At 41.9% G+C, this 125582-nt stretch overlaps 3 protein-coding genes across 4 annotated transcripts; all 3 read left to right on the top strand.

The window, feature by feature from the left end:
* The first annotated feature begins 65646 nt into the window (after positions 1-65646).
* LOC108891529 (glucagon-like peptide 2 receptor) lies at positions 65647-74834 on the top strand. Its single transcript, XM_018688689.2, has 13 exons — positions 65647-66247; positions 68156-68252; positions 68340-68444; positions 69353-69474; positions 69717-69823; positions 70593-70749; positions 70840-70999; positions 71518-71578; positions 71667-71733; positions 72104-72192; positions 72585-72723; positions 72811-72852; positions 72961-74834. The coding sequence occupies exons 1-13, from the start codon at positions 66164-66166 to the stop codon at positions 73324-73326; spliced, it is 1596 nt and encodes a 531-aa protein (XP_018544205.1). The 5' UTR covers positions 65647-66163; the 3' UTR covers positions 73327-74834.
* A 1416-nt stretch (positions 74835-76250) lies between these two features.
* pts (6-pyruvoyltetrahydropterin synthase) lies at positions 76251-78917 on the top strand. Its single transcript, XM_018688688.2, has 6 exons — positions 76251-76418; positions 77257-77336; positions 77420-77442; positions 77540-77596; positions 77920-77990; positions 78074-78917. Exons 1-6 carry the CDS (start codon positions 76342-76344, stop codon positions 78195-78197), a joined length of 432 nt encoding a protein of 143 aa, XP_018544204.1. The 5' UTR covers positions 76251-76341; the 3' UTR covers positions 78198-78917.
* A 4520-nt stretch (positions 78918-83437) lies between these two features.
* LOC108891527 (putative uncharacterized protein MYH16) lies at positions 83438-124081 on the top strand. 2 transcript variants are annotated; one of them, XM_051066239.1, is made up of 24 exons: positions 83438-83646; positions 90609-90788; positions 100083-100310; positions 101802-101906; positions 103404-103490; positions 103985-104130; positions 106138-106228; positions 113811-113867; positions 117121-117207; positions 117365-117610; positions 117703-117820; positions 118506-118633; positions 118768-118964; positions 119049-119181; positions 119261-119477; positions 119735-119871; positions 119980-120083; positions 120342-120534; positions 120611-120814; positions 120907-121032; positions 121136-121306; positions 121639-121839; positions 121938-122084; positions 122706-124081. In XM_051066239.1, exons 1-24 carry the CDS (start codon positions 83563-83565, stop codon positions 122856-122858), a joined length of 3540 nt encoding a protein of 1179 aa, XP_050922196.1. In that variant the 5' UTR covers positions 83438-83562; the 3' UTR covers positions 122859-124081. The 2 variants fall into 2 exon arrangements, with proteins under 2 accessions (XP_050922196.1, XP_018544203.1); XM_018688687.2 differs by lacking the exon at positions 90609-90788 and having other exon boundaries at positions 83440-83646.
* The last annotated feature ends 1501 nt before the right edge of the window (positions 124082-125582 follow it).

The raw sequence follows: 125582 nt of genomic DNA, 5'->3' as shown, positions 1-125582 counted from the left end.
CAGAATTTTGCAAACTTAGAGTGGAGGTGCCTGATCAGGTTCACATGCCTCACAGAAAACGAAAAGTTCTTCAGACGCTCTGACAGAGCAACAAGAAAAGTATATAAATTACCCCAAATTTCCAGTTAATTCCCATTTCCAAAATTCCCTGACTTCCCATGGAAAGTTTCTGGAAAGTTTCAAAAAAAGAAAGAATTGAGGATTTCCCTCGATAAATTGTTGTATATAAAAGTACATATTTGGACATTAGCATGTGAACTCATGTAGTCTATCAGTCATAGTTATATACCCAACATCACTATATTACTTCTGTATTATTATATTTGTACCTTTATATTATGTTACACACTATATAGAGGTGTTCTCTTAAATTTTAATTATATAAACATACGTTTTATTCCATATAGTGCACATACATATAACACTTTATACTTCCTTTCTGGATTTATTTGGTACAAATGTTACACATTGCTCTGACATAATCTAAGGTTTATAAGGTTTTCTTTTATTTCTTTATCTGTTTCACTTCCCTCTTAACCTGCGTCTTCTGCTGCTCTAACATGTGAATATCTTATCATTTCTTTTGTGACTCGCACAATAAAAACCATCAGAGACAGAATTCAATCAGCTTGACTGAAACTCCACTGGGAGTCCATAATGTCACAGACGTCAGAACCTTTAGACGCTGTATTGAACTCATTGTACAGTAAAATAACAATGAAAAGAGGTGACAGACTGTTTTTTTTTTTTTTTTTTAAAGCTCCCGCTCCAGATTTTTAGTTTAAACTGTGGAGTCGTCCCAAAATGTAAAAAACAGCTGCATAAATACAGGATTTATTTTTTGGGTCATAACATATGGGACCTTTGCAGAAGACCCCCACCAGTGAAACTGCTGACAGCAAAAGTCTATCACTCTGAAAACAGGACAGATAACACCTCCATGTAACTGCTACCAGGGGAATTACTGTGCTGGTGTCGGGTCGGGGTGGGCTGGACAGGGATCAGTGAGGGAGGTGTGAACACGTCCAGACTCAACTACGTCTCTGAGATCTGGGTCTGGGTTTTATACGAGTGTGTCGATGGAGGAGATTTTGGACACACAGTGATGTCCATCAGTAATTTCCTCTAACTACATGCTGCAGATATGAATAACACTGAGAGAAAGAGTGTGTGTGTGTGTGTGTGTGTTTGTTAAAGGGAGGCTGTCGAACTGCAAACGTTTGTCCCATGAGATTAAAAGTCATCACTCTTTCCTTCTTGCCCTCCCCCTTCTTCTGACCTACACCAACTCTATTACACACACACACACACACACACACACACACACACACACACACAGGCTGCCTCGGTGCAGCAGTTTCATGCTGCTGTACTCCCAGAAGCGATACAATACGGCCGTTCAATCTCTGCCCTCTTCACGTTCGTCGAACTATAATCATCATAATTAATATCAGTGATGTGTTCACTGCCTCTGCTTCCCATCACATCCAACACATCCCCACTCTGTGTGTGTGTGTGTGTGTGTGTGTGTGTGTGAGACTCCCACAAGGCTCCACAGATAATCAATAGTGGATTGCATGGATGTGACACACACAGTGTTTGATCCTTCATCCCCAGGCCTGTTATCCTGGTCCGAGGCTCTCTGTCACCTTCAGGTTGATCTATACTCCTACTGTAGCAGCAGCAGGAGGAGGACGGAGGGGGGACGAGGGGGGAGGAGGGAGGACTCACTCAGGACTCGAATCTCACTGCTTTATTCATTTTCTGCCCCAAAGCCAGAGAGGGAAAAACTCCAAGGACGTGTGCGGTGCGATAGATTCTGGTCACATGCGGTGACCTTGCGAGGTCCTTGATAAAAGACGTCAGGTGTCTCGTGCCCCGGCTGTGTTTATGCAGGGACGAGCGGCGGAGGCAGGGAGATAAATATTGGAGGTGTCTCATCACCTTCGCAGGACTGGACTGTCAGAGTGAGGGTGCTGCTCCCCAGTGAGATCAAATACAGAGATGGGCGATAGGAGAGTCATAATTTTACCATGTGATTTATTTGTTTGAATTTTTATTTGTCGATGGGAGGTTGATGAAGCGCTGCGTTATTTCCCAGCAGCACCCTGCTTTACATGAAAGACGTACACTCGAAGTATCCAGGGTCAGGAGCCACATTTCTAGACTGATAACAGATTGACAAGGTCTGTTTTATTTTGAAAGATCCTCCAAGAAAAAGAAATACATCTTTATTTTTGTCTGAATTTGGAGAGTTAGAGCAGTATGTCCTCTGCAGAGCCCATGTTTCATATTCCATGAATCACAGCCTGCAGGTCAGCTGTTTAATGGTGCATTCAGGTGATACCACTCAACTCGTTCAGAATACCATGAACATATCAGTCACTGGTGCATACACTATATTACTGTAGCTTTGAAGAGACGACACCTGATGAAAGTTACTACACCATGGAATTAATGTACGGCTGCTAAACTGCTGCAGCCTGGATATGTTCACTTTAATACAAGTTATATGCAGCACCTCTAAAGGACTCACCTGTGTTATTTGAAGACTCATGCACCTGAAATGTGATAAAGCAAAATCAGAATAATTTTTATTTGTCACTTCATATGTAATATTCAGCATACATAGGAGAGAAATATTGTTCTGTAGATATAACGGCGAACCAGAAAGCTTTGCTGTCTCACCTCCACCTTGTTCCCAAATGTGGGTTTTCAGCTGATTGTGACTCAGGGATGATTATTCTGACCAAGAGGACCATCGTTGTGGGGCGAGGTGAAGGCGAGAAGGTGTTGAAAGTTACTGAGAAATCGTTCCGTGTTGCTGAGCTAACAGCTAACTAATGTAAACAAAATTTATAAAAAGGCTTTTTCTTTGGCAGAAGAACTCTGAGATGCTGGTCAGTCACTAATATTTTCATTCCAACATTAGCAAAGCAACAGTTACCAAGGATTTATACTTTATATGACTAAGGATAGACCACCAGGGGGCCATGAACCCCATTATTGCTCTTATTATATAACGAGATCAATAATACTTTATTGATGATTAATTACAGTTTTACAGAGCACTTTTATTACAGTGTCTGACTGGTTAGTTCTAACGTCATATTTGAGGCAGGCAGATTTAAATAATGAAGTTAATAACAGTGAGATAATAATGTTTTATAGTCGGGGGTTGTGTTGTATTCTGGACACATTTTTCTTCAATTATCTAACAGGCTCATTTAAATACAGAGGCACAGTTTATGTGGTTGTAAAATACCTTTAGCTTCATTTAGCTGATTGAATTTTACATTCATTACTCACTCATCAGCGTGCCGGGGTGTGATTTGCAAAACAGATTTCTACTATAAATATAAAGAAGTCTGTTGTGTTGTTTTTGTTTGATTAAAACTTCCTGACGGGCGGTGAAATACACATCTGAGTGCAAGTGGAGAAATTTAATGGTTGAGGCAGGTGAGTCACTTCCTTCCCTTCTTCCTGGTCCCTCCTCCTCTTTGTTGATTCGTGTTTGTGTGAATGAGTGTGCGCTGTAACCAACAGATAGACTGTGACAGATGCCGGCAGCCGACTCATCGCTCTCGCTCCTAAAATACATTCATTTACATAACTACTCTCTCGTCACCTCCCCTATACGCAGTTCACATACTGTACATGCCATGTGAGAGAATGGCAGTGCTTTCATTTGGTTTCTATTAAAGCTGCCAAATAACAGATGTTGTCACGTTTGATGCTTATTGTAGCTGTGGTGGGTTTATATTTCTGACAGAACATATATCAGTCAGTGTGTGATGAGTTTTCATGTTTTTCATGCCTCCAAGCCACTCTTTCTTTCCTCTCTCACCTCGTCCTCTGAGCCTGGCAGCTCCAACCCTGTGTGAAAATATATGTTAGCAATGAACACTGCAGCTACAGTGTAGTTTAGACTAGGGATGGGTTTTTGAAGAAATTTCCTTGATCGATCATCAGAAAAATAAACGATTGATTAAGTTGAAAATGCTTGTTGCAGAAAATGGCCGACTAGAGAAAGTGTGTTTTTCCTCAATGTGATCTTTATTCCAAGAAGAAATTATAGTCTTCTTTCACAAAGCCTTTGAAATTGAACTAAAAGTCAAACTGAACAAATTAACCAAAGTTATGATGCTTGACACAAACACAACTGAGAGTCTTTTAGACACAGTAAGTACAGAAAAGTTGGCAGTCATATGAAACATTAATAAAATATGTTAATAAAAAATAAAAACATTTTGTGGAAAAAGAAGAGATCTGTACCATTAAAAACAGCATTTAATGCTACAAAACGTATATTTACAGACGTGTGACAACCTTTTCTTTGAACCAGCACCAATTTGATTTATAGCTTTTCTATGTGACCTGTATGTTCCATCACTCACGGCCTCAAATATCTGGTTTGTGGACGTACAGTACCATGAACATGTTGACAGAGGACTCTGTCTCCACTGTGTAGCTCACTGAAGAGGCCACGGCTCATCACGTCCAGTCCCATGCCTTCAGACCTCTCCGCCACGCGACACGTTGGTTGACCACTGCCTCTGAGGTCATCCTCTTATCACCGCTTCCCCACAGACCCTCGTTATCTCATCTCCATGTTTCCCAGCGCTGACGATGTCTGCTTGCTCCGGCTTATTATGAGCCCCTGTAATGACTCACAGCCCTAATGCGTCTCGTTCGGTGAAATGGACAGTGGTTTTCAAGGTTGAGAAAGTGCATTTCCAGTGAAGGCTTGTTTGTGAATATCTGGGGAGTTTGTGTGTGAGTGAGTGAATGAGTGAATGAGTGAGTGTTTGAGTTTGTTACAGAGTGCATCCCTGGCTATGAGTCAGTCTCTCACTCTGTCATTGCTGAATGTCAGAGCTTCTCTTCCTAATAAACTAATCCCACCTCAGGTAGAAACTCATCCTCCCTTAAATGTGATTTACGGCTGACAATAATGTCCAAAGTGCATCACTGACTCGTTACCTCCCCGGCTAATGGAGACGCTTGCCGCTGTCTTCCTCTGAGCCAGTTTGTGGGAGTCATTACTCCTTTTGCCCCAGCTCAGGCTTTTAGAGCTCCAGTTCAGCACATATCATTAATCAATCCTAAACATGGTGTATTCACTGCTCCTGCAGGCTGTCAGAGGACCGGAGAACGGGTGAAGATATCAGCACTCATTTGACGAGTTTATTGGCTTTAGAGATTTCACATGTAATTGTTCCTTAGAGGCAAACTAACACCCAGTGGTAACAATTTACATATATACAGGAATGATGGGGAACACAGACTTTTCTCTAAACCTCTCCGTCTGATAGTAACTGTCCAATCATAGCTTTTAAATGGGTGTGTTGAGGGAACCTGGGTTAGAGTTAGGGTTGTTGTGTTTGTATTGCTGTTCTGGAGCCTTGCTCCAATAAAATTTAATGTGAGTTAACAGAGTACTGAAATGGGAAACGTAGGACCTTGGGACCACATGGTGCATTTCGGTTGTGCTTGGAGTCAGAATTTCTGAGCTCCTAGTCGGAAGTTTCAACTTGAACGAACCCTCCACTCAGAAAGTCGGAGAAACCCCACCAACCCCGACTTAAGAATTCAAGACGGCTGCTACTCGCGTCAATAGTACTGAACACTCTCACAATTTGAGTGGCTTTTTAAGAACGTTCTGAAGTGTTTGCATTAAAACCAAATGTTAACAACTGAGGTGTTCTTCAGGTGGAGCAGATTTGTTTTGCACTAAAAGAACAACTATAAAGCTTTCCTGCGAGCGTAAAAGGGGGTCATGTAATATGTTGCAACATGCTGTCAAATGAGGCAATGAAGCCTTCAAGCCTTTTAGTTCTTTGAACAAAAAAACATGAAGAAGAAGTCCCTCACTGGAAGTCTTGAAGGCCACACTCAGAGCTTTGTACTTAATATTGCTAAGGTTAAAAAGCTTTTTACTATTGGTGAACAGTTGATCCTTGCTGCTGTTAAGGACATTTGCTTTAAACTTGCTCCCACTGATTCCGCGTTATGGTGAGCAGTTCTCAACCTTTGGGCTGGGATGCTGAAGGACAACATGGTTGAATTTTTTCATTATTAGCCCAAAGTATTCATCCAAGACCATAAATGACAAGAAAACAAAAGAGTCTTTGTTTTATTTTATACTACAGATTCTTAATTGAAAAACTGCAATACACAATAGATAAAGTATGACACTATTCTATGGGGATCCAGTCACCATCACCTTAGTGCCATCCGCCTCGGTGGCCTACTTTTCAACAAGCTGATTTTGTAGAGGAAGAATCTCATCCTCCTCCTTTCACTCTTCTCTTGTTTTTTGGGAGGTTAAAGGGAGTCTCAGGTGGCGGGGCACACTTGCCAATTACACAGCAGATAGGAGTGTAACAGGGAGGCGAGGACAGTCATAGGACTGGGAGGAAAAATCAAAGCCAGGCTGTTATAAGGTAGTGAATCCAAAGCCAGATGGAACAGACAGGGATTATACCTCTGAGACCCCATTTTATATATAGACATATACATACATATATACACACACACACTAGTAATATACACCTGTCAAATATCAGCTGAGAAAGAGAGAGGTTCCAGCTGAAGAGGATGAGGATGGGATATAGACAATGATCCACAGTCTCAGCAGATGAATTTCTAATGAGATCAGAACACCTGGTTGGCTGCTTAATGAAAGTGGTGGCGGAGGTATTAAAGTCAAATGTCAGACAATGTAATAAATGATTGTGTCACAGGCTGTTAGAGCGGCACGGCTTCAGTTGTTCATTTAGATCAAGGGTCCTCTAACGTTGTACCATGACAGACTAGTAGATGAAAAAATTATACAGGTAATGGACATCATGGCCGAGAATACTGGAAACTTAAAGGGTTGTCTCATCTAATGACAAAAAACACATGCTCTGTTTTATCTAAATCTCAGAGAGGAAAACTGAAAACCCAGGCAGATAACATTAAAACTGTTACCGCTTGGGCTCTGATAGCCCGTTACGTTTTTGATCTGGTTCCAGGTTGGCAAAAAACCCAGATTCACTTTGCTCTGACACTAACAAATGTCTTAACAAACTTTTTTAATCACCCAACCATCCTCTCCAGCCAAACAAGTACAAAACACTGAGTTGATTTTTTGTCTGCTTCTCATCTTTAGGTGACGTCTACCTCCGCTTTCACCAGTTGAATGACAAACATCACCAGCGGCAGATTATATCAGGTGTAGCTAATTAATTAGCTAATTAACTAATAAAACCTTTGGCTGTTTTGTTATTGAAGTATTCCCTGTATGGGTTTGGCAGAGAATGTTCAGGAGGGGAAGGAATCATCACTTTCATGTGTTTTTTTTTTTTTTTTTTGCTGTCCAACAAAACCAACAAACAGATAAATTGAATCATCAGTTACAGTTTCAAGAGTCAGAATCTCTCTAAATGTATTTGTCAGAAGATAATAGAGATGACAAGAAATGATGGGAGACAGAGAGGTGGATGACTTGGAACAAAGGTCACTGGCCAGAGGACACTGTGGTTCATGGTCGCTGCCTTTACCTCTAAGACACAAAGTAAGGTATCCCAGTTAAATGCATACATGTGTCAAAGGAGCTGTATGTCAGTTATGGTGCTATGTAGCCAACGTTAGCATCAACAGCTGTTACCAGTCTAGGAGAAATGTTCAGAGTTCAGAATCAAGCCAAAGCTGAAAAACACAACACAGTCGTCACCTGATAAAGAACAGTTGCCTATTCACTTATCTCACTTACCACTGTCCTTTGGTTGTGTTTTCCCTCAGGGGCTGTTGGAAGCTCTGTAACGTCAGCTGTTAAATATGTCACCATGTTCACTAGCTAGTTGCTAATTTTATCTGTGTGTTGTTTGGTGCTCTGTGGGTAGAGTGCATTGGGTTTATCAGTTTGTTTTTTTGCTAAAGAAAAAAAAAAAAGAGTATACCAGAACAGTGAAGTTGCTGGTTGTAAAATAAGGTGTGATACATTTAGTAGGTTAGACACCTATTATTCCAATGTATAATTAATCGGCATTCTATATTCTGCTCATGTCATTAATTAGGCTGCCACTCAAACGTGCAGTGATTAAAAGTGATGAAAGATTGAAATTGAATCATTTAGTTTTAGTTATTTATAAATGCAGTCGTTTGCAAATGTTGGAAGCTAAATCTAATTAAATTTGATGTCATTAAATTTGATAAGGGATTCAAAAGGATTAAATTCAAAAAGCAGCTTTGATACTGCGTTCAGATTCAATAAAATGCCAGTCTTAATGGAGTGGTAAGTGACAAAATATGTCTTTTTTTGTGTTACAATGTTACAAAAAGATGTGACACATTAGTTCATTACAGGCTGATAATGGTGTAAGGAATAAACACAATGCATTAAAACAGCCTAAATAAGGAACTCAAGGATCCTTTGTGGGACTGTGAGGAGGGAATGCAGCAGCAGCTGAGATAAAATGGCAGCTAATAACACTGCACGCAGCATGTTCTGTAGTGTTTCTCTGTGTTATATAGCTCCTTTCATGTATGAATCTTGAGATCCTTTTATGTGCTCCATACTTCACAGCTCCACAGGCTCCATTTTGGCACCTCCATGGACCAGATGAGATATTAACCAATATGGCAGCTGTGTGGGGTCAATAAGCCTTTAGTTACGGTTCACTTAGACCCTGGCACTGGCCTGAGATGTATGACCACGTAACAGTGGGACCGCTGTATCAGTCTTACTGCTGGGTGGTGCTCGGCTAATTCAATTAAACCAAAGCCTGCTGCACTTCCCCTTTGGGGGAGAAAGAGGTTGATGAAAATAATGAATGCTTTAACTCGATTGGAATTGCAAATAGTGGTATTTCTGTTTGAAAGCGGAGCACTTGGCTTCATTATGTGATTGTTTTGGGTGGAAATTCAGTGAGATTCAATCAGCCCCAGAGGACATTAGAGCAGGGCTGATGAATATCTGTCTCTGTGCGGTTAGGCAATCAACTAATAATGTTTTGCTGAGTATTTGGAGTGATTATGTGATGCGTAAGAGATTATTTCTTTAACGATTAGAGATAAATGAAAATGCTCATTTGTAAGCTCAGTGTGAACTGAAATGATGGCGCTAAAGGAAAGGTCACAAGGAAATGTCACAGGGTCAAGATCAGTAGGTTTCCTCCCTCGGGAACAGGAGTGTACAGAGAAAAGTTCACGCCAATCTGGCCATCAGTTCACTGTTTGGCAGAGATAACCAGACTGCTGCCTGTGCCTCCACTGTGTTTCTACAGAGAGCTCATATTTTATAACTTACTTTCCCACATAGGTCATCACTTCTCTGCTTTGGCATCCCTCTCTGCCTTATGGAGAGTGAATGGGAAGAAGCTGCTTTCATGTTTAGGTATTACCCTTTCATGTGACAGACGTATCACCATCTTTGCATGCTATAGCAGCAACAGCAGCAGCTGTGTTGCAGTCAACACTTCGCTGTTCTCCCGGCAGTAAAAAGCAGCCGTCAGCACATTAAGTCACGGAGGCCCTGAAGTACACAGAGCTTTAATACTCCAACTCCTATGGCAGCAATCGAGCACAGGCACTGTTGAGGTGATCGTTTCAGTATGTTTACCGTTAATAAAGTGGTTGTGCAGTGTAGTCAGCTGCTGCTGTGTTTTACTGTGCCACCAAGGACAGTTCAACATGAGCACATTCTGGATGCTGAACTACCTTAAAATGTTGAAAGAATTTAAATTCTTTAAACTCACATGATTTAGGTCATTACTAAACACAAAACTTACTGTGTGCAAATTAGAGAAACGCCTCCTTGGAGTGTGATTGGAAAAGGAGATCAAGGTCACAGTTGTGGTAGTCTTAAGTTGAAGGTAGTCGGACTTCTTTAAGGTTTCTTAAAGACGTTTCACCTCTCATCTGAGATGGTTCCTCAGTTCTAGAGACTGGTTGGGGAGTTCTAAGTATTTAACCTCTTGTAGGTGGTCCTGAGAGTCGTTATGGTCACACGGCTCGAGGTGTGAATGGGAGTTAAATCATCTGGGTAAGGATCTCAAGACCACGTTGTAGGTGGCAGATAGTTGGTGTCGTAGGCCACCACCTCTGTTTAAAGATGGATGTTCCAGATGGATGTAAATGGCCTCCTTCACTCCTCTTTGAAACCTCTCTATCCAAAATGTGGACTTTATCGAACTGGATGGAGTGTCCCTTCTCCTTTAGATGTAGAAACGACTAATGACTCACATGACGAAAGAATGGGTCAGCGACTCTCAGGAAATTTCTTGCCCAAACCAATCTGTAGCAAGCAACACATATATCCCTCTGATGGGGATCGTGTTGTTATTCATTTAAGTTGACTTTCTGTTGCAGTTTCTTTGTTGAATCAAAGGTCTCCCGCTGGACCTGAACCAGGAACTTTGTGGTCACCGCTAGGCCACCAGGTTACCGGCTTGGTATTACTGTGCAGCTGTGAATCCTTCTACAGGCCTTGATTGGTCAGTTGTTTCTCACACTTGTGGAAAAAGCTGTCAACACCCGATAGTCAGCAACACCACACCTTTATATATCACAGAACAAACTGGAGGTCTGGAACCATTGTTGTTGAACTGGCCCTTTAAATTCATATAAACAATAATGTCAATGAATGAGTGATTTACTGCTGGCGTATGATGTTAATGAACAACATGAATGATTTATTCTCTGCTGTGGCAGTAAACACAGCACATGGTCTATCAATAACTGAGCTATAATCAGAGCTTAGTAAGATATTTAGCGCTTAGAAACATTGACTGAAATAAATGGTTAATGTGTCAAAGGAGGACCTAATGGGTGGTTAGCTCTGACAACCAGCTTGACATCGCCGTTGATGCTTCATTAACTGCTAGTCAGTCAGTCTCCCCCGTGACCCCGACCCTCTGCGTCAGTCGTCAGTCGTCAGTCGTTGTTCCCTCACTCCTCTGTTGGTTTTTTAAAATAAGCTGGGAGGGAGGGAGGATTAGAGGGTGTAGTTACCCTTTAAATGAGAGTATTCCGATGCATCAAACACATGAATGCTTCACAAAGATTTCATCCTGTCTTTTCACGTCTTTCTGATAGGACATAATTGCATCCATTAGACATACTTCTTGAAGGTGGTATTTGTTGTTGGCTGTCTCCCTCCACCTCCAGACGACTGCACAATAACTCTCCTGCTTACTTGCGTGTGTCTGAATGCGTCTTTCATTGCCTCCCCCCTTAATTATCCCCAGATTTCTGGACGCTGTCTGCACACTGTCAAACAAGGACACTAGAGAAGTGCGTCTCGGTCCTCTGTAACATATCTCTGTGTCTCACCTGGAAATAAACAAAGTGGCTGCAGACGGCTTTCAGGACAGATAATACGCTGGGTTGTAAGTCACCCTGAATTACAAAAGTGGGTGAGACATTGTGTCGCAGAGGATAACGGAGGAGTGGACTGATAGGAGGGTCTGATATTGTAAGGTAGAGAGAAAGGAAATGACTGGGCTGAGAGGAGAAAACAAGACAGAGCTGTGGGAGTAGAAGCAAAGAGGTGGGGTGTAAGTAAAGGACTGGTGGTTATTTTGAACTCTTAGGGAAGAGAGATGATGAGGGCTGAAGGAGACACTCGAGTGATGAAGTGATTGAGCTTGAGACTGCTGGGAAAGATAAGTGAGGACAGTAACAGCTGGCTGTGAATAAAGAGGCCACCTTTTTTGAATAGTGACGGGGCAACTCATCAGCAGCTAAGCTCCTCTTAAAGCTCTGAAAATATCACTGTAATGAAGATGTCCCTGATTTTTTCTCAGAGGACAGACTGATATGAGTGTGATGCAATCAAAAATGTGCATCAAAGGTGAAAGATTTTAACCAGGACAGTATGAAAAATAGTCTCTGACACGGATAAGACACTGTACTTTTAACCAAGGTGCAGTAGCTGTCAGGTAGCCAAGCTAACTAGAGGGACCACACTATGGGATGAGACAGTTCTGTCAGCCAGGCAAGCAAACGTCCCGATGTGGTCCACCTTATTAAATGTGATGCAGCAAATAACCCAAGTGATTCTTTTCTCTGCTGTTATTTAAAATTCTTTCCTTAAACTGATTTAAATATTTCATGAATTATTCGTGCAGCAACATCAAAGGCTTTAAATCTATAGCCAAGAGAGTTAAATATAGCCTTAAATATAAATAAAGTAGATAACATCCCTGATGCATTCGGCTAAAACAAACCTTTTTATAAAGATCAGATCAAAAGAGCAAAACAATTACTATTTAAAGTGTCTTTAAAGTAAAAAAAAAAAAAGAGAGATTCGTTGCCATTATTGCTCTCAGGTTAAATGTTTGTGTAATAGGTGTTTGTTTGGTGATGTGTATGTTGAGTTTAATACATACTGTGAATACTAAGATGATGAATTTTTATGTATGTTCAAAGGAAGAGATGAAACCTGCACGGTGCTGTTTGCATTGCTGAGGTAGCCGAGGAGAAAAAGGCAGTTAATGTGTTACACTGTTTGCTGCAAGAGCAAATAAATGCAGGCAATAAGAGAGAAACAATACCATTTTCTTTATTTTCTATTGTTATTATATCTATTAATAACATTCTCAGCAGCTTTCAGTACTTTTGTAGTTGTTTGTGATTAAATTTTGTACAGACACTCATGGACCCCAGAGGATGAATCCAGCTACAACACTACAAGGAGGTTTTCAGTTATTCAGGATAATATCTATCACATACAACATTTACTCATGGTTTTTGGTAATTCCCTGACTTTTAATCTATTGAGATGACCAGCTAAAAGTTTTGTTTGTCCACACAAAAAACAACATTTTTAATGGTTACCTTGGTGCCGTATTAATTTGGCTGTTTAGCGTCCAGAGAAGTGCTGCAAATCCTTAGTAAACACCTTCTCATGTTTGTTTGCTACAGAGAAAGTCATCTTTCACCTCCCAACAAACTTTAACAGCTAATGTGGCAAAACATTATGTCTATGTTGAGATCAATTTGGGCTTTTGATAATGCTGTTTCTTGCAGTACAATCATCTCCTAAATCCATCTGGTTTGTGAAGCTATTTTCAGTCCTAACAAGAATAAAACACGCCTGGGGAAACTCTGAAGACTTCTCGGCTGATAGCCTGAAAATGATGAAATAAGCAGTCTTATCTGACCTCAAAACCGACCACATCAGTCGATCTTAATTTTGACACTACGTAACGAGGCTGACACTGTGTCCGGCCTGGGCTCCGTGTCTCATCTGTCAGAGGGGCTAAAAGTTAATATCAGGTCTGAGATCTCCTGAGTTAATGAAGCTGCTGCTGCATATCAGGCATGTGTCGCGGTGCAGAAATGGCCTGGGATCCATCCTGGCAGGACAGGTTCCTGATAAGAGTGTTTCGGTGAAAAGAGAAAAGCAGATCAAGTGAGAAGGATTAAGAGCTCCTGTGTCAGCCTGGGACATGCAGCTGTGATTGGCAGCAGTTATGCAATAAGCCAAGGGGTCACTGACAGATGACTTGGTCTGTTGGACATGAACATGCGTGAGGAAACGGTGTCAATCACATGATGAGTGATGATGCAGGTCAAGGCCCTGTGCAGCCACACTCATCCTTCATCTCGCATTCCAGTCTTAACATCCCAACAGGACAGAGCTGATTCATGTAAAACACACAAAACATCACTGGAGGAGGCTGATAGATAGAGGTATGTTTGTGGAAACTGGTGGCTGTGTTGTAGGGCAAGTATTTCTACAAGCTGTGTAGTTAAATTATAAATGTATGCTGCCTTAAAGGTTCTGTTTCGAGAAATCTGAAACCCTTGATTTTACTGACACCAATGGCCATAAGGTGAACTGCAACCTGCGTCCTGATTCTTGCATACATACTCGCACTGCGTAAGTACGTTGGCGTGATCATCTGTAAAGTTCTTACCGACCCTGTCAGTCTCTTTACCAACCTTCACTGTGTACTACAATTCAGCAACTAAGGCAAACCCCAGTTTCTCAAAATGAAAAGAAAAAGATCAACTTGACGAGAAATGAAAAATGTAAGGAATCAGGGACGGCCAGATTTTCCATCAGCCTGGTGGGAGTGGTGAGGGATGGCTGAGCCAAGATTATCTGGTCTAGACAACAGCAAGAAAGCAATCAGACTCTGTTGACAGCAAGGTGAAAGCTCAGTGACCGTGTTGGGGTGTTTGGACACAGTGGGCATGCTGATCCTGTAGGATAAGGGTCTCATGTCAATCCCTGAGTCGTTTACTTCCACAAACTGAGACCACAGCCTCATAATTCATTAAACTGGGAACTGACCTTTTGCTAAAGCCCTCCCCTGAACAGTTTGTCCAGTCCTAGCTTGGTAATGATGCAGACCTGTTAAGCTTTAGATTTCTTCACATGCTGAGACATACCATTCAAAACCAAAGGAGGTAAAGCATAAGGGACCCAAACCACATCCACTGTGCTTTCAGTTTCAGACTGTTAGTCAGCCTAAAAGCCTTTTCTCTTCATGTAAGAGCTACTGCTTCAAGTTTAAAGCTAAGCAGCCAAAAAATGTTAGAACAACGTAACAGTCTGATCTTATGTTTGTTCTAATGTCCAACTTACTCCTAGTTAACACAAGGATAAACAAGCTCTACACTGCAATACAACAACCATGCTGTTCATTTCCATCAACTGGAGAGGACGATGGCTTTTGTCTGGGATTTGTAGGTAGCTTTAGTTACAACATTACACAGTAAATAGCCATAAAGGACTTATATATAGTCCTCTGCAGGCTTTTTGTTTTACAATGAGTCACCTATAAACACAAAAAGTCTTAAAGCTGGTGTTATCTTAATTAGATAGCCAGCTACAGGCAATAAAATCTGCCAGCAACTGTAAAATCATTGTAATTGAGAAACTTTTTTTATCTACCCCTGTTAGGGACAACTTTTCTAAGAATCTTGATGTATCATAATCAACGTCGGTGTTAACTGTCTGCATATGCACCATGTGACTGGAAAACAGTAACTGGGGGGCCCACACTTAACAATATTGTACCTATTGTCCCCTCGTTATGCCATCATCTTACATAGTATCTAAGCTGCATGGCTCAGTATCAGGTGGTGATGCTCGGTCTGGACCTCAGACATTACAGGGTGCTTAATCATTGTTTGTAGAGAAATTGTAACCACTGACTTGAGATTTGTTGCTATGTTACAGTGCATTTAACTTAAATTTCTCCCGTGGTGGATGTGAAAAACTAAGTGGAGGCAAACAAGGATGATTTACCAAAATCCCATTTCACACAGCATCAGCCTCCATTGTTCGTCCTCTCAAGCACGATCAAACAAAACGGCTTGTGACGGACACATACGGCACAGGTCAGGCAGTAGCTTGGCCGATGCGAGTTCAGTCAATCACATTTTGCTATGTATGGGAGCAGCAGGGGGTATTACAGCTACAGTATGGACTTGGCAGGCTGGGCTATATTAGTTATGCTGGCTGGTCCTTCATCCTAGCCCACACTGAATTCCCCAGCTGACTGAGCTGAGTGGAGCTCCTGGATGATTGCCTGGGACCTTTCAATTTACCACTCTTCACACCTGGTCCCATGGGGGAAGGGGGAGACAAGAAGAAACTCATAATACCAGTATGAAATTGAGCAATGGTGGATTGCAGCTTTAATTGCCAATATACTGTACATATAATGCAGCTCATTACAGCTCTTAAAATATGAGCAAACACATATTAGTGTGAGCCTGTAGCACGTCCCAGTGGAGTGGAGTGATCCACAGCCTTTGTTTTACACATCTCTCGCACAGCACGATGCTTTGTAGCTGATTGCTCTGCATGGTATTTAACACCAGAGCACATTAGCTAACGCTCCTATCAACCACGGAGTGGAGGGGCAGAGATAGGGAGGCGTAAAGATCTAGGGAATCACAACATGATCAGAAAGATGCTCCCTACACCCTGAAACCATACAGCACACTGTGCCCCAGGGTTAACTGCTGCTCTGACCTAGATACACAACTTATGCTCGGGAGCACTGGGGCAATTACTGAAAAGAAGATTCCATGGGCACAATGCCTTAATTAGACATGCGGTTTTAACTGCCGGCTGATACTGGTGAAATTAATCAGAATAGAGAATGGGCTTCAGGATGGAAAAAAGAAGCAAAAGAGTGGGGAAAAGTGCAAAGATTAAAAGCCATGAGAATGAAGGCTTGAAGTCATCATGGGAAAAACTCTGTGTTGTGTTATGTACATTTAACTATAACTCTGCCAAGCAGAAGAATCGATTTACCTCTTTGAAAAAAGCACCTATGTGATTTCTTGGATGCAGGTTATATTTGGTGTTTTGCAATATTGCTGTCGATACCCATTTCTCCGGGGTATCTGAAATGGATTGCCTCTGTGTTTTGCACACCCCTTCATTCTTGCTGTTTTTATTTTTGATCAATCACACAAGCTGAAAAACAAGCAACAAGTATTTATGTGAGCTGGAAGTAGGTCAACGTGGTTGCTTCTATCATCCAGAGCCTCTTGTCTGTTTATATTAGCTTCATTCCTGTGAGCTAATATGTTGTGGGCACAATCAGTTCAGTCAATCCCATTCAATGCCAGGCAGAGAACAATAAAGAAAGTGTGTTTTGTTTTGGTGTACTGTTGTGTGTTTGACATATAAAACAACTCTTTGTAGAGATGCTTTTATCACAGGTGACCATTTATAGTTGTGACCTCTTCAAGGGTCGAGTTATTCTCGATTAAGAAGCAGTTTGTCCGGCATCCTGTCCAACCTTGTAGGAACGTGTTTACCACACTCGGAGACGTTCATTGATTGACATTTGTTGTGTTTGGTTATACACGATGAAAAGTGCCACAAATAGTTGTGTGACAAATGAAAAAATGGAGCTTGGGGGAGAGGTTCGAACCCAGCTTACCTTCCCCACCTCCACACAGGGTTAGGTGTTAGGGTTGCTGCATGAAGTGGCTGCGAATGTTGGATTGTCAGTTTCAGAAGTAAAGGTTTGACCCAGCCCACTGTTGAAGTCAGAAAGGTGTGGGCAGAGGGGGATCCAGAGATCTTCAACCATCCAGAAAGTAGTTCTGATGGAGTACCACAGCAGCTTAATCGTCTTTACTGTCCCATCTAAGAAGTGGTGTGGTGTTACACTTCGATAGAATGGATCAATATAGGCTAGGGACTTTGACATCAGTGACCATGATTCACATCTATTCTTGAACCTATATTTAACATTGGCGATATTTATAATATAGTGAGGGATAAACCAAGAGAAAGCTGTTTTTTTTTTCCTAGCAGAGAGCTGTAAAAAGAGATCATACACAGCTGGTCAGAGTATTTCTCCTAGGAAACCACTGCCCTTTGTATTTTTCCCTTTATTTCATCATTTATGGGGCACCACCTACCATGCTTTGGACAAACAACATCAACAATGAATAAGCAAGACGGCTGCAATCTAAAACCAAACATTATGGGAGTAAACCCACAAATTGTAGAGAGATTTAAAATTCCAGGTTATAGGAATGTTTCAAAGGATCTAGTGGTGTGGCGAAACAGCATCGATTGGCGCGATTGATTAAAGTGGGACAAGAGCAAAGACCTTATGTCAGCTGCTTTAATCAAATATATCTGTGCTATGGATACACTCTTAATAATGTCTATAAAGACAGTTCCCCCTGTTACTTCCACACTTCCACGTCCACCGCTCCTCCTGTCTTTCTCTTTGTGCTCGGCTTCTGGAGGAGGATCAGTGAAAGTGGTGAACAGGTGTGAGCAGGTGTGCTGAGGGGGGTTTGATCTCTCCCTCTCTGGCCTCATTCATCTCTCTCTGTCAGACCCAGCTGTGGCTCTCTATCACAACCTCATTGTCATTCTGGAGGGACGTCTGTCCTCCACACTTATCTGTAGAAGAGTCGGGCTCTTACACTGATTATACAGATCCTTCAGGAAGAGGAACCCACAGCCAGCTCCATCTGTGACATTATCTCCTTGTAGTAGGTGACAAAAACAAGCACTGAATGCACTAATTTAATGGGTCATCTGATATGGAAGAACTGAGACCAGTGGAAAGACTTAAAGCATCATTCTTCTTCATTTAAAAAAGAATATGCGAGGATATAAAACCTGAATATAAAGCACTTATTTCTAACAACTTTGTGAAAAATCTGAGGCATTATTTTAATGGCTCTGGACATTGTAGCTATCAATTATAATAACACTGTGCTCACCAAGTAATTGCAGAGATCAGGAAGTGTGGGAACAGGTTATGAACAAGCCTGATTATCTGGAGGTTTTTTTTTTTTTAATGTATGATTATATATTGGCTGGATTCTGGCTCTGCTGGAGTTCTTTTAAGCGATGCCAGATCTCAGCAATCAACTCAATCAATACAATCTCATTACTGATGACCAATGAAAATAAAACCTGAGTTGTAATAAACCAGATTTCTCCCTTAAGTATAATATTATGTAGGAGCTGTGTTTCTGTCCAGTGTCTAGTTTTATCGTGTATAATATAAAGACAACATACCTTTATCTTCTGCACTCTTGTGTTTATTTGGCACTGGAGAACCAATACATTGCCCATCACCCAACACTGTCGACCAAGAGTCAGGACTGAATCAGTTCACCTCGGTGGTGTGTAAACTGGTTGCGTGTTATTGTATTTTTCTGGTATTTTCAGCCTTTATTGGACAGCGACAGTGAAGACAGACAGGAAATGAGGAGAAAGAGATTTAGATTTGTAGTTTTCTTAATGACTTAACCCAGAAAAATGATACGTCTGTGAAACTACAGGTCTATATTCACAGTATCGTGAATCAACTGTGGTTTATTTGGTAGTATGTCATGGTGTGACTGGGTTTACTGATTGCATTAGGCTACTGTAGAAGTCTGCTATTTGATAGATTCCCCTGCTCCCCAACTACAGTTAGGAGTCCTGAGGTCCTACCTTGTTTCTGTAGTTTCATCACTGCATGTTTCACATCATACTTACATATTAAAATACTGCAGCTTTAAATATTTCACTGGACAAGAAGTGTACTTTATTGTTTCTCAAATAAACTCACCAGTACTCCACCATCACATTAGAGGTGAATCACAGACTAATTGGAGCACATTTTGATCTTTGATAACATGTTTTTCATGCATCCACACACAAAGCCTCAGGCTCACTCATCTTTATTTCCATGTTCTGGGGAGAGGATATCTAATACCTGTGACTGGAACAGTGTCATCCTGTTCTAGGAGAAGTAGGTGGGGGAACAAAGTGCCCTTCAGACAGCCATATGGCAATGTACTGACGTCACATGAAACAAGCCACACAGAGAGTGTAAGACTGGAGCGATGTGGGTATGAAAGCCTGGTCCCATTAAGAAAATGAACTGATGAAAAATAAGTGATAGAATTATTAATCATATGATGGTCAGAGCATAAATGAGAAATGCAAATAAGTGAATTAGTGAATCAAAATATGAGAGAGTATGTAATATAATTATTAGCCTCAGGAGATTCTGTATATTTACAGATGGTAAATGGAGATACAACCTCGACCTCTACTAAACCTCTGATTCTCCTGGATTTTATATTTTTACTTGGTCATGAACAAAGTGTATCAGTACCTTTTTTTTCTCTAATTCTATCATCCCGATTTTCACCAGTTCCCAAGAAGGGCGGATTTTTCACCTCAACAGAAGCAACTGGACACATTTAGCTTGGTTTCAGAGTCTGTGTCATCCATCTAAATTCAATATTTTCAGCATTTTCAGGCGTCAGTGGATGCAGTCTAGATGTGAGGGGGATGGGTCTCTCTCACTTTCTTTCTCTCTCACAGTTAATCTTGGTCACTTCCTGTAGACTTATCTTAACCTGACATAAAAATAAAAAATGAACGTCACATTGAATTTGTTTTGAATCTCCTTTTTGTATGACTTGTAATTCGTCTTTAGACCCCTGATAATCACGCAGTAAAACCACACTTCTGTCTCAGCGTGTCATTATAAGAAGGTATTTTATATCTTTCTCAATTTTCTTTTTATCAGTGTATTTGTTATCCTGGTGTGAATCGACTTCCATAGATCTGTATTGAGGAAAAAGAAGCCTCTGCAGCTCGTCATCAATTTGACACAACAGAAAAACACACGATGACAACAAACCACAGGAAGTAATCACACTCTCGTTTCCTCTGCGAATATATTTTGTCAGATAAGCACGATTGTTAATATTTCTTCAAAGGGATGTGCGATGTTCTGATTGGCTGACACACCCTGACTGACCCAAATTAGATCCCGTCCTCGCCTCTGTTTTCCTGCCATTAGACGTAACCAGGCGGCTGCATGATGTAATCAGCAAAATGGTATAAGTGTCCAGTCAGCACATTTACCCATAGGCAACACGGAGCTCGGGGATTAACCCTATATATGGTTTAGTGCCTTGGACAAACATTAATTTCCCATGAGACTTTGAAGATAAGACTTGCAGGAGAGGAAAAAAGCAGACATACGAGTGGAGACTGTTTCTCTGGGCTTTCGTGAAATGAATTATTAAGAGGTTGAAAAAAAAAACAGACTGTGGCTTCATACACTGGATTCACTGGGTGATAAGTTCTGGCTAGTTTGCTTTTTAGTTGAGATCTTTCATCATCCTCAGATCAGTGTGAGGCAATTTTTTTTAATTTTAACTACTCAACAAACATTGTTAGTTATTGCTGAGCTGATTACTGTCACTTCAGATGACCTTTCATCTCATGCAGAGCATCATGGGACATACATTATCGACATGTGCCTTATAGAGACTCACACCATATATTTTCACTGCTCTCCCCTTGCCTGTTAAAATTGAACTGCTTTATACCCCCGATTACTCCTTTTGCCCTCAATATCAGATCCATTGTAGCTCCTGTGTGGTTATTACAGTAGTTAAATATAGTCTAATCATGGAGGTAAGAGCCAATTTCCAGCTGCAGCCACCACCTGTCTGAGTCTGTGCTGCCATGTCACTGAGATGAAGAGGCTGAACTCACTCATTGTCAAGGCAAAGAACAAAATCTTCCCCTCAGAGCAGAACAACCAGGTGCTGTCACCCGAGTCTTGTCCCTGTGTATAACTGTGCAGTTAGCCGAAGGTAAAGCCGAGGGAGGTTAATTTGAGGTTCAACGATCGTATCTGCGTTATCGGCGGTTTGGCGCTGGTCCAGCTCCCGAGTAGCTCCGCCGGAGTCTGCAAATGAAGCTGCCCTGATACATTTTAATGACGTGCACTTTTGGCAAAGGAAAATTCATCTTGGGATGGAGGACAAATTCTTTGAGGTCAATCAAGATGAGTCTAAAATTGCAGTCTGCTCTCTGTGTGCTAATGTGTCGGTCCAGCGAAAGTAAAATGTGAGAAAATGCTGAAGTGCTGGTATTTGTGAAGAAGATCCCTCCCATCACACTTAAGTAGGCCAAGACTGAGTCGTGCTATGAGCTGTACATATATATATATATATATGTGTGTGTGTGTATATATATACCAGTGGTGGGCTGTGCATTTCACACCTGGGTCTTCACTGGTGTCCCACCTGAATTAACCCTCCTCTTAATACCGTCATTATGATGTTGGGGCTATAGAGACCATCAACAATATACAGAAACACAGTATAACAGAGCTTTGCATCACAGACAGACAGGAAGCCATTACTGAAGCAATGCTATAAAAACCCAATTAACACAATAGGTCTCCAGACACTGCAGCCACAGCTGCTCCACACACATCATCTCCAGCAGAAGCATCAATATTAACTAATAAAATGACAAAAACGTAAACAATAAAATATAGGTAAAGCACATTTTACTCACTGAAACTGCTGATTATTTGTAGACAAATCAAAAAACTGCTTCTGTCGAGCCTCCACAGTGATAGAAAAGGACTTAATGTTGGAACTGAGACGCACAGATAAACCTCTACAGCAGAGTCACTGAACTGTTCCTCCTCCTTCAGCTATTGTGGGTTGAAAAAAGAGCTATTAAATATATGCTACGCTCTGACCAGTACGCTCTCTGACTGTCCAATCAATCGTCAAAATGTTGACGTTATCATAGGCCAACTTGAAATCTGACCGGACAAAAGCTCTAACATAAACAGACGAATTGGACACAGTGCAACCAAGAGGAAAGCTATGAGATGAGGAGAACTATAGACCAAACAGATTAATACATAAGCCCATCACTGACACATACTTATAGGTATTAGCACCTGCTAATCAACAGGTTTTCATACCTAAATGACAAAATAGATGTTTTAGTAGCTTCCAACACAGTTGTACATTGTCATGTTTCATTGAAGATACACTCACAGTCAAGGCCAGGGAAAGGGAGAACTCTTAGATGACTTCAGTGAAATGGGGTTCTGTGGTTTTGGAAACACTTATTTCAACGAATGTGATGATGCTTTAACCCGTATTAGAGTGTCATCACATTTGCTCTCCCATCAAAAAATCCTCAGTGATTATCAGCAGCGTCGGCTTGCAGCAGAGATGTGTTGAAGTGATAAATATCAAAGGACAGAGGCATTTCTAAAGACAGAGACCTCAATCAGTCAGCAGTCGGCCAGATAAATGGAACAGAGGGATGAAATTTGGCTGCGCTGTTCCTCTCTAAAGAGAGGTCACACTGCGAAGATCACTGCCAGAGTGATGCCAAAGCTCAAGCAGGTATTTTGCAGGCACCATTCGACTTCTACTAGTAAATGTGTTTCTTGTGAGTTGACGATAAGAATAATACCAACAAGGAGTTACAAATAAACACCTGATCTAAAATGACAACCATAATCTGCAGCCATGCTGGAATTCATATTGTGCAGCCAGGAGGAAAAAAAACATTAAAATCTTTGCCCAAAGGACACTATGTAGCTGAGTAGGAGAAAAATCTAAGAAATCAACTATAGTGGATTTTCTCTCTAATGGCTTGCCCATGCAAGGAATACTAATTCAGTAGCTCCTGCCCTCTGTTCAGGGGAGGGTTTCACACAACATGGGTCTTAATTGTTCTGACCTTCCTTCCTGTTTCTAATAATTACACTGTGCTTATCAAGCTAATTACTGAGTTCTGGCAACATGGCAACATCCCTAAAAACATGACATTTGGTCCAATAGCGTAGAAAAGCTGCATAATATGAATATGTTACATGAAGTCAACAGGAAGTCTCAGCCCTGCTCCCATGCATCTCAGCAGGAGAAAGACTCGACTGAGTGTGTGCACAAAGACGTGTGAAGAAACCTGCTTTTTCATCGAATACACCCAGTGAGCGGCTCTGATGAAACCGTGCCCTGCTACACTGTGCAACAGTGGATTATTACTGACATTTCAACTGGGCTCACCTCCGGGTTTTAGCTCCACATGAAGTGGTTTAGACAATGCTGCTAATTGTGTTTACAACCTGTTTCATTGTCTGACTGCTCATGTTTATTGCTGCACAATGTCTCATAACTTATATAACAGACTGAAAAAGTGTTACCAAGTGTTAGCATGGTCAGCTAACTAGCTTACCTACAGCAGTAGCTTAGCATTACTTCCAAAACCAAGGAAGTGAATCACGAGCAAAAAATAAAGTCATTTTGTCGGGTTACACACATGGTGCTGCTGGCCCTGAGGTAAACTCCTGTACTTTTTGTGCTTGTCTCATATTTTCCTGTACTATTTTTGTGGCACTTAGAACTTAGTATTCTGGGATGTGTACCACAGGATTGTACCAGGGCTCTGTGGTACTCTCCTGCACGCTCTCAAGAGCTATACAACGTGGAAAAGTACATGGCGTGTGATACATATATGGTTTGAAACGGTACAATAAAATAGAATAAGCTGAGTCAAACACACTCGCACCAATACAGAGGACAAAATAAAACATATTGAGCGAAATGAAAACTGTGCCAGGAAAATAATGTATTGATGGAAGCCAAACAAACAGCTCTGTCCTGCTCCTTATTGGCTTTATGAAGTAATGTACACTTCAGAAGTCCCAGCCAAACTCGTTACCCAGATAGAGTTGTGTTTGCCAGACTCATCAGTCAGTCCCTCTACTTAAAGCTTTTACACTTATAGCCAAGTGCTGGCTCATGATGGGAATTGTTGGGTCTGTAAGTAATATTACAGAGAATGGTCTAAACCTCCCATGAGATAACTTCTGTTATGATTTGACTTGAAACATACTGGAATACATAACATACAGCTCTGTTGTTTTTCTTTGATGATCCAGACAGACTCATATTAGAATGCTAAAATACTGAGCTAACTCTACCATGCAATACAAAAACAATGCTGCCTCTTTATTTCCATGTCTTCTACATGGATATGGTATGGTATGTAGCCATCAAGTGAATCTGCTTGTTAAGTCACGATCATCTGTCATTACAGACAGGAAATGGTTGCAGTTGGTAAGTTTTAAAAGTGGACAGTTATCATTTTAAAACTAGTCAACAAGAGACAAAGCGTCAAAATCAACAGCTGCTTGTTAGAAAGAAGAATCCTGGTGTGTAATCAAGAATGCATTGTTTCAAAAATGAGTAAGAATTTCATGTTGTAAATCTGTCACCGCTCTCGCTGTGTCTCGCGGCGACAGGTTATTTACGTCTGATATTCTGATCTGGGGGCAGCTGTCCAGGCTATTCCTCAAACTGTCTCAGATCTGGTCGTACGTCCTGCTGTCATTTTCTGAGATTCAAGCGACATGCTATTTGATGTCCATTGTGGCAGAAGTAGGATTACTCCCTGCAGACGATGTGACCAGTGTCACAGAAATGTCACCTGTCACAGCCAAACTTTGTCCTCAGAGGCTTTCCTCAGTGCACTCTGTTACCCTGCTGTCTGAGAGACCTCGACACAGCACCTCTCCTTGACTTTCTTCTTCTAAAAGCAGCTCTATCAGCTCTGCTTTGATATTTATTCTAATGTAAAATCCTCCCATTGCTTTGCACTGATAGAAGAATAAGCTGTTTCTTTACACCTCAGCTTACGCGCTGGAAAGTTGTCTGGCTTTGTGCTCGCGCTCACATTAGCATACCGGCGTGACCTCTGACCTCCCGACCATGCATAGCTGGAGCACACAGTAGCTGGGGTGGGAATTGCCGGGTGTCAAGGAGACAGAGGTTCAGCAACAATTGGAGATGACAGCTCATTCATCACGGCCGAGGTATCCGTTCCACTGAATAGAGCACATTCTCCACCCTAGACTGCGTCTGGCTTGCTTAATTAAAAATGGGAACACAGTAAACAACTTCAATGATTTCTTCTCTTCGCAGTGCCACCTCATTAAAAAACATACTTTTGATGTTGGGCATCTTTTTTTTGTGAATGAAGAATGGAAGTGAGGTGTCAGTTTTGAGGACATGCTTTGATTATTCTTTTTGTTCTGCTGTTTTGTTTTCGGCGCTGCGTGGCGTCTAAGTGTGTTTGTGTGAGAACGAGATAATGCCTCATTGTCCACTACAGAGGAGAACGGGATGTGTAGTTCGGAGTGTGCTCGCTCAGACACACAAACACACACCTGGTGCTGGTTTTATGAAGACATACTCTAACTGTGGCTTACATCCTACAAACACTCATGAAGCTGTCTACTACTTAAAAAGGACGAGGTTAAATGAATTCTGGGTGTTTTTTTTCTTCTTCAAAATAAATGATTTGAAATTTGAAAATTGATGCTCACAATCCCCAATTTTTTTCATTCATCATCTTTTTATATACAGTCTATGTATTGTACAAGCTGAATGGATAAAATTAGCCTAATGCTAGCTGACACTGAGTTTAGTTTCTCTCTGTTTGGTATCTTGCTTGTGATTTTCTTGTGTTTTTTTTCATCCTTGTTACCTGTCATCATCTGTCTTATGTTTTGGTTCTGCGTGAACAACAACATGGCGCCTCTGACGACCCAGAAAGCAATGCGATTCCCGTTCTCTATAGCGCCACAGTGAAGGGTGTGTTTACTTCTCGTTTTCCTTTCAAGACAATAAACACTGAGCTGTTTATCTGTGAAATGCTGAAATGTAGTGGAACAGTAGCACAAGTAGAAAACACCCACTGCATCTCTGAACTAACAGAGCAATAACTGTGCATAATGTTTGCTAACATTAGCTAATGTTTGCCACTTTAAGATGCTGGTCATACCCGACCAAGTAAATCTGTAGCAGCGAAACTCCTGAGTGTATTAATATTGGTAAAGGTAGACTTTACTTCTCAACTTTTCATCTCTATAAAGAAGATGCTGTTTCTTCTTTAAAAAGTTACATAATGTTGCTTTAAACTCCTTTCACTTCAGCCCTCTGTTTAAAACAGAGTTAGGAAAATGGAGATAAATGAAGCAATAGCAGAACAAATAGCCAAGTGATTACTGCTTTCTCATAAAACTCTATTTTCTCATTTCTCACTCCACATCATTATTAAAACCACAAATGGAGCTTTGTGTACCACAAGCACAGAGTTGGTGATTTGTAGGTGATACTGTTTTCAAATGCAAACATCTAAAAGTCTTTCCAGCAAAATTAAGACTGTATTAACTCTATTGACTAGTCTAACATATCTTTGTTAACTCTTCTCCTTTTTCATTGAAGATATTTTGACATGTCAAAGAACATGACCAAAGATGGAACATCACAAGTCTGAAACATTCGGTTTAGTTTGTGAATCAGATGAAGCCATTGTTGTTGTCACTTTGTGCCGAGGCTCGTGGACAAAGACAAACAGAGAAATCTATCACAGAACAAATAATAATTTCTCCACCCTCAGGAGCCTAAAACAACAGAACATAAAGCTGCACTGAGACTTTATGTGTTTCTTATGTTTTAAGAGCAAAATAGTCAAAATCTTACCCAAAAAAGTAGGTCATAGTTTGGCCAGAAGCCCAGTGACCCAGTGCATAGTGATAAGTTGAAACAGAATCAGTTCTCCTCTCTTCTGAAATCTTTACTGTCCCCAAACTGTGTCGCTGCCTGACTGCTAATCTGCGATGATGACTACCAAATGACTCCGACTGGACCAGGTGGAATTCACTTTCAAGCCCTGTGGTGACCGTGGTGCTCACCATGGCTGTGTTAATGACACTTATCGGCCTGAAATGACTCGTATCTGCTTTTCCTGTTATAAATCGCACGTAGTGAAACTGAGCAGCACACTCAGATCAGTCATAAACACAGACCTGCTACTATTACTGTGTTCTGAATCCGTCCACTTAAATGAATCATCTTTAATATCATAATGCAGGAATGAATATCTAGAAAGTAAGCTAGGATATGCTAAGAAATCAGTATATGTATCTTAGGTGTTTGTTCTGACTTGTGTCGTATATCTGGGAAATGTTTGACCAAAAGCATTGATTTGTCATCTGTGTGAGTGGGACCTAAAAATATCAGTGATTTCAGCTCTCATGGTTTAATTCAGCAGTATTATTCAAATCATGATTCAAACTAATATACTGTGTGTCGATGATTGATTATTGATCTCTTAGAATTTCGTTGATCACGTGGAATTTAATCAACGTGTTCGTATCAGTGAGGTTGTGTCGTGTGTCTTGAAGCTATATGATGATTTTCACTGCATGGCGGCGACCAGCAGGGGGCGACATTTAAGATTTAACAGAAAAGACTGAGCTGCCTTAAAGCTGTCGTAGAAATCAAGGTAAGGTAAACGTTTGATTTGACTGATAACTTGTTTGTGTGAAACACTCTCAGTTGTTTGTTTGTGTCGAGCGTCGTAGCTTTGGTTTGTTTATAAGGCAACTTTTTCAACTGTGTATCCGTTATTATTTGCTGTGTCACCACCTGTGCTTTACTTTCAGCTGTTTGCTGTTTCATCTGTTACTTTAAGCCGACTTGTAGAAACTGTTTCCACAAATATGTCCAATACCATTATCCTCTCTTCACAAACAGAAACTTTTCCTCAGAAGCTGCTGTCATTGTTGTTTATATTTTCTCACACACACACAAAAAAAAATCAAAATTCTGTTTGACTTTAATTTTAGGAAACAGCAGGAATAATATCCAACAACAACTCTGTATATACTTGTTTTTGAACCATTAAAAATCCCCAAAGAGCCTCAGGTGATGGAGAACAAACGGTGCTGCTTTTAAAAGGAGAGAGCACAACAATATTTCTACATTAGTTTCTGATTCAAAATGAACCAGGATGTGGTTTGTGTGTCAGGCGAACATCTCTTTCTTGATTCCCTCAGACACTCTGCACCCTCTGCCCTTTCTTTTGGTTTGTCTCTGACTCTATCTTTCCTTTTACGCTTCTTTTGCTGCCGTCTGCTCGGCGGTGCAGCCGTATTGTGTCTGTCCTTGGACCATCCCAGGCATCCTAATCTCAGGTAATGGAAGAAAATTGGTCTCATCCTCCTTTCCTCCTTCCATCCTGAGCCTCCTGACCTCCAGGGAAATCTACCCACCTAGTTTAATGAATTCTGAGTTAAAAATAAATAGCAACATTAAATCCTGTAATCCAGAGCCTGTGCAGTCTGCTCGTCCATGTTTAACATCATAACTTCCTGGGGTGTTGTGCTGTTTCCTCGCCAGATGGCAGGACTTTGCTCATTTAGACTAAATCAATTGTTCATGACATTATTTTTCTATGCAGAATAATTAAATTGTATCCCGTCCTCAGTTAGCCTGATTCATGAGCAGATTCATCAAAGAAGAGGGAAACTGAAAGGAGCCTGAGTCAATTAGCAGAATAATTACAGCACAATGGTTTTGAACTGAACAAGACTCAGGCCTTTTAAAAATTTCTTTGCAGTAAATTCATTCACAAAGCAACAGATTTCTGATTCTGTTCCTGCAACATATTTGCTTTATTCAGCGTGTATATCAATCAATAATGATAATGATGTTTACTATTTAAAAGGTATTGATATATATATATCTCTAAATGATATAAGACAGTAAATTAAAAATATCTCTGCTGTACGCCATTGTGAGTCTTTTGACTTCTTTCAGTCTGTTGTTTTGGGCTTCAGGAGGCAAAAGAGGCCCAAACTGAATAAACATCATTATTTTACCTGCGTAACTCCAACCTCAGCTTCCTGCACTCGTGACTGTCACAGCCGATCACAGCCTGTCTGACATGTGTGGACTGAGATTTGTGTGTTTTAATATTTCAGGTAACATTAGCTTATTAAGTTGTGTTTGAATTTTCCTCTCTTTTTTTATACTAGCAGAGTTCAGCAGTGTAAAGCTGTTTATTAGCTGATGCTGTGGGATCATTTTATTTTAAGTGAGCAGAGGAAGATTGTTTCACTGGTGTAGAAATAGGTTTTCATCCTGGCAGGCTCCACATTAGCTGAGTGAAGCTTGAGTTTTAGGAGCAGTGTTAGTGTGGATTTGTGCCACATGTGTTGTGCATTTATGAAGCAGTTATATAAAGCAAAAAGGCAAAATGTGTTTGCTTTGGGTTTAATATTTTATCTGCATGTGTTTTATGAACAGGAGAAATGTCTACTGAGGCAGTAAAACTGCAATAACAGTAAATGCTGAGAAGAGGGAAAAAAGGACAATGCATACAATACGCAGAGAGCGACTTGTGTGAATAAATATTGGCAGAGAATTCAAAGACAAACTACCTCTCCTCCACCATCTCTCTCCTGTATTTCAGGATGCACAGAGCTGCTTATAGACGCTGCAGCCGCTGTTTTCATTTTACATTTTGAACGGGGCTTCTTTGGGAGGAGGGAGGTCTTAAGAAATATATTTATTTTATTCAACATTCATAATTTTTTTGTTGTTAAATGAAAGAATCGATTAAAGTTCCACTCACAAATAAAATTTATATTAGTTTCTAGCATGTCTGCTCATAACAAAACAAAGTGTTTACATTTATGTTTGTATATAATACAGTTTATATGAAGTATAAAGTTTCTGGAAAGTTTCCAGAAAGTTACTGGAGATTCTCTGCCCCTTCACAACCCTACAGATCTGCAGTCATACTCCAGAGTCTCCCCGTCCGATGAGAAGTGTGACATTATGTTTTCATTAAGCTGCGACAGTTTGGAGATCGACTTGATTAACTCTTCATGCATAATTTTGTGGCAGCGACTTTAAGTTGTTACATTAAACCACTGATGCCAATTAGTTCTCGTCAGCTCAGATCAGGATGCTGTTTGTATCAACTGCTGTCAAGCAAGGCTGAACAACGGAGAGAGCGTCCAAACAAACATGCACAGATAGAGTGTGTGTGTGTGTGTGTGTGTGAGACAGGCAGCGCTGCTCTGTAATTGGCTGAGCCGGCTCGTTAGGGGGCTCTGCTCCGGCCCCTCTGGGTGTTAATGTGGCCCCCTGAGCGCCCGGCAGCTGCTTTCATCCAGACTGCCACCCTGGCCTTCGAAAACCAGACTGTTGACTCTATAGCAATTAGCACCCATCAGCCTGTAAACAAACTGCCATGCCAGACCAGGCTAAGTGTGTTTAAATCTGTGTGTGAGAGAGAGGAAGTATAGCTGACGTACAGTGCTGTATGTGGTTGTGTGTTTTTGGCTCTCCTCAGTTTGCTAATTCAAACGTGGCTCTATTACCGTAAATGGAAGCATAACGGGTCACACTGAGCCATTACGAATTCAATGAGTGGAACAGCAGCAGAAAATGGAGCTCCAAACGACTGAGAATCAATTTACTCTGCGTGTCTTGTTGGGAGAATTGTGCTCTGCCGTATAATTGAATGGCTGCGTTTCAGATTTTTGAGAGTATGATGACAAAGCTCGACAATCAGCTGAGATTTAGCAAAGGAGTGTGACTGTTGGTGTATCACAGCAGGGGGGCTCCCGCTCTGAGGTTTTACCGCCGCTGTCAGAGATTTGTGGGGCTTAACTGGAAATCTGAGGTCGTTCATCTAAATCCCAGGATGTTTGTTTGGTCTCGAGTTGCTTCTCTCTTCAGATTTCAATGAGGATTCGACGGGAAATCTCAGGTCATTTTGTCTGAATTCCTGGTCGTTTGCTTATCAACCTCCACAGCAGACGCTAATCCACGTGATAAGGATTCATGTTTGACTTGTTGTGTTTTGGACAGACAGGTTGGTTTTGTTGGATGTTGATAAACCACAATGACAGACAACAATCACACTTTTAAAGGCACAGTTCACCCAAAGCACACAGAACACATTCCTCATTTTACAGTTTATTCACTTTATCTGCAGTTTCTACTTTTCACTTAAATCTTTAGTTTAGGTGAAGCTGGACTGGTTTAACTGTCTGAACGGTGCTGTAGTTCAATAGGCAGGAATCAAATGAATAACGAGCTCTAACTGTGAAAGACGACACATCATGAATTCAGTTAAACACAAATATTATTTCCGATAAATAAATAATAAAATTAAGATTTATCCATATGTATAAATATTGATAAATCCATATACAAAACACTTAGGAATGACCCCCCAAAAACTTTCAGTACCTTATTTACCAGGTTTTTAAATTCAGCTAAGAGAGTCATGAAGATGAGATATGAGCTTCTTCTTTTGTCCTCTTTAGACTGAGCTAAGTATAATATAGTGTTTGTTTTGTTGTGTGTCTGCAGCGCTCTGGCCGGCCTTTGTGTCGAGTTCTCGCTGGATAATTGACAAAGATTCAGCTGTCTTTGGACCTTGAAGGCACTGTGCTGAGAGTCTTTGAGGCAGAACAGATGGTAGACTCTTCCAGTCAGTCAGTGTTGCCAAATTTTTTTTTGTTTTGTTTTGTTTTTACATTCGTACTGGAGAAATAATCCTGGTGAAAACTGTTCAGAGCAGAGTTGTTTCTGGGAGGCTGTGTCATTCTGAGTAAGAAACTAAATTCTGTCCAACTCCACAGGGTCGTTAACTGACTTGTTAATGATTAATAATCTGACGACGAGCGTGTTTAAACAGTGAATTCATCCTAATATTTACATAACGGATGCTTAAGATTTCCTTTAAATTTGTTTCAGCTGCGTTTTCCTGTTGTTCCTAATACATTTGTCAGAGTCTTGTTTACCTCACAGAGCAGAGATCTGTCACTCTTCTCATCTAACTACATTTCCAAAAATGTAGAATTCTTCCTTTAAAAATACCACAGCAGCCTGTCTATTAAACTGAGTGCATGTTGTATGTCTGTGTGTGTGAGAGGCTGTGCAGTGACTCTTGCTATTATTTCAAGGAATTATTTGCGTAATGGACAAAGTTTTCTGCTTCCACTGTCCCTGGTGGAATTAAAGCTGGATCCAGGCAACAACAGGACAACTGGAGTTTTCTGGCCTGATATGAGAAAACGCTCTATGGCCTCATCAAACGTGGCTGGCTGGCTGATGACTATAGAAACCCACATTAAAGAGCGTGCTATGCTGTGGGCTCTTAGTGGCAGCTTGAAGGAGGATGGACTGTGTGCAGCTGACAGGGAGATGGAGGCTGGCTCAGTGACTGAGAGAAAGTTTGAGTGGTTTTGTATCAGTCTGCTTTGTCAGCGAAGGTTTTTCTCCCAGAACCTGCCATCACAGCGAGAGCAAGAAAACTCAGATGGCAGTGAGTACAGCTCAGCAAATATACTGTACCATACATTCTGGTTCTGTTGCTTGAAGTTACAACAGTGAATTAATGCTGCCTTAGTAAAACTGGGGGCTGGAAACTGACTGTAAAGCTCTGTAAGAGGAGAGAGCTCTCTCTCGTACAAACATCATTTATAGCCACTTTACAAGTTGGACCACACAGCAGCCATGTTACACAGAGACAACGTGTTACAAACTGTTGGTTACACCACCTTACACTGAGCATAACAAAGCCCCAGTGTAATAGTAAGATATTTAAATGTTTAATGGTGCAGCCAGATTAAATAAATCATTCGTCTGAAGCTACTAAGTTAAGTTAAGAAGGACTTTATGCACAAATACAGCCAGTGATTAATTGCAGGTGGCAGCTCTTAACAGAATCTGATCTCTCTTTGTGTGTCTCTCCAACACACTTTCCTTTCTTCACCCGCTGACATGAGTGACACTTCTCCTCCCATGCCATCCTTAGTGGGCACCTGACAGACTCAATGAAAGGCAGCTGGCAGGACAGTATTGAAGAATGAAGTGAATAATTTATCTGAGCATCTGGGCCCATGTCCCTCATTCATCTCAGCCCCCCTTCCCTCTGTCCTCTTCATCTCGCCCCCATCTCTTTGTCACCCTCCGTCAAGAAGAGCTCTTCTTCTTCTCTGCTTTTTGGACAAAACCATAACAGGCCAATATTTTCCTTTTTCTCTCTTTATTTATTTATTTTACAAGCAAACTATGCATTTTATCATTTACCTAACGAAGACAGAGAATTAGCAAGGAATAAATGTTAATGTTCAGTGATATACTGTGTGACACAGTTGTTATGGAGCTAGTTTATTAGTTGCTAATGTTGAATTTCCAGTGAAGCAGTGTACAGCTAACAGCTTTTGTCCTGAAAACAGTCTGAATTGCTTCGGCAACAAACACAGAATTTGTTGAAGGGGCTGATGACTTAGTGCTTTAAAGCGTTTTTAATCCCTTTGCTTGGTTTCATTGGAGCGCACCGTCATTCGTCATCGATCACTGGTTGGCGATGGCGTCGCCATTTTCTTTACCACAGCGGACCATCAAAATGATTTTGAAACTTTAGTTTTAAGACAGAACAATTGAATTATGTTTTTTTTTTTAAGTTGAACGACTGTTGTGGATGCTCCTTAGCTTCTGTTTACAGCACATAAAGCAAAGTTGCTTTTTATGTCCACTTCTGCCTTTGCGTTGAGTTTACAGTACCTCTAGAATTAGCCTTTGTGTTCAGTTGCATTTATTGCATCAATCAATCTGTCAGAAAGAAATTGGTTTCCTGAACATCACGCACCACTGGTAAATGTTTTCAATTTTTCTGTAACGGATGTATTTATGTTAACTTTTCTTTAGTGGGACCTTAATTTAGCTGTATGCCATAAAAATATTATTCAGAGTGAAGGCTAGAGTAAATAGAACAACAGAAATTGAAGTGAGGCAGTGGAGAGCAGCAGAGATTCAGTGAAGGAAGGCGGCTGGGGAATGTATTAACAGCCTGGCAAGTTATGGAGGGTTGTTTTTAATCCCTTTGCCTGGTTTCATTAGAGCGTGCCGTCATTCGTCATCGATCACTGGTTGTCATGGAGGATATGTGGCAGCCTCGAGCCCGTCGGCTCTGTGCCACTCTGCAACATGCTGGGATCTTAATGGAATGATTCACCCTGAGAGAGACAGACAGACAGAAAGAGGGAGAGTGTCACACAGACAGAGGAAGGTCGCAGAACTCTTTAACCCCTCTGGTTGACAGCGAGATAGTAAGATGGGAGTGTGGTATCGCAGCGTGGCCGAAATGGCTGTGACTGTTGTGAAGTTTGCTATCGGACAGAGTCGAGTACGTTTCCCTCACGGGTTGATAAACAGCAACGAGCCCAGCTGAACATCCTGATCTTCAAACATCATTTAAAATAACACGGCTGATAATACTGCTACTGTTTAAAGAAAACATTGTTTTACTGCAGCACAGATAACTCATTTACTGTGTTTCTGATTGTAGATGATACAGTTTGTGTAATGATTATTACATGGGATGTGTAGTCTTTGTAGGTTAGAGGAATCGTCGTCCGTTCGTCCTGATCAGTCTCTTCATGCAGTGAACGTCGTCTCATTCTCCCAGCTGTCTCCTTACCTCACTAATGATCGTCATTTGGACTGGACTGTCCAGCAGTGTGTGTTGATGATCTTTCCAGGAAGACTCAGGCTGCCACTTCATACGAGCCCCGTAATGGCAGGCTGCTGTTTAAACGCCTGACAGCCAGCCACAGCTCTCTGATACCAGATAATGGTTCGGCCGTGCTGTTCAGGAGCTGCAGAATCAATAGGATGGAGGGGTGGATGAGAGAGGACACAGGGAGATGGAGGGAAAAATGAAAACAAACATAATAGGATGGAGAAAAATGTAGGCCAGCAGAGTTACAAACTTGGCTCTTACTCCCATCATATATCATTAGTTAATATCAGACTGGCAGCTGGGATAAATATTAGTGTTTTGTCAGCCAAAGGAGCCGACAAAGAGCCCGTCTGTCAGAGTGTAACCTCACCTGTCATGCTGTAGACAGGTGAGGTTAGAGACACTTTGAGAGGAAGGGTAACAGAGCACATTTAGCATGGCCTCAGGCATAGTTACAGCTATTTACATTTACTGTACGACTGTATCACACAGCCTCAGTCTGCTTCATTCACTGACAACAGACTGACATATTCAAACCCTACACTTTTCTCTTAATGGATATCGTCAGTGTTTCACAGTTCGGATTATATTACTGCTGTCAGTGTAGTAAATTCAGATTTAAAGGATGACAGATATTTTTTAACCTTATCTTCCTGTGTTTTTGGGTTTAGATGGTTGATAGATGCTGTGTTGTGGTGCGTTCCAGATGTACTCAGAAGTCGGAATTTCCGAGCTCCTAGTCTCAACCTGAACGCCCCCTGAAGTTGGATTTCCAACTTGGAAAGTCAGGGAAACCCCAACAACAACAACATTAGAATTCAAGATGGCTGCTACTCACATAACAATGGCACCTGGAAGGATTATTTACATTAGTTTAAGTTAGAAGAAGGTATTCCTCTACTTCTTATTTAGAGATTCATAAATAAGATGAAATGTATTTATATGCACAAGAACTTAGAAGACACACAAACTACTTTAAATAATATAAATAAGTCAGTTTGAAGCTGTGAGTTTTTTGTTTGTTTTAAAGATGTCTCCCTGTGAGATGGAGGATTTTAAGATTATAAAGACGATCGAGGCCCAAACCAAACTATCAAAGGCTTTAAATGACATAAACTGAATCACAAAGACAACAATCTTCAAACTGTTAGAGATTTATAAGAATATTAAGACCATTGTACAGCAGAGATACAGATACAGGTAAAGCAGTCGCACATTATTCTTCTGGGTTCAGTCCAGAGACTCAGAGATTCTTATTTTTAACCACAACACCAGAACGCTTCGTCACTGCAGGTGAGAATTTGAGAATAACCACGGCTCCACAGTTGCTGAATTTACCCAGAATTCAAAAAGGAATTGATTTAAATCAGGTTTCAACAAAGCGTAAGTCGATAGAGAAAATGAACCGGACTTCTGGATCCCTGAAGACCTGAATAACTCAAACAGAAGCCTGTCACCTAGTTTGTTTTCATTTCTTCTACTTAATACATTTGGCTTTTTTTCGGGGGGAAACTTTGCCTCTTCCCTGAATTTCAAATAAAAGTTGTGTGAGTCGGATGAATGCTCGGATGCACAGCATGAATCTGTAATGATGGACCGAGCGGCGGGTCGGGGTTTACATCACCATGAAGTCCATTAATTCCTTTCACAAAGAGGACGCTCTGGGTTTCACTTCATGTCTTTTGATTTGAAAATCAAGAGAATGAATAATGCCATGAAGAATAGCAAAGAGATAAAGTGCAGTAATGTATTTGTTGTCATTTGTGCTGTGATTAATTTTCCCTCTGTGCCATAAAATAATTCAGCCTTCTAATGAAATGTGACCTGGTGGCACAAATAAAAAGCAGTAATATATCGACGGTATAATAAAACATGCAGCCTCCTGTTAATAAGCACTATACCCTACTCTGTGATATTGATGCAGTCTATTCTTTAGAGGAAATATGCAGAGGAAAACACAGGAGTTTGACAGAGAATGACTCAAGGCGGTGGATGAGATGATGCCAGGAGCGACGGTGCAGGGAAATTCAATCCCTCACAGTGAGACAAATTGTTCCATTAGCGACTCGCTGTCCTTTCAATTTCTCAGCCTGTTGATTAATAGCTAAAGAGCACTGTCTGTCACAACGGGAGTCTAACTTGGCATGTCTTCCCGGCTACTCCTCAGCCAAGGCCCCCCCTGTAATGAGCCTGTGCTCCTGGCGCCCGGCAGCAGATTGCTTTGATGCTCCTATTTACCCGGCTTCTGTTGGCTCGCCGTACAGAAACGCACAAATCCGCCCACTCACCTGCCCCTCTCCCTGAAAATTAGAACAGTACGCTCATGGTAATGGAAAAAAATGAGATCGTACCATCAGTACAAATGAAAATCAGCGTGGTATTGTCACTCACTTTAATGTAATGCAGTTAGACGTGCATTTCCATTTTCCATCACCTCTTGGTTAGAGCTCTGTTCCTATGGCTCGACTGGGCTCATCAGCAGCTTATACTTAGTAGATGGACGAACACATAGAGCTGCATATTTCACCCGGAGGGTTGAAATAAGAGAATGGCAGCAAAAATCAATTGGCTCTGGCTTAGACGTTCAGTAATGCCTCAGTGTCGGAGTGGAATGCTAATGTTGTTCTAGCTCTTGATCAGTGCACTGTGGAGACGGACAGCCAGCCTTCTCATTCTCTCTCTGAATCCTTTTTTTTTTTTATTCCCCAGATTTCTCACTTACTTTACTTTATTTACTTTAAAGGGCAATTCTGCTGCAATTTCAGCCTAAAGCGTGTTTCTCTATTGTGGGCGAGGATGTGACAAAATGTGACCTGAAGCTCTCCAGTCGCGACCTCGGTCATAGAAATCAGCGTTTCCCATAAGGGTGTGTTGTAGGCCAGGGTGGAGGTCAGAATTTTAAAAACACTGTTATTCACTATTCTGAAGAATCATCTCATACTGACGCTCTTATTCGTTGATTGTCAAATATTTAATATCTGTAACTGTATTCTGTGTGTATGTGTACGTCCCCTCAACATTGTAGTAAATATTAAACCAAACCATGATACTTCTTCACTCTAAACAGGTCGTTTTTGTCTCTCAACCACAGTGGAGGAATGAAAACAGGTGATTTATAACAGACTGGACTTTTCCCAATATTCAGGTGTAAGTGTTTTTACTTTGACTACATGTTTAAATATGTTAACTGTGCAGGACAGAGAAGAGAATGCAGATGCATCTTTATTGATCTCATGATTAAATGAAATGATCCTGTCAACGATTTGATTCGATTTGATATCATGATGCATCTGCACATGGCTGCTTTTTCATCAGTGAATAAAAGAAATCTGTCAGCATGACTGTCTTTACGTGCTACATGAAACCACTTTTCACATTATTGATTAAAGCAGGTGATTTAACCACCAGTGAGCTGAACGATGCTGAAAGGCTCTGAGGAGGAGCTGCAGAGTCTGGTGATGGTTCCCTGTAGGTTAATCACTACAGGGAAGTTGTTATTCTGTAGTTAGTAACAGAAATTGGATTACTTGCCTGTATTTGATCAGCTCAGTGGATTACGTTTCTAAGCGGATACCAGACTACGCTGTAACAGTAATACTCCTCCATCGGAGACGAGCTGCCCACCAGCACCAATATATCAGAAAGGCCAAGCTGCCGTTCCCACACGTTTTCTTAACTGACGCATTTTTATTCACCAAGAGTCTTGTTACGCTCTCGATTTCCAACTCTGTAAAAGTCTCTCCCTTTTTACTTTTTATCCATATTTTATCAGAACTTTTTATTATTCATTTTCTTGCAAAATAGCTCGGGACTCCTGCTAAGACGGGGAGATAAGTTTCTCCTCTCTCTCTTCTTCATCTGTCTCACTGAACCTCACAGTCCGGCTTAAATCACACTCGCATTTTAGTTGAATGTTAACTGTTGTGTTTCTAATGCTCTGTTTTTAAAGGGCTTGTTGTTTTGGCAGAGAAATGTCCTCGTATGTGGGTGATATCTGTCAGGTAGATTTTCATTTCAGGCGAGTAAGAACAGTTTATCTGTGGGTGACAGCTCGTGCCAGCCTGTGAGTGCCTGGGTTCTGCTGCAATCAATCAGGGAGGTTTTTCCATTTAGTTGTCATGGGAGAAATCACGAAAACAATCGTTTAAAAAAACAAACACCCCCCCGCCCCACCTCAGCTGTCAGAGAGTGAGAGTCAGCAGAAGTGTGGTCTTCACCCTGCACATGTTTCATTCCTGCAGAAAGGTGAAACGTGTCGCTGCTGTCATCCTGCAGGAGAAGACATTTACACATCTATCAATTAGACAGACTCCAGAGGAGGCAGAGTCCAGGTACAGAGACCTTTGATTGTTCATCTGTCATTCCTGATGGATTATTGTAGCAGACCTACAGCGCTGCAGACACAGGATCTACAGAACACTGCATCATGGGACTGGACGCAGGAAATCGAAAGATCTGCATGTTTCCTTCACTAACAGAGACCTAACAGAGTGATCATCACAGTACGTCATCCAGGCTGGTGATTTATACATTAAAAGGTGAACTCCACTGATGTTATAAAGAAAGAAAACAACAGAATGTCTCTGTGGCTCTGAGAACAAACGTTTCCATGCAGCTAAATTACAACAGCAAACACATTTAGAATGATTATGCGTTAGAGAAGCTAACTCGTGCCACTGTAAAGGAAACATGTGATTCCTAATCACAGTACATTACATTAGACTGACAGATCATTTCTCTATTGAATGTAAATAAATAAATATAATGAATTAAAGCAGGTTTAAGTGATGTAAACTTTTCATAACCATTTGTAAATGTAGTCATCAATAGATCACAATATATTTTTAGAAACTGTTTCCTTCTCCATTCTGGCTCACTACTGTTTTGGGTCAGGTTGTGTGGTCAGGTTTAATTTGGCTGTTTCTGAGTCATGCTTTCAACCAAGAGTCCGAGGCAACATCATTAATCCGCCAGCAGATGGAGAGGTCATGTTTACCAGCTACAGCGAGATGCCTGTGTCATTCCCAGTGACAAATCAGCCTCCGTGTCGCTCTAGAGTCACATACCAGGCAAACAGATTTAATGAGGGATCACTTGGTATATGCCATTTGTGACCAAGCATCTGATAATTCAGTGGAGGAGGAGAGGCCCTGCTGTTGGAGGGTGGGTGGGGGGGAGAAAGTTATTTAGCAGGATTAAGGGAGGGATCATGTTTTTGACTTGAATTTAATCCTGCACAGAGCAGATTATCTGTTTGTTTCTCAACAATGTCTCCTGTATTTAACTGTAGATTGTGTTGTGCTTGCTGTGTCCAGAATCTGTCTGTGATGTTTGAGTTCTTAGTGCTCTACCATTACTAAACGTCAGATACAGTCTGAAGTGGTTGCTTTTGAATCGGGCCTTAGATTGATCTTATTTCTCAACATGTGGGCAATTTGTTATGGAGCGACCAGAAAGAAATTGACTGGATCAGAAGGATCTGTGCGGCTGCTGTGCCGTATTAATTGCATGCATAAACTCGCCCTTAAAGCCACTGTGTACCAGAGCTTTATGGATTAGTTTGCTGTCACTTCCTCTTTGGAAAGCCTTCCATCGCGGTTAAGGGGATTAAGGCTCGGCTGGTCTTAAGAACACTTGTATATTAATAAGTAATTGTGGCAGCTCGGCTGCAGTTGGGACCCAGCATACATGCTGAATTATAACTACATAAATAAATCAAAGGAAGTAGGTTACAGGCGAGACAGGGTGCTTTGTTCGGTCTTAATCCGACCTGGAGCACCTTAGGAGTGTACTGTCTCAATGCTCACCGCCCAGGCATCCTAATGAGCGTCAAAATGTCACAGACGCTGAGGAGAGGATGGGAAAACACAAAAAGCCGCTGGTATATCCACATTTGGTATGCATCAGAAGTTTCCCCATTTGTCTGGGGAGCCTTCGCTTTTTGAAAGAAGGTTAAGGGAAATGGACAACTTATTCTCTTTCAGGGAACCTTTATCTGTTTTTCCCGAGCGGCGTGGTTTAGTGGAGAGAGCGGTGACGCTGAGTTTACGGCAGATTTTTTGATTTGATTGTGAAGTAGAGGAAATTTTTCAGTCACTAAACTTATTTACCATCAGCTGAGCCTCACACGCACATGCAGCACTAACACAACAGTGAAAGTGATCAGGACAGTCAGGAAACAGGAATCGGAATTAAGGAAAGAATCTACAGGCAGGTGACGTGATGCAGGAAAACATAAAACACAGGTAAACTTGATTTGATGCAACTTATTTCGCTGTTAATAACTAAAAGAATCAAAGCACAAAGAATTTAATTCTGCAGCTCAGATAACTCTAATATAAGTTCTTCTTTGTGGAGCAGTTTTCTAAATAGGCGTCAGGACAAACCGACAGCTGAGTATGTAAGGTGCAAAACATACGACTAATATAATGAATATTTTTTTAAGTCTAAACTAAGTACATTAAAGTCACAAGGTTAAGTTGCAGGTCCAGTTTATCTGCTTCCATGATTTTATAGATTAAAAATTGTTGCCATGTATCATCAAATCTCTTTTTAAAAAGTACCACATCTTTCCTGAATGTATGTGTAATTTTTTAATGCACACTTTTGTTTTGAAAGTGAGATGGAGCTTCTAAATTAGTTTACGGTTACAGCTCATTATTTTGGTTTCATGGCCCGTCACTTAGCCCTCGTCAAGTGTTTCCAGGAGCTAAGCTCTGCAACAAAACCAGAGCTGAAAGGAGAGTCAGTGCTGGATTTACAGTCAACAGGTGGCCAGAAAACTCCTGTGTTCACAGTTTGTTTCACTGTCAGAGACACAAAAGAAGAACATAAATAAATGAATGTGAATAATGTCACTGAATATGCTGTGTTAAACCTCCCACAGTGTCTCTCTTTTGTATCAAAGGGAAAACTTTTAAATGAATCTGGTTCTGTTCAGGCATGTGAGTGGACATACACTGTAATCTGTAAGGGTGAAACAGTCCATCGATCCAATGATCAATGATCCCACTGCATCAATCCAAAATGAAAACATCGATCAGACACACGTGACTTTGGGCTGTAACCGACAAAATCGAATCGAATCGAAATCCCAGCAGACTTTGTGACATCTGCAAACACAGAATCGTCCATTGAGTTAATATGATATGATTTCATGATCAAACTTAAGTGACTAATTCTGAACACGTTGGGTCCAGATCACAGAATTAAACGCTCCATGTCAGTAACAGAGCAGAGTGAAAATCAGCTCTGACACGATGATTCAGCTGCTGTTGACTGTGCCTGTCCCCGAGGACCTCCTCCACCGCGCTGTTCGATTCCTCAACACAACACATCTGAGCAGTCAATCACACGCTGCACTTCTTCACGCTGCTCCGTGGACCTTGAGCTCGGCGTTTTTTGACGAGCTTTGCATCTTCACTGGGAGCGGAGAGGCATCGAGTGGCATCTCATCTCGAATCAGACGAGAGAGACAAAAGACGTCTTAGATCCGCTCGGTCCTACCACATGCATATGGAGGAGACAGGGCGAGAGATCTGCGGCACTCCATCATGTCCTGAGCTGTGCGCTTCACGTCAGGCCTTTAAACCTGGGCTGTAACTCACACTGTGACAGAGTTAGTGTATTTTGTCACTGTCTCTCATGTCACTACTGCTGGAGAAATATCAATCCTGAAACTACAGCTGATCTTAACTTCGTGATTCTTTTTCATTCACGACTTACCAAACAGGATGTTAACAGAACAGAACAAATGTTTTTACGGTGGCGTTTGATATCTTGTGGTCAGTTCACACAGTTTTCTCTCCCCAGGGAAATCAGCTAAAATTCAACAAAACTTCAATGTAAAACATGGAGCATTACCATTTAAGACATAAAGTTGGCGTCTTGGTGATATCTCCGTTATCTCTCCTGCCGGGCTGCTGACACTGTCAGTCAGTTTTAGTCAGACCACAACAAGGCTGCTTGGTAGCTACAGACACCCTGCAGCCAACCAGGCGATGTAACTGCAGACGCACCGTCACTGCCAAAGGCTTTCCCCAGGTTGAAATGGATAGAAAACACTAATTAAAAACACAGCTACTAATTAAAAAATGTCTTTTATTTCAATTCAGTGAAGGCAGATTTTTGAAAGTGCAATCTCAGCAGTTTAATAGACGCGTATGATTAATAAACTGGGAGCTGAGCTGACAAAAAAGTTGCCAAACAAACGCAGTGTTGATTCTCTGTGGACCTTCTGAAAGCTGTTTTCTCTCTGTGGAGAATGGTGAGGCAGTGACAGAACTTGAACTCTGAGCTCGAAAAGAGAAGAAAAGAAACGTCATGCTCATTCAGCAGCCTGACCTTCATGCTCTTACTCTTCAGATCATTATAGAAACATCACTGAGCATATATTACTATTTTTATTATATTTATTCCAGACAGCACTCTGAGTATGAAGGCTGGATGTTTTTCACTGCTTCTACAATAGAGTTTCAATAGTTTGAACAGAAATTTGCTGTGTCTTTATTGATCTCATGTTTTGATTCGATATCACGATACAGTTTTCTAAATCGCTGCATATGGCTACTTTTTCATCAGTGAATACAAGCAGTCATAAATATGAACTCACTTTTTTATTATTTAGAAATCAGTGTCAACATAAACTAAAATAAATAAACTGTACAGGTCCAGCCTTCCTGTGTTTGTGTGTGAAATGGTTCCATCCTCAAAAACAAAACTAATCGTCCTGCAGTCGAGCTTCAGCTTCTAGCAGCTGCCTCCTGCTCTGAGAGAGGAAGCTTCCTGAATGTAGAGAACATCACAAACACAAAATAATCCTTCAGTCCACTTTAATGTAATGCACCGTTATTGTTCCAGACTCTGCCGTGACCGAAGGCTGGACTGAGTCCGCAGGGTCTGGGCAGGCGTTCGCTTCACCTCCTCTCGTGGAGCTAAAGCTGTTCCTCTAAAGAGAAGTGGTTTGCAGACAGTTATGAGACAGGAGTGGGTGGTACCAACACATCTTTTTAAATGGTAACTTATTGTCTTGTTGGTGAAGAAGCTAAACCAACAAACTGCTGAGATTGTGAACGGTGAGCTGATTGTAGTGTACAGTGGTGACACAGGCAGAAGAGCATGCTGTAGGATTGTGTGTTTGATTCAGAGGAACCTCACTCTGTAACACACCATGTGTTTGACAGAAAAGTAAAATTTTTATATTGTTTGATGCCGAGGGCTGGAGGCGCTGCGCAGCATGTTTAATTGGAAGAGGAGCTTGTTATGTCCTCTCAAGCTGAACATGATGAAATCTTATTTTCTCTGCTCGTGCAACATCAGTGAAAAGCCGATCTACTGTATGCCACTCTCCTCAATCAAGATTCAACAATAATTTAACATTCTGATACTGACTTTTATCAGTTTGTAAATTAGGTCAGACACATTCTGTGCTCTGCTGCGTGTATTTAAACAGACTCTACTGGACAAAATCTGAATTTTGGCTCCAGCTAAAATCCATTGTGATTATTATCCCCCCCCCCCACACACACACACACACGCACATTTGTGTGAATTCCACTGTGGAAATTATTCTTTAAAGCCACCGTGTCCCTGTGGGTGCGTGGAGAATGACTTGTGCTGGTTCAAACACCGGGCTCAGAGAGGCAGCGTCAGAAAAAGTATTCACATTCCCAACACAAAGGAAGTCGTGTCCTTGTGCTCCTACTGTAATGAACACCATCCTTCCACAGCTCTGAGCTGCTGGGGATTCTTCAAGTTGCAAATTCTCTTTCAACTTTACTTTCCCACAGACTTTCTGCCCCAGAAAGGTGGACTGAAGTGTTGCTCATTTGGGTTTTATATAAGACGTCTCCCCGTCTTTGTAATCTTCAGATTTAATCGATGATGAACGGTGGCGGAGGTGCAGCGTGCTACAGGTGCAGCTAACTGTGTTGATAAGCACAGTGGTAGCTTTACTCTTAATGATTGAATGAAATGAAATGAGCGCTGAATTTTAAATACTGTAGAGGGAACAGGGAAATATATCAGAGGCCAACAAAGAGCAAAAGACGCTGAAGTGTACACAGCTGCATCGCTGCAGTCTTCCTTTTCCATTTAAAGAAGCAGTTCAGCAGCTCGTTTACTTTCTTTTTGAGAGTTATATAAAAGGTTCGACAACCAACAGCCAGGGGGCAACTAGCATAGCTTAGCATAACAACTATCAGCAGGAAAAAATTCAATCACCAACACCTTTAAAACCTTTCAAAATGTGTTGTATGTTGTTTTGCATGAACAGAAATGTAAAAATGACCATTTGTAGTTTGAGAAACACGGTGCGACTGTTTCATTTCAGCCTGGCAGTTTGTGCAGCATCTCTGCTGATTACCAGGCAATGTCACAGTGACAGTGAGACTGTGGAAGGTCACCGTGCCCAGCGGTTGTTCACCAAGAAGTAGTTGTACTCACCACAAGACGAGGACCACTGAAAATGGAGCCTCTCTGTGTGAATGTGTTGAAGTTTGTACTGGTTGCAGAGGTCAGGATGAAGCTTCATATATATATATCTACAAACCTGTAATTTGGAAATTGGTCTTTTCCTCATCTTCAGGGATTTTGGTTGAGAAACCAAGAGCTGAAGCCTTACGAAAACATCCATTTGGAAGGTTAAAGTTTGCAGCCATGGATCCTAATCAGGACCGAGCTGCCAGCCGGGGGGGGGGGGTTATCATCTGAGACAAACCCTGACTCTGAATACCTGAGCTGCTTAAGCTGTCCCTGAGGTCCCCTTGTTCTGTGGCACTGCGGAGCATGGTAATAATCCACTTAGATGTTGAGCCATGAAAACAATCATTCGTTGCTGCACAAACAGATTCACTCTCACAACACAGAGGCTTTACCAAAGCTCTGAGCCGCAGACCGCTGAGGCTTCAGCAGCGTGTCAGAACACGCAGAAATGGATTTTGCTCACATCGGTATCAGATTTTTCAACAGCGCACACATCGAGCCCAGACCTCACACACTCCTCAGACTGAGAGAGGTTGACAAACCACATCTGAATGTCAAGGGTGACTCAGGTCTCAGGTGTTTCTATCTAGTTCTCATTTCCATTCTGTGGCTGGAGATCAGGATTTGTGTTAATGATGGGTCTTCACAGGGTAGAGTGCGAGGAAACACGACTGAAGTTTGGGATAAATTGTGTTTTCTTGTTGTGTAATTAAAGAGAGAAGGGGATTGAGAGAAGGTTTGTTTGTTCAGTAGTTCACCTGCAGCATGTGATAGACGTTTTCTCACTTTGTTCTAAATCATACAAATATAAAACTGTAAACTGAGCGTGCCCTTTTTATATTGTATTTCCCCCTGCACATCATACAAACATTTGTTAATGAGTGAAACTTCAGTTTTTATTTTACATAAGAATAAAGTATGTGGGGCTGTGATATAACTTTTTGACTTCTTAATTACACAAAAAGAAAAAGATTGTTTGTACTGTTTCCTGTAGGAATTAGTAGAAAGAGTATAATCCTCTTGCGTCTTTATTCTGAATAGTGTTACTTTTATTCACTGGCTACAAAGCTATAGTGTAAAATATGGGCTGTATCATAAAGTATTACAAATGAATCCCCTGTTCCTCACCCAAAGTGTGTTGAATTTATAACATGCTCAGTTAAAACTGGAGCTAACAACCAATTTATCCGTTTATATTTTTCTATCAGTGTATATATAGAATAATTATTTGTAAAATGTTAAAGAATCATTAATAATATCTGTTCTAAGGTGACGTCTGCATCAGAGCTGAAACTAACAGTATGTTCATCGATTATTCTGCAAACTGTATTAGTTTGTTTCCAATCAACAGTCTAAAACCCAAAGATATATTCATTTTATTTTCACCTCTGTCAAAGAAAAGCTAGAGATTCTCACGTATGACAACCTTCAACCAGATGTTTCATTGCTTCAAAAAGTCTGACGCTCTGAATCAGTTATCAAACGAGCTGATTGATTTTCTGTTGGAGGGACAGAAACCTGTGCACAGACAGACAGACCTTAATGCCTTAACGTCATTCAGTGTGTCTCAGTCTGTCGTTACTTGATGGATATTTTCATCTGGGTGTGTAGCTCCTCTCAGTAGGCAGAGAGAGTAATGAGTGGCTGAGACTGAGAGGGAGCTTCTTGTGCATCATTTTCAGATTTTAAATGCACCATTGGCTTTCAGCTGTAAGTGGTGATGGTCAGAGGAGAATTTATTCATTAGCTTCTTCTGCCTGCAGCGAGGGAGCATCAGATAATCTTCATTCTCATGTGGAGAGGGAGGGTTTGGTTTCATGGAGGAGCTCCGGTGTGGATGGGCTGCTCCTCTGAAGTCGACATCTGTGGGCGCTGCTGGACTCTTCCTATGGTACGCCTGGCGGGGGGGGGGAGCTGGCCGTGGCCCTCTGAGAGAGCCTGGTCGGGGGTCCTCATCAGCTGCTGAAGGATCCAGGTTAGCGGGATGGTACATGGCCTGATTTTGGAGGATGTTGCCCTGCACTATGACAGCTGTGTTTGAGATCTGAGCATCGCAGAGGCTCCAACTCTCCAACGTTTAATAATAACAATACTGTCATTTAGAATATAACTTTAATTTGCACATCAGTTTATTTTTCGCGGTGGAGCTTCAGCTTCTGTAGATTTGCATTCTCCCGTTCTATATTTGCAGTCGCGCCTTAAGAGTAAAAGTAAAGAGCAAGTGCTGTTTTACATGGAACATAAATATAGTGTGGTAAGTGAAGAGTTCTTACCCACATTTTAACACATCCACTCATAAACACAAGAACAAACAAAAATGAAAGAAAAGGGGAGGAAAAAAAAACCTCATGCATAATCAGAGCGTGCCAAACAACAGGCCCAAGGGGGCTAAACAAAGAGAGAGCTGTTCGCTGGCTTATCACAGTTCAGGGCTGGAGGTTATCAAACGGCAGCGAAACAAAGGGAAATAAAGGGGAGAGAAGTTGGTGATTGTTGTTTGTAATTTCAAAGTGTCTGACTTTAGTTGTAGGGGATTATTAGGCCTTAGTTTGTTCTTAGGGTCTGTCAAAAAAGATGAAAGACAAAACAAACACCACCGAGGTGAAGTCTCTGTTGATCGCTCAGTTTCCTTCTGCAGTCTATCCATTTCTACCACTCCCCGGCTGAATTTAAGAAAGTTTGGGTGTTTTTTTTTTGTGACTGTTTAACTTTTTCTGTTGAAACTTTATGATTTCATTAAAGTATTAAAAGCATTAGATGATGTGGGTTTACTGTGGTCAAACAGCCATTTGTGTTGACAGACTTGGAGAAGTGTAAAAGAGCTCTGAACGTGCTACACTTCTTATTAACGCCTCTGGATTCTTCTTCACAGCAGTGACTCATCTGTATCTTATTATTTTTAGCCGATGGGGAGACAAAGTTGAAATAATTAAAACTCCGGCCTATGACATGAATGAATGGTATAGTTAAATTACCTGGAGAATCTTCATGTTGATGCTGGGAGACACCGATGATTTTCAAATGGAATTTCAGTCATAAAACTTCTTGAACCCGTGGGTCCACCCACTTCATTTTATTAGATAATAAAACTTACATGAGCTCCTGTCTATGGAAATCTCTGTGTCCATACTCAGCATAGGGAATTAGACAAGTCTTAAATAATTGAACTCAGATAATTAATATGAGACTAAGTAGCCCCTATAGGTCTAAATAAAGTCTCAGAGATCTGAAAATGAGGCAGTTGCTGTTATCAAATAAACACTGTGTTTCACTTCACACATTCACACCAGGGAGATTTGTACAAACAGCTCTTTTGTCCAGTGAACAGCGTCACATTCAACACCGTCCTCACAGGAAACTCAAGAGTGTTTGTTGTTTGAGAAAGAATTGCTGATAAGCTTTGTTCACCCATATTTACGCAGCCGATCCAGACGTTCAAGTAGCACTAAGATCAATTTTCTTCCTATAGGTTTCTGCCATTAAACAAAATAACATTTGCAATTACAGTATCATTTCCTCAAGACAATGTTTATATGTTCCCGACCTTGGTAACAGACGTTTTCAGAATAGCAAGGCGCCCAGAGTGCTTTCAAGGGAAAAGAGACAAAAATCCATTAATCGTCTTCTTGCCACAGGTATAAACAGAGTACAGAGAATACTTTGTGTTGGCTGATGGTTGATTAAAAGCCTGCAGCCACTCCTTAGGGGGAGCCAGACGACATAAAAAATGTATCTGTATTTATCAAGGTCTGCATGAGTAGTTGCTGTCAGAGCATGCTGACGTTCCAGTGACGTGGTGAGAGTGCACGATACGTGTCTCGTCCTTGATGTGGGAGAATAATCACAAATCAATACTGAACTCGTCTCATTTCAGGAGTAAATGGGCCTGATCTCACTGCATCTGTCGGAGAGCAGAGTCCTGTGTTCTGCTGCTGAGGGGAAATAATGGGTCGCAGCATTATCTCCTCTACATCCACCACGTTTTGTACTTCATGTTATAAGTTTGACGTCTTTGTAATGGATTTGTTCATCTCATTCAAGAAATTGGTATTTCCTAAATTCAACTGCCTAGATTCTAATTAAAAAAAAAAAACGAGACAAGCTGTTTGCAGCTCGAGCATAAAATGTTGTGAGGCAGCATCTTTAAATTCACACCTCAAGATCAGAGAGATGTCTGACGTTATTCGTTCCTACAACACCAAAATAGCTGACACGTAATTAGGTGAGTAAAATTCACATGGTGTGTGGGTTCACCAGAGGAATGAGGAGAAACAATTTCAGTACGAGACAACAAGGTTAAATAATTGTTGGCCCGTGTTGTGTCCTCAGTATCTTTCTGGTGGCTTCTCGCAGCCTCCCTGTACCTCTGTGGCGTCGGTCGGTGAATTTGATATGTAAACCACCTCGACACTGTGTGGGTGTACAGCTCTGTCTCTCTCTCCCTCTCCCATCTTTATGCTAATCCTCCGGCCAGACACTCACAAGATCCCCAGAGAGGATAACACACAACCAGAGGAAATGCATGGGAGAGCAGCAAAACACACACATCACCTGTACTGGCTGCAGCTCAGAAGAAATGGAGGCATCATTCAAAAGGTTTTAATGAAGAACGTGAACTGACTGCTTAAAATCACAAATTATCAAACCACGTCTTACGACCTACACTTTCTGTTTAGAGTCCTGTTACTATGGAATAAGGAAGTGTAGCGATGTCAGGCCAACTTTACTGTTGGTCTCCCATAATAATCAAAAAGACGATAGAAGACTTGATTTTATGTTTGCAGTCAGAAGTACCCTGTGGAGTTTAAGCCTGGCAGGACTGTGGAGAGTTTGTGCATACGCAGATGATGTAATACTTTCTAACGGTTAACAGAGCTGGAATTCAGATTTTGTTTCGCTCATTATTATCTGTTTTTTGTCTTTCTCTCAGAATGTGATAAACTTAGGTCTCATTCGGTCTGATTCCTGATAGACTTGGTTTGCAGTAAATGACAGTTATTCTCTGTGCAACATTCAAACTCAACTCTCAGCTTATTTCAAGACAAAAGGCTAAAGTCCAAGAGAAGTCACGAGTCTCTGGTGTTAAAGTCAAAGTTTTTGATTTTGCCGATTTGTGACTTGAGACTGCATTCGAGTCAAAATCATGTGACTCAAATTCAGACACTAATATTACTGTATAAATTTGGACACTTTGCACCTTTTAGATAATTTAACATTGCAAAGACTGTTACAGTTTGATAGCTGCCACAGTTCCTCTGCTATCATGTTCTGCAGCATCAACGTATAACTTCATCATCATTCACTCGTAATCATCTTGACTGAGGATGATGCTGATAAATGCAGTGTGCACTGAAGGGGGTGCAGGATTGCAGAAGGTTACATGTTTGCTTGTGTTCATGTTTTGCACCATGCAGAGCCTGTTTTTAGAGAAAAGGAGTGAATTGTTTATGTGGTAAACTTTTCACCTCAGTGATTCTCAGCCCTTCAGATAAGTGCTCAGAGCCACAGCATGTAGAAACACTTCCCACCTGTTTCTGTGGGGCTGTGCCTCTTATCTCCGACGCTGCAGTTAGTTTTATCTCAAGCCTGAGAAATACGGGCCAAAGCCTCGGTAAGGAGCTCTCATGCTGCAAAGGGGCTATCTGCTGAATGATAAATGACGCTGATGAAGAGGCTTGTATGTTAAGTTTTTCAGATGGTCTGCACTAATGACTTACTGCTGTCGGTCCTCCTTTGTTTCTCCACTTTTCATGTCTCTCCTCTTCAGTTGTCTTGTTGCCTACTCAGTCTCTTCTCGTTCTTCCTTTCTTCCAATTCGTCTCTCCAGTCCACTCTCGACTCTCTCCTCCTCTCTCATGACATGAACTGCATGAAATCGTGATGAAACGAATAGTAAGACACGTATTCTTAAAATGGATATGATTAGAGGTTTTTGCTTCTGTCAGTTCCAATCTTCTGTTAGATTTCAGCACAAAGGTCAGAAGGTGGTACCAAAGTCCACTTGGTGTATTTCTGTGCATGCTAACATGCCAGCTAACACTGAGCTCTGTCAGGAGTAATGGAATATAATATATAAAAACATGTTTTTATTAGTGTGTAATCACCTAAAATTAATCTTTTTTGTGTTTTTGTTTTATTTGAACGAGCAATTTATATCTACATAGGGAGCGGGTCCTCTCTCACGGCGTCTGCCATGTTTCTACAGTAGCCCAGGATGGACAAAATGAACCAAATGGAGGCTTTTTATTTTATTTTTTTACGTTGACGCCACAGCCTCATAGTCTGTTACATGTCAGCTATTAACAGCTAAATACAATATGTAAATATACAGTGAGTATAAACCAGGTAAATAACAAATAGAAAAGTATAAAGTTTTCTTGTAGTTGAAGCCATTTTATCACCTGACCACCGTAGACGCTCCGACACATGGAGAGGGATTCAGTCGGCAGCAATCTGCGTTCTCACCATTTTAATGTAGTATTTGTATATACTTTCTCTTATTTTACTGTTTCTTCAACTCGGGATTCTTTTGTCAGATCTGCAGCACTGTTTGAATACTTGTCCTGTCAAGATTGCAAGTTCCAACTTCAATTAAATTGTCACGCTTTTTTCCCAGCTCATTGATTATGATAATTATTGTACCTTGCGAAACAGTGCACATAATGGACATTTAACAGAGAAAAAAAGAGCTCAGAGTCAGGATCTTTTCTATTGTGATAATTAGTGTATATAAACTGCCTCCGCATAGAGAAAATTAATATTTGATGAAGCAGTCTGGAGTTATCCTCCTCTTGCTGTTATAAAGAGTTGTTCTCTTACAGAAGTTGCTTCATTACTGCCGTCTGGCTGGTACGCCTACATGCAGCGCCAATGAGCCTTTAACATTACCACAATGCAAAATTAATAATATCAACTACAGAGGCAGGGATATGGAACTCATAAAAACTGACAAATGTTGGGGTAGAACTCATGCTTTATAATTCAGACTCTCTATGTTAAACGCATCCTTGAATGATGCAATATTAAGGGGAGTTTCAGAAGTAGTAATAGCTCGGGGAATGCCATCCCTCATCCACATAACATTTTATAATCTCCTATTCAAAGCCTACAGATGACATGAATAATTTTCTCACATCAAGTATCTCTAAACATGTCGGGATTTTCTGTTTCGAGTGTCAAGCGGAGACACAGTTCATACTCATCTTTTCCTATTCGTAAACCTTCAGATGTCAGTCAAACAGTTGGGGGCGGGGGTTGGGGAGGGGGAGGTGGGGGATTACACAAAAAGTGTAAATGAAAAAGCTGGATGACAAATGAATGAATGACCCATTTTCCACTCTCACCTGGGTGAGTCAGAGTTCCCTGATTGTCTCTCTACCTCCAGCACAATGTGGTCTGATTTCATCTCCACCCTCTCTCATTGTGCATGATGATTGAAAGGATAATGGAGAGGGAGACACCTGTAATCAGGACTGATTTCAGGGACAGGAAATGAATTTGTGACAGGATTTATTCCTCTCATCTGTGTTTTGTATCTCTGGAGAATCCTGGACTCTCACCTCAGTTCAACTGCTGCTGTGAGCTGATACTACACCGAGTGCCAATGGCAAATAATCTGTGTTGTTTTTCAGCGTATTTATCCAATTTTATTACAAAATATTCAAATTATCACAGATGTTTATTCTTGTTAGAGAAATAGAAATATTTAAAGTGTATTTTTGACCCTGTGTTAAAACCTTCCATTAAAACGTAGCATCTCCACCTTTATCAATGACTGAAACACAAGTTAAATTTTCATATAGTGATGACAACTGCACAGTTATTGATGTATAAGAACATTTTATTGTTGATCATTCAACCAGGTTTGTTTTTTTCTCTTTTTTTGAAGACGTTTTGGCCTTAACATAACTTTGATCCTCTCACAGCTCCTCCTCAGGTTAAGGTAAAATGAGAAGACTTCAAAAAGTCAATGGACCTTTTTTTTCATATTCTTGCACCCAGCTTTAACTTAGAAGAGGTTTCTCAGTGTTTTTATGCTTTCGTCTTGATTTTTCTTCAAGTGAAACTCACATTGATTTCTGTACGAACAAAGCGTGCACCAGGTGCACCAGTGTTTATGTCACTGCAGTAATATGATGCAAGGTGATATGATTAGACTCAAAATCAAAGACAGGTTAGCTCAGCACAATTTCATGCTGATACGCTGGAGGAATACCTTCTGTTACAAAATACATTCACTTCACATCCTCCTCTGCTTTTTGTCATCCGTCATTCCTTCATCCCTCTTTCATTATCCCTGCAGCCTCCAGAGCAGCATGCTAACACCCCACCCCATACACCACACTGTACAACCTCAGTGTGTTCATCCTGTATCAACCTGTAAACTTTTATCAGGTGCACGACTCTATCAAATCCAGTATCCTCACATGGGAGAGATATTCAATTACCTTACACACACACACACACACACACACACACACACACACACAGAAGCCTGTTTCCTGTCTCTTCCTCTGTTTACTCAGCTCTTCTTGAAACTGCGTTCTTGTTATTTCACTTTACTACCCACTGTGTGTGTTTACTGAGTCATTGCGTCTATTTAAAGGACTACTCAAGATTTGTGCTTTGCTGCTGATTGTAATGATTACAATTAAAGCTTGGGGGCTATGCTACAGCGTCAGTAAACTCTCAGTGTGTGTGTCCCTGATGACATTGGCTTTGATAACTTTCTGAATCAATATATAATTACTCATTAAGCTGGCTAATTAGGACATCATCAAATGCTGGTGATTTCAGTGTCAAAAATGAAGGACAGATGATGAAGTGAACGCTTTATTTTTATTTTAAGTTTGGCGAAGTGACAGTGTGAGGCGCTCCGAGGTGACAACCAAACCAAACCTCCTGTGTGTTACAGTTACACACTCTCGTCCTCTATCCAGGCTGAAGACATCAGGTGCAACACTGCCCCCTTCAGATCGTATCTCTTTGGATGGATTATTGTGGTTGCATTAGTTTTTCTCTCTCTCTGTTTTTGTCACTCTGAGTTGTTTGTCTCGCATTTTAAATGGATAAAACAAGGTGAAACAGACACAGTGAGAGAGAGAGAGCGAGAGAGAGAGAACACATTTCCATTTCCTAAACTGATTTTGGGACACACACTCACAGAGGACAGACATCTTTAAAGATATAACGCAGGTGAACACTGATTATCTTTTGCATTACGATGTCAGCCGCCTTCTTATTAAAAAGAAAGTTATATTTATGTGTGTGTGTGACATAGCACATGCAGAGCTGCTCACATTTGAACAGGATATGGCTTTTCACTGGTTTTCATTCAGTTGATTTCTTATGGAAGCCGATGTCACAGCTGCAGTTTTCCTCTGACTGTGAAATATCATTACCATGAGGAAAAAACCAACAGATTTTGGAACCACAAGGATTTGATGTTATTGAGGTCCAACACTGATGCTGGGTGACTTTGGGTCTGGCTCACAGTTGGTGCTCTAGTTCATCTCAAAGGTGTTGGGTGGAGTTGAGGTCAGAGTTCATGTTCTTCCAAAACAACTATTTCTTTGTGGACCTTGTTTTGTGCACATCGGCATTGTCATGTTGAAACAGGAAATCCAAACTATTGACACAAAGGTGGAAGGAGAACTGGGGGAGCTAGCCCAAATTAAGTCCAGACCAAACCCAGTGGGAACTGGACCTGTTGAAAACCTGAATGAACCCAATGTGCATAGATTCTTTTTAAAAAGAAAGGACCAGATCCAAAAGGATCCTAAGACAGTCAATGAGCCCATATATCATCTGTCCAAGCAGCTTATCACAACCTGTATTTACAGTCTGTGTTAGGAGGGGACAGGGGTGGATGATCAGTCACTGCTTAAACCTAACCAACTAGTTTTTGTACCTAAAAAAGACCAAACTGATACCACGGTCTGTTGCACCTGCTGCTGGTAGACTCCAATGAGTAGCTGAGGGTAGAAACAACAAACCTGTGTGGTTGTTTGGGTTGGAGGACTGGTGTGATTAAGCAGACATGAAGCTGCATCTGTGAAGGTGAACTCTTAAAGAAAATGCTACAGCTCTAAGGTCAGATGGGATTTCTGGCCCTTCATTAAAAAAAAACTCTCCAAATAACAAATACACACCATGTAGGAACAATGCAGGAAAAATAGATTCCTAAACTGGTGCAAACGCAAATGGTGGAACTTGTATCAGTCTGCAAAACATTAAATCATCAAATGATAAGACCAGTACTTCAGAAACTTCAGAGCACAGTAGATGGCACTGTGTCCCCTGATATAACTAAGACAGATGTCGTCACCCAGTTGAAGAGCTGCATGAAGCAAACACGAGATGTCTGGCTGACCTTTAACTGATGCCATGGGAGAGTCCTCTCAATTGATGTGAACCATTCACAGCTTCCTGTAAAGTTTTTGTTTGAAATCAGTGATTTTCCACTTGAGCAATGACATGAAAAACAAGAACGCGGGGAACAAACAGGCAGACCCACCACACTGCTCTTAGCTAAATTGACATGGTGGTGATGATGGCTGATGCAGTGCAGCGCAGAGGGACTGTTTGGGAGGGTTGAATGCTGACATTTGACACCACTGCAGGTCTGCACATTGTCTCTGTTAGCGTGGGATTTTATCTTTAGAAAAAAACGAACTGGCATTATGTAATGGGAAAAAAGGCCTTCACTGGATCCTCAGACTGTAATCCTTCTAGGACAAGGAATGTGCACTCAGCTGGAGCTTAGCTCCACCTTCCAGTACCAAATGGAGGGATTCCTGCGAGTAGACACGTCCTTAGTCATGTCTGTCGTCAGGGTCATGTTCATGTTCTCCTGTTCATGTCTTCCTGTTTCCAAGTAGGAGACACTTGTGGCCAAATCTGGGCAGGATGGGAGAAACGACACAAACAGAACAAGACCGCGGGGTTTGGACCCCGGCCCGAAAACGGAGAGAAAATTGATAGTGTTTATGTTTGGGAATTCATTGCAGGGGAATTCTGAAGGGATGCAGGATGTGTGTTGATTTGTATCAACATTTTTCCTGTGGCGTTTTTCACAGGGTGTTGAATGTCCAGAGACAGAGTTAATCAAAGGATAACATATAACACTGACAATCGTTATGACACAGAAGCCAAAAATCCAACATGATCGCTACACCTACGCAGTGTGACACAGCATCCACTAATGAAAGTACTTTCAGTTTCAGTCCAATGGATGTGAGCGGAATTTTACAACTTTTAAAAATGAAATTTAGAAAGCTCAACTTCCATTTGCCTGTCCAGAAATGTTCTTCTTACTGGATAATCCACAGACCTCACTGTTAATAGTTTATATTGGAATTACTTTCTGCTAAACAAATAGTCCCTATCAAAAGTGTTGACAGTTTAGTAACCAGGAGACTGTCTCTGGAAAGAAACACTGCGGCTGAGTTTGTCATTTTCAAGACTTTCAGCAGAACAAACTAAATTCCACTCACCTCCATCATGTTGAGGCAGCAGCAGAGGTGGATATTTTATAACTTCGCAATGTGAAATCAAAATTATCAACATGATTAGATGGATAGCACAAACGATTTGTGAGAAAATAAGGTAGAACTTGTATTATTTTTGTATATATTGTTAAACTGACTGTGACACTGTGTCATATAAAAGGGGCTGTGCAAGGCGACAAACCCACAGAGAGTTTTAGCATCTTTCAGCTCATCCTCTTGGTTTTATAACCTGCAACTGTTTCGGATCACACTGTCATGAACTGTGAATATGAATATGGGTCTTAGATGTGTTAGGTTTCCTAAAACATCAAACGAATGATAATATTTCTGACATTTCAGCTGCAAAAACTTGTAATAATCGTGCAGTTTTAAAAAGACAATTTAAGTGAGTTAAATGTCAAAGTTTGTTTTATTACAGTGAGTAAGCTCTCCATTCAGACTAACAATGTCTGAAACTCTCCAGCACTTCCAAACTCACCAGCCAATTTAAAAGAACATCTTTAGTTTACTGGTGTCAGAGAAAGTAATCACTGGGCAGCGAATCCCTTAAAAATACCACAGGTTACTTCACACTGCCGTTTGGCACCGTGAGTGTGAACTATTAACTCGAGCAGCTTTAATGTCTGAGCCTCTGTGAACTGCCAAGGTAATAAAATAAAACCAAACTCAGTAAACTTGGCAAAGCAAAACACAACCACCACCTTGTCCTTACAACACCGTTCGAAACTTGGATTCGTCCCCTGTTGACGTCGTGGTTTCTCCTCTGTGATCTCTGCGTTTGACAGAGCCTCTGGTCTCTCTCATTGTTAAAGATGACTCCAGGCAGACACTCCGCCGTCGCTCTCTGCTCTAAACCCACCACGGTTCGACACGTTCCCCAGTCCCTGGAGTTCATTGGCCTTGGAGATGGAGGAGCCTGGAATGGCTTTAATCATCAGCGTGGATAGCAGCTGCTGAGGCCCAGTGTGCATGCCGCTGTTGGGCTTCTAGATGAGCAGGACAAGAACACCAGCATAATTATTTATGTTACAGGAATGCAGCCGTTTCATCTTAAACAGACCACGGTTACATCTATAGGCCACGTTCCGAATTTAATTGTCTCCTTCAGAATGAACTCTTTGTGTTGTGACAGTATGAGTTTACTGTCAGTACGAAACTCATAGATGGAGAATATGAAATGTTCTGGTTCAGTTTCACACAGGCTGGATCCTGCAACCCTTAATGGATAAGCAGTATAGATAATGAATGAATGCTTCCTCTAATGGGTTCAACCTGTCATCCTGATGGGGGCTGGATTAACCAAGGGTAACGCAGGCCTTGAGGAGTCAGGACCTTAGAACTCTTTCATGAGATTGTGGTAATTTAGTTAAATGCAAATGTGTTTGTTTAAACAAACAATCACTACAGGACTAAAGCACATTGTAAACTTATGTCTACTGTAACCAGGGGTTTAAAATGTTTTATATTGTTTACACTGTGCAGTTTACTAAATAAATTTGTGTTTCCTGTAGAAACAGAAACAGAAAGGAGAAACTGGATGGTCAGTTGGGGCGGTCGGTCTCCTCAGTAGGTTTATCTGAGCAGATTAATACCTGTGTTCATAGAACCTGAAATATAAGACATAATTATTGCTCAAGCAAACGTCGGACCACGATGACCTTGCACCAGCACAATCAATTCTGACCTAATGTCTTGTTTGCCCGGTGCGTGTTTGACTGTGTCCTGCTGCAGCAGTGCTGTGTTGTGTACTCACGCTCTCGTCTGAGTGTTGTTATTTCTTGCCTCGGCTGTAAGAACAAACAAAATGGAGCAACTTTCTGTGATGAAACAGGGGCCAAAGAAATGTCCTGCGATGTTGAGTGTGTGTATACAGAGCTGCCACGAGGAGCAGATAACTGCTTGAAATATTAATTATTTGATCGTTATCTGCCGGACTGAGTAAAACAATCTCAGGCTAAAAGTGCAGAAGCACGCTAATGGAGGGGGAAGAAGACACACTCCAGCAAAACTGGAATTATACAAAGCAACAGATCAGATAATAAATCACTAATATGACTGCTTAAATAATAATTCCTATGTAGAATTTTTGAATTATTTAACATTCCTCAAACCACATTACATCATGTTTTTCTCTCTTATCCAAACTAAACCTTTCACCTGCTTGTCCTCGTTATCTTTTGTCTACATAAACATGCCAGCAACTTTTCATGACCCCTCTCCTAAATATAAACTACCCAGATGAATAAACATGTTTGATTACAATCATCGGCAGTGCTAATAAATTATCATTAATGGTTTTTAATCTCCAAATGCCTTTGCTCCTTGCTTTATTCTTAAATTCATTCATGCACGACTAAATGCTGATCAGAAGTTATAGTGGAAAAGTTCTGTTGTGAATGTGACCATGTGAGGTTATTTAGGAGTCTTTGCCCTGTGTTTAGACTGTGGTGCTGAGTGTGTGTTTGGGAGAATGTAAATGGATGATAAATCTTTGGAGTCCTGGGCTGACAAACCTCTAACTCCCCCCCCCCTTCTGTTTTCCTATACTTGAGCTGATCTCTCTCCATCCCTCGTGGGGCTCCCACAAAAATGAGTGTAAATAACATGAATCTGCATCGTGCTGTATATAGATAGAACCTTTTTTAAAAGTAACTCACTGGGCAAAAAATTGAGAACAACACTTTCATATGTGACATGGAAGGAGTAAGAAGGAGAAAAAGGCGGTCGATGTGCGGGATTGGAAGCATCTTTCATTTTGCTTAATCCATGCCCAAGGACATAAAGAGCTGTTGAAAGGGAATTAGAGGGTTGAGTCCTGTGTCACAGGCCTGTTAACCTCCTCAATGGCCGATGTTATGTCTCATCACAAGAAGCCCAGCTACAATTGAAAAGCGCCTTCAGCCAGTCAGTTTGTCCATAAGTTAGAAAAAATATATTTCCTATAGATAAATAGTTTAAACCGGAGACCAGTGTATGATACTGAAACGTGACAGCAGTGGCCAATCTGTGGTGTATATTTAGATCTTCCTTGTACCTCCTGCAGTATTCTCAGCGTGGTTCATATTTACTGATCCTGTGTCACTAATGAGTCAGACCAGGAAATGTGGTGTCATGACTACCGAAGTCAAGGATTTCTTCTGTTTGTTCAGCCTTTCATCTCCATCAGCTCAGACCAGTGAAACTCACAGGCTTTATCTGTGCACTCCATGTTTCTATATAAAGCCTGAAACGTAAGCACGTGAAGGTCGTGCAGAGTGAGTTCGTATGTTCCTGTTGTGTTGAGTTTCACTTTTAAAGAAAAAAAATAATACACAAATACACGTTTTTCCCATTAAGCAATAAAACACACCTTTGATCAGGTCAGTACACTCCGGGGTTTTGCTGCTGCAGGCTGGTATGACCAGAAGCTAATTTGTTAGCAAGCTTTTAATAGAATTTGTGCAACTGATATTACTGAATTAATACTAACAGAGGAAAACACAAAAGCTGAAGCTCCACTGCAGCCGGTTGTGGACATATTTTCAGGATGTTAGTGGGACAGTCTGAGGTCCTGTTGGGGATGTGATGGATGAGGAGGCAGAGACCAACTACCTCTGACAGTCTGTGTGATTGTGATGCCTTTATTCACGGTGCAAAAGAAAAAAAAAAAATCATCGCTTCTTCATCGCGTAGTATTCGTGTTCTGTTTAATTGTACTCAGAACAAAAACAACGACTCCAAATAATAAATTGATGCCCGAATTAATCACAGGTAAAAAACAGCCCTGGTGTGAACAAAGGCCTGGGGTGGTGTTTTCAGAAGATCACACTCTGGAACCATATGTTTGTGTCTTCAGGTCCCAAAACCTTGTTGTTGTTTGAAGGAAAGGCAGCAAACGTCGTGTTAACGAGGCCTGAAGCAGCTAAATGGAATTCAGCCGTCATTCACTTTGTTATTTACACCTGTTCTTTTCCTGCTGTGGATTAAAAAGCCATGAGTGAAATGGTTTCTCCACACTCCAGACTGTTTTCCAAGTATTACCATTTATTACTAGTTTAGCAAAGAAAACATGAAATGTTTTGGGAAGATCATGGCCACTTCAGTGTCTTTCTCTTTTCCTTGGAACCAGAAAGAAAACAGTGATTTCTTTCTCGCCCAACCTTGGCCCTCGGGGTCGCTCACCACCTTGACGTGGTTCTGATGCTGTTATTTGGCGACGGAGCGATGCGGTGTTGACCGAGGCAGACCGGTGGACAGGATGTTCCTCAGTGTCCCCGGGCTCCGGGCTCTCTCTCTCTCTCTCTCTCTCTCTCTGTGGCCCTCAGCCTGTTTGTTTTTCCGGCTGAGAGCTGCCATTCGCCGTCCTCTCGCCCCCGCCATCACTCTGCCTCAGCAAGAATGTAAACATACGGAGGGGCTGTATGTGCTGTATATGCATTCGTACGTGTACACTGAACAGTCTTCACTGTACATGAATGCAGCGTCAAAAAAGCAGATGTTAAAATATGATGAACAAATTTCATCCCTCTGCACCTGCATGGAAATGGATGCTAATATCAGTAAACCAGTAATCATGTGACTGTAATATTCATGATTCTATGAAGCTGTAAGTTAATAATTCACAAGCTAACCTTAGGTATATATATATATATATATATATTCACAAATATTACCTGCCTCCTCTTGCCCCAAGGCCAGAAAATAATGAGGCAGTCTAACGCCTTTACAGCATCTTCAAACCAGGCTGATTCCTCACCCAGAAATGTTTGTACTCTTCACCTGAAAAATGGTCAAAGCTCCGACTCCCAGACACAGAGGGCAGACCTGCAGGCATCGGAGACCCAAACAGTTTACGCAGCAGCACCGCAACCTGTTTAACCTTCCACATAGCACCTGTCCTGTCCGCTAAACACTTCCTCACCCATTTGCGGGAGATCGTAAACATTTACAGCGCTGTTTACCTCGTACATGTAGGAACACCAGCACCACCCACCCCCCGGCGTTAGCTTGGGACGGGCCTGGGCTGAGGTGGAGTGGGGGGTGCAGCGAGGAGATGCCTGCAGGCATGTTAATGTGGCTGACCTCTTTCAACTTTCACTCGAGGTTCACTCCCTGAATTTATGGCTATTTGTGTGGGCTGAGGAGAAATTTATGTAACATGTTCATAACAGATGGTCACATTGATTGGTGGGGAAACAGGAGTTATTACATAATTGTTTTTCAGCGTTATGAACAGTTTCACCTGCTGGGTGATGGTCAGTGTCACCTGAACTTTAAAGGTGAAATCCAAACTGAAACGGTCATTAAAAAACAACAAGCTCTGACCCTTTCTTCTTCTTCTTCTTCTTCTTCTCCTTCTTCTTCTTCTTCTTCTTCTTCTTCTTCTCCTTCTCCTTCTTCTTCTTCTTCTTCTCCTTCTTCTTCTCCTTCGTCTTCTTCTTCTCCTTCTCCTTCTCCTTCTTCTTCTTCTTCTTCTTCTCCTTCTTCTTCTTCTCCTTCTTCTTCTTCTTCTGTGCTGACAGTCAGGAGACATGCAGGTAGAAGAGGCACTGATACCAATTACTCCACCAACAGTAACCCCCAGCAGACCAGAGTGCAGCACAGACAGAAGATAAGGAGCTTTTCACGAGTTGAGAAACTAGCTGCATAACTAGCGTTATTTATGAGCCAGGTATAATTGAATCAACACGTTTCAAACCGTCCCGTGGAGGTCGTCAGAGCACTTTCTGGGAAACAGTTAATAAAGGTCGGTAACAGCTCATTTGACAGCGACCCCTGGAATTCAGGGAGCGTCTCAAACTGATGATAGATAATCATCAGGTGAAAGTGGAATTTCCTTTAACATATTTAGCATTAGCACACAGTACAGTACAGTATGTTTTCTCAACTACACACATTTTATTTTATATTAACAGTTTAATAAATGAGGACGTATAATGTATAAAGGGGTTGTTCAGGACAAAAGCACAGAGAATTATCACCCTCTGTACAAGTAGCTCCTGAACCTAGTGGTGCATTTAGGTGTCAAATATTAGACTTATATTCATCTGCTGGACAGAGGCATTGACTTTAAATGAATGCTAATATTGCTGTTTGTCTTCTGAATGAGTAAATGTGACCGAAACAATCAGTTAATGCAGCTTTAATTACTGATAAATGAACCTAATAATGAATTTATTTCTTTTAGTATTTTATTTATTATATTTATATATTTATATTTATTTTATACGAAATTATCTCAATTATCATTCCTCATGCATCCTGGAAAATAATAAAAGTGTGTTTGCAGATCATAAAAGCTAAAAGGACATCAGAGTGTCTTGAAAAGAAAGATTAATATGAAATCAATCCGTCTCTTCATGAAGGACATAAAAGGAAAGCTGACTGGAGACGTCCTCTGGCTCGTGTTTATCTCCTGTGACAATCATGTATATACATCTTAAACCACATATTATGGGAAAACACTTGAGAATTAAAGTGTTTGGAATGAAACAAATGCAGAGGGATTAGGTCGCCTGCTCCGCTGCTCCGGTCAGAAATCTGGACGGTGAATGTGACAAAGAAAGATTGTCTCAGTCTCTCAGGAGACTCGTACAGACACTAACTCTGCAGCTGGTTAAAAATTAAATCAGACACTTCCTCTCCTCATTCCTCTGTAATGACTAAACACTTTGTTCGGGGCTTTTTGCCAAAACAGACGCTCCTTTTTACTACACAGTCACTAATTAGGTCTGCGTTTATGACAGTTTATTTATGGATGCTGTAGAAATAAAGAGCTGTGTTACCTGATCCCCACTCAGTTCATATCACTGTCCAGCCCAGTGAACTCAAGATGGCGTCACTGAGTCCAACCACAGTCGTGTGGGTGGAGCTGCAGCACTGACGCTTCTACCTTCACGAGCAGTTGTTTTTAAGTCTCACCTTTGCCGTCATATTCTGCCTAATGTTTGAAACCTAGTGCTTCTGTGATGTTACATCAGTCTTAATATGGAGCAGTGGATAAACACTGGACCAGCTGATGGCTAACGTGCTAATGAATAAATGCTCTGCCTCGTTTAGCTCCCCTTTACGCCACAGGTTTTTATTTACTGGTCGCTAACTTTGGCTAACCAACAGTCTGCTGCTGAGCAGGTGGCATGAAGTGGATTTCTCAGATATTTATTCACCAGGTTAGAGAGAGATGAAACTATGGTCAGTAAAACCAGAGCAATGAGCTGCAGAGTCTCTGTGGGTTTGTCACTCAAACCCTCTCACATCACAGTGATCAGTGCTTTAAAGATGATTCAAACTGACCTGAGGCTTTTATGTTTTAATCTAATCAGGCTCTGATGAGTGTTTGTTGAGTCGTTTTTCCGCAGCAGAACATGAACCCTGGGAGAGGTTTCGACCATTAAAACCCATTATGTGGGTTCCACTCAGTTGCCTCCTCTTCAGCCTCTTCAGTCCGGCTTTAAATGAGAATCCAACCACACCAGCACCCTGAGGCCATGTCTGCTTCAAACTGCTTTACTGCCATTTAAATCTTTTTAAATTTTTGATAAATGTATTTTCCCTCTGCTCATCTGTTAGTCAGACACAGTGTGGACGTATGGCCCTGTCGTACTGTGACATTTCACTTCTATATCATAGAAACCACAGTCACAAATAATGGTGTGACTGCTGCACTATAGGCTCCTGAAATATAATAATATTTCATATATTTCCTCTGCAAAGGATCCAGACCACAGAGACATTTGAAAGCTACATCACCCTGTAATAAAAACACAATTACAGTTCTACATGATGAATCACTGAGGTTTGTTCCCTCACTTGAAAACAGATATCTCCTCATTTCACCTTCCTCTTTGTATTGGCAATAATAAGGATGAATGTGGAGTTCAAGTTATTTAATATAGTGAATATTAGCTCCTGTTTGCTCTTCACTGTGTTGGTGTTTTCCCCTGCACACAGCTCCACTGTAAATCTGACTTGAAGCTGATTGTGTGTAATGTTAAACCTGCTCTGCATCAAATGTACGGCTGCACACGGCGGAAAATTTACAGTAAATATCCAGAAAACTTTCCAGAAACTTTCAATGGGAGGTTAAGCTGTAGAATTTTGGAAATATTAAATTAGAAATTTGCGGTAATTTACAACTACAGCAACTCTACAACTCTGCAACTAATACACATTTTAAAAATTGACATTTTTGACTTTTATTTATTTTTGTGTTGAACTTTAATCAATTTTTTAATTGAACAACAATAAACAAATAAACATGATGTTAGTTAGCTTACATCTGATTTAGCGGCTAGCTAGCTGCTGATTAAACACATTTTGATTCATTTTTTGCTCGTTAAACTTCACAGATCAAATATATTTACCACAGTAATCTGATCCAAAGTGAGCTGTTCAACTGAATTTATATTAAATCTGTTTGTTTTAAGATTATACTGTAAGATGTGTTTCTCCCTGTTATAGGTTAACCTGCAGTTTAGCAGATTAATTCCACGTATTCAGTCAGTTAATGCAGCTTTAGTGGTTTCAGCAGCAGCAGCAGTAAAAACTCTTCCCATCTTTCTAAGATACTTTAAATTAAAGATGTACGATGAGACCGGCTCCACGCAGACCACGAGGTCTGTGCAGACAGCTTTGGCTCTCTGCTCTCCCATTTGCTCTCATGTGTTTGGCTTCAGTGCTGTTAGTTTACACTAGATCCCCATTAGTGTCAGAGATGCTGGGTGATGCCCAGTTACTGTGTGAGATAGCTAAACAGAGGGGAGGGCTCGGTGTCTTCCCTCTCTGTCTACAGTACAGGTGGTATTTGCTGCTGTTTGTGTGTGTGTGTGTGAAGTTTTTAACATGTGCACTTGTGTCTAAATGTGTGTGTGTGCTCACAGTGGCTGCTGGTACATTAGCCCGTGTGCCTGTTTGCTCCTGTGTGATCAGTTTCCTGCACAACAAAGTTAGTCCAGTTATGTGGCTGGCGCTCCCCTGGGCCTTATCTTGATTGGTTAGGGGAGGACGGGGTGGGAGAGGCGATCTGTTGGTGAGGATCCACAGACGCTCTCAGTCGCACTGTGTCTATAGAGAGCGCAGAACGATCCACCTCCTTCACAGCCTGAAAGGTCTTAATGGGCAGGAGGACTGGTGCAGCAGATGAGGACTTCTTCACTGAGGATAACTCACTTGAAGTCGCTTGAAAGAAGCAGAAAGTACTCTGGAACTGTGGAAGATTGTTCGAAAAGTCAACACACTTCTGAGGAATTACGAGGAAAATTGAGGAAACTGTCGGATCCCGACTACGGCGAGCATCTCACACCGAGAAGAACCTTCTGTTCCTGCGAATGATTTGCTAAATTCATCCAGTAAGTTCTGAATAAACCTTCCAGAGAGGAGGTCAAGCTCGAGCCCACCGTACCTGCCGAGCTGAGGCGAGCAGGAGCTGAAGCAGGGGATGAGTGTGAGGCCTGGTGAGTCCAGGGGGTGAGGAATGAGGGGGAGGACCGGCTGAAAATTGCTTTCAATGTAAACACATAGCATCATGCCAACCCTGCTGCCAAGCTGGCACAACAGGACCTGGACCAGACTCCTGCTCTTAGTCCTGCTCGTTATCTTCAGCCACCAGGTAAGTGCACACACACACACACATATGCAGCGTCTCTCAATTAACTAACATTCAGTCTTTGCTTTATGAAGCATTTGTTGTCAAAGCTCGGTCACAGCTTGAGCTCTCTACATGTTCAAAATCCCCTTTTTAAATCTTAACGTGTCCTTTTTTATATAAAGTTTGGGCCTCAGGAGGTTTCACTGCTGCTGCAGTATCTCTGCCCAAACCACTGCCTGAAAATACCATTTTGGTGACATGCTCGAAAAACAACATGGTATCTGTTTTGGAAATCAGATGAGAGGAATGTTTTTCTCAGGGGGTAAAAAAGATAAAAAAAAAAGCAGAGAAGCACTTAAAATATAAGACAAATAAGATCAGAGAGCTCTCAGGACTATAATACATGGAATTATTCAGGAAGTTAAGATCCTGCTGCTGTATTTGAAGCAGGTTTAGTCCCATCGGAGACAACAGAGGAGACGGGGAGACAGCAGCTCTTGTCCTCCCTTCACTGGTGATACCGCTCTGGACGGGGTCTTGACAGGACAGGCCCCAGTGAATTGAAACGTCCTCTGTCAGGAGAAATCTCGGTGGCACAGGTGGCGGCGGAGCCACCAGGCAGTCAGACGGACACAAAGAGGCTGCTGCTTCCTCACTGAGGTGTGAAGATTGGAAAGCCTCTGCCCTCACCCCCGACACTGAATTATGAATAGCAGAGTTGGCAGCTGTGGTCTGCTGTTTGCTCCTCAACTAGAGGAAATGTTAATTTGTCTCACTAACGACAGCAAATTAGGGAAGAATCTTAACTTATTATGGAGCGTTAATGAACACGAAAGCTGTCAAATATAATAACCTTTAGTCCGGGACACACCCACTCATCATGTTTCTATCCTTTAAAAACTTCAGCAATAAACAGAGAGGAGTGTTTGCATCGCTGCAGGCAGGACGCTAATGCAGAGCTGATAAATGACTCACATCAATTACAGATTACACACAGGTGGAAACGTTCCCCCAGGAACACGAGGTGGTCCTGATTAAATACTCCCACCATGTGGGTGAATGTTAATACTGCAACATCCACAGGCTGCAGACACACACTGTAAGGTCCAGTTTTACTCAGACAAACTTAAAAAACTGAGTCATAAATTGTGTTATTACATTCACAGTCGTATTCATGAAGATAAGTTCCCCCTGCACCCATTCTTGCACCTCTGCCATGATAAATTACATACAGCATTATAAGTTGACTCTGTAATTGGCAACTTGACAAAACTACAAAACTGTAAATGATTAAAATTAATGAAGTTCACTCAGTGAGTTTTAGATTCACTTCTAAATCATTAAAACTGCACTCGTCAGCGTTTATTATGTATGATGTGAAAAGTGTTGCTCATGCACAGAGAATTAAAACCTGATTCTGTTTCATTTCCCTTTCAGCTTTGGTTTGGTTTTATAGTCGAAAACTTTAATATTCATCTCTCACATCAACCTCAGATCCAGGTTAAAGTCTAAATGTCCTGCAACATAAAGCTGCATTAATCAAAATGAATCAAGTGACTAAAATACACTGATTGTAGTGATGAACCTAATACCAGACAAACAAACTTAGCTGGTGAACACAGAGGAGCATTTAGCAGCTGGAAAACATCGAAACTTGATTTAGAGGTGACGTGGTTCAGTTCTGGCCAGAAACAGGACTCAGAATGAAAGCTAATGTTGCTCTGTGTCTGCAGGTCAGGCAGGTGTGATCATACTGGATTTTACAGTGTGGGAAGTGTTGATCCAAAGTGCTATAAATTCATTAGTTTCATTAATCAAATGATTGCTTTGTTGATTTTGTATTTATTAATAATTCACGCTCTTAGGTTTGACCTTTAAGATTACTCAGACATGATGATGGAATGAATAATTTTCTCTCACTTTGGGAAGGCGAGCGGCTCAGTGCTTGAGAGTCTGATCGCCAAACGGACTGAATACTGGGAGAACTGCAACAGAACTCTGACGACAGCTGCACTCTCAAAAACTGGTGAGCCCTCTGCCAAATGTTAATTATCTATTCGTATCGATCCGTCTGTCTACCTATGAAATCCTCAGACTTGACTTTTCATCGCAGGAAACTACTGTAAAGGAGCATTCGACACGTTTGTGTGTTGGCCATATTCGTCTCCAGGGAACGTGTCGGTCCCCTGTCCGTCTTACTTACCGTGGATCAGTGGAGGTAACGTTACATTTTACCAGTTCACTTCAAAAGCAACTCATGTCATAAATAGAAAATCTCACTGTAGCTTTGACCTTATTTCATGAATGGACCTTTGTGCTTCTCAGTCTTTCTTTGTCACTGCATTTACTTCCAGTGACTCACAGGACAGACTGTTACAGTGGCTAGTCACAAGATTATCAGTTTAACAGTGTAGTTAAAGGTTTCAACGCTTAATTACACAGTCACACTTTAACTCAACCACTTAGGTCCAGACTGAAATATCTGTGATGAGTCTACTGACTTTGATGAAGCCAAAACATCTCTACTGCCCCCTGGTGGCGGGCTGCAGTATAGGTCACAAACCCCGCCCCCTCCATGTTAGCATGTTAGCATGTTAGCAGAGGGAACATGGGCCAACATCAAATACATTTTTTATTTGTTCAATGCTTTGGTTTATGACCAAATATATTAAAAAATCTAATCAGCCTCAGCTGCGCTTTTTGTTCAGTGCTGTTAAACTGTTATATTAGCATGCTAACATGCTAAACTAAGGTGGTATGATAAAACATTCCTTCTACATGATGTTTCAGTAGGTGCCAACTGCAGACCCCAGATCTGTAAACCAGCTGGAAGAGAGCAGGGATCCACAGTTAACAGATTTTGTGGTGTTAGTTTTATCAGCGTGAGGTTGTTAGCATCCTGATGTAGCATTTAGTTCAAAGCACTAATGTCATGGTAACTTTGTAGGCACTCACAGCTCTGTTGGTAGAAAAAAACATAGATGTTCAATTTGGGTTTTGACTGTACAGTGAAAAAAAAAACAACCTTCCTAGCTCTAGTTAAAGTGATTACTTCCCCAGCCTCAGTCGGCCAGCCGATCCTCTGACATAACCATGCATATCAATGTTTTTTTCAATTACCTGCAGACGGCTCCAGAAGGGCACACCGAGAATGCCTAGAAAATGGGAGATGGCGGCAGAGGGAGAATTCCTCTGAGCCCTGGAGAGATGACTCTGAATGTCAGGAGCATCAATACTTTAAAGACAAGGTGAGGAGGAAGGTGTGAAAAAAAGGTTAAGTGTTGGAGCTGAAAGCCAGAATTTGTGGTTTTTCTTCCATCCTTTGTCTAAGAGTAAAAGACTTATGATATCCATTCCACAAAAACCATCAGGGAGTGTTTTCTGGACAGCTGTCCTAGAACGTCTGTCTTTATTTGAAATCTCTGAGGAGATGTTGTGATTTCTCCATCCATTTCCTGGTGTGTGTGTGTGTGTGTGTGTGTTTGTGCAGGAGGATGAAATGATTCGCCAGACAGCCCTCAGGCTCATCTCTGTCATTGGCTACTCCCTGTCTCTGACCTCCCTCACTCTGGCCACTCTCCTGATGGGCATGTTGAGGTCAGTGGCCGTGGGTAGAAGGATGCTGCAGTCAGAACACTGTGTATGAAGAGAGGGTTTTTAAAGGGCAGTTACGGTTTATTATAACTTTGGTATCTTTTCTGTAGCAGTCAGATGATTATATGTTTACGATGGAAGGTTGTTCCACTTGTAACGATGACAGTGGCTGCAGTCGAATAGTCCTTTTAGCTTAGGAAGGTTCTGAACTGAGTGAGATGACCCTGAAGTATCTCAGTGCTCCAAAAATTTTCTTACTTGACAAACTTATAAAAAGGTCAAAGCGCCCAGAACAGGAAACTAGATAATTCACTCTAATTCTTTTTTTTTTTTATCATTACTTTAATGGCTTCCTTTCATGTTATTATAATATTAATGTTGGACAGGAAACTTTATTGAACTGTAGCCAACAGCACTGAGTTTGTCACTGTACATCTTCCTTGTGTTATAAATAAAGTTTGTTTAAAAAAACACCTTGTGTAAGTGCAGATGTGGATCAGTTCTCCTTCACGTCTTTTCCAAACGAGGAAAGGAGATTTTTTTGACTATTCGACCACAGACAATCACATCTTTTAGCTTAAAGACAGCTTAAAACATATTTACAGGAGGATCAATCATTAAAAATAACATTAGAAAACCCAAGACGCATCTCCATGTAGATGCATATACAGCACATGGATCATTTGTCTTCGGCCTCAGTAATTCTTTTACAGTTGTACAGGAACTATGGATCAATGCCTTCCTCCCAGTTGTTCCTGTATCTGTTTACCAGGAAGCTCCACTGCACCAGAAACTACATCCACATGAATCTGTTTGTGTCGTTCATCCTGAGAGCCATGGCTGTCATTTCAAAGGAAATCATATTATACATCATGTACTCCAACCTGCCCAAGGACGACCCCGGATGGAACTCCTACTCAAGCTCTGCGGTAGAAAAATCACCGCCTTGTTATTCACGTATCATCAGATACTTTATGTTGTGAAACGCCTGTGAATGACCTGAACATGTTCCTCAACAGATAGCCCTGATGTGCAAATTCTCCAAAGTGTGCATGGAATACTTTGTGGCCTGTAACTACTTCTGGCTCTTGGTGGAGGCCATTTTCCTCCACACACTGCTCTTCACCGCTGTGCTGACCAAGAGACGACTGCTGAAGAAATACATGCTGCTGGGATGGGGTGAGCTGTGAATGGCAGCTGACTTGACATTTCAGAGCTAAATTCAACCATATAAGTTCCTTTTTCTATAAAGAAATCCACCAACATGAACATGAAGTAAAACAAAACCCCAATTTCAGTCTGGTCTTAAGCTAATTAAGGAACATGCAGATGGACAGAGCTCACTGTGCATCCAAATGTTCAAGGATGTAGGTTAATTTTCTCTTTGTCAGCAGAAAACACACATTGTTTTCTATGTTTTTACATTTGTAGTTTGTTAAAGAACACACACATTAATTAAATACACAGAATTAATGTAGAGAGTCAGAAAAAAGAAGATTTAGCACATTTACGACCTTCAGCGTCGGACAGTCAGGAGCCTCCACAGCTCTGGTCCAATCCAGGAACAATATATGTTAAGTTTTACAAAAACATTTTCTATCAGAGGAAAATTAACGAGTCAGTGCTGATCTACTGATGGTGTTAATGTTACATTTAGCAGCTTTAACTTTAATCTCCTGCTTTTATTACATTTTCAGGAACTCCCGTCTTGTTTGTGACGCCGTGGACAGTGGTCAAGATTATATATGAAAACACAGAGTGAGTGTTTCATTACGTTCTCTACAAGAAATGAATTACTTCAAACATTCTCCGTCGTTGGACTTTGAAAACTTCTTTTGTTCCCCAGATGCTGGTCGATCGTGAACAGATGGTTCTGGTGGATAATAAGAGGCCCGATTACTTTATCAGTGCTGGTGAGTGAACTTTCTGAATCAATCCTTGAAAGCCTTTCTTAGAAGTTACAGTACAGTTATTCAACCTGGTGTCCACGTTACTCACAGACGCATCATGTTACTCCTGCATGTGAGGCTTCCTCTGTTCCTCTGGTGCCAGATGTCGTGTAAATTTCACTGATTTCATACTGAGTTAAACAGCTCCTGTCTTGTGAGGGCATGTGATATTGAATAGTGAAGTCGTCACAAGCATGACTGATTTCTCAGCACAGAGATACACTGATGGGTCATTTTCAGATGCACTTTTCCATGTAAATTTAATCTAATCAACCTTTAAATCACCGGGTTTTAGATCCATTTCCTTTAAATCTACACCTGATGTGTATTGCAGGTCATTTTCTTCATATTCATCAAGATCCTGATGCTGCTGTTGTCCAAGCTGAAAGCAGATCAGGTGAAATTTACAGACTACAGATACAGGTATCTTCTCCTGCCACGACTCACTGTCGTAACTTTGTCTAAATCCAAATGTCAGCAAACAGGTCTGACCTTGACAGCTATTTCCTAAGTGGTGTCTTTAAACAGTACAGTAGGTCCCTGGTTTAACATTTAAATGTTAATCGCTCCCATATACAGCACTGTTTCAAATGTCACCCCCATAAGCTCTGGCCTCTTTTCTCTACCATAAATGTCACTGTGGGAGGGAAGCTAACGCTCACATTTACAAAACTCTGCACTCTCCTCTAGTTTGTCCTTTGCTCTTGTGCCAATATAAGATTTACAGCCTTTCTCTGGCCTCCACTCTCGCTCATTAAGAACAGGAACCATACAGTAATTATGGACCGCAGTGTGTTTTTCTTTATGCCGCTCAGTTTGGCCAGAGCAACACTGGTCCTGATCCCTCTGCTGGGAATCCATGAGGTGGTCTTTACTGTGCTGATAGATGAATGTGTGGAGGGCAGCAGCCGCTACGCCAGGAACTTCATCAACCTCACCCTCAGCTCTTTCCAGGTGAAGTTACTCACATACCTGACAAGACACTGCTTTTGGTCTGGACCCACATCAACCCTGATTTGTAACGTGTAGCCTGTTTTTCAGGGGTTCTTGGTAGCTGTGCTGTACTGTTTTGCTAATGGAGAGGTATGTATCTGACCTTTGTTTTATCAGCGTTGTTTTTACTGTGAAATGGAAGCTTCAGATGCCAATTCTCATTTTGTTGTGTTGTGTAATTATATTTTTTGTATGTAGGTCCAAGCTGAGCTGAAGAAGCGCTGGCAGCTTTTCCTGTTCACCAACCACTTCCAGGTCAGGGGCTGTTTTCGGGGAGCGCCTCTCAAGCACCTGTGGAAGTGCACCCGAGGGCGCAGTCCCCAGTGTTCTCGGCAGAGCGACTCCTACGACGAGGGGGGCACCTCCACAACTCACCCGCACCTGCTCCAGGTGGCTGTGCATGGAGGGAGTGGAGTGCTTGGACTCGGAGAGGTTAAAGGTCAAGGACTGAAGGGCTGCGACGCAGGGCTTGACTTTCTCACCAGGAAGAGTCTGTCGAGCAGTGACGGAGAGATGACGCTCGGGGAGACGATGGAGGAGATTCTGGAGGAGAGCGAGTTCTGATCCCGGTTAGCCTTTTAGCGCTCAGTCACCTAACACTGTGGGAGAGTGAAACCCATTCTTCCAAGACTGGATTACCAGCCAGGTAAAGATGGTAACTGGGTGTGTATTCACAAATAAAGCTGCCTCAAACCAGTTCACACACAGACGAGCTGGTCACACCTGAAAGTTCATCCACACATTTGGGTGAAACAGGCAGCGATAGAGGCTTGGTGAAGTGCTGACTGCAGGGCTGGATGATGAACTACTGTAGCTGGTGAGCTAAGGGCTAACATGGTAGCAAACTGTTTACTTCCCCTCAGCATTTTATCCTCATGACTCTACATCATTTAATTCCAGAGTAATCTACTGGCAGGCTTGTTAGCTTGGTCATTTTGTTTTTATTTATGAGCTGTATTTGTACCATCAAATCCTGTCTCATAACTGCCTAAAAATCTTGCCTTTATTGTGCAGCAGCTGAGGAGGATTAGTGTGAATGGATGTAAATGAAAGTTTCCTCCAGTTTCTCTGCGGAGTCAGTGTTCAGGAACGTTCACCAAAGCTGAATTTGTCATGACATACTGCAAGGAAATACACTGGTGGTGGTGATGCTATTGAAGTGATTTGATTCTGCAGGGAAGCTTCCATTTTAATGCTGATGTGACCAAACCTTAAGGCCTCTGGATCTCTGTGCATGTGTCGTCCACTGAGTGCACTGTACTGAACAGTCATATGAAGTTGTTCAATATCATCACTTCTTTAATTTGCTGTATTTCCTGTTGAATCATGACAGCAAAAGAATCGATCTCGGGCACAAACCAGCGGGTTGTAGTTACGGTGAGAAAGGCAGTGTAATTGCACTGCTTTCCTGCAGACATCCTGGGCTGTCCAAGACGTTTAAGTTCCCATTTAGTGAGATGTTTGATGGGAACTTGGAGACTAGGGCTGAACGATTATAGGAAAATATCTAATTGCGATTTTTCTGACAGATATTGGAATTTGATTTGCAGTAGTAAAAGTGCATGTAAAACGTGTGATGGAGCATTACTATTTACTGCTCTATGTACCAATCCAGGGATGAAGAATTGAAGTGTTTCTTTTTGCTGCCAATCATCTACAGAGGCTTTATCCAGACGTTATAAACAGTTATCTTTGACTTCTGTACAGTTACAGCATTAACTTACAATACATTCTTATAGCAGCCACATAATGCACAGCAATGTTAAGCATTTAAGGTTTGTGGTTTATTTACATTGAAAAATATATCATCTTCCTATGCCAGGCCAGTTATAAATATCCATATGAAACAACATCTGGATTGAAATGTGCATATAAATACCATGTATTTGTTGTCTGAATGTGAATAATGAGGCTCTATGTGCAGCAGGTTTTACAGGCTTTATATTTTTTTTATTCTTATGATGCTTTAAATGTATCAGAGGCATTGTTGTACAGTTAAAACCATCACATCATTTGTACATGTAGTCTCACAACAATGCATGTGCACAAATAAAACAAGAGTTCACCTGTTAGGATCATCTTCTTAATCTGCTCCTCATCATCAGTTTACAGCCTCTAAGCTTTCTATATATATTTATTACACCCACTGGCCTGATGGAACAGCTTTAAACATCCAACAAAAACCTTTTTCCAGGTGGAGATGTGATGAGTCCAGATGGATCTCCTGGAGTCTGAACGCATCTGATCATAAAGTGAATGTTCGGTCTGTGTAAACCTCTGTCTTTAAACAGCAGGGGTAGAAATGTAGGACGATTTGTTAGCAGGATTAAGGTTGGTGGCACTTGAGTTACTCTGGCCGAACAAAGGGCCACTCAGGCCCCTCAAATGTCCCACTGATGTGACATTAGGCCTTAAATGAAGCATGGAAGTGTCTCATTAGCACAAAACATCCTGGATACTTTCAAGGTTTCAAAAAAGGATAATGGGAGGAAAAGTGCAGCGGCAGCTGTTCCCTCTGCTTCGCCTGTAAAGGAGCATTACAGTAAAATATTTTATACTTAGGCTGACTGTGTCTGACCTGTTCTTCCAGTAGTTTTCCCTTGTTCTGTTTTATTTTACTCTTACTTGTTTAAACCTAAGTGAAGGTAGAAGTCCACGCCTTTGGCCACCACTACATGATGTTAATATTCCTACAGACCAGCTCTTAATTACTTTGCTCTCAAAATCCAATTTGCACCAAACACAGTCACACAGCAGCGTCTCTGCCCTCCACATCCCACTGACTCCACATTGCTCCTTGCAGCTATATTTTCCCCATTTTTTTCAGTTGATTGATCGCTCGCCATGACCACCTGATGTACCTTCACTACGCCAGCGGCACACACACACACACACACACACACACACACACAGAACTGAAAACCACATTCATCATAGTTTATCACACCATAAACAAGCAGCACAATTACGTCTTCTAAAATGGCCTCCTGTTCATTCAGCTGAGAACAGAGAAAACACCGACAACAACAACAACTCCCAAAACAACAGAACAGATGCTGCTGCAACAATAACACACACACACACACACACACACACACACACACACCACAACCTTTTACATGTCTGAGTCCAGGAGCCAGTCGTCTCTCAGACTCACTCAAACACTGTTTCTATGAAACTTTCATGTATTAATGAATGGTTTTCTTCTGTGGACTTGATCAGGCTGATTATACAGACGAACAGAGGGTAAACCTGATGTTCAGGATTAAACTCAGAGGTTTTAGAAATCATTTGACTCCTGCATGTGATACAGTATCTGATGGTAACTCCACTTTTTGCGCTCAGAAGTTTGAAAAGGTTCATTAATTGATGATAATTCAATTATAACATTTAGTACATGAACAGCCTTGAGCTCAGCCTGAGGGTCTGGATGAGCATCCTGACCATGTGAGCTGTTTACGCCCTGATTTCAGCCAATCACGGAGCAGTGTGAGTCACGGGGCCGGAGCTTTTTATCCCCCGTCTTTCCGGTCTCTGAGCTCGGTATTCCTCCCACCGTTCCTCGCTCAGGTACCGACCATGGCTGGATCCTCCGCGGAGCGCATCGGATACCTCACCCGGGTCCAGAGCTTCAGCGCCTGTCACCGCCTCCACAGGTTCACACCGTTCACACCGAGTCACGACGGAGCAGATTTTAGTTTCAGTTTTATCACACCGGGTCAAACAGCTGAGGTTTGAATGTTAGAAAATGCTGCAGCAGTTTCCACATGACTGAGAGACAGAACCGATTACTGTGATTACTGCACAGACCAGGAGAGAAACCTGTGAGATTAGCATCATTATCCTGGGATTTGTAGTTTATCTGAAGCAGCGGAAAGACCCGTCAAACAAGCAACTGGTGCTGCCTTCACGTGCTGTCGGCAGCATCGTAAAAACGAGGGTTGTAGCCATGTACAGGAAAATATGGAGCACAGATTGATGCTGCACCGTCTGATCGTTCAGATAAAGTAGCAGCGACCAATAAGAACCTTTTATTATATTCATTTTGTTTGTTCGGACAGTAGACCGATGTAAACCTGTCATGCTGAGATACACATTACTACTCACTTTATCACCAGTCTCTCTGCGCTGCCTGGTCTCTAAACTAAAACAGTAACATTCATTTTAATGGCTGCAGCTAATAATTATTTTCACCATCAGTTATTTTTTTGGATTAATTGTTTGAAAAATACTCACCAGTGTCTTCAGATGTTCGGTTTTTGTTGACAAGTTAAAAACATGTCCTCAGATCTGAGCAGCTGAAACCAGAGACAAAATCAAAATACTGATCGTTCTGCTTCTAGACCTTTTCCTGCACGATTTTTAGTCAAAAGTACGAGAGTACCTGATGTACCTGAAGGCAGCACATGTCAATAAACCCCTGGCACATTTTTCCTGTTTGATTAGTGGATGAAAACAAACACTGACACACATGTTCCCTCACATCTGTCTCAGCGTTCACCTGAGTGACGAGGAGAATAAGGAAGTCTACGGGAAATGCAACAATCCCAATGGTCACGGACACAACTACAAAGGTTTGTCAGCGTTACTGTGTGAAGTATTGTACAGCTGCTGTTTCTGTGCCTCTCGTTCATTCACTGCTCTGATCTGTTCACAGTGGAGGTCACAGTCCGAGGAAAGGTGAGTGTGAAGCACAAACCCAGAGACCTTTACACCATCTCTCTCTCACACACACACAAACAAACAGATGTTTAACCTTGATCCTGTGTGTCCACAGATCGATGGTGTGACCGGCATGGTCATGAACCTGACGGACCTGAAGCAATGCATCGAGGTAGGAGCATCTCGACAGCACAAAGAGGAGCTTTAACAGAAACGACGTTTTTACCTTGTTCAGACATGTTTTAGTTCCACACTGAAACCCGACGAGATTCAAGACACAGGTTTTTGCTGTTTGTTGTTGATGTTTAATAAGTTCCATCATCTGGACCACAGCTTAGAAACACGTTCCTCCACACAGAGTATCTACACCAGAGCAGCTCTCAACATTTGAATATATCCTGAAGATATATCCACACATTATGTCTGTTAAATTATTGATCAAAATTCCCTGCACATCTGCTGCATTTGTTCACTGATCCTGTTCCTGTCCTGCAGGACGTCATCATGACTCCACTGGACCATAAAAACCTGGATAAGGACGTCCCGTACTTTGCCAACGTTGTCAGGTGAATATCCCTCTGGGCTGCAGTTTCTACTCGTTATACGAGTGCGTTTGTTTTCAAATCCCTTTTTTCTCTCTGTCCATCAGCACGACGGAGAACCTGGCTGTTTACATTTGGGACAACATGGTGAAGGTGACGCCGCCCAACCTGCTCTACGAGATTAAGATTCATGAGACAGATAAGAACATTATCACCTATCGAGGAGAGTAGACGCCTCAGTGTTGACATGATGTGATGTCTGGATGTTTAGAAGTGCCTTTAATCGCTGTTTGTTCAGTCACTGCAGACTCTGGTTAGTTGGACTGATGCAGGTTTTGAAGGGTGATAGATGATATTTTAGGGCTGATAAAGATACTGTTGCACTAAAGATTTATTAATCTTGTATTCTTGTTAAAGTGGACAATCTTGTTTTTGTTTGGTCTTCTGACACCTTAAAATACAGTGACGTCTAGTTTCCGCCATGAAACACCACAAACATTTGTTTACAGGTTGGAACCAAAGAGCAGTTTGTTTTCCTTCCTTGTATTTTATTGGAATCATTTTCAAAAGTCCAAAGAAATAAAAAAAACCCTCTGCCTTCCTGTCCTGTTAATGATTTTACAACCATCAGATTTATGGAGTGACTCCCTGAAGCAAACCTACAATAATTCATACGTTTATGCTCAGAAACACATTTTCATCCAGATTTTTTCTGTGTTCTCTAAATGGACTATTCTACTTTCAATGTCTGTCTGTCGATTAATTGGGCAAATATCATCTCACCTCTGGATGAAGTCAGAACTGTGTGTTTGTGTAGATGTTTATGCTCAGATCACATCCTGCTCAACAGTGACACCTAGTGGTAAAAACTGTACATGTCTCCTCTTGTTGCTGTGAGTGATGATGCTGTGAAGAAACTTTCTTACAATAAAATCAAAATATGTGAGTTAATGACTTGTTAGTTTTATTTCTGTATCAGGTCATTTAGATGAATCATCTCTTCATCACATCAACACACAAACACGTCTGTTATTGTTTAATATTTCAACTTAATTAAACATGTATGTTACTTTTTATTATTTATTTGCCTATATCAGCATGAACTGATGCCTAAAAATGAGAGATCCATGATAACTAGAGGTTAGGCCACTGGACCTTTGGACCTGGATATTTTTAAAAAGGTTGGTGCAATTTAGTTTTTTTTAAAGTCGTCTTTTTCTCTTTTTTTCCACCAAATGTTTTCACCCATGTCTGTTTGTTTGTTTGTTTGTTTGTTTGTTTGTCATCAGAGTTACTTAAAAAGTACCAAACCGATTTGCACCAAAGTTGGTGAAGGGATGAGACATGGACCAGAGAAGAAGCCGTTAAATTTTGTGAGTTGCAGATCCAGGACTTTATTATACAATGACAGTTGGACCTTGTCAGAGGAGTGTGTTATTTTAGATTTCACATGATCTAAAGATTCACAACAGCAGCTAAATGATTGGTCAGAAGTACTGAGTATGTTCAGCCACTAGAGGGCGATGTCTTACCTCTACAGAGTGAGAGACTCAGCGTTATTTAGAAAACGATATTGTGTGTCTACACATTTCCAGTCAGGTTAAAGAGACTCTCAGCAGCAACACAGACACAACAGATAATATCACAGTCTTTGTTTGTGTTGTTTTCCATTTGTCCCAGCTGTTTCCACACACACACACACACACACACACACACACTCACTCTGCTCTGCAGAAACAGATCCACATGATTGATGGAGATAATTCTCACTGCAATGTAAAGCAGGCAGATACTCTGTCTTCCAGACATAGGATAACACAGCAGCCTGATTCATTACCCACGGTTCAGTGTAACTCTGCTGCGTCTCTGTGGGGTTTGAAAAACTCCACTGACAAATCACAACGTAAACACAAGTTCTCAGCCTTAGAATAATATGAAATTCAGCTCACCACGACCTCTTGACCTTCACAGCCTGTCACTGTTTCACTGTTAAACTCCTGAGAAATGTTCTTTGGTGAGCTTTAATGATGCTGGAAGGTGGATATTGTTACTTTCAGACAGAGTTAGCTGTCTCCTTCTGTCCGTGCTTTATGCTAAGCTAACCTGAATAGCTGCTGGCTGTAAGGAGAACAGGGAGTTCTGCTGCAGCTTCATCTGTTTCCAGGCTTCTTCAACAGGATCCTTCATCAGATAATAAAGTTTGTGCTGCAGTAGCTTCATATTTCACCACAGTGGAGACCCTCACCTCTGCCTGATGTGCTGTAGTGTGATCCCTTTAATGCCTTTGTGGAATTAGACCACAACATATGTGAAATGTCACTGGATGCACTTACATGACTGATAACAAGGGGGGCCCTCTCTTTTGTGCCAGAGTTGTAATCTTTATGTCAGGATTCAGCTGCCAGCTCCAACCTTTAATTAATCAAATTCCATAAACATGTGTCATGCACAGGCAGACGAGCCGACACCAACAAGCCGGAGCAAGACAGAGCGAGTGGAGATAAGCCTGTGCAGCTCTGATTCCAGATCAGAATCTTCTCTTCTTCACCGTCTCTCCCTCGGATGCCATTAAAGGTGAGCCGATCTCAGATCTGAACCCAGGTCAGCTATGCAGACAGACTCCTCACAGTAGATACACAACAAATCAGCCTCTATAATTACGCTCTGATAGAAGGCAGCTGGATTACTGCAATTAACAGGTAAAAGCCAGTGATTATCCTGCTGCTTCGTGGAAAAGGATTTTTCGCTGCACTTTATGATCCTGAATAAAGTCTGCTTTTATGTCCTGACAGGGGCAAAGCTGTGCTGTACTGTTGTGTGTATTTAGCCCACAGCAGAGTCAGATTACATCCCCTAATTGTCTTGGCAAATATCACCACAGGTACAGCTTTATCTCAGACACAGTACACTTCCTGTGTGTTTGCTTTAGCGTAGCTTCACAGGTTTACGTGTTTTTATTTTTGCTCATGGTGGTGGTGTGCTCTGTGAAAAGGGTTTGATTAATATTAGCTCTTTCATTAGGTCATTAGTTGCTGAGGCGAAACTGTCAGCACTTTTTCCAGGACTGATGTTTGAATAGAAGGTCGGAGTGTGTAGCTGTTCATAATTTAAAGCTGCATTAACTGATCTCAGGCCTCTCTCTGAAAAAACACTAAATGATGTGACTTTAAATATTTACATTAAACTCCATAGTAAAGAAAGATTCATGGTAAAGCTGCACTAATCTCTTTTTTCTGGCAGTGTGAAGGCAGAACTCTGATCGAGCCAAAAATCACACACTTAACACATTATGTCCTGATGATGCTGACGGCTAACATGTTAGTTACTCATTCCAAAAGACACAGAGCAACGTTAGCGTGTTTCAGACCGCCTGGTGAATGAGTCCATGTTCACTATGTTCACCAGCTGGTGGCTAACGTCGGTCTGCTCTGTGACGGTGGGAGGGAAGCGACTCGTGGAGCTGCAGAACTTTTCTCGCTGTAAAAAGAAGAGAAGAAGAGAAGAGGCTTAAAGGCTTCTTAGAGCTGCAGAGGTGGGAGAGCTCCATCAAAGGGTGACACATTCAGTCATTTGATCCATTGCTAATTAAAAAAAACCTCGTCAGGGTGAATAACGTGGCTGAGAGCCAGTAACAGCAAACCTCTGGGCAGACCTGACGTATGTGTGCTGAGAGTTTTAATAAGAAAAGTCAATCAATACATGGAACTGGAGCCATTGCCCAATAAATTACTGTTGATCCTCTACAAGACAATGTCCACGTACAAACTGGTGAAAGCTGCAGAGTTGATTTCATCTGAACCAGATCTCTTTAAACCTAAACTGAAACAACTAAACTGTACACTCAGGTAAAGAGTAAATTGACTTTGACGTACAGTACGTTTTTCATGAGCACGGGGTCAAATTCTTGAGCTCTGCACACATGCTGACATCCGCTGCAGCCTGAACCCGACTGTCATCTGATCCTGTCAGACAATAAGCCCCTAAAAGTTTCCACTGCCAGCCTGATTAAAAACTTAAATGACCTGTTCCCTTCAAACCCCCGAGATGAAACAAGATAAATTACCCTCTGCTGTCATTTTGCCTCTGCTGCGAGGTAAACACAGCGTTCTGTGCGTGATTTCCTCCAGCCTGCAGCCAGTGGATGTCACAGATCCTTAGTGAGGAGATGACTGACTGACACACCGACACATGCAGGCAGACAGGCGAGGAAATGAAAAGCTCTGTGGCAGCGGTTAAGAAGTAAGAGCAGCTCATTATTCCAGGAATCCTTTGTGAGACTCATAATTCCACATGAATAATTTGATTTCACAGGGTTTAACAGAATACTGCCTCAGCACATTTTCTCTGGTTGTGTAACGTGGCCTCTGGGTTGTTACCTGGTGTTTTTATGATACTGTAGCTGGTCAGTGTCTTTAATCACAGAGTGAACACTAATACTCATGAACGTAGCCTGTGTGGCACACACTTCATGTCTACATCTTTAATCTCCCACTTCAGAGCAAGTCGTCAGCTGATGTTATATAAACTGTAACTGTAATACAGAGTTACATACAGAGTTACTATAACCTACTTTTTCTAAAGAGAGGTTTAGGAATTTTTTGAATTTCTACCTTTCACCACAGCCACACTGCTGCATCTGAGCCCACAGACGACATCCAGTCAACGGAGGTTTGATGATGTTACAGGAGTAGATACGTTTCATCTGTGGTATTAAAGTTTAATGAGCAAAAAACAAATCAGAATATGTAAATACATAATTAAATCAAAGTCAAAAATGTCATTTTAAAACTTGTATTAATTTACAGCTTCTGACAAAACCACATGTTTATATTTATGTTTGGATGTGATACAGATTGTGCAAATGACAACAAAAGTTTTAATCTAATTAAAATTTCTAATTCAATATTTCCCAATAATCCCCTATCTTAACTTCCCATGGAAAGTTTCTGGAAATTTACAGATATGACCCTAAAGTAGTTTTACCTGTGAACAGAGAGTAGCAGTGAATTTTAATGTGCACAGACAGACTGTGGTGATTCTGGATCAACTGTCTAACACCGTCTTTATCAATCATATCTGACCTGCTTTGGTTGCAAATTAGCTGCTTTGGGGTGTTACTGCTCTGCACAGGAATGTGTGTGTGTGTGTGTGTGTGTGTGTGTGTGTGTGTGTGTGGGATTGCATATTGATGTGCTGAAGGCTGGCAGTCTGTCTCCCTGTGTTGTACTGCTGTCAGAGGGCGGTGTGTCTTTAGGCAGGAGGGAGGAGAGGTGTGTGTGTGTGTGTGTGTGTGTGTGTGTGTGTGTGTGGTGGTGGCTGTTCAGCTCGTTCGTGTTTTCTTTTTGCTCATCACCTCCCTCCCTCCTGCTCCTCTCATGGTCAGGTAGCAGGCATAACACACTTTCTCACACACACACACACACACACACACACACACACACCCTTTCGCTCTCTCTTTCTATCTCTCTCTCTCTCTCACACACACACACATACACACTCCCACAGCCTCAAGACAGCACACACACACACACATGCTTCACTTCCTCCCCAGAGCCCGCTCGGGTGAAGACAGCATGGGCGGCTGTGAGCTGTGAGGATGGAGAAGAGAGTGTGTGTGATCCAGACTGACTTCCACCAGTACAGACCCACCATCACTCTGAGCAGCAGACCCCTGGCACATGTAAGAAACCTGCCTCTCCTCCTCTCACCCTTTTCTCTTCCCGCTGTGCTTCTGTCTCGTCTTCCATCTTCATCCTGCAGCTCCGTGTATGTTCTCTCTGCTGAGCCTGGTTTCCATCTGTCACCGTGTTCTCCAGCCTGTTGTGTTACAGCGTGAGGATCCAGGGCTCCTCCTCACTACAGGCCCACACCTCTGTTACAGACGAGCTCTTCCTTCAACAGGGGGCGTCAGAGTGTGTGTTGTTCCTGAATGTGCTTGTGACAAACAGCGTGTTTGTAGATTTGAGATTTTTTCTGTTTCTGGGAGAGTGCAGCTCTTACAGCTGAAACCAGCTAAACCAGGGTTGTTAATGCTGCTCACTAGCCTCTGCCTCTCTCACACACGTATGCACACACTCATACATACACACTTATTGCAGAAGAATGCAAACATAGACAAGCATCAGACAGGCTCAAAACACTCGTGCTGTAAATCAGCCTGTTATTTTTGGTGTCAGACAGATCAACATTTATTCATAATGAAGTTGAAATAAAAAATATCCTCTTGCTAGATTTTTCCACAGCTTTCAGTTGTCAGTTCAGTAGCAGGTGGTCGTACAGTGGTACTGTATAGGTGGAGGGTTGGGATGGAGGTAACATGCTTGAGGAGGGCGTTTGATCAGGTTCTATGTTTTGTTTGTGACTGAAACAGTTAGTCAGTAAAGATGTTTACAGAGAAACGTTGCATTCATGTTGATTTTTGCAGGAAATAAAATATGAAATGTTTGGACTTTTTTCCCCAAAAATCTGCAGCTTCTCTGTTTTTTTCTCTCTAATCTTTTCTCCTCTTTGTTAGTTCCACTTCTTTAGATCTTTAAAAATGAAACTGAGAAGGGAACATTACTTTTTGGTTTAACTCTTGCAACCCAAGTATGTCTTTGTAAGGCCTCATAAGTCAGAGAGGCTGGGAACCAACCTCCATTACACCGACTATTGTCCGATATTTCATGCAAGACAAATCTCCACTGACAAACCGCTGCATATGTTTCTAACCGCTGCTGTTTGCCTGCGATCTGTCTGTCTGTGATGTACGACTGTTTGACTCTGCAGACCATGATGGGCTGAGCTCTTGTTCTCGTCTCCCTCTGTATTTTCACACCCGCATACATATGTAGCACACATACATACTCACAGAAGTGTGGGCGAACAAAGGCATGAAAAGCTGTGTGGTTTTCTCCTTTGATGATGCTACATGTGGGTCATAATGTAACTACAGTTAACGTGGTCTATAACCTGCTGGTACTATGGTCCAACTATGTCAGGTATTTCAGTCAGAACAATACTGGCATTGAAGAAGCAGAACCCCCACTGTGTTTATAATGTCGACAGGTATCTCTTCAGTGTAATTACCTGACAACAATCACATCACTGATATGATTTATAAGCTGGTGTTATTGTACCTGACCTGCAGCCACTCGACCACAGGAGTGTCAGTGAATTGTGAGGCGCTTCAGTGATCAAAGGCCGGCTGTGCGTTCCTCCATGACCTGGATCCAGAGTTCAGCCAGAGGCCAGGCTTCACCCTGTGGTCCAGTCACCTGGAAGCAGTTTTACAGTACAAACTCTGCTCCTCTATGGTTCACTCAAACTACCCAAAACCAGGTCTACGTAGGTCGTATCACTCAGCTGGAGAGCTGCAGGGTCAGCGGTGTCAGACTTTAGTTCTAACCCTGCAGCTTCAGTCCAGTCTGTGCCACAGATAGGGTGATGGAGACATGCCAAAATATGCCATCTACAGGCACAGAGAATAATCATTTCTCAAAGTCTGACTCTTGTGCCACCTGCAGGCAAAGAGTGTTACAGCTTTTCTCTAAACCAAACTTCCAAAAGCACCTATTTTGAACCAGCTAAAATCACACACACATACAAACAGAAGAACTTCAGCTGTAACACTTATTGCCTGGAGGTGTAGCAGATGTTAAAATTAAAGTAGCTCTTTCTTTCTTTATCTGTATTTACTCCTATCACTGTCCTTGCCTGTAGGTGGCGCAGAGGTAGCAGGTGTAAAACAGAGAAAGACATAACTCCATCTTGTGAGGAACTGCCTGCTAAAAATGAAAATGCTGGTTTGAAAGTTTGTGAGCAACAAGCCAGTTCTGTGATTATATAACATTGTGCAGACAGGCTTCTATTTTTCTGGTCACTGAGAGTATATTGACCATCATTTATACTCTCTGGAAAAACTGTCACTCTTTGACTCTGTGCTGAAGTTAACTCGACCAGAGAGAAGATTTCTTCTTCCACAGCAGCTCTGCCTCTGAAACACTGAGTAAAACTACAATCTGCAAACACAGTCCAGACTTTGAGTGCTTTGTTGTATTAGCATAATGCTAATTTCTTTGTTCAAAGGTAGTTTGGCTTCTTACGTGTTTGAGTAGTTTGGACGTTGGCTGGGATAATGTACTCTGAGCTTGAGGCTGCAGCCAGTAGCATCGGAACCACCTGCAGGTGTGAATAGGAGCTGAGATCGTGAACAGCTGTTCAAATAAAAGAAAGGAATGGAGATCATGGGATTAATATTCCAGTTACCTCCTCTCAGACGAGGAATGTCAGGAATCAGAGGAAGAGTCTGTTACTTAAGAAACTGCTGCACTGTCTCAAAAAATGTAAAACGAGAGTCATATTTTAAACTCAGAGCTGTGAATCAGACAGACAGTTGGAAAAATTTGCTTCGCTGGGATGTGAAGTGTCTGTTTTTGCTCTGCAGGTTTGATCAGACTAAAATCTCTGACCTTCAAGTCAAAACACGAAAACTTTGCTTAAGTGTAACTTGTATTCATGACGCTAAGAAGGATTGAGCGGCAACAAAGAGAGCATTTCATTTTTGCATTCTCAACAATAGAGCTGGCTTAAGAGGTTGAGCCCTGTGATCATGCTAAAGGTGAACCATTGATGTGTCACATTTATCTTCCTCTGCTTTTCTGGCATCGGTGTGGAAAATGATGTTGAGTGCGAGGGTAAATCCTGCACTGACAGGTAAATATATTGTGTGTTTAAACTGACTGTGGGCAAAGGAAGTTCAGGTGTGTCAGCAGGCAGATTCTCATGGCAGTTAAAACACACTTGTCCTAAATCTTATTTGGACAACTTGGCAATTACCGACGCACACTTAGGAAAGATGATACCACATTTCCCTGTCTAATTTCCTCGCTGACAAACTGTATAGTTTGTCAGGTTTGAGAGGTAAACTCACTGTCAGGGTTCAGAGAGCTGAGCTAATGACAGCTCTTTTCCAATGGCACAGATACCGGCACTCAAGCAGCAACAGGTTTCTGTATGTATGTGTGTGTATGTGTGTGTTCTGCCTGTCTTTCTAACAGAGCTTTCCCTTTTAAAGCTCTTCTTCTCCTTCAGATCTCATTGTGGAAAATTAGCTCACATCTGTTTTTTCCAGGGAAGAAAACTACACTTAGTTTTTTGTGCTTGTAGAATCTTGTTGGTGTGGAGAGAAAATAAAAGAGGATTGACTTGACTCTGGCATGAGGTGTAAATGTATGCAGGAGACAACTGCCTTCTGCATGATGCATTAGCTGTTGTAGGTCAAGGTTGTTTGTTGTGTAAAATGCAGTAAGTTTGGGTGTTTATGGCTCACTGGGCCTTGTAACGTAAAGAATTCAGTGCAGACATGGACATAGATTACTTTGCATGGAAATGGCTTTACTCCTCCTAATCAATACATTAATGTTAATCTTTATGCTAAATGAACATTTTTTCTGCCCACTGTACCACTCCGTCACCCGTCCCAGGCTCTTCCTCCTCTAGCGCCACCATGAGGTTGATTCCTGTGGTTTAGAGTGAAATGCCCTGAGTAAAAGCAAACAGAGCTGCTAGCATGGCTGTAGACTTGATTTAAATGCAGATAAAACCAAGTGCATGTTATTCTCTTCATACAGCGGTGGGTCTGACTGTCCTGTCATAAAAGCTGTCAAGGAAACCTTATTCAACGTTAAACCAATGTTAAATGAATTCATGCTGCCCCATCATCACTTCAGCTGTTACACCCAGTCACAGTATGGTACATTTTCTCACTACAGTAAGTCCTATAACTGAATTATAGCAAGTATAAACAAAACTAAATAATTAAACCACTATCAGTGGCTTTGGAGATCATGTTGGAGAGACTGGGTGCTGTGAGCAGAACATCACTGTGTTTACATCAGTCTTAGAGGTTGACAGACGTCTGTTTAGCCTGTGAGTCTGGTTCGTAGTGGTCTGGTGGACTGGTGATGGAGAGTACAGGTTCTCCCCTGCAGCCAACATACCAACATCATTTTTACGTTATTGTCTGCTTCTGATCAACTAAACTCTGCCGGCTGAACTCTACCTTTGATCTTTGGCCTCTGTACCATGTAGCGATTGGGCCGGGGTGAAAGAGTGTTTGTTTTAACTGGCTTTAGGTACCAGAGTAGTGGATGTAGCTGTTTGAGGAATGCTAGAAAACAGTGCTCTGATTTTAGAAAACTATATCAAATTGACTTTGACTGTCATGGATGATTGTTTCAGTGCCTCTGCAATATGTCTGTCCTGTTTGGCAAGCCATAGTCATCTGGTGCCAGTATAAAGTTTACAGTTCAATAAACCATACTGAAATACTACTCAGCCTGTCTTTGTTATTACAGTTACTCTGCCTGAGGTATTGCAACAGAACTGAAAATGATTGGGCCTCTATTAGATGTATGATTTGCAGCCAATTTGCGGTAAGATAGCTTATTGAATAATCGTGTTGCAGACAATAATTACTTTGTTAAAGACATTATGTAATGATACTAAGCAAAAATGGTGGTTCTTTTCAAGCCTCTGCACTACTATTACAGTGTGTTACTGAATTACAGTTTTTTTTTTGGAAATCAGCCTTACAAAGGGAACACTGCTCTACTGACTTGCCATGAGAAACTAATTTCTAACATTATACTGTCTCTAAGGAAACCACCCTGTGGGGCTGAAAGTCGCTGTTGGGCAACATCAGTGAGCAGAAAATCTAAAACAAATGTGTAATGGTAATTTCATGATCACCCTGGTCAACAGCAAATGGAGCTGGGCGATAAAACGGTGACGATAAATATCGCTAAATAACTTCTCCTTGAGCGATACAACGTCAGTATAACTCGTTTCATCCATGTTTTGCAAGACAACACGAAAAGCCAATGATATCGAGAATAGCGTCGCGCCGAGCCAATCATGTGGCTGGAACAGAGTTGCGTCATGTTAGGTTGACGCACACGGCACAGAGGTAGGAGCGGCAGCCAGCGGTAGCGCGCGTGCTTATGTTTGGCCTACTGCAGGCGTGACAAGTGGAAAATGGCGGCAGAGCGACAGCGTCACCGAAGACGATGAGTCTTCATAGCGGGGTGTTTCACTCTAGCTTGGTCAAGATAGCTAGCTAAGGCTAGCTTTATTCGCGTTAGCTGGGCACCACAGAAAAGGACTGTGCTAGCTAACAGGGATCCGGTAAAAATAATTTAACGTACGACGAAACAGACTGGTTTTAAGCCGGTAACCGATTTCTCATTTCCCCTGTTTTAACATAAAACAAAAAGTAAAATGCTAGTCGTTCTTTGTTTTGAACGGCTCGTTTTTTGTTTCCGGTTCCTTATTTGAAGACGATAAACGGGAAGTGCCTCGTCATCTGTTTTCTGTCTTCCCGCTCTAAAACGTAAATGGCCGGTATGTACACGGAACCCCTCCGGACACAGCCCGAGGCTGGAAAGACGAGGAGACCGTTGAGAAGAAGAGTCCGAGATATTTTGGCTCTATAAGTCCGACAAGAAGCAGAGTAGCTGAACTGCAAAGCATGTTCCCCCAACACAGGTAACACCACTCATCTGTTTTACCATCTGAAGCAGCACATTGAGAGTTTACAGTCCCAGACTTCAGCAGGTGCCGGTGGTCCCCCCAAAACAACAACAACAACAACAACAACAGACTGTGGTGTCACTTTCTCCAGCTCCATGTCTCACCACAAAAACACTGACCTGATGAAATCTTCACATCTCACTGAGGAGGAAAGACAGAAACAGTGAATCCATTCATATCATAGACTCATAACAGATAACCATAAATAACAGAGCAGCTCATTTTTACTGTCAGTGTCCTTTTGGCCAAAATCAGATTTATTAAAATATTAATTTACAACTTTAAAGCCTCACTGATAAACACTGGATGAAATGACCATGTGTGACTCATTAACTGTATCCTAAATGAATACATATAATTAAACTATAGGTGCAGGATAGCAGCTACAGGGAACCTACTGATAACCTGCAGTATTCTGCCATGACTGTGATGTTTCCTGTCAGATGTCAGATGGATTAATTTGCCTAAACTCACCAATATAAACTCTTCTTTGTTAAACTGTGGAGTTGGCAAGTTTATCAAGACTGTAATCCTCTGAGAAGCACTGCCACTGGCATCATCATATATAATTTATCACTAATTATATTACAGTGTCGGATGTTGCGGTTTGACAAATGTTCACCTTCATCATCTAATTTGTTGGATGTGATAAATTTCTTAGAAGTGAGTGCAGAAGCAAAGAAAACTTCTTGACTCTGGAGCTCTCAGCAGCAGTGCAGCAGCCCAGGAGGAAAGTTTTATATTGTTCTAGTGAAAGACGGCCAGCGGGAGGCCAGAGTGGAGAGAGGGGAGGAAATGTGGGCACATGTGCGTGCATTCATACATGCATGTGGATGTCTTTCAGAGGGCAAAGCTCTTTGACAGAGTGTTTGTGTGTGTCAGATGTGGAGGGGGGAGAGAGAGGGGATACAGTTCAGACTCCAGACAGAAGCCAACAAAAGTGAGAGAGACTCAGTCAGACAGTGAACCAGCCATCCAAGCTGAAATATCAGGCTTACTGTGTGTGCGTGTGTGTGTGTGTGTGTGTGTGTGTGTGTGTGTGTGTGTGTGTGTGTGAAAACGTGGTTGCAGGTCGGGTCTCTGTCGTTGCAGCAGCACATTCACACACAGGCAGCAGGGATGAGGGAGAGAGAGGAGCTGAGGAGAGCTATAGAGCAGAGTGACCGACTCCTCTCCAGGGTCCGGGAGCTGGAGGAGCAGAACACTCAGCTCAACAAGGAAAAGAATGAGGTGGCCACTAAATACCGAGCTGTAAGTCTGCCGCTCTGCTCTGCTGCATCTCCCTCTTTGCTTCTCCTTCTCCTCCTCTCTCATTTTTTCCCTTTTAAACTTTCCTCTTTTGTTTCGTTCACTTGATACTTTAGAACTCACATGATTTGTGATTAAGTCTGAATTTCTGCTCGATAAGGGATTTTGAACGTGGTCATTATACCAGCCCTGGTTGGATGAAATTAAGTGGATAATGATACCCTAGCAGAGGGAGAGAGGGATGCAGCCACCACGGCAGTCGCTGTGTTCGAGCTTGTTTTAATGCTGTGGGTTTTTACTGCTGTGTTGACCATTTTCCAGCTGATCGTTTTATTGAGAGAGCGAGCGCAGAGTGTGTTTTTGACTCAGCCTGCTGTCATAGTGCTGCGAGGCACCGTGCTGTTTCCTGGCCTGAGGCGCTCTGTATGACTGATTGGTTTACTGCAGGGAGGACTGTGTGAGTGGCACATCCCCTTCTGCTGGGAGGAGGTGTTATTGTGAGAAAGTTTTATTGTGAGAAATACAAACCCACATTCCTGTTGAGAAGTGTTCAGTCCATGAATACAGCACATTTAATTGGATTGCTGAGAGGATCAAAGTTTGAATCTGCTTCATATTTTTGAAAACAGTTGCAGAACAGCACTGTTTATCCAGTATGATGAGGGTTTAAAGCTGCACTAACCAATAGTTTACAGACCAAATGACTAGTTGCAGTATGAAAGGAGTTGCTTGTGGTGACCAACCCGCAAAGATTTATCACCCAACTCTGCAGTTTCCCTTAGTTCTATGGAGCGATGTAGTGTTTGTTTGTTTTATGGCCCACAGCTTAATTTTCACTACTCTCATGGACTTTGTCTCCAGCGGCTGCAGGCAGTCGTTGTCATCAAAAAAGTTTTGATAAACCTATTGTACACAGACAAACACAGACAAAGTTAGCGACTAGCTAGTGAAGAGTGGAGCATCTAGCAGCTTAATAACCAAATATTTTCCTCAGGCCTTGGTGGAGACCAAAACAGAGTTAAACGGAGAGCGAATGCTTCTCAATTAATGCTAATGTTGGTCAATGTTTGCTAGATGTGTTTCCCACGGTTTAATTAGATGATAAAATTTAACTGTTGTATTTAAAGCTTGTTTATTATTGGCTTTATTTATGACAAATACATTTAAGAGAATAAACACAAAAGTCCACTAACTTACATCTGCATCTTATGGTCTTCATATAGTAAATGGAGATGGATCTGGTGTCATCACATGACCTCCAGTGTCAAACGTAGGTCACATCTTGACAAATTCATGACCACAGTTCTACAAGCTAGCTCTGCAAGCTAGTTAATCCACCTTTGATCATCAAGAACACAGATCCATGCTCAGAGAAACATTTAATGCCAGATTTACCTTTAACCTTAAAACCATATATAGATATGGCAATCTGACCACACATAAGAGAAAAGACTTAATTTGAAACTGAGTTATTGATAAAACTACACCTCTATCTTATAGCATTATTTGTCTGTTGTCAAACCTTTGCTAAATGAAAACAGGTTTAGTTTATGTGGACCTTACTACTACTGAAACATCACTCAGAGACTCACTGAAGATAACCTCTGTGTTGATGACAGAAGTCATTTTTTGGAGTGGTTTTCCTCATTTTTTGAAAGTGTGGGAGAGTGAATCCCTCCTGGAGGCAGAGGATTTAGTGTGAGAGTGTGGCCTGGCACTGCTGTTGCCAGTGTTTGTGGAAAACGCTCCCGACTTGCCCGTGGGATTTGGTCATTACTGGTGCTGAGTGCCTTAGCAGATCCTTCAGACGACTTCGATGGAACACATCGTAAACCACCTCAAGGAGTTGGCCGGCAGCTTCCAGTCGCTCTGTGTTTTACTGTCGTCTGGATCTGACAAATTCATGTGTCACTGTTCACTTAGTCTGTGTGTCGCTTTGACTGTGACCTTTAGCAACAGTCAGTTTGTTAGACGACTTACAGCTGATCATCATCCTGTTATTGTCAGAAAATCCATTACTAAAGCTTTTTCTTTACTGATTTAAGCCACAGCTCACAGCAGCTCTGGTTCTCTACAGCTCACATTTTTCCAGATACATTTTTTCTAAAGTCTTTAATTTCAGTAGAGGTAAAACGTTTTGTCTATAACCTCTCTTTCCCTTTTTATTACTCTTTTACAGACAAACACAACTTTTTTTTAATCAGAATCACCAGGTGTGCTCTGGCTCCAACCTGTGTATTTTCTTCACTGCTTAGATTAGCCAACCATAAATAATGAAGTTAACCTGTGGAGGAGACAGATCAGCCCGCATAATTCATACCTTGGAGCCCTTCTGATTTGACTGCAGTGAGAAATGTGACCCCTTGTCAGAGCTATTTAGTGCTGCTGCTGCTTGTAGGAAGCTTTCCAGTTTTCCAAGGGAAGTTTGTCCCGTTCCTCATTATCCCCATTGTTTGGTGGGGCTGGAGGGACACCTCACACATCTGTCATCAGGGGTACGATGAATTCCTGCTTTTCAATCAGCCTTAGTAATGCACCACTGCCCTGTAAGGTCAGTGACATTCTTTTGAATTTCTTACTTTAAATGCTGAGAAACTGTGTTCTCCAAAAAAGAGAAACTTTTTTTTCCACTTATTAATCTCAGTTTCTGACAGATATTACATTTTTTGCACTTAACATTTGGTGTTAAGTAGGTTTATACCTTTCTAGTTCACTGGAAGTTTTTTTTTTTGGGGGGGGCAGGTTATAATCTATGACAATGAGGTTGTAAGACATGCTGTCCAAAAGAGAGCTACAGCTCTAACACACTGTACTTTCTCTGCACAACTGGCCAATCACGACATGAGGTGGGTGTGAATATATATATATATATGTTTTAAAAAGCTGTTGAGATATTTCAGTCTGGACCAAAGAGATGAACTGACCATCCATGGTTTTGCCACTAAAAGAAAACTTAGGAAACCAGAGGACAAAGACGCAACAGTACCACCCACTCTTTGTGATTAACTTCTCGTATTCAGAAGTGCAGCACAAAAACACCAATAAAAACAGACAATAAAACTAAATGAGGAATTTGAGGATTACCACTGCAAAAAAAAGGGCAAAAGAAAAGATTTTCTTTGCTTCTACAATTGTTCCAACCATCTTTGGTAGAAAGTGATATAAACAGAGAAAAGTCCACTGTTTACCCCTCAATTACTGTTAATGGGAAATAAATGTGGAGCGTTCCTGCAGAGCTATCCAGATGCCCCAGTTCTGCATGTGGAAAAACTTTCAGTCTGGACTGGCTCTGAAGTTTCTGGGGCCCAAGGCAAACGGTTGGACAAAAGACTGGCAGGGAGGGATGGATAAGGGTGGAGAGGGGAGGAGAGAGGAGGGTGAGGAGAGGCTAGGGAATGGAAGATTGACTTGATGTTCAAAGGCAAGAGGAAGGAAGCAAATGAGTGTGTGAACAAATTGGTGAGGAGAGATAAACTTTGAGGTGAGTTTTGAGTGAAAGTCTACTCTGACAAATTATGTATGGTAGAGACTGTCTACTGACCACTGACTGAGGTTTAAATCCTCCAAACGTCTCATACAATCTCTTAGGTTGTGTTTTAAACTTTTTAGTCTGCTATTAAAAAAGATTTCTTGTTAGCCGTGCTAGCAGCATGATTCTAGGAGCAGCAGTATCAGTTTCTGTCTCAACGGCTCCTAAATGGATTGGCACTGAATTATGTTCAGATATTTATGGCTCCAGTACAATATATTCTATAACAGTTAGTGATCCTCTGACTTATCATTTAACACCACCATGAGGTTAAACCGAAAAGGTTTGGTTCCCAGATCCTGTAATCTAATGATTTTAGCGATCCTTTAACTTTTCATGTAACACCGTCATCTTGTCAGAATTTTACTTTGTCTAGTTCTTGTTTACGACTATACCTGCAAAACTAATCAGAGCTGGTACTAAATGAATTCAGGAAGCCCTGTGTAATACTTGATAGAAGTAGGCTTGCACTCTGAGGAAGTCATTGACTACAATCAAAACGGTAGCAGTACTCCCTGAAAGAGTTTTACAAAGTCAAGTGTTATAAAGGTACTCTTCCTTTAAGGAAGTGTTTGTGGTGACTTGGCTTTATGTGCTTGCTGCTAAGGTCTGCAGACCAGTTATATTAGATTTGGCTGCTGGTGATACCAGGTCTTGTACATACTCACTACCCCCAACATTTTCTATACAAACCAATCTGCTGCCTGTATGCCAAAAAATACAGCAAGGTAAGATACTGCAAGGGGCCCATCAGTACAGTGCTTGTTGATCTTTGGATGGTATTCCTGCTGCTTGCAAAGATCAGTGAGTCACTGCTGCAGTTGGGTCAATGTAGGGCTACTTGATGAACCTGCCCCACATGTAGTATATGTAATGCTAATTATCAAATGTTAGCATGCTAACACACTAAACAAAGACAGTGAAGGTGATGAAGATGACATGCTGAAGCACAGCATATCTACATTGTCATTGTGGGCATGTTGCAGTGCAGACACTAGCATTTAGCTGAAAGCATCACTCTGACTAAGTACAGCCTCACAGAGCCGCTATGTTTGTAGACTCTTGGTCTTGTTTTTTTACAAGACTCCATGATAGATATCTTAGGTTAAAATCATCCGGCAGCTGAAACCGCAACCTCCTCTTCCCTCCGGTGTTATCACTCATCTTGCCTTTGGGATGTTAAGAGGCAGCTGGCAATTAAATGCCAGGTTTTCTACCTTATGGAGACACAGTTTTGAACACAGAGGCTCTTAGAATGTGGGTTTCATTTGGCACGAAGGAGCCAAACATAGTGAAAGATCATCTTTGTAACCAGAGGCCTTTCCTGTAATGCTTTCATCTACAGTAACCATGTCCTTACGTTACCTTATGACTCTGTAATCAGTATCAACTGCAATTCAGATCTCTTGATGAATGAATGAATAAGACTCAAAAACAGCAGTGTAAACAGGAAGCTGGTCTTCCTTTACAGTGTCTCTTGGTTTCAAGCCTTAGAGTTGGTATGATGAAAATCTGGTACGTATTTGAATTAGCTGCATATCTGATTCTCGGGCAGCTTTCTTGTCAGATATGAGAGTGTTGGTGTTGGACATGAGTGGTGTCTGGAGAGGCAGCCTGGGCGAGCTCAGTGTCTCAGGCTTATCCAGCTCAAGTGGGAGTCACATGAAGAGATCTCTCTGTGCTGCCTCTCTGCACAAGAACCCAGACCACATTGTCAAAATAAAACAATCTGAATTCTCAGAAATCCTGTGTGTTCATGTTTTTTTGGTGGCTGGATGTCCTCCACGGCTCAGTGGCATTGGCAGAGTGCTTATCCTCGCTCATGTAACTGTGTCCACTTTTGGGCGGTTTTAGATTCAGTGTTATTCTAGCTTTATGTTGGATGGTTGTATTTCCTCTAACTCTGGTGAGAATCACTATTGCTGCAAAGTCAATGTGCTGGAATTTGTCTTGGTGGTATGAGTAGTTTGTGTACAAACCATTTTTTGATTTTTACATCACTGCACTTGTATGTGGGTTGACAGTTTTTCTCTCAAATCTGCACATTCTGTATATGTTGGCACACTAAAGATAAAGTGCATATATCTTGAAGGTCCAGAGTTTTTAAAGTACACATCTACATGTCGAAACATTCTGGACAGTACAAATGTATGGCCCTCTGTGGACCCATTCATCTTTAATAATCTAATTTTTGCACCTCTAGCTATAAGTTTTCTTCTTATTCCAGTACTTCATGTGCTTATTTATTGCATATATTTTCCACTTATTTTTATGGTTAATAATTCACAGTCCGTATTGGCTTAGCTATGTTACAGTTCTTTAAAGCTCTTCATATAGTAATTATTTGTTTTTTTCTGGAGCTTTCAGCTGCACCTCATGGTCTTTGTCTGTTAAACTGCAGTTTCCAAGGTCAATAATAAACTGTAAAAAAAATCATTTTCAGTACTATTAGCATTACTGCTAACAGTAAAAAGGTTATGGATTTGGTTTTTTTTTCTTTTTCTTACTAGTATCTACTGCATTCTCTGACAGTCTCTAGGATTATTAATGTTCTATCTTAATCATCACCCCATCTTGCAAACCCTTTGTGATGTTAACTCTAGATGTGATAATGTGTAGTCTAGTCTTTGTGGGTCTTGGTGTCTTCATTCAAGAAAATCATCCACACTTGAATCTAAAGCACAATATGCCTCGTTGTTCTTGCTGAGATGAATGCTGTGGCATTGTGGGGGACCACGTGGGCGTGGGCTCATAAGACATTTATGTCAATTATAATGTAGACTGTGCAGAGAAAAGGCAGTTTTTACTCTGGAGTAGTGCCCTTGTTTTCTTGTCTTTCTGTGGCTTTGATGGTACAGCTGAGAGCTGCATTTCTGTGGCAGAGCGTGAAAGGATTTTCTCCTGACCTGACATCCTACACCAACCTCCATCCCTTTGGGACACCTTTGGATCCCCCTGAAACTCTGGAGAGCTACCTGTTTCTAGGGGAGGAGACTAGCGTGGGGAAAGACGTCAGGAGAAGTGGTGGCTGTGGTGAAACACAGTCTAAGAGTGGACTGAGCGGTGGCTACCTGCATAGGGTTACTAGTAGCAGTGGCAGGCTGTGGGCCGGCTGGAGGCACGTACGGAGGAATGTTTGGATTTCAGTAGCGTATACCAACACACCCTAAAATGAAAAGATGAATGGTTGATTGAGAGGAGAGAAAGAGAGAAAGAGAGAGAAGGGAAAAAAAGCAAAGGCTTACAGAGAGGATTGAGAAAAACAAGGCTAAAAGTTTAGGTGGTTTGTGTGAGGAAGGCAAAGAAAAGGGGAGCAGAGCTGAAAATGTGCTGTGAGAGAGGATCTGCGATCTGAGTGCACGGACTGGAATAACTACTGTTCCTCCTGCTGAAACCCACCTGGAACAACAGAACAGCTGTACACCAGGTGAAGGAAGAGAAAAAGAAGCCATTAAGTCTCTTTTCAATAGTACAGAAGCACTGTCAGAGCAGACGGGCAAGTCGCTGCACTGCCAAACAGGTGAAGTCAAAACAGCGAGCGAGCGTGTAGATTGGAGGAAATATCATCAAGATGATGTCTGTGAGGCACCGGCGACGTTGCCACTCCCTCTCTGATGACTCTGAGGAGGCCAGTGGGAACCATGCAGATCCTGGACCAGAACCAGAACCTGAAGAACTGGACTGGGATAGCTATAGCACCACACTGGAGCACAGATTAGCAGCTGTGGGTAACTCTTGCTGGTTTGTGAATACTGTATGTGTGGGCCAAAGATGCCAAAGGTTAAATGTGTTTGTGACTGTAAACTTTCTGACAATGACTTTTTGATGTTTGGGAAGGTCTGCAGGCATCTGATTAGCGTAGGTAGCTGTAGGTTAAAGGGACTACTGTAAACCTGGAATATAAGCTAGGCTAACTATTTTAGTTCGTGTCAAACCCAAACAATATGTGCATGGCCTGCCTCATCTTTGTTAGTTTGAAAGGCTCACTAGCCTGCAGTGGTTGGGCAGAGAACACCCTGTTTATTACATATTAAAAAAGTAATTTCACAAATTTCTTAAATGCAAAATTCATTAGCCGAGCTTCAACAAAGACGCCTTTAAAATGAGACATTGTAGTTTAAGAAACGGCCAATGCTTTTACTGACCATTAACGGCTATTTCAGTAGCTGCAGGACCTGGATGTAGAAGTCACAGTGAAACTTCAGCGTTCACATAAGCTCCGGTTTTAAACAAAACAGCTGCCTCCTGAATGTAGACCATACGTTAGCAAGCTAGCTAGGAAGACACAACATTTAAGACCACTTTGAAGTTACAGGGAGTCATGTGGTGTGTTGTGTCTTGCTTTCTAACGCAGGCGTATGGGAAGAGAAGAAAGTTCTGCTAAACAAAGCAAACCTTCTTCAGACAGTAAAATCTGGCCAATATTTTTGTGTTGGTGTTTGGTATTAACAAACCAAAAACAAAAATGTCTCAACCTTTGCCTATTCATCTGATGTTCAGCTGTTTTCATTGAGACTTAACTCAGGATTTCTGCCTCCAGTGTGTCTGTACAGAAAGTGTATTGGCTGCTTTGTGCAGTCTGTGCAGACACAGTGTGAAGTGTTTGTGACTTGTATTTACTTGAACATACCTGTATGTACAGATGTGTACCTTTGTGTGAACATATCCTCTGTATGTTGAAGCTGTGATTGATCTGGATGTTACATTCACACCTACCACCTGTTCAGTTGTTGTTGGTGTGTGTGTGTGTGTGTGTGTGGGGGGGGGGGGGGTTAAAGGTGCAAACAATTTAGCACAAGAGAGAAAATGATGTGTGATGAGTTTCAAAAAGGCAGGGAACAAAGTCAAACCAAGTACTTTTATGGAAATAAATGCAGATGGAAATGTGGTCGCCTGATCATTTCACAAATGCCCAGATATTTGGGTATGCAGTTAGCTCGTTCCAAATGCCTTGCCCATGATGACTGGTCCATAAGAAAGTAACAGTAACCAGAGCAGGCTCTCACAGTCAGGTCTTTTCACTCCAGTTATGGATGGCTGTTGACTAAGTGATCTGCTGTTTGGTAGAACTCGCTTATCTGGTCAGCACTGTACGTCACTGTGTCGCCTTTTCAGCTCTGCTATATTAAGACAAGTGCAAACTAACAAAGGGAAAGTTTCTTCTGACTCGAGGGAGGATAAGTTTCATCTTGTGGGATAACCTGTGGTAAGATCCTCTTTGTATGAGCTAATTGTCTTTATCTTTGCTTCAGCTTCTTTTATTCAACTAATTCCATAATAACCTTTTCCCCTTAGTCTTTTACTAATGCTCCAAGTTTTCTCTTACCTCATTGGACCTCACCCTTTTTCTTTCTTTTAACTCTATGAACTAGTTAATCTCCTCTCTGAAAAAACGTTTAGTTTGAAGCATGTCCAGATAAAATGAACTTAGTCTTTTAAATGTAATGTCACATTTTTATTGCTCAGGTTCAAGTGCTTTGAAAAGCATAAAAGCAAGGAGTGAAATGAAATACATACTAGATCTGCAAGCAGGTATACCAGGGTCCAACGACTCAATGCAACATAGAGTTGTATAAAATACAGCTGTGAAGCAGGACAGAGAAAAATGAATGATAATATATGCAGCACAAAATTAATTCCAGCCAGTCCAAAATCTCATCTGTACCGTGCACGAAATGAAAACTTGCTGAAAACAAACTACAAAACATCTATGTTACAGCTGCATGTAACACATTAACTGATATAACTCTGTGCTTGTCAACCTCCAGGAGCAGGAGAGCGCCCAGGCGTCCGAGCAGCGCTGCGTCCAGCTGGAGAAGGCCAGGCGCGAGCTGGAGCGGCAGCTGTCGGGTCTGTCTGACCGACTGGAGGAGGAGGAGGCCTGCTCAGCCCAGCTGGTCCTCCACAGGGACAGGCTGGAGGCTGAGTGCAGCAGCCTCAGACGGGACCTGGATGAACTGGAGAGTGCCCTGACCACGGCTGAGCAGGGGAAACAGGTAGAGCATTATGGGATCTTCACCACCCGACAGACCCCTGGAACTGATGATGCCATTTGTACAGAGACTGACTGATGGTTACAGCTCGGTCATAAGGGCAATTTAAGAAATTTAAATTTAAGGTGTAGGAAAATCTTGATCTGAAGTTACTCCAAAAAAAGGACACTGAATTAGTTTATTTCCTGAGTGACGCGTCTCCATGTTGTACCACCAACCCTACCCTAAGCATTAAGTTAGCATCAGAATTAAGGCTAAATTAGCATCCCCAGCTTCAGTGTGTGTCTTCTTATGGTGCAGCTTTGAACCTCTTCTCATCCTTGTGTAATCGTCTTGTGACAGAATTAAACAGTATGCTTCATTTCAACATTTTGTTACTTTAGCTTGAGGCTAACTAAAGGCAGCTAGCCTGATAGGCTCCCTCTGCAACACAAAATGTTGACCCAAACACGTTAAAAGTTTTATGATGAAGTGCCGTCTCCCCTGTGGAGACACTAACAAGTGGAGGCTGCTTTGACATCTCTGTTACAACCCCTCACCGTTCCCCTTTATCTGTTTCACTGAGGTGTATTAAAGGATTAAGATGCTATCTGAGTTCAGGAATGCCACAGGAATGTACTGTACTCTCCACACTGTAAGTGAAGATGGAAAAGGAGTTTTTACTGGCACAAGATGTTGTTGATTTAGCCTCTGAAAATATACACTGATTAATTTGATCTGGGTCATGAAGTTAAGAACTTGATCCTCTGGTTAAGTGAAGGTTTTCTTGGCTAATTGGTCTCCCACGTGGTGAAGACACCGTAAGACACAAGTGTGCGAGGACCCCCGGCACATGCAACAAGACCCGACCTGTTTGATAGCACAGTTGATACAGGGCTTTGAGAAAATGACATGACCATGTCTAATATATGTGGTATTCTGTCATAACAGCCGTTAATGCTGGACACGATGTGCTTGATCCAAAGGACCAAAGTTTTGAACAGAATTCACTCGTCTGTCTGTTCTGAAAGTTATTATAAAACAAATCTGCGGCACTTTTTGAAGAACAGACTTACAAAGCGTTTTGCATTTGCAGTCCAAAGCTCCAACAATTTCTAAACTATCACACATGTCTCACTAGGTCCTCATAGCCAGAGCTCCACATGCAAATATGAAGCTTTGATGTTCGGAAGAAGGAGGCGAAATAATGACATCTCCTTCTGTCATGAAAGGAGATAATTGTTTTACGGTGTGGCTGAAAAGGCAGAGGCTGCAGACTGAGTCTGCTGTATTCACAAGACATCATGGCTGCTTGCCCAAGAGGAAAACATTAATAACCACAGAGAGAAGGGTTCTAACAGAGCCAGGTTAGGAAGGAATCCAGCATGTGTTGATAAATGTAATAAATATTATTTTTGCTGATGATGATTCAGGATGTGTATTAGCTCATGTGATATAATCAAACACCCTGTATCTTCTTAAAAGTGACTTTTTATTCATGACGTGTCTCTGTAGTCGTCAGACAGCGAGCTGAGGAGGCTGTCGGAGCAGCTGTTTCAGAGGGACGAGGTGGTGCAGAAGCTCCAGAAGGAGAAAGAACACCTGGTGGAGCTCAGCCAGGTGAGAGCACAGAGAGCGCTGTAATGACTGTTCAATTCACCCCAACTGTTTTCAGATATTTCAACATCCTCAAAAAAGAATAAGAAAGTATAGCCAGAATAACAGCTGGCTAAATTAGCTGTTGAGTTGAGTTGAGTCATGACACTTTCGTTACTCTTAGTCGTATATACATGCATGTCAAGGCCTGAAAGAATTTAATTAGATGTTTAAATCAAGTTTCAGTCTTGCTGCGTATTGTAGGGAAAAAAAATCTGTAACCATTTTGCCGTATCTGCAAAAGCTAGACTGAGTAATAATCCCCAAGACATGTAAAATGACCTTTGTGCGTAAAATATGTGGAATATCCCATTAAACGAAGCATAGGAAAACTCTGATCTGCCATTAATGATAATATAATGTAACATAAGAACTTGCATTAGTTCAAAGTAGTTTCATATTTTCATATTATTTGGAGCTCTCAGCTGCGCCTCCTCAGCTGATAGATTTCATACATGTGCAGCCCAGGCTCAGACATCTTGGAAATATTTCAGTTGTCATCACCTAACTTAAGCATGAAACTTCTGAAGCTCCGGTCTTTAATACATGACAACAGAACAGTGAGATTCTGCTGAAAGCTCTGTTTAGATTTTAATTTTTTATCAAACTATTGTTTCCAAAGTCAAGAATGAACCATGGTCGTCTACTGTAATGTATACCACAAAGTCAGTTATAATAAAGATTTACATCAGGCTCAGTGTAAATGATGTAAACTATACCTATACTGCTGTTTGGCTTTATTTGTGATTGTTCATTAGCGTAGTCGATAGCCTTGTCCCATTTGTCAGAGCGTACAGGGAAACCTCACCTACTGAGACTGAAACATAAGCTGGGGTAAACAGAACCATCTGGCCTGAGGACCTGCCAGAAGTGGCACTCGTGATAAATGTGCTCCCTATCACCCAAAGCACCATACTTTAAAAAGCAGAGCAGATGCTTTGAAATCTAAAAAAAATCTTAACCCTCGACAACCTCATCATGCTCCATGTCAGCTATAAGAGGCCCTGTTCGCTAATTCCTCCCAGATGCTTTGACCAACAGTAGCAGTCTGCTTCATTGTGTAATCTGTGAGAACAATGTAGCTTTAGGACTCATTATCCTCCTACTGTTTGTTGAACATGTCTCACATTATGGATTTACTCTGGATTACAAAGAGAAACTTGTTAAAAAACGATGGATGATCTTGGCATCATGGAGGCTCTTACAGCTGTTTCAGTGAGTTTAAGCTGAGTTACAGATATTGGTGTCTCCAGTGCTTTTGTTCCCTGTTGATGGAAAGACAGAGAGAATATTTCTGATCCATCAGATCAAACTAGAGACGACTGCTTTGCAACCAAACAACTCCTATCTTTCCAAGTGCCAATGTGGTACACAGATGGACGTGAGGCAATGCGATGGAGGATCAGTGATTTAGGGACACATGTGCAGCCCAGGCTCAGACGTCTTGTTTCACTCCAACAGCAGGCCATCGAGGACCTGCAGAGTGAGGAGGAGAAAGTGAACCTACTGACCAAAGAGAAAACCAAGCTCCAGATGCAAGCTGAGGATGTAAGTATATTTTGTATATGTAGTGTATGTTCTCAGAATACTACATATTTTTCAGAGGTAGACCATATTAATTATTAATGTTTGGTCTAACCTGTGCATCCAACAGAAACACACATGCTGCACATGTTAAATGCTGTAGTAATATTAAGGTTATGAACTGACTATTTGACAGTAATATGAGGAATGGAAACTTAAAGTTATTTGGCTTAATTGTAACCCTGTTAGCCAATAGGCCTTGGCAAATCTGGGAAAACACTGAATACATGTAATTTCACGCATGAAAATGGTCAAATGTAATAAATGGTCAATATAAAAATATTGATTACTCGCACAAAATACTTCAACTACTGGCAGTCATGTTTAAAAAAAATATTAGAATCCATTTCAGTCTCCAAAACCTCAGTTCAGCTGAACCTTTGAACTTTATTTTCTACTCCTGCAAATCTACGATTTTTTCGTAGCGTACGATGTTTTCTGCTTCCTGTAACGTTCAGTTGGAGTACCAGCTAGAGCAGGAGCGCCGTCAGCGTGGCGAGCTGGAGAAGAGCAGGAGGAAGCTGGAAGGTGACAGCAGATCTACTCAGGACAGTCTGGGAGAGATGGAGAAGATGAGGAGTGGTCTGGAAGACCTCATCAAAAGGTCAGTCAAAGAAATGCCCCGACTGATATCATAGATCTTACAGTGTGAGGGAAAATTCAAGTGTCTTCGCTGTCACAAAATGTGGCAGCAAAAGATAAGAACATCTCCTCCAGCCAAACGAGTATTTGGAGATTCACATTTGTGCATAAAATGAAATCAAATCTGGTGTTGGTCAAAGCTAAATGTATTTTTAGCCATGATAGCGGCATGGCTGTAGGTATTTGGCAATGTTGGTCGTCTGTAGGTCAACCAGTTTGGTCCAGACTGGAATATCTCAACAGCTGTTCGATTGGAAATACTGTTTTGACATTCATGGTCCCAGAGGATTAACTGACTTTTCATCATCCTTTGATTTGACATGTTGAAGTTTTAGTGAACTGCCATGACAACTGTTAGATGTATTACTGTGAAATTGGTTTAGACGTTCATGGTCACCAGAGGATAAAACCAGTGACTTTGGTGATCCTTTGACTCTTCATCTAGTGCAAACAGCAGATCAAACCTGTTGCCTACTCAGTGAAATAGCTTAACATCCACTCAGTGGATTGGCTCAGAATGTTGTAGAGACATTCCTGGTTCCCAGAGGATGAATCCTGAAAATGGTAATTATCCCATGGTGTTTCATTTACATTCATAATTCTCTCAAGATGAATTTTGCAGATCCTTTAACTTTTCATCCAGCACCACCATTATCCCATCAGCCTTGGCTGTACTTCGTGTTTAGTGCTAATTAGCAAATCTTAGTTTAGCATGCTAACATGTTAACGTGCTAAACTAAGATGGTGTAAGGGACAGACGTACCTGCTAAATATCAGCATTTTAACATTTGTGTGCTAGCATGCTGATGTTAAAGCATCAGTACAGCCTCACAGAACAGCTAGCATGATGGTAAACTCTTATGAACTCTTTCCCTTTGATATTCTTTTCTAGTAAATGATAACATATTTTATTTTTATAGGTTTTTTTGTTTTGTTTTGTAGTTCAGATCATTATAATTCCCTGAAGTTTTAAATGAAAAGACAGTTAAACTAAACCCTCCAGTGAGTGATCTTACAGATGAAACACAAACATAAACACAAACATATATGTTTATAGCCTACATCATAGTTGGCATAAATGTATACTTTCTGAAAATGTTTATGTATGCCATAAACTCACCTCATAAACATTTCCATCTGCCTACACTTACAGCAGATACATGTGACAACAGGTCTTATTCTATGGACTGAATGGAAAGTTGCTCTGATCTTACCTGTTAACCCCAGGAATAAGACAAACTGATGCACTATCAAATATTCTGATATGATGCCCCTGTGCTAAGACAGGAGGCTGTAATGTGTAATATACCTGCCACCCAATCCACTATCCCACTCACTACAATCCCAACATGTTGCTACCTGCCCTCAGTAATATGAGAGCAAATGAAGTTTCAGTGTACTTTACCTTGCAGCAACAATCAACTGAAGACAAGAGCCGACTGTCAGAACACACACACACACACACACACACACACACACACGTGTGTATATAAAACTTGTTCTCTTGGCATCAATAGTTCTATGACCCTCTTGAAACATTAATAAAGAGAGTGACTCACCTTGTTGCTAAGCTGCTGTTGTTCAAACAGAGTATTGGGAGAGAATCTGTCACTCACTTCAACTCTTCAGCTTTTACTCAATAAAGCTTTATTGGCATGATGCTTTGATCAAAAATACAAAAATATGTTGTCATGACTTTTACACAAACACAGTACAATGAGGAACTGATACAGATGGTTCTCGATAACAGGGCTTTCTGCTTTGCTCAGCGGCATCTTACTGTCTTTGGAAGGAGTTTGTTCCAGTTTAAGTTTTAATAAACTCAAAAATGAAATGTGCTTGAAAGTCGTGGAAAACGATTCTACCAGGTTTTCAGTTGGTACTACAGTAAATATAGGGCTAAATAAAATGGCATCTCAGTAACCTTTAAGTGTCTGAACTGACTGGTCTTCAAACTTTCTCTCTGAAGGAAGGATCTGGAGATCAACAGCACCAGCTCCAAGTTAGAGGCAGAGGAGGCCCTCAACATTGGACTGCAGAGGAAGAGCAAAGAGCTACAGGTCAGAATATACCTAATGTAAACTCTGATCTCTAGACTAGTTTCCTCATTACAAAAACATATAAAGCTAATTCAGTAGTTCAGTAACATCACAGAGTCAGTACTGATCTCAGGGCTCAACTGCATGTAGAACACATGACGTCCTTCCCTTTTTGGTTGATAGTCATCTGCCAGGCAGCAGGGCTGGTATGGGCCTTCTGTCTCCAGCCTCTAATTTGAGAAGATGTGGTGAAATTTTTCAAAGAGCTGCAAAATGACACATATCTCATCCAGTATGGGTACTGCGATAAAATCCTGCTCAACCCACAAGAGCACTGATTGTTGCATTCTCAGGACATAACAGCTCCATGGAGGATCACCAGGTAAAACCACAAAAAGTAGCAGATACAGTGACACTGCAAGAATTTTTGAAAGTTGTGTTTTTCCTCTTTAACCAGAAAAGAGGAACTAATCAGTAATAATTGGTAGTATTTGGTTGGAATGACAACCTGCGGCTGGAATGGCAGGAAATCAGTTTTCCTAAAAGGACACGCGGTGAGCTCAGCTGTAGCTTACAGAAGAGCAGAGAGATGCATTCCTGTCTTTCAGCAGAGCTGCTGGGCCCTGCTCTCTGATTGGAGCAGTCACTTCACAGCTCCATGCCTGTCAGGAGATGGTTAAAACACACCGCCTACATCCAGACTGATAACCATCTCCTGCTTCCCTCTGACAGTGTCACTAGGTGCACTTGGGGTAGTTTGAAGACGCAGTCTAACATTGCAAGACCATTGAGATAAATGACTTAATGTTTGTTTGATTATCGTGCTTTAGCTGACTGGTATCCATATCAGCACTGGTATTATCACATGTCTACAAATGACATGGTGGCATGAACATGTGCTGATGTAATCGACATTTTCTTGGCACTATATAACTGAAACAAAAACACAGGACAGAGGGCGTGTTTAATGGGTCAGTGATTGAGAGACAGAGCACAGCTGGTCCTTAAGACATCAACTTTAATGTCATTTTCACTTCACAGATGTTTCTGTGAAGGAGGCACATTGTAGAGGTTGTACAGTAATGCAGTACAAAAAAAAGTGTTGATGTTCCTTACTGTAAGTCAGAGAAACCGAACTGAGTGGAAGCTTACAAAGGATTTATACATGTGTATTGTTTAATTAGTGAATGAAATGTCACTGTAGTTCAACATGAAATACCGTCTTAATCAATTTAATCAACTATGGAATGGACTTCCATCAAATTTTGTGACATTCATGCTCCCCAAAGGATGAATCCTGGTAACATTTTCTCTATTGTCACAAATTTAATGAAGACTTTGGGTCAGACTGAAATATCTCAACATAATTAAACGGAATAGTGGATGGAATTCCATGTCATATGGTACAGAATCAGTTTTCTATAAGCATTCATTCTCTGAGAATGTACTCCTGACTTTTTAACACAGTTATCAGCTCTATTTTGAAATCCAACGTTTAAGTTTATGAACAAACACCTGCAGATCCAATGAGTGTTGAGTGGAAACATTAGCATGCTAATATGTTTTAACAGTTTCATGTCAACCTTGGTACATGACCATGTGAATCTGCAGGGCTAAATCAGAAACACATGCATCAGTCACTGCAAACTTCATTTGTATCTTTAGTCTTACTGTCCGCCTCCTCGTTAGTAATTAATGTCTCATCATGTCAGTCGTTAACTGAAGTCCAGAAGTAGAATCTTTTATTTGGCTGTAGTGTTTTGCTGACTGTGTGAATTGAAGACTTCAGGTGTCATGATTGCATTTAATCTTGGAGCAGTAAACTAGATTTATGCTTGCTCAACATTCCAAACTGTATTTCTCAACAAAAGATAATATTGCATCTCATTTTCCCTCGGTGACAGGAAGTAGAAAGACAGTAAAATAACACACAGCTGACCTGCTGTGGTAGTTATAGATCTCTCTTACACAGGCATGTTGACGTGTTAAAGCAAGAAAAACACAGGTGCAACTAAGAACATTATCAATGGATCTGTTCCCTGTGGATGTTCCAGTAAATCATGCCAGGGAATCAGCATATCAGTGGCCTGTCAGTGCAACACCTGGATGCAATGTAGCTGTTATTAATGGTGTTAGTTACACAGTGGGTTTGACAAGTCATCGTGAGAAAGGTCTTGTTCATTCAGAGAATTACACAAAGATAAAAGTATACAGTTTTATGTACAAGTCATTCTTGTCATGCTCTGTTCGCTAGCATCAGGAACAGTCTCTGAACTTTTTGATTGCACCTCATGCTAACTTTACCAATAATTCTGATGCAGCAAATAGCAGCAAAGGCAACTAGTGTTACATGAGCTTCTACACAGTGGTTGTGTCATTCATTTTTGAACATGATCTCACGAAAATATTTTAGCTAGCTAAAGATATGCTAACACTTAAGCTTGGAAGAAGCGCTAGGTATTAATGTAGAAGGTAAGCTAGTTAGCCAGGCATGCTAATGTTAGCAGCTATGTTTCTGCAGATAAACACATTGTTTAATCCATTCCTTGGACACTTTCCCTGTTGTCTTTCCCTAAGGAGATAAAGCTCAGCCATGGTTTTGGAAATGCAACAAAAAGAAAAGCCCCAGTTACACCACTCCAACATGTGAATTAAAAATCAAAGCTTGACAGAGCCATCAGTGACTAAAACCGCTGTGGCCCTAACAGTGGAACAAAACAGCCCCACTTAACTGAACCTCAGACAGCAACAAAATTAAGGAAAAAGTCGTTGCAGATTATTAACAAGAAGTTTTCGGTGTGTGCAGTGGAAAACCACCACAGCCGTGACCACCTACCATACCACTGAAGATGTTGACATTTAAAAGGCCATCTTTAGGATTACAACTCCGAAAGGCCTTGTAGCATGTAATCATTGTGTAATTATGATTAGGACAGCTTTATTTGTTTGGATTGTATTGGTTTTAGTGCTCTATTTACTCTGGTGTTTAGTCTGCCTCTGTACAGAAGACAGGGAAGTTTACACTGAGGCTTTTCCTGTGAATCTTACTGTGCCATCCAGATACAATCAAGCAAGCCTGAGAGCTTTCATCTGTGTCACTGGTGCATGCTGAAGATAATGTGTTTTGTCTGTGTCTGTCCCTTCAATGGAGCAAATGAGATGAGAGAGAGAGAGAGGGAGGGAGACTGAGAGAGAAAGACGTCAGGAGATGGTAATTTCAAAGTTCAGGTGGCTCTGCCGATGCCTCCGGGAGCCTGATGTTTCCTCCAGAGGTTTGTCAGGGGAAGAATAAAGAGCGTCTTTGTGGGGTGAAAGGCGATCTGTGTGTCTTTGAGGTTGGACATGTTTTCACATTTACTGTAGCTTTGGCATTCTCCCTATCTCACAATGAGGCTATTATATGTGTGTTTCTGTGAGCCTGCATGCATGTGTGTGTAGAGATGCAGGTGGCCTGGCCAGCTGAGTGGACGGCCCATCACTTCTGTCGCCCACTCAGTCTGGTTTTGACGTAAAGGTCACATGAATATATCCACAATCATGAGCAGAATCAAAGACATAGCTTTGTCTATCTTTAATGATGACGCCGCCTCTCCCTCCCTGGGGTGCTGTAATTCAAAGCAGTTGGCTTGAAGGCAGCGTGATGGCGGTCGCAGGCCTGCAGTCCTGATCTCCTACAACAACCCAGCTCTCCTTACTGGTTTTATTACGTGGTCGTAAAGCAGTTGGACTCAGTAACAGTGCTGTAAGGGGTCATCACAGTCTGAGGAGATAGAGCTCAGCTCAGCCATGCCCTGCAGTCTGTTTGGTTTGTACCAGATGTTTCTCTGGAGGTGTTTCATCTGACTGTGCCACAGTGGTGATGGCAGTCTAACTTTCACATGGTGCTTTTCACTTTCATCCCAAACAAACAGAATAGAATTTAGTTTGAGGTGCTCAAAAATACAATAACATCCACAGAAAGTGATTTCAGTGAATGTATAAACTATAAACTGTGAAACAGCAGTTTGAAGTTTTGTGTCTGACCATCTGACTAATGTGGAATATACCTACAGGCTGATTCAAGCAGCTTCCTAACTTTCTTTCTTCTGTACAAATACCAAACACTTTTCTAAAAGCTTAGAGCAAAGAAAAACTCAAACGCTGGAAGTGATTGATCCTGCACTTTACACAGCAGCATCTTGTTTTTAAAAAACGCAACATATTGAATTTAACTTGGACAAAAAAATACATATTTGTTTTAATTCAGAGAGTGAGACGAACAGACAGATAGTAATCTCTGTGAGTCTGGACTTTGCTAGCTGAGCTTGACTTGTTGTTTCTGCCCAGAGTTAAAGTCTCATTTGTTTAATCCAAACTCAGTCAGACAGTCTCTGCTGCTTTCAGGGGGAGTTGTGTGGTTTATATTATTTTTCAGAGTCTTGCTGTCACAGTGAAGTTGCCAGGTTTGGTAACATGGTGCCTGCAGTAAAGCCTTCACTCACTGACTGCATCTGGCAAACCGCACTACAGCAGGAGATGCTGCGTTTTCACCAGGGAGGGTAAAGTGTGAGACCGACAGACAGAATGTAAAAAATGTTGAACTGTTTTTCAGTGTGTTTAGTTACACAGCGTCGGTTCAGACTGCTGCACAAAGCACAAGTACTGTTGTTATGCAGGGAAAAAATTCAACCTTGGTCCCCAACACTGCCCCCAGATGAGCGATCCTCCTCCCAGCTCACTGCGGACAGCTGAGGTTTAAAACAGCGAGCTGACGGGGAATTTCAGGATTTGGAAACAGTGCAGGGCATTGTGAGAAAATCAAGGAGTGTATCTTAACGATGCATTTCCTGTAACTGATCTGAAACTGCTTTATTTTTGGAAACTCACAAACACATTCAGCAGATACACTCATGGATGCACAGAGGCAGTGTTTTATGTCTCTCCCTCTGTACCATGTGCACCTGTGCTGAGAGGCAGGACGTCGTCTGATTTGACCGACGTCGTCACCTGGCTTTGTCCGGGTCAACGAGACCTGTCATCGCCCGCCCAATCAAACAGCCATGACTCCTGCTGTTGGACGCTGTGCACTGTGCATCTGAATGCATTTAAAAGAACAAAGTGTGGAGATTCCTGCACCACTGCAGCGACCTGAATTATGTGAGCATGTGTGGACAGTATGGTGGACTCTTCAGCAGGGGGTGCAGAGGCAGGACTCCCACTTGTTTGGCCCTTATTTTCCCCTCTGACTGACATGGCGAGGGGGGGGGGGTCTGACAGGATATAACTGCCCACGCCGCTGAACATCCCCTCAGACACAAGCGAGGAGACATCAGCTATGAGGCCACATCTGATTGCAATTTATGGACAATTATTATGGTTTCTGAGTGCAGCGGAAAAAAGAAAACTTTAAGCACATACAATTATGGAGATCAAACCCTCCAACCATTCTCAGCAATGATGGGCTAATTTTGTTATTTCCCTGTGCTGCTCCAAGAGAGCTCCTAAGTAGAAAAGTTGATGTGGGATAATTTAGAATAAATGTCATTTAGAAAAGTGCTCAGAATCAATGTATAAACTCTCTCTGCCATAGGTAAGTAGGCCAAATTGCATTTATCCATGCAGTCTGGCTCAGACATCTTAACACTGTTAGTACACTGTGTTTTCTACAATTGTATTAGAGCCACAATATTTATTTTGAGGCTGTGGAAAGTAGGAATTTAACAAGAAACAGATATGTGAGTGGGGAACTGAGAGACAGAAAGAGGCTGTGCATGCATAAGGGGGTGTGGACAGTAAAATGCCGGAGGGGATCAACAGTGTGTGTGTGTGTTTGAGAGTGTGTGTGTGTGTGTGTGTGTGTGGGGGACAGTCAGTCAGTCAGTTGGGCTGCTGCTGCCTCACCATGGCTGTTCTCTCTGCAGACGTCCTGCGCTGGCATGTGAGTTTTTATTTCACTTTCTCTGTCTTTTCTGTTGGAGCTTCAGTTTTAGAGCAGCTGATATAAAGCAGAGCTGTGCGGTGGATTTATGTTATGGTTTTGGTGTTTAGGCTGTGATATGTCTGAGCCCACATTTGGGACATTTTTAGGTTTTTAGATTAACCCTCCTTGCATTCTGATGAATCAGATATGGTACAACTGCAGGAGAATTCCTCGTCCATGTGTTTATTTTGCCCTGTAATGTCTGATAGTTTGATGTTTGGGGAGCTTTGGGTGCCGTGTGGCCGGTGAGTGGCTTTCACCACATCAGTGAGAGGAGGTGTTGTTTCTGTGAATGGCCCTGGGCTACACGCCATGTCAGACACACTTCCTGACACTGAGACGTAGATAGAAACTGGAGATAGCGCAGAACATGACACAACTTGGAAGGATTCGGTCGTGTTGGGAAACCAGCAATAAATTTTTATTAGCCGCACAAAAACGCGGCTTTGGCACGAGATGAGTGGAAGAGAAATGTGCTGCTGGTGATTTATTTATGTCAGATTATTCTGATTGTTTTATATGTCGGAGCATGGATGATATTAGGATCACTTAGTCACACTTGAAGTGCACACAAAGGGTGGTGGAGGAAGAATTCAGATCTTCTACTGAAGTAGCAGAAGAACAGTGCAGACCTGCAGTATTTAGTGTAGTAATACCACTAAAATATACATCTTATATTGAAAGTAAGTTTATAAAATGACCCCAGGTACTGTTATACAACAGTATATTAGATGATTATATCACCATTAATATTGCATTAATATGTAAGGAGCATTTTACTGTTGTGCTTTGTCTTTGTGGAGCTAATGTGAGCTGCTTGAGTAGAAGTTAAATCTACAATAATGCATCATATTTTACGGATGCAGGTTTCATGTTTAAAGTAATGACACTATTATTCACATGTTTAAGTGAAGATTTATTTGCTCTGCATGTCAGAAAATCATTTATGTCTGCAGATAAAAGGACATTCATTGAGTTATTAGCATATCTGTCGACACAACTTTTATTATGACTGTGTGTAAATTCTTTAACCATTAATGTCACTTAGATTGACGTTTTACAGCGTGAGTGTCGCGGCCTACAGTAACAGCATAAAACTCAGGTAACAGAGTACGCAGCACAGACTTATTGAATCAGATCAGTTGACTAACACACTGTATATTCAGTCCTGGATGCTGCTTGGGAAATCATCGCTGACTTGAAGCCAGGACTGTAAAACCAAGGGAGAGCAAAAACATAACACAAATTCCTCGAGTGTCATGAAAATGGCACCGGTACGTTTTTGGTCTCTGTGACCGGACATAGCAAACCAAGCCCTGGGTCAGAATACAGATAATGACGGTGGCTACAGACATTCTTGCTCTAAATTGCTACCTGAGGAAAAAGCCAGAGGCGTGCCAAATCCCCAGAGAAAGCAGAGTGTATGAGACGGCCTCACCACACACAAGTGTTGCCTTGAAATAGCAAACGATGTGCAGAGGTGACGCCCCATTTGTTCTCTGTCAGGATGATATAGGCACTGTGAAACCAGAGCATAACAGCTCAACTGCAGATATCCCTGCCATATTTTATATTTTAGTGAAAGCAGACTGTTTTTTTTTCTCACTGAAGTCCATTTCAACATCAGCCTGTCTCCCTCTTTAGGCCCGCATCGAGGAGCTGGAGGAGGAGCTGGAAGCAGAGAGAGCCATGAGAGCCAAGGTACGGTATATCTCCACAAACTGGAAGGCACTGTGTAACATCTCCCCTCTCCCCAGAATGAAACAAAGAGCAGATGAGCCTTAAATCTGTCTGTCAGGCTGCAGGGCAGATAAGACCATGCCAAGCAGCTCTGGGATCAGCTTGGCTCGGCTGTAACGTTCAGGCTCTGTGGTGTTGAGAGCAGTTTGTGGGCTGAAGGGAGCAGAGAAAAATAAGAGGAAAAAAGAAAAGCTTGCTGATATGTTGGCAGCCAGGTGGGGTACGTGTGTTGGTGCTGTGCCTCTGGTCACCTCAAACCATCTGCACCTGTGATAATAAACTTCAGGGGAGAGACCTTGTGTTTCTGATTAACACACAGGGCAACCCCAGAGGCGAGGAGGGACCCCAACATCCTTTTTCCTCTTTCTTATTTTGTATTTTGCCCAATCTTTCTCTATCCCTTATGCTCACACACACACACACACACACACACATCAGTGCACCTTCTGTTTCTTGTAATCCCCCCATCTTGCTCCTAGAAGCAAATCGGAAGAACGGGTTTTTTTTTTTCACCGCAGCAGCAGCGTTTCCAAGACATCTTCTTTGTAATGTAAAAGTGTTTCAGAGCAGCATGCCTGGTTCATATAAAGCTAATCTACCAAGGTGGGCGTTTTAAGTGCTTGTTGTTTCAAACAAGACCCTCTTAAAGCGTGTGTGTGTTTAAGCCACAGACCCAGGTCGTCCCTCTTAAGACCTGACTGTAGTTACAGTAGGTAAAGGCTGAGAAGCAAAAGGTACATATTTCACCCCGAGTGTTGAATAGAGTGACAGCGGGCCTGAGGGTGTGTTTTGCACACTTCTCCCCACTCTGGGTGGTATTCTTAATGGTGCAGGCTGGGTCTCCCCCCTCCTCCCCTCACCGCCTCACCCCACCAGTCTCCAGAAAGCCACGGAGCGGTGAAAGGGGGCAGGCAGAGACATGCAGGTCTTTATCTGTTCCACAGCCTGCGTCTTCAGAGGAGCTCAAATCCAACATACCTCTGCTGCAGACAGGCTCGCTATTGTTAGGCTCAGCTCCTCAGGTCACACAGGGGAGATATCATCAGCAGATAGAGGCTGACAGACGGCACTATTTTCCATGGGATCTTCTTCCAGCTGGAATGCCAGCCGGTCTCACACATGTGTATTTGTACAGTAGAGTGTTCTCATTCACTGAGACACAAACACACAAATAAAGAGCACAAAGAGCAGCATTAAAACTGAAAGACAAAGACGGGAATATTTGAATTGGACCGTTTTCGTTCTCGTGGGGATGAAAATGTGTCTGAGACAACAGTAAATCTGTGACTTTACTGCGTCTGTTTCTGCTGCTGCTGGAAACAGAGTTAATGAGAGCGGGAAGACGCGTGGTGGTCCTCACAATAATGAAAAAAAAAAATCATTTTAAAAAGCAGTGTGTGTAGGTTTTTGTGATTTATAAGCTTGACATTTCATATATGCACCTTCACAAGCAGCAGCACTTCAGCCCACCTTGTTAACAGTAATGAAAACAGGGTGTTAACAGAGATTAGATTCTCTTGTGTGTAGCTGTGATCGTGCTGGAGGCTGAGGTGATGGATGTTCTGATGAGGACACATGTACACATGCAAACATTCATTGGCATGTGAGCACAGACCGAACAGAGGCACACGCCTACTCTTTCACGCTCTTACGCAAACAAAGATGAATCTCCCCCCCTCCAGCAGCAGACCTCAGGAGCACTGACCCCTCCATTAGCATGTGAATGGGAACGAGTGGTGTCGGGTGGTGCTGATCCAGAGGAGCTGTTGACTCAGTCAGCAGTGCGGAGGAGAGCGATGAGTGAACCGAGTGCTCAGCGTTAACCCTCGACACAGAGCCAGGGTGTAGATACAGAGGGTGGGCCGGGGGGAACCACAGGTTTCTAGAGACTGACCTGGGGGGGAGGGGGTGAAAGAGGAGGCCCCCAGTGAGTATCATCTGTTTTCCCTTGTCCTGCCTGAGGTGTGTCGACGGCTGCGGCTCATTGCTGCGATCAGGGAGGCCTGAGACTGCAGCTTTTACAGACCAGTCTCAACAGCTACGTCTTGAAACCAGCTGTAAAAGGTCGGTGTAAAAACAACAAGTGCTTGTAACTACAGAGTGCTGGCTGTTTGTGTGTGTAATGGCCCTGCATTATAAACTGTCTCCATGTGTTCTGTCCCACGTTCCAGCACGAGAGGAGCCACTCTGATGGCTTTGTTGAGGACGTTCAACGTTTCCGCAGCTTTAAATATTTTTATTTGTTTTGAATTTCAATGCAGAAATGTATTTTATATTTCTTTTGGTGTATGCTGTGAAGTTTTACTGCATATTACACTGGTATCAGGTTTTATTACACTGGTGGAGCCAGAGGAAGTAAGAACAAGATAATATATAGTTCTAATTTAGCAGCTACTGCTCTGCTGTGGTATATCTGATGTTTCGAATAAGGCTCAGGGCTTTAGTTTCCAGTTAAAGCTGCACTAAAGCAGAATGTTTTTATATTAACTCTGGATTTGTTGGCTTCATGTGAGGTTAAATGTGGTGACAAACCAACAGATGATGGTTCTGTTCCACATCTCTCATCAGCATCATTTCTAGCAGCAGCTGTTTTCAGTAGAAAAGCTCTGATAAATCCACTGTACTCTACCTGCAGCTGGGGAACATGGTGGAGTTGGCTGATATTTTACTCTGAGGTTACTCCAGAGTTGGTGGAGACCTTGCTGTGTTATTGTTAATGTGTTAGGATGGTCCCAAGTAACCAAAATCAGAAAAGAAAAATAATGAATTGCGCAGCTGCTTTGTTAAACCGTCTGTGTAAAAAGATCAAAATCCAGCATCACATGGAGAAGTGAGACTGAAACCAGCTTGGTTTCACATTGTAAGATGTTTAGCAGTGAGCAGAGCGTTGAATAACATCCACAGGAAGCTGGAGTTCACAGATCATATTTGGACTGTGTGACAGCAGCGAAATCCTGCCGTGCTCTGATTGGATACCAGCTGCTCTCCTGACCTCCGACCTCAGGAAAGATCACTTCCTATTCGTGGGCTGTCAGTCACACCGATCCCCCGGTGGTTAGATATCCTGCCCTCGCAGGTGGGACTGCTTCAGAGCCGGAGCAGATGAAGTCCTCGGCCTGATGTTTGATGAATCTGAATGAATCCTGGACTCACGTATGTTCATACATGTTCAGATGGAGGCTTTTTATTCACTTATCACTCGTGTGTTTATCAGGTGGAGAAGCAGAGAGCGGATCTGACCAGAGAACTGGATGATCTCACTGACCGGCTGGAGGAAGCAGGAGGAGTCACCGCCTCACAGGTAAATTACATGTGTTCTTACAGATACACAAACAGAGCCATGCTAGTGACAACGCAAAACACCGAAGTGGAGCCGAGGCTGATGGGTGTAACAAATTTCAAATCAGTGCCTTAAACGTACAGTAGAACGTTACATGCAGTGTGTGTGTGATTAACAGATGGAGGTGAACAAGAAGCGAGAGGCTGAGCTGCAGCGTCTGAGGAGGGACCTGGAGGAGTCCTCTGTCCAGTCTGAAGCTCTGGCTGCGTCTCTGAGGAAGCGGCACAGCGATGCCATGGCGGAGCTGAGCGAGCAGTGCGAGGCTCTGCAGAGGGTCAGAGCCAAACTGGAGAAGGAGAAGCAGAACCTGAGGATGGAGGTGGACGAGCTGGCCGCGTCACTGGACAGCCTGCAGAAGGCCAAGGTCAGGATCTGGATCTGCTGTCGCTCTGACAGCGTCGCAGGCCTGTGTGACTCGTGACTGTGGTGTAACATGCTGGTGTGTTTGTGCTGCAGATGTCCTCAGACAGTCAGATGAAGAAGCTGGAGGAGCAGCTGTCAGAGGCCAACAGGAGAGGAGACGACCTGCAGAGGACGCTCACTGAGCTCAGCGTGGCCAAGAACAGACTCACAGGTACGCTGGTGTCAGACCCCTTCAACCTGAATTCAACCTGAGCTCTAAACACTGTTATACTCCATCTTTAGACGAGTTCAGTCATTCAGCTGATTTCTGTTTCTGTTTAAAGTCAAGAAATCTGGGCTCTTATTATGAATAAGTTACTATAGGATCAGACATGGACACTTTATTTTCTCTGTGCTCTTCTCATTGGTTTAAGTGGGCGGGACTCACACACTTATGCACCAATCAAACTTTGATATTTGTCAATCAAATGTGATCAAACCACGCCCTCACAGCCCTGATGAAGAAGATTAGTTTCTGGGTGTTATTTCTTTCTCCCAGACTTTAATTTAAATCATTATTTATTTAGTGAGATAGAAAAATAATGATTAAAATAAAGAGTGGATGAGAGGGGAACGCTGACTCTACAGTGCTAGAGCTGTGATTTGATTAGCTTAGCAAAGCATAAAGACTGGAAGCAGAGAGAAGCCCTGCAGACTTTCACCAAAGCTAAAAACCAGAGGTGGTGGTGGGCAGATCTTTGAGCTCCTGAGAGCTCATAAACTGACTTTAACATGGAATAATGGAGATATGCTGTAAGCAGAGAGACTGAACATGTCTGAGATATCAGGTGCTGATGTGTCAGTGCTTCGAGATGCTTCGCTTCGTTAACAGTCAGCGATCGTCTGTGTCTCGTCAGCTGACAACGCAGACGTGAGTCGACAGATGGAGGAGGCAGAGAGCAGAGCCAGTCAGCTGACGCGCTCCAAAACTCTGCTCCAAACCCAGCTGGAGGAGCTGAAGAAACACCTGGACGAGGAGCTCAAGGTCCGTGCTCTCAGCTCAGTATGGAAATATCAAATATGAGAATGATTCTGTATTCAAATAAATGGAGAAAAAAAAGTCTTCAATGTGTGTTTTTCCACTCATATATTCACATGTGTCTGTGGTGTCGTTGCCAGTGTAAGCAGGCGGTCAGCGGCAGCCTGAGCTCAATGAGGCAGGAGTGCGAGGTTCTGAAGGAGCAGCTGGAGGAGGAGCAGGAGAGCAAGCAGGAGCTGCAGCGCCTGGTCTCCAAACTCAACAGCGAGGTGACGCACTGGAAGACCAAGCACGAGTCTGACACCATCCAGCACGCCGACGAGCTGGAAGAAACCAAGTAGGTGGTGTTGATACTGGCAGTCAGAGGTCACATCTGACACTCTGAATGTTTCTCAGTGCTTTAATAACGCGTGTGTCGCAGGAAGAAGCTGGCAACCAGGCTGCAGGAGGCCGAGGAGGCCGTGGAAGCCACTCAGGCCAAATGTTCCTCGCTGGAGAAAACTAAACAGAGGCTGCAGGGAGAGGTGGAGGAGCTCTGCATGGACCTGGAGAAGGTAGAGCAGGACACACACTGAGTGAGTGTTTCAGTGCCATTCTCTGTTGTTATGTTTGAGCGTGTGTTGTGTGTCGCAGGCCAGCAGCTGCGGTCAGGCTCTGGATAAGAAGCAGCGGGTCCTGGAGAAGCAGCTCGGAGACTGGAAGCAGAAGTGCGAGGAGCTGGTGGCCGAGGTGGAGGGCTGCCAGAAGGAGAGCAGGCAACACGCCAGCGAGCTCTTCAAAGTCAAGACAGCACACGAAGAGTGTCTGGAGCAGCTGGAGGCTGTACGCCGGGAGAACAAGGCCTACCAGGGTACGACTGGACACATGGTGGAGAGGGCTGATGCCACTCAGGCATTTTATTTGGAAACGGTGCCATTTTTTAAATTTTCTCAATTTCTGAATCTCTGCTCTTTACAGTTTGGATCCTTCCTTCCTGTTCTGATTTTCATCTCATAAAGTTTAGTCTATTCTTAGAGTAATATTTAGCCATTAGTAGTTAATGTTAGCTAACAGTGGCTAATAGTAGCCACAGCTGAATTAGCGCTGTGTGTTTTTTCTGTGTGACAGAGGAGATCACTGACCTCACAGACCAGCTGTCCGATGGAGGTAAGAGTGTCCACGAGCTTCAGAAAGCCAAGAAGAAGATTGAGATGGAGAAGGAGGAGTTACAGGCTTCACTGGAGGAGTCTGAGGCAGCTTTGGAGGTACACAGAAAATCTGCTGCTCATTTTAAATGTGGAAATAGGATTTAAGGCAGAATTCAAAAGCAAACTATCAGTGTCATAGTTAAGGTTCATGTCCCTGTTCTTCAGGCTGAGGAGACCAAGGTGCTGAGGCTGCAGCTGGAGTTGTCCCAGGCCAAAGCAGACCTGGAGCGCAGACTGCAGGAGAAGGAGGAAGAGATGGAAGCTGCACGGTACCTCATCCTCCCCTGACAGTCTCCTCATCCACAGCACTAATACTCTTTAACACTCTAACATAATTATTTTTCATCCTGTCCTTTATCTCCCTTTACTCCCTCTACAAAGTCATAGTACGTTGTACTAAGAGGTAAGAGCTGTCTCATTAATCTGTTCCTCCCTTCAAACCCTGCTTCACTGTCTCTGCAGCGACACATGCTCGGCTCATTTTTAATAGCTCTCTCCTCCATCTGTTCACTCCTCTCTTCTGTCAGAAAAAGCCACCAGAGGGCGTTAGAGTCCCTGCAGGCCAGTCTGGATGTGGAGGTGAAAGGCAGAGCAGAGGGACTGAAGCTGAAGAAGAAGCTGGAGGCCGACGTCAACGAGCTGGAGCTGCAGGTGGACCTGCTCACCAAGAACAACGCAGAGCTCAGCAAGAACAGCAAGAAGATGCAGCAGCAGATCAAGGTCTGGTGGTGAGATACAGCCGGGTTTTCTACAGCTGTGGTTTGAAACAGTCTGAGACTGTTCTTCTCTGTCCCAGGAGCTGCAGGCTCAGCTGGAGGAGGAGGTGCGGAGCCACGAGGAGCGCAGGGAGGAGCAGGCTGCTGTGGAACGACGCTGTGGTCTGTTGGTCAGCGAGGGGGAGGAGACTCGAGCAGCGCTGGAGAGCGCAGAGAGAGCCCGCAAGGCCCTGGAGACCGAGCTGCAGGAGGCCAGCGAGAAATACACTGACCTCAACAACCAGGTGATAGACGGTGTCTTTGATTTGGTGCCGTGCAGACAGTAAGAGTCTGATCTGATCCGTGACATCCTTTATGTTTCCTCCTGTGTGTTCAGTTCCAGTTGGCTCTGAGTGGGAGGAGGAAGCTGGAGGTGGATCTCCAGACTCTGCAGCAGGAGCACGAGGAGCTACAGGGAGAGCTGAGAGGATCCACAGACAAGGCCAAGAAGGCCAGCTGTGAGGTAAAACACACAACACTACCGAGTATTAACTGAGATACAACAGCAGCACTTTAACACACACTCAGTCACATGACTTTTTAATGAAATGGTTTAATTGTTTCAGTTGGCACGCGTCGGGGAGGAGCTGCGTCTGGAGCAGGAGCACACACTCCACCTGGAGAGGGTGAAGAAAGGTCTGGAGGCTCAGATCAAAGACATGAGCAGCAGGCTGGATGAGGCCGAGCAGATGGCTCTGAAAGGAGGAAAGAAGATCATCCAGAAGTTAGAGGGAAAGGTATGGAACCCTGACCTGCAGGACCCGCCAGAGTCCAGGACCCACCGTAACAACCTGAAGCTGTTCCTTCACTGTAATGCTAAACAGATTTTCAGATTGCCAGATAATCACAAAACTAGTGAATCTGGGGCCTTTGTGGCCCTGAGGGTCTGAAAACTGCATCCTGCTTTAATGGTCCAGTGAGTTTTTATCTAGCACCGTTTATTTTGAGAGAATAAACCTGGTGGGCTTAGAAAACACATGTAACTAAAATATCAATATGAATATAAATGTCAAACCGTCCTACACTCGTTCAGACCCACAGTCACTGAGTGGTGTGTGTCTGTGTGCAGGTGAAGGAGCTGGAGCTGGAGCTGGACTCGGAGCAGAAGCGGCACGCCGAGACGGTGAAGACGCTACGGAAGAACGAGCGTCGGCTGAAGGAGCTGCTGTTTCAGTCGGAGGAGGACCAGAAGAACCAGCAGAGGATGCAGGAGCTGGTGGAGAGGCTGCAGAACAAGATGAGGGCGTACAAGAGACAAGTGGAGGAGGCCGTACGTCACCCTGTCCTCTTACTACAAAACCACGTAACCTAGAGCACTCGTCTCACCACGGTATTCCTTTGATCACACACACTGCGCTGTCGTTACAGGAGGAACAAGCTAACATGAACTTGGCGAAGTACAGGAAGACCGTCCATGAGCTGGATGATGCAGAGGAGCGGGCTGACATCGCCGAGTCAGCACTCACCAAGATCAGGACCAAGAACAGAGGCAGCTTCGGCAAAGGATACTCCTCTGTGAGTAACATTAGACTCAAAGGTTTCATTTAACATTAGAGTGGAGACTGAAATACTACAACTACTGCTAATAATTATAATGATTAATGGTTTTTACAATCACAAAACACATTCAGAATAAGTCAGACAGTCTTGTCAACAGTTTTATTTAAATAAAGTTATTCCTCCAGCCAGTCTGCCATAAAATTTGACATGGACATGTTGGGCCTCTTTGAACTTTGGTCATGTGATAGCAGGAGGCCGTATATGGTGACGTATCCTGTGTGATGTCATAGAGGACGCCAAACAGCATCTTTAAACACAGACAGGATATATACAATACATCTTATAAAAAATGACCCAATGACATTAACAAACCACTTTCATTGTGTGTTTAACACGTACAGGTGGTTACATCCTTCAGGTGCTTTATGAACTGATTTCATTTGATGTTAAACTGCATAAATTAAAGGTGTAGAATGAGTTGAATCATCATGAATCATGTTTGTTTCATGATGTTAGGTAGGACATTATTCTTCTGTACGTTACCAACTCTTTAGGATCATCTGACCTAAGAATATCCCAGATGTTATTTTCTGTGTTTGCTCTGAATAATGACGGAGGTATGTGTCGCTCCACCAGGGTTACAGCACTCCGTACCCCGGCCTGGTCAGGTCACCCAGCTCTGTGGGCTCAGAGGGCAGAGGGGAGAAGATCCTCAACGATGACAACGAATCCGTCAGCTCCCTCATCCCAGCATATCTCAACTCCCTCAAGAAGCTCATGATTGACTAGAAAGACGGGTGTGAGGTCACCATGGTCAGCCCTGACTCTTTCTGCATCATCCCAGCTTAAACACAGTATGAAATCTGAAACATCAGGGAGCCTGAAACTATAGTTTCACAACACTTTCAGGTCATAAACAAACCATTCAGTGTGTCTGTTTGTGATTACTGTTCATGCCAGTTAAATGTACTCAGTCCCTCCTCTCTGTGTTATGATTGCAGTCTGTAGGATCACAGCTTTAATAACACACTACAGCTTTAATGCAACACATTTTTATATCCACTTCATAATGTAATATTTGTATGAAAAACAAACTGAAAACTGTGTTTCAGTATTCCACTTTAGAAAAAAGTAACACTTGACTACAGTGACCAGTTATAAGTCATGTATAAATCATAATGTAAACAATGAACATCATTAAGAAGTCATTTATTTACATTTATGAATGAATTTAAAATTATAAATCACTTCTGTTGTCAGCAATTGGAGAGATCTTAACTTTTAATATTAAATATAAAATATTCTGTAACTTTAAATGACTGAGAACTTTTATAACATTTTCTATTTGCTTTTCACAGCAGAAAAAACAGGTTAGTAAATATGTAGAAGGGAACAAGGGTTTTCATTCTATGATCTCCAGATTTATATGGCACATAATAGGAACATGACAAAGAGTTCTACGTTCTCCATTTCTACATATGTGCTCTCACTGAGTCCTGTGTTCCTGAAAAAGATGTTTCAGCTCTGTCTTCACTTAATATGACTTGGGCTATTGTGAGAACTTGTCAGAGGGGTTTTCTGGTCCCCAGCACTGCTGTCTGCTTCAGTATAACAGGCCTATACTTTAGATAGCTGTTTTGACTCCTAATAATTATGAAATAAACAAATTACATATAAATGACATGAATATAATTCATAAGGGATTTGTACATGATTAGTTCATCATTAACTAATGGTTTATAAATGACTTATAACCAGTCATTATTAGAAAGTGTTACAAACTAAGATATACAACAAGGTGTCCTCAGAACATGGCTTATTTTAGGTCAGTAATAAGAAATGCAGTGTCTGTGTATTGTAACTATTTGATAAAGTCCAAGTGTATCTCTGCCTGAACTTTTAACCACATCTTTATTATCACAGTCTAAACCTGTAACAAGGCTCGACCAAACCATTTTATTGTTGAATGTGAAAATGTGGTTTTTAGGAAATAAAATACTTTTTTTCATTTATTATATGTTCTTCTCTACTTTTTATTCCATTTTGAACGGAGTCCTGCAGTTGACATGGAGGGAAAAAAATTCTGAAAGTTGAAAAAAAAAAAAGACCATACATAACCATAACAACCAACCCCTAATCCTAACAACCCAACCCTAAAGCTGGTAACCCTAACCCTAAACTTAACGCTAACAAACCAACCTGAACAACCCTAACACTATGACATTTTTATGACATTTTTGACACCTTACTATATTATGACATTTTTATGACATTTTTGACGCCATACTATACTATGACATTTTTTCATGGTTTTTGATGTCATACTATACTATGACATTTTTTGGCCATTTTTGATGTCTTACTATACTATGACATTTTTTGACCATTTTTGACACCATACTATACTATGACATTTTTATGACATTTTTGACGCCTTACTATACTATGACATTTTTTGACCATTTTTGACACCTTACTATACTATGACATTTTTTGACCATCTTTTGACCATTTTTGACGCCTTACTATACTATGACATTTTTTGACCATTTTTGACACCATACTAAACTATGACATTTTTTGACCATTTTTGACGCCTTACCATTTTTATGACATTTTTTGGCCATTTTTGACGCCATACTAAACTATGACATTTTTTTAACCATTTTTGACGCCATACTATACTATGACATTTTTTGACCATTTTTGACACCATACTATACTATGACATTTTTATGACATTTTTGACGCCTTACTATACTATGACATTTTTTGACCATTTTTGACACCTTACTATACTATGACATTTTTTGACCATCTTTTGACCATTTTTGACGCCATACTATACTATGACATTTTTTGACCATTTTTGACGCCTTACCATTTTTATGACATTTTTTGACCATTTTTGACGCCTTACCATTTTTTGACATTTTTTGGCCATTTTTGACGCCATACTATACTATGACATTTTTATGACATTTTTGACGCCATACTATACTATGACATTTTTTGACCATTTTTGACACCTTACTATACTAAGACATTTGTATGACATTTTTGACGCCTTACTATGCTATGACATTTTTTGACCATTTTTGACACCTTACTATACTAAGACATTTGTATGACATTTTTGACGCCTTACTATGCTATGACATTTTTTGACCATTTTTGACACCATACTATACTATGACATTTTTATGACATTTTTTGACCATTTTTGATGCCATACTACACCATTAAATTTTTTGACCATTTTTGACGCCATACTATACTATGACATTTTTATGACATTTTTGACGCCATACTATACTATAACATTTTTTGGCCATTTTTGACGCCATACTATACTAAGACATTTTTATGACATTTTTGACGCCATACTATACTAAGACATTTTTATGACATTTTTGACACCTTACTATACTAAGACATTTTTATGACATTTTTGACGCCTTACTATACTATGACATTTTTTGACCATTTTTGACACCTTACTATACTATGACA

This window comes from Lates calcarifer, linkage group LG23, assembly GCF_001640805.2.
Source record: "Lates calcarifer isolate ASB-BC8 linkage group LG23, TLL_Latcal_v3, whole genome shotgun sequence".
In the NCBI taxonomy this organism is placed as follows: domain Eukaryota; kingdom Metazoa; phylum Chordata; class Actinopteri; family Centropomidae; genus Lates; species Lates calcarifer.
Note: the sequence above shows the minus strand (reverse complement) of the source record. Positions and strands in the feature narration are given on the sequence as shown.

Coding starts and splice junctions, on each gene's coding strand:
- LOC108891529 (XM_018688689.2), top strand. CDS start 66,164: ATGCCAACCCTGCTGCCAAGCTGGCACAACAGGACCTGGACCAGACTC. Junction 68,445..69,352: donor CTTACCGTGGATCAGTGGAG/GTAACGTTACAT, acceptor AATTACCTGCAG/ACGGCTCCAGAAGGGCACAC. Junction 71,000..71,517: donor ATACATGCTGCTGGGATGGG/GTGAGCTGTGAA, acceptor TTACATTTTCAG/GAACTCCCGTCTTGTTTGTG.
- LOC108891527 (XM_051066239.1), top strand. CDS start 83,563: ATGGAGAAGAGAGTGTGTGTGATCCAGACTGACTTCCACCAGTACAGA. Junction 83,647..90,608: donor GCAGCAGACCCCTGGCACAT/GTAAGAAACCTG, acceptor ACGTGGTTGCAG/GTCGGGTCTCTGTCGTTGCA. Junction 106,229..113,810: donor GGAAGAGCAAAGAGCTACAG/GTCAGAATATAC, acceptor CTCCCTCTTTAG/GCCCGCATCGAGGAGCTGGA.
- pts (XM_018688688.2), top strand. CDS start 76,342: ATGGCTGGATCCTCCGCGGAGCGCATCGGATACCTCACCCGGGTCCAG. Junction 77,443..77,539: donor AGGTCACAGTCCGAGGAAAG/GTGAGTGTGAAG, acceptor GTGTGTCCACAG/ATCGATGGTGTGACCGGCAT. Junction 77,597..77,919: donor ACCTGAAGCAATGCATCGAG/GTAGGAGCATCT, acceptor CCTGTCCTGCAG/GACGTCATCATGACTCCACT.